The sequence below is a fragment of the Protopterus annectens genome, chromosome 12.part0, assembly GCF_019279795.1.
Source record: "Protopterus annectens isolate FY-2018-M chromosome 12.part0, PAN1.0, whole genome shotgun sequence".
Lineage (NCBI taxonomy): Eukaryota > Metazoa > Chordata > Ceratodontiformes > Protopteridae > Protopterus > Protopterus annectens.
Window position 1 is genome coordinate 1,252,787,400 of NC_056746.1, and position 144,179 is coordinate 1,252,931,578.

Sequence of the window (144,179 nt, forward strand, 5' to 3'; positions counted from 1 at the left end):
TTGGATAGATGTGTTGGGGTATTTGCATCCACCCAATACAAGCATAGTGGCAAGTTTAAAGTTAAACCAATATGGTGGAACTCACATACCAACAAACTCTAAGAAGAAAATAAGAAGCTCCTAGTCATTTATAAAAGCTTTCCACTTCATCATTTTCCAAAGGGATTTAAAACTGGTAAGCATGTCCCTCAAGCTTGCAGTTAGGAAATTTAAGGCTGACTTTGAACTTAAGAGGTGCTATCAGTTCAGAAGGCAGCCACAATCCCTTCTTCAGTTATATTATGAAGCTTGGAAGTAGTCAGCAGTTCTGAACTGAATTTAATGCATTGTATTCTTGTGGACAAATTATTTTCCAAATTTAGCACTTTACCCTCCCCTCAGGCACCCGATTCCCCTTCACACCTTCCTCTCAAAATCACTCTTGATTAAGTCCTTTTGGCACTTTCCAGAATTAAAAATACCAGTTCCATGGGTCCTGATGACATTCCTGGATGTCTGCTGAGAAGTGTTTTGTCACGCCAAGCAAAATCCTTCCATCACCTCTTCAACCAAAGTCCTTCCATTGTGGAGAACACCTCTTGTGGTATTTCTTCAGAAAGATTTTCTCTTTACTGTTTCAAGAATTACAGGCCTATTAGTCATGCTAACATTATTTTCAAGATTATGGAATATATTATAGCCTAACTAATAAACAACAATGTAAGTGTCCTTCTGTCTTTTAATACACAGTATGTTAGCTTGGAAAAAGGTAAATCATGTCTGCTCAACCTGGTTGAGTTATTTGAAATGGTTATCAAGGCTACAGATAAAGTGCATATAGTCCATGCTGTCTATCTGGACCTTGTAAAGGCCTTTATCACTATTCCCCATGCTAAAATTATTGACAAATTCTCCCAACTCAGTATTATTTTTAATCCATTCATACATAGTTTGAGTAACTTGTTATCTAATAGAACCCATACTGTTATACATGTTAAATGTATTTGCTTTAGTCAGAAACTTTATCCAGTGGTGCCAAACAGGCCTCTGTCCTGGGCCTCCTCCTTTTCGACACATACTTCTCTGAACTGAAAACTGATTTCATGGGACAATGGCTGACAAAGTTTACAGATAATTGCAAACTCAGGCAGGTTATCAAATCCACTTTTGATATTTAAATTATTCATCAAGTGCTGGAGCAAATGAATGCTTAATGTTTTAATCACAGGTTTTCCCTCAATGCTATGGATTACAGTACAGTTTCCTTTGGTAACCACCATCATCACCACACAGTATATGGGTAACATTTCATTTAAATTTGATTCAGTCATTAGAGACTTCCTTTCATAAGTTAATAACAAGCTCTCCTTTAACTAACACATCTCTGTAAAGTATATTCATAACTTATCCATTAAAGTACCTCTTAAAGGTCCAAAGACATTATAGTCCTGCTTTATTCCCCCCTTATTAGAGGCATCATTGGATATAATGCCTTTTTGGCATATTCCACAGAACACACTTAAACCAGAATTACAGATTTCAACATTTACTGACCAAAAAGTTCTCAGGTTTAGTACCCCTAGTTACTCTGACATACTTAAAGCTATATCCATCTACTCAGTCTCATACAGGCTCCTGAAGGATAGACTGTTTAGCCTTCCATTCTATGAATGATACCACACTCTTTGAATTTGTTCATCTGAATAGAAATGCTGGTAAAGCAAATGACTGCTCAAGGCACCTCTAGCCACCAAAACCTATAACGCAGCATTAACGCCAGTATTTAGTGTGGCAGAAACCTAACTTAATGTATCTTCCATTTCTGGAACAGGCTCCTCTTAAACATGGAGTACTTCCCTTGCAACCTTACAAAACAGTTTAGATGGGTGATTGCAAACTTTCACCTGTTTTTTTCACTAGTATTGGCTGTAAGATTAGCAAGACCCTATGAACCTGTATATACGTAGATGCATATTGCCCTAATATGTTAGTATGATTTGTGCCCATCTGAAAGCTCAGAAGCAAAACACATTTTGTGTTCAATGGTGTGAGAACAGTCATTAAGTAATTATTAATCTGACTTTTGGACAGTAGTCTCAGGTAAATCATTTGAGGTAATCCAACTTCTTGCCATATTAGCACATTGGCGAATCAGCTCATTGAACCTGTACATGTTGTCACTTTCCTAAAAGAATGCTCAGTTTATTTTATGCTGCCATTTTTTAAGCTGTGTCATGCTGGTGACTCAAGGGATATTTATTTTTTATTGAAATTCTCCCTTCATTGGGCTAGATTATAAAATGAGAGAATGGCTTGACGAGTGTGAAAAATGTAAGTTGAGATAAATTTCCAGAAAAGCTTTATCAGTCATGATTAGGAATGACAGCAACTGTTATTTGTTCACAATCCAGAAAATGAGACGAGAAAAATGACTTTTAATTACAAATGCTATATAGGCTGAGCTTATACAAAGTCAGATTTGAAAAACAGGAAACAAAACACTGCATTAACACAAAGAAAGTATGGTGACCATTACTTAATCTAATACCTTCTTAACAGGTATCTTCTTCCACTATACGGGCTTGATTGGATGAAACTGGACACAGTCATTTTTCCTGCCTAAGCAGTGTTTGAAAATAATGAACATAAATGGCACTAAGAAATATAAATATGCTGTATGTTCATCCAGTGCTTTATTGCAACTGCCAGCTCTCAGTCAGGTTTTCTTTCAGGCATAGAGTGAAAGCTTGTAATGAAATGATAATGGGCCCCATTCTTGAAAATAGACTTATCATTTCTAAAACACTCATCTTCTTTTTTTAACTGTTTATTTTCCTGCTTTGACTTAGCGCCTAGTGCAGACACAGAACTTTGGAACTTTGATTGTGTCAAGTTTATAGATGAAATGCCCGTTCCTGCACTTCCGTGTCCTGCGTAGTACTGGGATTGGGTCTTCAAATTTTTCACTTATGAGCAGTTGGTCAGATCCCTCACTGATAAGGCAATTCTTGCATAAACAGTATGCTTCTGTTATCTCTGCTGGAAATCGAGATGAATCTTTATTCACTCTGCAAATAAGCATATAAAGAAAACTTAGATGTTAGTATGACAGAACACTTTGATACCAAGATTTAATTGTTATGCATACATTATTGATACTATGATAAATAATGATAATACATCAATAAACTAGGAGATGTTTTATCCACCAGGCTACAGGCTAACACATCATGGTCAAAGAAAATAAGAAAGAAAAAAATAGGACCTCATATGCATACTTCAGAATATAAAAGTCTGCAGTGTATTTTGACCTTTTTCGGGTAATTTAAAGGGAAAATTTTACTTACCTCAAAAATTAGTCTACAAATTTCACATAATTTAATTATTTTAATGCAGCAGTACTTAAGTTCAGCAGTGTGAGAAGATAAAAAGCATTATAGACTTTGTTATTCTGGTTTATATTTATAAATTTTGAAGATGATGTAAAATTGCAGTATTTAAACAGGAATTATAACCATTTAGATTTAAGCAACAGTAGATGAAACCTTGCTCTGCTTCCTGCCTTACTTATGTTTTTTCAAGTTTCTTTGAAGTCATTGACACCAATTTAAGCTACCTTTACCCATGATAAAAATGACATCTTGGACCTTGAGACCTTGTGGGCATGTATAATAAAGTGAGTTACAGAAGTAAGATTGTATTCAAGGCAGCTGTAAGGGGGATCTCAGCTAAGGAAAGGTAAAGTACACATGTGTACACTTATAATAAATGAAGATGTTCGAGTGTATTCACTGTTGCAGTCATTACATTTGGGTAATCTGCTGGCAGGTTGCCCTCAGTTGGCCTGAATTCCAAAGTCTTGGGTCCTGTGTCAGTTGCTGTCTCCTCTTCCATGTGACGTCAGGTCGTCAGAGGTATAAAACATGCAGCCGACGCCATTTTCTTTAGTTTTTCTTGCCCCAGATGTCAGGTGCCCCCAAAAAGGTAGCAAAAAAAAAATATATATATATATATATATATATATATATATATATATGTACATGCATCAATATAAACTTTACCTTTATCTACAAGCAAATACACCACATAGGTTGTAGAAGATAGAGAAGGAAAGATAAACTCCAGAATGACTGGGGGATGGCGGGCGGGTAACCTGGACTGCAACACTGAATACACTCGAACATCTACATTTATGGTAAGTGTACACAACTGTACTATGTTCTTCGTGTTTCACTGTTGCAGTTATTACATTTGGGTAGAATCCCAAAGCTATGGTTGGGAGGCTGGAGCTAAACAGCATTAGGTGCGGCTATAAGGCCCTGCAGAACTGCAGTGGCAAAGCCTGCCCTGGACTTAGAGTATAGAGGAAAATGATAATGCTTTGTAAAGGTGTGAACAGAACTCCAAGTAGCAGCCTCTAGAATGTCTTTGGTTGGTACTCCTCTGAGAAAGGCTGCTGATGTAGCTGCAGCTCTGGTGGAATGAGACCTAATGCCCTTGGGCACAGGTTTACCATGGTGTAAGTAGCAGAAATGGATGCAGTGGCTTATCCACTTTGAAATTGTCTGCTTTGAAATAGTCTTTCCTTCTGATCCTGCAGCATATGTCACTAGTAATTGCTCAGTTTTTCTTAGAGCTTTAGTCCTGCTCAAGTAGAATCTAAGCTGTCTGTGTACGTCCAAGGAATGCAGACTTCTCTCCCCCTTGTTCTGCGGATTTGGATAAAAGGTTGGCAGATGAATTGTTTGGTTAAGAGCCACACTGGAAACCACCTTAGACATAAATGTAGGATTTGTTCTCAGAGACACCCTGTCTGGGTAAAATATGATAAAAGGCTCTGCAGCCATGAGGGCCTGTAGCTCTGAAACTCTTCTTGCTGAAGTAATTGCTAGTAGCAGAGCTGTTTTCCATGATAAGAACTTTATATCAGTGGTGGCAGCTGGTTCAAATGGAGGCAGGGTGAGCTTTTCCAAAACATAATTGAGGTCCCATGCAGGTAATGGTGCTCTTCTAGGAGGCCTTAAATTTTTGGCTCCTCTAAGATACTGCTTTAGTAAAGGATGAGAAAAGATTGGTAGCTCTGTATTGTAATGAGCCGAAATGGCAGAGGCATGGATTTTAATTGAAGAGAAAGATAGGCCTTTGTCAAGCATCTCAGTTAAGTATTGTAATATCTGAGGAATATTTGGTTCTGCTGTATCAGTTCATTGTGCTTGATTCCAAGCACAGAATCTCTTCCATTTATCAGCATACAATTTTCTAGTACTAGGCCTTCCAGATTCCAAAATGACATCCATCACAGCTTTACTGAGAGGAGTTTTTTGTATAACTACATGATCAGCCATGCTGCCAGGTTCAGTGTCTGGTGTTGGTTATGCAGGATCTGATTGTTTTGCTGGGCCAGTAGTTGAGGTCTTTGAGGTAAGGTCCAAGCTGGATATTGAGACAAGTTCCTTAGGACTGGGTACCAGTATTGGTGGGGCCAGTCCAGGACAATTAGTATCATCCTGGGTTTCTCTTGTCTGACTTTTAGGAGGACCTTGGGAAGAAGAGGCAGAGGGGGAAAGGTGTAAACTGATAGGTTTTTCCAACTGAAGGATAGGGTGTCCACTTTCCATGCTTGTCTGTGATAAGTCCTTGTGCAGAATCTTTTCAATTGATAATTTTGAGGAGAGGCAAATAGATCTGTGTCTGGGCTCCCCCATTTTGTTATCATGCTGAAGACTTGTGGATTTAGTTTCCACTCGTGAGGGTCCATAATGTTCCTGCTTAAATCGTCTGCCAGAATATTTTGCTTTCCTGGCATGAATTGAGCTTGGAGATGTATTTTGTAGGTCAAAGCTGTGTCCCACAGTACCATGGCTAATCTGCAAAGGGGGTAAGAGTGTGTGCCCCCTTGCTTGTTTATATACCACATGACTGTGGTGTTGTCCGTCTTTATCAGTAGTTGTCCTGGATGAAGTATGTCCTTGAAGGCTCTTAGGGCATTTTGAACAGCTAGCATCTCTTTCTGGTTGATATGTAGATATATTTGTTTTGGGGTCCATATGCCCTGAATGCATCTTCCTGCCATGTGGGCCCCCCAGGCATAATCTGATGCATCTGTTGTTAAGGTTTGGCTGGCAGGAGGTAGAGTGAAGGCCTGTCCCATGTTTTGGTGACATGCCTTTGCCCACCATAGAAACTCCTGTTGTAGGCAAGGTATGAGAGGAATCATTGTTTCCAGATTCTGAGAATGTTGACGCCATAAACTTTTTAGGTACCATTGAAGTTTCCTCATATGCAGTCCCGCATATGGAATCAGTAGGATGCAGATGCCATGAAGCCCAAAGCCTGCAGAATTTGTCTTGCACAGAACTGGGTTTTTGTCGCCATCAGTTTGAAGTAAGTAGTCAGTTGCCTTTGCTTGTCTGGCATGAAGTAAGCCATCTGGACAGTTGTATTCAAGCTTGCACCCAGGAATGTTATCTTTTGAGAGGGTACCAGTTGTGATTTCTTTTCATTTATTGTGCACCCTAGGCATGTTAGAAGCCTTTTCACAAACACCAGGTGTTGAAGAAGAATGTCCTTTCTCTCTGCTTGAATGAGATCGTCGTCCAAGTACGGGTATATTTGTATACTTTTTTGTCTGCAAAATGCAATTACTGGTGCCAGGCACTTTGTAAAGACCCTGGGCACAGTAGATAAGCCAAAGGGCAGTGGTGAGAATTGGTAATGCATTAAGCCAGCCTTGAATCTGAGGTATCCTCTGCACGATTGTCTTATTGGGACATGCAGGTATGCCTCTTTTAGGTCTAATATCACCAGCCAAGCATTGTTGCCCAGCATGGGCAGAAGCTGCTGTAAAATCAGCATTCTGAATTTTGGAATGTCCAGATATATGTTCGAAATTGATAAATCCAGTATTGGCCGCCAGACCTTGTCCTTTCTGGGTACCAAGAACAGTCTTGAGTAAAAACCTTGTCCTTTTTCCTGTTCTGGTACTGGCTGAATGGTCCCCATATCTACGAGGGACGTAACCTGTTTCTGTGCCTCTGCCCATTGATTTTTGGGCAGATCTGGCCAACCGTTTGCCATTGGCAGAGTGTGGAAATGGAATCTGTATCCCTGTGATACTATGTTTAGTACCCACTTGTCCTGGGTTATTAACTGCCAGTTTTGAGCAAAAAGTGCTAACTTTCCCCCTAAGGTTGCTGCCAAAAGATAAGTGCTTGGTGTAGGCAGAGGGAAGTCATTGGGACTGTTTTCTGTAGGTTTGCGCTTTGTCTCCTCCAGATTTGGAGGTAGAATTGCTCCATTGCTTTGACCTGTATGAATCTTGCGCCTGTTATCTGGAACCCTTAGGGCATCTGGATTTGCCCCTTTGAGCTCCGTCTGCCACAGGAAAGGACCAATTCTTTGTAGGCCAGTGTCTACTGAATCTTGGTGGCTGCACTTGTAAGAAGTCTTTAACAGTTTACATAGACTTAGCTTTGTCTTCCATTTTCTTTAAAACCTCTTCTGCCTCAATACCAAACAAAGTGCCATGCTGTAAAGGTGCATCTAGCAATTTAGCTTTAACATGATCAGGCAAATTTTGTTCCTTTAGCCAGGCATGCCTCCTAAACACAGATCCAGTAACTGCTGCCCTGCAGGAGGCCTCTAAGGAGTCAAAACCACATTGCAAAGTAGTTTTCCAACCTGTTCAGCTGCATGCAATAATTCCTGCAATTCTTTATTTTCTGCACACTCAGAAATCAACATAATTTTCTGTTTCAGCAATCCCATAACATGTTGTTGATACTTAAGCATATGAAATTGACAGTTTAAGGCTCTGATTGCCAAGGTTGCAGATGTATAAACCTTTTTCCCCATCTGTCCAGTGCCCTTGAATCTCTGTCAGAGAGAGTAGGATTTTTTGCTGTTGAGGCCTTAACTCCCTTTGTACCCTGTGAAATAGTTTCAGAATCAGCAGCAGGGTTTCTAAATAGAAATTTATGTGAGTCAGGGACCCTGTAATATATGTCAGACTTACTGGGAGCTGGAGGTAAGGAGTCAGGGGACAAGCTTGACTCTGAAAACGCATCATCGACAATGTCTAAAACAGGGGGGATGGCTAAAGGCCTGTACTGATGGAGAAGAAGGAAATCCCTGAGCCCCTTTTTTTATTCTGAGAAATCTTGACTCTCCCAGTGAAAATGCTCCCTCAAAGTATGCAAGGTTTCCCCAAATGAATAATCCTCAGGAGGAGAAGCAGATGGTATAGACTCCTCTGCATCAGAATCCTCATAGGGAGGTATAGAAAATTCCTGATCAGAAGAGGAATCAGAAGAAATAGAAACCTGATCTGAAGATTCATAATCAGTGTCTTGCCTAGGCCTCTTATCTGGAGGGGGATGGGTACCCCTGATCACGGTAATAAGGTATTCAGCTATTTTGATCATCTGTTTTTTAGGCATAGAGGACTGTGCACATGGTTCATGCATCGTTTTTTTAGTTTTAGAAGTCGCTTTTGTCTTTGGTTTTGCAGCTGTCGTCGGTTTGCTATACAAATGTTGAGTTCTAAATACACCCTCAGAAGCCGGTGCCTGCTCACTGGCTCCAGACACATCTGACGGAGATACATCCGTCGGTCCAATACCTTGAGTATTTTGTGGCATGCCGAACTCCACATGGATGTCGGTAGAGGCCTGTGACTCGAAGGTAGCGGGTATCAGGGGCTGCGAAAGCGCCTCATTGAGTACCAGCGACTGGCTTAGGAGAAGCTTCGTCGTTGGTTTTGGATCTCGACTGCCTTTCTCTGTCCTTTTCTTTGTGTTTTTTATGTACTCCAGTAATCGGATTGCTATCTGACGACATTTCTGGGTAGTTAAATCTGTTTCCAAAATAATTTGAGACGAAAATATACCGACGCTTAATAGTGCGTTGGTTAAATCTAGCACAAAACCGACAGCCAGGCACATTGTGATCAGGGCCTAGGCATGGAATACAGTATAAATGGAAATTCTTATGAGATATTTGCTTCCCACAAGTAATACAATTATTAACTTTTTCTGACATCGGTATGGAGCAAGAAAAAAGTTTCCCCAATGTGGTTCTTAGCTTTAGTGAAGACTTCGGTTCTGAAACTCAAACTCAAATATTTCAGTAGTCGGCCGACCGGCACTTGCGAAATTCTTCTGCTTCGGGCACCACGCAGCAAGAAAGACTAAAGAAAATGGCGTCAGCTGCATGTTTTATACCCCTGACGACCTGACGTCATGGAAGAGGAGACAGAAACTGACGTAGGACCCAAGACTTAGGAATTCAGGCCAACTGAGGTCAACCTGCCAGCAGATTACCCAAATGTAATGACTGCAACAGTGAAACATGAAGAACATCTACTCATGTCAAAATTTCAGTCCCTCTACCCAGCTTTTGATTTGTGAAATTAAGGAATCAAGAGTATAGAGGGCACTGGTAGATGAGACACTGACCAACAAAAGGAACAACAACAACAACAAAAAGAATGAATATAATTGTCTAAACAAAGTAAATGGATGAGCCCAAAAATCAAGAAATCAGCTGAAGAAATTAAGCTGAAAGAACAACAAAGGAAGGAATAAAACTGAGCAAATAACACTGCAGCAGAGATGACTCCAAACAAAGGTATATTACGTTGACAACTGTCTGACAAAAACAGTGAAACGTGTGAAAATATGAGGAAATGACTAGTAGTGTGACATCAGGAATTGTGAGTGTTAAATTTTAGAGCTCACAAATGTTAATGCATAATAATACAAGGCAGTCATTAATGAATGGATTTGTGATGGGGTATATGTTTAAGTGACTTATGGTGTAACATTGTTTTTTTTGGACTATGGATGTGCTAGGAAGGTAAAGCTGAGAGACATGCTGCCCTTTCATCAGTGAACATGGAAATCTCTGTGAGCATAATTAGCGACAGGGTTTGGGACATGCATAAATAGTTCATGCATGAACTGGAGTTTGGGTTTGTGTGCATGTCTCTGTGTGAGTACCTGTGTACACATGCGCACACAAGTGTGTGTGCGTGTGTGTGTGTGTGTGTGTGTGTGTGTGTGTGTGTGTGTGTGTGTGTGTGTGTGTGTGTGTGTGTGCAATGTGTATCTGTGCATGTGCATCTATCTGCATGTGTGTCTGTGTGCGTGTATGTATGTTTTGTTATAATGTGGTATCAGAAGTCCTAGGAATTGCAGCATTGCATGCAGGAGTGATGGACTCCCCAAATTATTTTTCTCCCTTTTCAATATGAATTCAGTTACTCTTCTACACATTTATGTTTCTTCTATACCTTCTTCCAAACATTCATTGAGCACTTCCAAAAATATTTCTTCCGTAGTGTTTTCATATTTATCCTAAAAATATAATCAAGTTTGTCCTATGCTGGTACAGAACTTTTATTAATTAATCCTGGTACATTCCTGAGTTCTTAAATTGAACATTTTTCTCCTGTGATTCTTTTTCTGGCTCCTTTTTAACTCCTTTTTAACTTTATATTCCTTTCTTCACAAATTTTACTAACAGATTTCTCCACAACAATCAAAACTCTCTCAGTTTCTCTTAATCTTTCCCTTTATTATAATTTGTTTAAGTGTATTTTCAGTCTTTAAAACATATTTTGCCATAATGGTTTATAGTTTTCTTTTACTTTTCAGAAAAAAAGTATTTTCTGTTATTTTTAAATATTCTTTTTGTATATCTCTCTTGCCTTCTTTAATCAGTTAACACCACTATTCTCCATCAGCTCATTATGGTTTTGTACTGTTTCTCCATATTATTTCTTTCCTTTTATTTATCCATACTTTTTTGTACTGGTACAGCCCTGCTGCAATATCCATACCATTTATTTGTGTCACCTCAATGTCTCAGGGTAAATGTCAATCTATTGTATCAATACAGGAAATTGCTGCATTATTTAAAAGTCCATTTTCATTCTTTGTCTGGATCAGCATATTGCCTTGTAAAGTACCAGTTTATAGGGACACTGTTTGAACTTCTCTATTAATTTCTGTAGCTTTTGCAGTGCTATCATATACTCACTCTAGTCACTTCTCTGAGTAAAGTTCCTTCTCCATTTTTTAGAGTATGGGAGCTGGACCTATAACTGTGAAGCAGTCACTAGTGGGCAGGGTACAGAAGGTTGTGATGAAGGAATAAATGGAGATCGAAGGGGATAGGTGTGTACTCTGTGGATGGCAGATATGAGATATGACATGCACCTACCATATAGTATGATGGTTATTTAGAGATATTGAATTTATGAGGAAGGATAAGCAAGTGAAGTGGGTGCCCTTAAGGACAGACATGGGTAAAGTACTTCTTTAGAAAGCATAGTAAGGCACAAAAATCCCAACTATAGTAACTGGTGTCAAATACAAAACCAGAGCACTCAAGACAGAATGAACTAGCTGTCACAGAGCAAGGAAATACTGTACGTATACCTATCAGAGTACTGAAGATAGAATGAAACAGTTTTTGTAAGGCACAGAAATACCCTAATACACAAACTGGTGTCAAAAACAAAATACGAGACCTCATGAAAAAATGAAGCAGCTGACTGAATGTTATAAGCAAAGCAGGGTAAGTAGACAGGAATCAACATTAAAGGCATACGGTAACACTCCTAACAAACTCAGTAAGTAAAAGGATTTACTTTCACTGCACTCCCATATGACTGACTGAAACTTAAGGATTTTTTGTAACCTAGGTTACAAACTGGGTTCAGATACACTCACTCACTCACTCACTCACTCACTCACTCACTCACTCACTCACTCACTCACTCACTCACTCCTATGAAAGTTCACATCTGACTATGAAATGTAATATATTTAAGACTTTAATAGTTATCACACATCATGACTCTAGAATAAAAATCCAAAATGAATCTCATTGGCAAATTTTCAAATAAAATGTATAGCTAACAGTTTTAATAATACTTTTCTGTTCTATAGATGATATGTCTGCAAATCCCCCACCAAGCCACACAAACAGGAATTCAGCCACTGAAATCCTTTCTAAAAATAATTCCTTTAAGCCACACAGATATTAGCAAAGGTACAACATTTATGCAAAATAGCCACCTGCTAGTCTACCAAAATGAACTGGTCAGTGCAAAGCTTGCATATTACTTTTACGCCAGTATGAAGAAATAATAGACGCAAGCAATAAACTTTCACATGCAAGGTAGTTGCTTGACCTTTTATTCAGTTTGAAAATGGTTTACTCATGTTTATGGGAGGCTGTCACAATGCTGAATGTTAGTATACAATCAACTTCTATCTACTATAAAAATATGCCTCTGGGGTTCAGTTTATGTCTCTGGCATTAACTGAAAAAAATAATCAGTATCCTGTAATCTAATTCAAACCAGGGAATGGAGGGGAATGATCATTCAACTGCAAACTTATCTCATTTTCATAAGCAGACAGATCCCAGCTTTTACGTAACAATCTTTTGGTTTGTCTCCCAAAATAAGACCATGTCCAAAATTCTTGGAAACATGTTCAGCATTAACATATAAATCTTTTACCATAACCTTCTCAAAGGCAGCCACCTAAGCATAAGCCTGTGCTTTATTTCTTACTACCATTTGATGGAGTAATCAAGTTGTGATTATTGTACGCCTGGCTAGGGAATTAATAGTTTTATGCTCTCATCCACAAATTTTTATAGTCTACCTAAATATTAATAAGAGCTTGTGCAATCCTCACAGTCACCAGATAGCTTTGTGTAGTGGTTCTTTGACAAAGCCCTCTATCACATTTTCCGGAAGTTTGTTTCACTTATTTTCTGTCTCCTTATGAATTCCCTTGTTGAAACATTTAATTGCAATAAAAATTTGGACTTTTCTGAGTGCTGGACTTTTTCATAGGGTTCTGTTATGTATCATACTTAGAGTGAGGTTAAGTGTGTCAGAAATTTTATTTGATTTATTTTAGGCTTTGTTGACCAGGTTAGTCCCACTAGGATAGTAGCCTCTTTTTAACGGAGATGCAAGGTGGTATTTATATTACTAGGGGAAATATGACAAGGGCATCTGAGAGCTTCCTCTACTCTTGGTAGTCGGGGAAGTCTTTGTGTGTTACACATCCTGAATTCCAGTTTCCTGTCCAAGTGTGGAGGCAGCCAGGTGGAACAGGGAGAAAACATGATTGATTCAACTTTTGGTGAAAATGGAGTGAAAGTTGCTGAAAATGTAGTTGAAATTGTAGAATCACTACCAGAATTTTTTTTCTGATGATGTGGGTGCAGAAAAAACAGTGGCATTGGAGGAAAAGGAGATTGTTGCTGTAACTGAGATGGATTCAGAGGAAAACTTTTGAAGATATTGTTTGAATGAGAGACAATTACCTCTGAAAAATGCATAATTACAATCCTCCAATCGGGGGGGGGGGGTTGTGGGATGATTATTTGGAAGAAATTGTAGACCAAAGTGAGCCAGAAAGTGGAGCAGCAATTTCATGGAGTGACATCATAGAAAAAAAATAGAACAAGAAAACGGAGAAAAAGTTACAGAGACAAAAACTTTTGCACGAACTGTGGGAGAAGGAGCAGAGAAGAAAGGAGAAATAAAAGAAAAAAAAGAAGTACACAGTATGTGTGAGCAGTAAAAAAGAAGAAAGCTTAGACAGGTGTGAGATTTGGGACTCTGTCATATCACCTCTGGATGTCAAAGTAAAAGAGGTAAGAACATTTATTTTAATTACTAAAATACTTTTTGTGACTTGATATTTGAGACTGGGCAGGCCATGGAAATATTTGGGGGTGCATATGAACAAAAGAAAAATATATTTCCATGGTCAGAATATGTGGTGCAAGCTTTTTACAGACAAAAAAAAAAGAAAAAAAAAGAACTGAAGTTGAAGCAAAAGAACTGAACGAACATTTGTTAACTATATGTAAAGAAGTAATGGACACAACAAAAATATATGATGAAAGAGGACTATAAACTGGGGGATGGGAATGTGGAGTAATACTGAAAATGGAAAATGATAATGTTATGCATGTACCTAGTATTATTAATGTTCATGGTAATAGGGGTTTTGTGAAATACAGGAGTCAACCAAAGACTTGTTATTTTTGTGGAAAAAATGATCATTTTATGAATGAATGTGATAAAAGGATGTTATTGATGTGGTAAAATGGGGCATAATGCAAAAAAAAAAATGTGATTTAAAATGGAAAAAATGTGGCAATACTGGTCATCATGGCTAGAATGTGAAATGAATGTGCAAGAAAATGAAAATGAAGTGATACAGGAGAAAGAGATAAAAAAATGTTTTATACAAGAAAATGTACAACAAGATGTGGCTGATAAAGAGCTTATACATGCAGTTAAAGAATGTAATGAGGAAAAAGAAACAGAAGAGACAAGTGAGGAAGAAGCTGATTGGTGCACAATTAAAAATAAAAAGAATTTGGTAGGAAAACGAGTTAAAGAAAGGAAAAGAAAATTCAAAAATATAATGCTTAATGAAATAAGAAAGGAAATGTGTAAACATTTTATTATACTAGCTGTTCTTAGAAGCTGAAAATAGCATTACATGAGAACAGTATGAAAAATCTTAAGAGGAGAATAGGTATAGTATAATGGTGTGCTGCAGTAGATGCACAAAATTATTGTTTTAGAAGATATCAGATTATTAACAGAGGAAGAAAGAGCACAAACTGAAAAACATTGGAATGGTGCAGTAGCTTTGAACATGGGGAAAGAAACATGCTCGGGCATATGTATATTATGTCAAGAAAGCATTAAAATATTAGATGTAACCATAGTGGAACTAGGACCAATTACGGTAATAGACTTAAGATGGAAATAATATATGTATAGACTTATAGCTTTATAGGCATATGTAACAAAAAAGAGAAAGAAAGAATGTTTAAAAATATTCTTCAATATGTTTGTGTAAATATGGACATTATGGTGGTGGGTGATTTTAATTGTAATTTAAGAAAAAAATAACAGCAATTGTGATGTTAAAATAATTAAAGAAATTGTGAGAAGTGGCAAGTTAAGAGTATGGAAGAATAACCACTGGACCTACAAAAAGAATGAAATTAGGACAGAAATTGATTATTTTTTTTTATATCTGATAGTTTAAAAGTTATAAAAAAGGAATTAAGTATTTTGGATTTTCAGATCATGTAGCTATATAGGTTAAAGTACAGGAGAATGAAGAATATATAAGAACAGGAAAAGGAATAAAGAGAATTTGTGCAATGAATTAAATTTAGAGGAGAAAAAATAACTTATGGAAGTATGGAAAAATCATATGAATATGAGAAAGTTTATGAGAATTGGACTCTTTGGTGGCTTAATTTTAAAGAGAAATATAAAAAAAGTGTTTTAGAATGTATAATTAAGAAAAGAAGAAAAGAAAAAACAGAGATATACGATATTAAGTCAAGAAACATTTACAGACTTGGTAGAGAAGAAAAATTCCTTTTATGAAAAAGAAAGAGAAATATATAAAATGAATCAAATTAAAATTAATAACTTGTTATATAAACAAATATATTTTTTATAAGGAAAGAAAGAGGAAGTGGCACCATAGTTGAGTAAAATGATAAAAAATAAGGAAAAATAGTAAGAAAATTAAAAAATAAGGAAGGCAAGCAAATAAGACAGCAAGAAGTAATGTACGAAACAATTAAAGGATATGTATTGGAGTATTTGTTAAAAGAGAAGAAAACAGAATAATTTAATAAAGGTGAAAAATTAACTAAGGAAAACAATGAGTATTTGGAACAAATAACTATTTATGAACTGAATGAAATTCTAAAAGATATTAACATGAATTCTGCAACAGGATTGGATGGCATTGAATATGGTATGTATAAAGGAATGAAAGAGTGGCAAAAATAATTTTTATAGAAGTGATGAATTGATGGTTAAAAAATGGAATTAAAGAGAAAGAGATATGTACAGGAGTTGTAAAATTTATATTTAAAAAATAAATAAATAGGAGATAAAAACCTGGACACGTATAAAATTGAATAACACAGTTTATCATTTTTTTATGAGAATAAAAACAAAAATGTTACAAAAAATGGATAGAATATATGACCAAAATGTATTCAGAAGAAAAGGAAAAGGAAGTCAAAACTTATTATGGATAATAAGAGAAATAGTTGATGATATCATAAATAAAATGTAGAAGCGAAGGTTATGATAGGGTATATAAGTAAAACCTATAATAATATTCAGTATAAATCATTATGGGGAATTTTGCAGCCATATAATGTAAGCAAAAATATTACAAATAATAAAATCTGTTTATAAAAAGAATTATGTGAAACTAATATAAATGGCTAGATTGAGGAAGAAATAAAAATCGAATGTGGAATAAAGCAAGGCTGCCCAGCTAGTAGTGTAATTTTCTCATTAGTTATGAATGTAATAGTGAAGGAAATTAATAACGTCAAATACTGGTGGATACAAAATGATGAAGGAAGTACAATTGCCAATAATGTGTAATTATGCAGATGGTATTGTATTAATTGTTAAAAATAAAGTATGGATGGAAAAAGTAAATGAAAATTTAATTATAAATTAAAAAAAAATAAGTATAAATAAAAAGAAAAGCAAAGGATTTGGTTTTGAAGGTATGATAGGAGGTATTGAGTTAAATTAAAAATATATAGATATATTGGGAATAACATTTGGAAGGAATGAATACAGACACCAACAATGGAATAATGTACTCAAAGAAGTAAAGGATATGACTATTTTTTGGAAATTATATAGAATTTCATAGAGAAAAAAGCAAACTTGTTGAACATCGTGGTAATATGAAAAATTGCTTATGTTGCTAACATCTATATGATTCCTATTAAGTATGAAAAGGAACTAATGACGATTAAATGTTCTTTTACATGAGTCTCCAGTCAAGAGAGGGATTCTATATATAAATGAAGAGCAAGGAGGCTTGGGTTTAATAAACCCAATCGTGCATGCAGCATCTTTAATTTTGTATAAGGTATTAAAAGGAATTATGAAGGAAAATAAAAACTTGAAAGAAATGATACTATATTATAAATATAAAGAACTGTGGGAAGGAATGGAAGTTACAAAAAGAAGTAAAAGTATTGTGAATGAAGAAATGAAAGAGTATCAAAACAAAATTGTGTTATGGAAAATGAAAAAAAGAATATATGTGATTAAAATAGAAAGGAATGCTACTTAAGTATTATGAAAGCATTTTATTGCACTGACCCATGGAAAAATTTGAAATAGATAAAAACCCACAACAGTGAGATATAATAACTGTAAAAAGATTAAAGAATGTAATAAAAAAAGCAACAAAGAATATTTAATGAATGTGGAGATTTTGAGACTACTGAGCATGTGTTTTTGAAATGACAAAGAGTTAATAATTTGTGGAAAAAAGTATGTACACCTAATAGGGTGAAAAGTTAGGTAAAATGTGGGAAAATAAATATGGACATAATAGAATTTGATTATTATGGTGCATGAAAACAGGAAGAAGTGAAGAAAATGGACAGAATAATATTTTGTGTCTCATGGATTATATAGAATGAGAAAAGTACAGCTGTGTACACTTACCATAAATGTAGATGTTCGAGTTTATTTACTGTTGCAGTCATCACACTTGGGTTATCTGCCTGCAGATAGCCTCAGTCAGCCTGAATATCAGAGACTTAGTATTTCTGCATTGGTTGCTGTCACTCCAGGACTGATGTCAGGTCATCAGGGGGTATAAAAACAGGCAGCCGACACCATTACATCAGTTTTTCTTGCCCCAAATGTTAGGAGCCCCACAAATAGAGAGCTATGTTATGGTGGGGAAAACACCACCAGTAATAAAAAGTAAATACCAATACCAATACCAATACCCCAGAAGGGGTTAGTAATAGCCATATATAGGAGAGAGAGAGAGAGAGAGAGAGAGAGAGAAAACCATAGGGCTGGAAAGAGGGAAACCAGGACTGCAACAGTTAATACACTCGAACATCTACATTTATGGTAAGTGTACACAACTGTACTATGTTCTTTGTGTTTCACTGTTGCAGTCATCACACTTGCATGGATTCCCAAAGCTGAAGAAGGGTGGTGGCAGTCAAGAAGAGTTAGGGTGGCTAGTATGCCTTGCAGGATTGCTGTAACAAATCCTGCCCTGGATTTGGAAAAGATAGACAGGTGGTAATGCTTGGTGAAGGTGTGTACAGAACTCCAGGTAGCAGCCTCCAGGATATCCCTGGTAAGGACGCCCTTGAGAAATGCCCTAGTGAAATGTGTTGTGATGTACTGAGGGGTTGGTTTCTCATGGTACTTGTAGCAGAAATGGAAACAGTGTGCTATCCATTTTGAAATGGTTTGTTTTGAAATGGCCTTGCCCTCTGCCCCTGTTGCAAAGATGACTAGTAACTAGTCTGATTTTCTGAAGGGCTTAGTCCTATCAAGGTAGAATCTGAGCTGTCTGTGCACATCCAATGAGTGAAGGATCCTTTCCCCTTTAATTTGAGGATTAGGGAAGAAGGTTGGCAAATGGATGGATTGATTGAGAGCCACACTGAACACCACTTTGGGCATAAAGGAAGGGTTAGTCCTGAGGGAAACCCTGTCAGCATGGAAAATAATGAAGGGTTCCACAGCCATGAGTGCTTGTAGCTCAGACACTTTTCTAGCTGAAGTGATGGCTAGAAGCAAAGCTGTTTTCCAAGAGAGGAATTTTAACTCTCCTTGGTGGCCTTAAGTTGTTTGCCCCTCTCAGGAACTGTTTGGTAAGAGGGTGTGAGAAGAGAGGTGGCTCAGTGTTGTAATGAGCAGAAATGGCTGAGGCATGTATCTTAATGAAGGAGAAGGACATGCCTCTGTGGGGTAGATGTGCTAGGTAATCCAGGATAAGAGGCAGAGAAGGCAGTTTTGTGTCCTGTCCCTTAGAGTGAATCCATGAGCAGAACCTTTTTCACTTATCAGCATAGGATTTTCTTGTACTGGGTCTTCTGGCTTCAAGAATGATGTCCAGCACCTGTTTGCTTAAGGTTGCTGGGGGAGAATTCAAGGAATAAGCCAGGCTGCAAAATTTAGGGTTTGCAGTTGTGGATGCAGAATCTGTCCCTCCTGCTGAGAGAGGAGGGTTGGATTCTGGTGTAGGTGCCAGGGTGGCACCGATGTTGGGCGGTGCAGGAGTGGGTACAAGTGGTACCATGGCTAGTCCAGGGATCTCAGAATTGTCCTTCGTCTGTCCTGCTTTATCTTGAGTAATATTCTTGAAAGGAGGGGCAGAGGGGGAAAGGCATAAATTGAGAGATTTACCCACTGAAAAGATAAGGCATCCACTTTCCAGGCCCTGCTGTGAGGATTCCTGGTGCAGAATTTGCTGAGCTGGTGGGGGAGGCAAAGAGATCCACCTCTGGGGTCTCCCATTTCTGAATCAAAAGATTGAAGGTGCTGTGCTCCAATTGCCACTCATGTGGGTCTAGGAGATTTCTACTTAAGTCGTCTGCCAGTAAGTTTTGTTTGCCTGGTAGGAATTGAGCTTGCAGATGGACTTGAATGTCCAAGGCCCCCAGCCTGCAGAGTGGGTTGGAATGGGTTCCCCCCTGCTTGTTGATGTACCACATAACTGTGGTGTTGTCTGTTTTTATTAGCAGTTGTCCTGGAAAGATTAGGGATCTGAAAGCTGTCAGGGCATTCTGTACAGCTAGCATCTCTTTTTGGTTGATGTGCAGATGAATTTGACTTGGGCTCCAGTTGCTCTGAACACATTCTTCATCCATGTGTGCCCCCAGCCATAGACTGATACTTCTGTGGTTAAGGTCTGGGTGGCTTGGGGTTGAGTAAATGGCAGTCCCTTGTTGTGGTTGCATGCTTCTGCCCAGCAGAGGAACTCTGTTTTTAGACAGGTTATGATAGGAATGACTGTTTCCAGGTCCTGAGGGTGTTGGCACCAAAGACTTTTTAAGTACCATTGGAGTTAACTCATTTGCAGTCTTGCATATGGAATCAGCAGTATACTTGAGGCCATGAACCCTAGGGCTTGCAGTATTTTTCTTGCAGATAGCTGGGTTCTGGTGGCCATTTGTTTTAAGTAATCTGTCAGATAGACTTGTTTTTCTGAGGTGAGGAATGCCATCTGGGAAGCTTTGTCCAAGCTTGCTCCCAGGAATACAATCTTTTGATTGGGTACCAGTTTTGATTTCTTTTCATTGATGGTGTACCCCAAGGAAGTGAGAAGTCAATGTCAAATGTCAGGTGCTGCAGCAGCAATTCCTGACTGCCTGCCTGAATCAGGCAGTCGTCCAAGTACTGGCAAATTTATATATTTCTCTGCCTGCAGTATGCAATGGCTGGAGCCAGGTGAATACTCTGGGTGCAGTAGACAAGCCAGGGAAGTGCAGAGAACTGATAATGCATAGACCTTGCCCTGAAACATAGATATTTCCTGCATTATTCCCTAATGGAGATATGCAGATAGGCTTCTTTTAATTCTAGGGTGATTAACCAGACATCCTTGGCTAGCATAGGAAGAAGCTGTTGCAGGGTAAGCATTTTGAATTTTGGTACCACCAGGAAGGTGTTGAGAATGGAAAGATCCAGGATTGGGTGCCAAGAGCTCTCTTTCCTGGGTACCAAGAAGAGTCTGGAGTAGAATCCTTGACCCTTCTGTTCTATTGGAACCAGCTGAATAGCTCTTATATTGAGTAGGGGAAAGTACTTGGTTTTGAGCCTCTGCCCACTGGTTTGGAGGAAGGTCTGGAAACCCACTTGGGGTTGGCAGTGAATGGAAATAAAATGTGTACCTCCTGAGTGATGAACATCCAGTTTTTTGCATTAAGGGCAAGTTTTCCTCCTAGGGGCACAAGCAATTGGGCAGGACTGGGGAGTGGAGTAAAGAAGTAATTGTGAGCTTTTTCCCTAAGGAGGTGGCTTACCACTCCCTGCTTTAAGGGTGGGGGCACTCCATTGCTTAGATCTCTGCATACACTGAGACTGTAGTCTGGGTGGTCTGTTTCCCCTGGGTCTGGTTTGAGAAGGCCTGGAGGGGGCTGGAAAGGACCAGTGTTTGGAAGGGCAATGCCTACTGAATCTAGGGGGTTGCAGTTGTAAGAATTCTTTAACAGTCTGCATAGACTTAGCTTTTTCTTCCATCCTTTTAAGAACCTCTTTTGCTTTGGTGCCAAACAAACGGTCCTTAGTCAAAGGACCATCTAATAACTTTGATTTGACATGGCTGGCAAAGTCTGCTCCTGCAGCCAAGCATGTCTTCTCAGTACAGAGCCAGTGACAGCTGCCTGGCAAGATGCTTCTAGGGCATCAAAGCCACACTGCAAGGTATGCTTGCTGACTTGGCTTGCAGAGTGCAATTCTTTATTTTCTGCACAGTCTGAAAATGTAGCCACTTTTTGTTTAATAAGTTCCATAATATGTTGCTGGTACTTCAGCATGTGAAACTGACAATTCAATGCCCTAATAGCAAGAGGTGCAGAGGTATATACCTTCTTACCCCATCTGTCCAAAGCTCTGGAATCCCTGTCTAAAGGGGTGGGGTTCTTGGCTGTAATAGCCTTGATACCTTTAGGACCCTGGGTCAGCAGTGGGATTCTTGAAAAGACATTTGTGAGTGTTGAGTACTGTGTAGTACCTGTTTAGTTTCCTAGGGACAGGAGGTAAAGTGTCAGGAGTAAGACTGGATTCCATAAAAACATCATCCACAACATCCAGGACAGGAGGTATTGCTAAGGGCCTATGTTGAGGGAAATCTAGAAATTTTCTGAGTCTCTTTTTGGACTGAGGATAGTTTTGGCATTCCCAATGGAAATGCTGTCATAAGGTATGCAAGGTTTCACCAAAAGAAAAATCCTCTGGAGGAGAGGCAAATGGAATGGATTCCTCTGCATCTGAATCCTCATAAGCAGATAAGGGCATGTCTTCATAATCAGAAATTTCAGAGTCTTCAGACTCCTGGTCTGTGGAAGCTGAAGGGAATTGGACTCTTTGTCTCTTAGCAGGGGAAGGCTGACTTCCCTAATCAGCGTAATAAGGTCTTCAGCCATTCTAAACATTTGTTTTGCGGCATGGGTGCAGGTGTGAGTGCTTTGGTCATCAGTTTTCTAGGTGTAGTGCGTACTCTGGACCTAAGAAACTCTGTAGTTTTGGTTAAAAAAGAAGTTGTTAGATTGAGTCGAACATCAGTTGAGCGAATAACTGCCTCAAAAGCTGGTGTCTGCTCAGCGGCTCCAGACCCATCCAAGGTAGTGACATCCACAGGTTCCATAGTCGAAGAAGAGTCTCGCGGCATACTGGACTCTGAATGGGTCTCAGTTGAGGCCTGCAAATCCATTGAAGTGGGCATTAGGGGCTGTGAAAGTGCCTCACTGAATACTGGCGGACTGGTGACTAGCTTAACGGAAGCATCGTCAACAGTTTTGGACCTATGCAGTCTGTCTCTGTCTTTATCTTTACATTTTTTCAGAATATCGGTAGTCAGACGGCTTACCGAAGCCATTTCAGAATATGGAGATCGAGAGCGAAAGAATTTAGTGACAAAGAGAGCCCAATGATGAATGGTTCAGGCGTTAAATAGGGCACAAAACCAACAGCGAGGGACATCGTGGTCTGGACCTAACCAGGTGAAGCAGTAAGAATGAAAATCTCTGTGAGGTATTTGCTTTTCACAGGCAAGACAATTGCTAATTTTTTCTGACATCGGTTAGAGCAAGAAAAAAGGATCCCCAATGGGGTACTTAGCTTTAGAAGAATTCAGGATTATTAAATTCATAAACAAAAATTCAGGTAGCGGCCGACCGGCATTTGCGAACTGCTTCTGCTTCAGGCTCCTCAGCAAGAAAAACTGGTGTAATGGTGTCGGCTGCCTGTTTTTATACCCCTGACGACCTGACGTCAGTCCTGGAGCGACAGCATCCGACACAGAAATACTAAGTCTCTGGTATTTGGGCGACTGAGGGCTCCCTGCAGGCAGATAACCCAAGTGTGATGACTGCAACAGTGAAACACGAAGAACATCGAAATTAAATGCAATGGAAAATGGATTTTGACAAAGATTTTTGAGAAAATAATATTTTGGTTGTGGATAAAAGTGTGGGGAGGGAATGCATAAACTGAAGTTGATAATGTATGGGGATTTGTAAATAGATGTAAATAATGTAAATATTTAAATAATATGTAATGTATATATCAATAAAAAAAAACTATTGTTGCTGGTAGGACACATTAGTTCTGTGCACTTCCTGCATCTGTTCCACTTGCAGTGGTGGCTTGAAGAAGCAGGAGGACAACATGGCAGAACCTGATAGAGAGTATGGTGGTGGTGAAGTGGTTTATGTGGAGAATGTGCAATTGGAGGGGGTTGTGATGGATGATGCTGGTGATAATATTGAAGGAGGCTCCATTTTTGTCAGAGGTTGTGTTGTGTGAGAGAAGGAAGGTAGCTGAGCCTTCCACAAATTCAGATATGATATTTCAGCAGCATTTACTTAGTGAAGAAGCAGAGATGAGAGAGGAGTGCATTGTTACACCCTCCATTTGGGAGGGTTGCAGGATGATGTACTAAAAGGTTTACTATGAAAGTGAACCAGAGTGTGGCAAGGATTTATCCTGGGGTAAAGTAATGGATAGACTGCACGATCAGGCAGCAGAGACCAGAAAAGAGGGAGAGACTTCTAAAAGGAATAAAACATATACAGATATGCTAAGAAGTAAGAAGCAGATGATTAGTAATGACAGAAAACAACTGGAGGTAAGAAAAACATCTTTTACTGTAAGAATTTTTAGCAAACAGAGGATGAAATAGGCAGGTATAAAGTATGATACAATGTAATTTCTTCTCTAGGTATAAAACCAGAGGAGATATGGGAACTTAAAAGAAATCTAAGAAAAAAGCAGCAAACAACAGAAGAGACAAGCAAATCCAATGTCAAATAAAAGCTTTATCAGTATACGAACTCTAGCGTCTCAGCTATACAGCCTTCAAGGAGTAAAACAATGTAAACAACCAGAACCTTAAATACTATTACAAAAAATAACACCTGTAACAATTATACAATTAAATAATCAAATTAAAAATCTCCAGTTACATTCTGTGTTTAATCCACGTGGGATTATAGTGTCATATTTTAAAAATAACCACAGATTCTTTCTATAAAAGTTTATTTTTTCATCTACATTATCATAGCCATCAGAAAGCACTTGTTCTAAAACTGTCCCCTGTAACCCCCCCACCCAAATCATTATTATGGTAGCTAAGAAGATAGTTCACATTCAAATTAGAACTGATGTTTAAAGAGAGACTTTAAACAGACATTTGATCAAAATGTGTCAAGAAGTTATGGACATAAATAAAGTTTATGACAAAAGAGGATTATGGACTGGGAGTTAGGAATGTAATGTTGTATTGAAAATGAAAAATAACGATATTGTGCATATTCCGACTATGATAAATATTGAAAAGGAAAACGGTATTATAAGGCATTTGGTCAACCTAAGACATGTTTCTACTATGGAAAATCAGAACATTTAATTAGTGACTGTGATAAAAAAATGTTATACATGTGGTGAAACTGGACATGATGCAAGAAAATGTGAATTTAAATGTTATAGGTGTGATAAAAGAGATCATTTGTTGATGGAATGTAAAGAGAGAAGAAAAGAAGGGGAGGAAGCATGTAGGGCACAACAAGAAATGGTAAAAGAGGATGAAACTTTAGACAATGTGATAAAAGAAAAGAATACAGACCAAGAATTAGAAAGTAAGGAGGTAAAAGAAACACAGAAAAGGTAGAAGGATCAGAAATAAGTGATGAGGTTAATATTAAATCGACTATAGTAAATAGTAAAAGAATTTGATAGGAAAAAGAATGGGAGAAAGGAAGAGAAAATTTATAGGAAGTAATATGAAAGCAAAGAAAAAGGGGAAGGGATAATAATATTGGAAGAATGAAACTAAGTTTGTACTAAATTTATTTTTAAAGAGCTATGTGTAAAATAGTAGCAGTAAATGTAAATAGCCTGAAAGGTTTAACAAGGAGGATAGGCATCTAAGAATGGCATAAGAAGTTTGATACAGTTATAAATGTTCTAGAAGATATAAGAGGTTTAAATATAACAAAACTATTACAGACTGAGCAGTTATGAAGAGGGGATAGTGCCTGGAATCTAGGAAAAGATATATGTTCAGGAATTTGAATATTCTTAAGGAAAACAGTAAAAATACTGGATGTGACATTAGTAGTGATGGGAATAATACCAGTTTTAGATATAAGGTGGCGAGAACAGGCATATAAGTTGGTAGCAATTTACCCTTATGTTGGTAAAAAGACAGAGAAATTATATTTCAGCATATTTTAGATTATGTAGCAATAAATACGGACATTAAAGTTGTAGAACATTTCAATTGTGACTTGAGAAATAGAAAATGAAAGGGAAGTGACATAGACAGGTAAAGCATTAAAAATAATAAAATATGGTAACTTACATTTATGGAGATTTACAAAACAGAAACAGATTTGTTGCTGTCTCAAGTAATAGAAATAATTAAGGAAGGAATATTAGAAACAGGATTCTTAGACTATATGATCATTTGGATAGAAATAAAATGATATGAAGGATATATAAAGATAGGAAAAGGGAAAAGTACAAATTATTTCAAATGTGCTGGAAAAAAACTTTTTAGTGAGGGAATTTGGAAAGATCATATAGCTATGAGAGATTTTATCTTGGATGGTCAGAATGGTGAATAAAAATGTATGAAATGTTATGTACAATGGGAGTTAGATGTAAGAAAAGAAAATAAGGAAAATTATTAGAATATGTTTACACCGGAAAAGAATGATAGGGAATATTTTTCTAAAGAAAAGGAAGAGTATGAATTAAATCAGGCAATAATTAAACATTTGTTGTTTAAGCAAATGCATCTTTGCTAGGAAAAAAGAAGAAATAGCTCCATATTTAAATAAGCTAGTTAAAAATTAAACAGTAATGACAGACTTAAAAGATAAATCAGCTACAATGCAAAACAGACAAGAAAAGATAATGGGAGTGGTGACAGAATATGTAATGGAAATGTTTCAAGAGAAAGGTTAATCTAAAATGGAGATATGGAAATTAAAATTATTCTCGCAACAGGATAATGAACAATTAGAAAGGCAAACGTGTGGGAGAATTGAATAGGATCAGCAGCTGGACCTGATTGTATACAGTATCAAAGGTATAAGAATTTGGAACCATGGCAGAAAAAAATGTTTTTAAAGGTATTAAATGAAGGATTAAGTACAAAGGATTATGTAGAGGGGTAGAAAAAATTTATATGGAAGAAAGATGTCAGGTGTGATACAAGGAATTAGACACCAGTAATAATGAATAATATAGACTATATATTTTTTATGAAAATAATTCAGAAGAGAATAGAAACTGTAATTAATAGTGTTATAGATGACATGATATAAGTGTGCAGGGTTGTCAGGAACTATTAAAGATAATTAGGGAGTTGGGATGATATATGGGAAAGGAAAATGTAAAAATTATGATAGGTGACATACAGAAAGCCTTTGATACTATAACGTTATGGGAATGTTTTTGATTTTGTAATATAAGTGAAAAAAAATATATATGTGTTTTAACTTATAAGTATAATACAAACAAGGTTTTAGTAAATATATGGTTAAGCAAGGACATGATTATAAAATAATGGGATAAGACAAGGATGTCCCTTGAGCAGTACATTATTTAGTATTGGTAATGAATTTAGTAGTGGGTCATATAAATCAAGAACTATAAGATATATGCTATATAAATCAAGAGGGCATTGAAATACCAGTTATGCTATCATATGCAGATTATATTATAATTGTGTCCAAAGATGTGAAGGAATGAAAAAAATACTGGATAGTTTAAATAAGAGTCTAAATGCAATAAGTTTGTGTTTAAGCATAAAAAGTAAAGGACTAGGACATGATGAAGAAATAGCAGGGATTGAGCTTAATCTTCATGCGGTAGCAATTTTAGGGATACATTTTAGGGTACAGAAGGTAATAGAAGTGCAATGGAAAAGTATATTAGAAGTGATGAGATATGTGTAAAATTTGGAGTTCCTTTAAATTGTCATTTGGAAAAAAGTACATTTCATAAACTTGCTACTAATGGCAAAAAGTATGTATTTGACAAGTTTGCCTGGTTTAATATTAACATATAAAAATGAATTATATACAGTATTTTTTGCATTTAATTGGGGCTCAAGACTGAACCCAGTGAAGAGAGGAACATATGTTAAGAAAGAAGAAGAAGGTTTGGGTCTGATTAACCCAATTGTATACGCTGCTTAATTAAATATATAGGGTTGTGAAATGTATGAGTGAAGATAAAGGCAGTTTACTGCATACGTTAGCATTTAAATACTGTAGAGAGTGAGAAACACTGCAGAGGTTTAAAAGGAAAAAAACAAAATATAAATGAAGAATTTAAAATTCGTCAGGAAAAGATATTATGTTGGAAAACAAATGTAAATAATATTGAAAAAATATAAAAGTATGGTATGAAAATATTATGGAAAAACATTATTATGCATATCCTTGGAAAGGATTAGATGGAGAAAAATGCATGATTTTAGAGGCAAGAATGCAAAGATATAAACATGTATTAAACTGACAGGATTTTTTGTGGAGATTGGGAATAAGAAAACTGTCAGTTAAAGCAAATATGATGTATAAAAGAAAAGAAGACAGAGTATGTCATTACTGTCAAGAACTTGAGACAACTGAACATATTTTTAAAATGTAAAATAATTGGGAAAGTATGGAAAAATATAGATATACATTACTTTGAAGATATAAAGAGTATAGAAAAGAAAAATATGGACATTGTTGAATATGGATATTATGGCAATAAGATTGAGGAGTAAATACATAAAACAGACAAAAAAAATTTACAGTTATATGGTGTCTATGGAACCAAAGGGTAAAGGAAATAATGTTTAATGAAAGATAGAATTTGGCAAAGGTATTGGAAAGGGTAAGATTTTGGTTGTGGAAAATGGAGTGGGGGTTTAATGGAATGCATAATGAATGGAGAGGTGAAGTGTTTAAACTACTGTAAACAATATGTGTAGTATAAATATTGTAAATATTATATGATTGTTGTAAATAAGTAAATTTAATAAAGGACCCCTACTCTTTTCGATAGATGCCATAGGATCTTTTATATCCACTTGAGCTACCACCAACTCAAGCAGATCAGGCCCCAGTTTGACATCTCATCCAAAGGACAGCACCCTCCTTATGCTGCACTACAGTATCAGTTATTGATCTACTTGGTGCGGGAATAGAACCCACAGTCTTTTTCCCTAAAGGTAAGTGTGCAACCTGTTGTGCCACTGACACTGATAGGTCATGACCTATCCTCATGTGTCACTCAAGTATTTTGCAATTGAACTCTGAAGCATGCCCATCTAGACAATGAACTCTTCTATGTACCAAAATGCCTGTGTATTGGTCTTCCATGTATGCATACATCTGAGTCCACAAGGTGCAGACCAAGGTTTCACAGTTGTCCCTCTATAGACATATGCATCCAAGATCCAGCACAACAATAGACCTCCAAAGCCTTAATAGCCATTGTGTCATCTGCATGGGAATTAATGGACTTGTGTGTGACAGAGTCCTCTGATATCTGACTATGACTTTTGGACTGCCAATGGCCATACTCCTTCTCCATGCAATCTTCCTTCATAGCTAGCTGACAACACACCTCAATAATGTATATAATGTCAGAGTTGACAATGCATCTGTCCTCCTCAGACTTCACTTTGCACCTCCCAGGGAATGCAAGTGAATGAAACACCGCATCTGAAGAAAGTGGGGCAAACTGCAGCAGAAGCAGCCTCACAACAGTGTGCTGTCAGCAAGGTTTAAAACCATGTTACACTTCAAGACTTACATTACTTATATGGAAAGTGCAGTGCAGCAGAGTAGAGCTATGCTATATATGCGTAATATCAAAAAGTACCATGGCTGCCATATCAGGTACTTAACATAACTGAAGTCATGGGGAAGGGGTGGAATCACTTTTTTGACCTTACTTAGAAACCTCAGTCTGCTGAGGGGTATATTTGAAATATGCTCTTGACACTGCATATAAACCACAGCTAAAACTGACTTATCCTATTCAAACAATGCAGACATTTAGTTTCATTACAATATTATACATTCAGCTTCAGTTGCTATCATGGTAAGTAGCGAGCCACTTTATATTAGGAGGTGGCAACTCTTCTGCATTTGAGGAGACTACTTGACTAACAGAAGATCAGCTTGATTTATTCAGGTTTTATTAGGTTACACTCAGTCTAGAAGTACATCAATCTCATGTCTCTTCATTTAACTGGCATACTCATTGAATCTTCTATATAAATAGCTGATATACACAGTTTCAGGTGAGGTTTAAACTCCATCTTTATTATCTTGAATGTGTGTGTTCACTTCTTCTTCTTCTCTATCAGTGTCACATTGTCAGGTTCATTTTCAGGTACAACTGCAAGGCCTTTGTTGACAGGTATCAGTTAGTTATATGTGGCATGCTGATTGCTCATGAGGGACAGACACAGTACAAGACTCCTTATAAAATTTTGGGTGATGATTGCTAATAATCTTCATTATGAAAGTGAGGTGAACAAAGCTAATCAAGTGCACACAAATGGCTGGAAAAAGTAACATTTTTGTGAAGATTTCTAACTATTTTTAAAGGTTGAAAATTATAAAGTCCCAAAACTTATATAGATAATTTTGGCAGAGAACTGCTCTATCTGCCAATTTTAAAATAAAGCACATAAGAGACTGTGCTAAACTTAAATATATAATTCTAAAATATGTTCAACTAATTTTAAAGCACTATCAGTTTTGCACGGAAGTGATACTTGCTAATTACTGATATATTTAAGATGAGTAACCTAAAAATAAAAGAGCACAGGATATTCAAACAGTCCTTGTCTAGGGTGCCTGACAAAATGATAAGGGAAGGTAAGTGATGTAGGCCAGGTACTCTGCTGAGAGTCTGAAAATGTCATGAGGAAACACATCAACAAATCTTTGGCCACCTTCATGCAGATATGAATGCCTTCATGAATGACTCCTAATGTATGAAATGTACAAGGTTTGATTCCATTGGTGGCCTACTGTGTGACATTGAGCAAATAGTTTAATTAGACAGTACCTGGGGGCAACTGGGAATTTGGGCTGAGGTCCTCTGGACTGTAAGCCTAGTAACTATGAACATCAAGTCTGATCATTTTTATTCAATGAAATTAAGAATGCATTTCTGAAAGAAACAGTACCTGTATGACCATGGAGAAATGCTTATGTCCTGAATTGCACTGGAGGTTTCATTTATAGTTTTAGGACACTTTTTCAGCTTCTTGTCAGGTATGACATCCTTTAACAGTAAATCTCTGTAGTGTGGAGCCAGTTTATATAGTTGTTCGTGCAGTTTTTTATGTGAGGGCTCTTTGCAGGACTTTTGAGAAGCAAGACATTCATATTTGATAATCACCAGAAGGAACAATGTAATGGCTATTATCTGTAAAGGAAGAAAAAACTTGTAACACATGCCATTTATACTTACTTATAATTGTATATGCATGAAAATCTTAAAAATATCAATATTTGATAAATGGACATAAAACACACTGAGACAAATGTTCATTTCCATGTAACATTGTGATAAGGATCTAATCAATACATGATAGTGATGCATCATGCAAGGCAAGTGTTGTTTCAATCAATAAATTACAGCAAGTGTACTTACACTGAATTAACTGCTTTTAGCATTTCCCTAGGCAGTGTGCAAGCATGTACTACTTAGAACTGGTAAATGAGATATATTTCTGATGTTCTGATGTCTGAATTTTGCAAAGTAATTGGATTCAGACACTTTAAGACCAAGAAAAGCACCATTTTGAAATACAGTTGTTAAATTAGTACTTGTGCTTCAGCAGAATTAAAAAAAAATTGTCCCTATGAACTTTTAATGCCCTCTTCTTGCTACCGACAAACAGTATTTTGGGTTATACTATTGTGGTATTTAACTTTTAGACTCCCAACTGTTGATAAGTACCTGTCAAAATTTGAACAAAAACGCAACATGAAGAACATATGCTAATCAATTTAACTAAAAAAAATGCACTATAGTGAAAATGTGTCACTTTATACCTATAAAATACTTTGTTAGAAGAATTATATGGCTGTGCAATTTATCATGTGTTTATACTTTAAAATTTAAACAGTACATGACAAAACTTTTTAGTGTCAAACAAGGATTTTTTGAAACACAATGATGGTCCTCAAAATAAGGCACCACAGTTAAGGAGATTGTCCCGTAACAATTTACTCAGAATGGGTTTTCTGCATGTTTACCTTTTGTTTATACAGATACGTTACTTTTCTTCCAAGAGCAGTATTGTAACTTTTGCTTCCATGCTGGAAACAAATGCATTATAATATGTCCAAATCAGGCACAGTCTCATCTTTGACATTTCAGCTACAGTTGCATTACTGTGCAGTAACATTGTAATATGTCCAAATCAGGCACAGTTTCATCTTTGACATTTCAGCTACAGTAGCATTATTGTGCAGTAACATTGTAATGTCCAAATCAGGCACAGTCTCATCTTTGACATTTCAGCTACAGTTGCATTATTGTGCAGTAACATTGTAATATGTCCAAATCAGGCACAGTCTCATCTTTGACATTTCAGCTACAGTCACATTACTGTGCAGTAATGTGGATCATGATTCCTGGTTTCACAGTGGGCTTGGTAGTGAAACTGCTACTGTGAGTGATGCCTGTTGGTGGGTGCAATTTGCAACACCTCGCTATACTCACCCTTCACTAAGTACACTGAAAGTGAATAAACCCCCCTCACCCTGAGGTTCAATGAACTTGAAGTTGCTTTATTAAGCAGATGGTGCAGCCCATAACATGGGAGTGTAGGGTCTTTGTCTCCACAAAAAAAGTGTTTCACCTAAAGTGGTTTTGCTTTGTGCAAGGCAGCTTTATATACTTTTCATCTACAAGTTCATAGAAAGTTACTAAACAAGTGGTCCAAGAGACCACTGAGGAGCCTAGCTCAATTTCCCAATTGCCTGAATGTACTGTCTGGTTAAATGACTTGCTCAAGGTCTCACAGCAGGCAAATAAAGGCTGACAGAATGAAATCCTGTATAACAGAAAGCATCTCATTAACAGGTCATAGCCTTAATCCTCTGTGCTATTTGCCAGATTATGTGTTTCCATCTGTCAGGGTGCACACGAGTAAGGTGCTTGCAACTGTACATTTTTAGTGTTGCAGTACATGCAGTACTGACTTCATGTTTACCCTTCTTGGTATGATGAAATTGTTTTCCTTTTCCTGATGGATGCTCCTGCTATGGATTACGTCTTACATTGCAGACTTGTTTTCATTATGGTGCAGATGCAATCAAATAATTCTGTCTACTAGATCAACAATGTGATTGCACTGGTTATATAACATTTAAATCAATGCAGTTCTTCTAACTGGCCTTGTATGTTTCTATTAACTAAAAGCCAGGAAATGTTACATTTCATCAAAATGCTGACTTTTCCAATTAAGAGCAATCAAAACAGTCCATAATTTTGCCCTTGCCAGCACCTATTAAACAAGTAACTGAGATTCAGAAAACCTATCTGTTGGATGAGTAAGGGAAGTTGTGGTTAAGGACAAAGTACAAAGTGTAAACACTCCACACTTACATTAAGCTCTTGGAACTTGGAATCCTTTTCCCCGGCACTGGCAGTACCAGATTCAGAAGAAATTAACTGCAGCAATGAGCCACAGATCTGTGTGTGTCAACACTGCATATCAACTTTTGTGGTTTACAAAACTTTCTGTGCAGGAAGTGCATGGAAATCTCTCAGAAATTACTTCTGTAGCTACACTGTGCACATATAGCTAGTATCATGACCCCTTTTTCAGTATTGTATATACTTTAATGAAAAAAAAAAGTTTAGCTGACTGAATGCTAAAAATGAAGCCAATAGATTGTTGAGTTACTAGACACAATGGCTTGCTCAGTAAGGGATGAGTGCAGGAAGCCATTTGGTCAGTTGAAGTTCATCTTTGATTATACATGACTGTCCTGTTCAGAGTCCTCCTTGTGAATTATGGTATGTAATTCAGATGTAACATTACAATGTAAAATAAAATGCAAAGAAAGTCTGAAATAACTTGCATGCAACCTTATGTGTGAGAGCATTGTATCTCAAGCTTATACTAATATGGCGCTCCATTTATTATTTCACTGCAGAAGATGAAATTTTCAACTAAGACTAATTTTTTTCCAAGCATTTTTTAAAAGTCAGCTTTGAAAAAGTGTGATGCCACTATTTGCCACTGAGACCTGAGAAAGGGCAGTAGTTGTTTTCAAGTTTTCTACATTAATGTAGCATAGCTTGTATAATCCAATTTAGTGGAATCACATTAACTTCACCACATCAGAGGAATAGCCATTGTCTTCATGTTGTGGTGACCACAAAATTGTTTACATTACCAAAGAATGTGCAAAGGGGTCTTTTCATGTAGAGGATCCATAAACATACCTCTTTTCTTGTTCATTATATAATCATGCAAGTGCTTTTCAAATCTCAGTTTGTTAGCATGGAACTTGTGTTTTCTGTTGCCAATAGTTTGGCCATGAGCTGTTCTACTGCTGGAGTACTAGCGGAGTCTTTACTAAGCACACTGCTATACTTGCTTGTAAATGAACAATTTACTGAGAATAATGTCGTCCAACACTGCAGACTGTAAACAGTGCACACTTATGCTAATTTTCCTAGACTTTACGGTGCAGGTCTGAATGCAATGCCAAGAGACAACTCTTATGATGGCATCCTTGTCCCCCGCAGCCATTCCAATGTCCCATTACTTGGTTATTTCATCCCATTTACCATAAACACTGTAATGTGCATACTGCTTTACTTCTACAATGATTTGGATTTCATTTAAAAGTTTTATTTTATATTTTACAGCATAAACACTAATAGACATCTGCTAAACAAAGCTACTGAATACAATGTTAGAAAAGGAAATAGAGGGCTTTATGAATAAAAAGCATACTTATAATCTAACAAAATTGGAATGGGAAAAGTTGCAACAACTGAGTAAAAACTGTAATATAGTCTTTAAACAAGCAGACAAAGGGGGAAAATTAGTTATATTAAATTCTCATGATTATTATAGTATGTGTATGCAACATCTAGATAACAACAATGTATATTGTAAAACTAACATTAATCAGCTATGTCAAGCAGAAAAGGATTTTGAAAAATTATTACAGAAAGGTGTGAGATTACACTATCTAAGCCAAATGGATATAAATAGAAAAATAAATGTAAAGAACAGAAAAATTGCAAAATTCTTTTGCTTACCTAAAATTCATAAAGATCTGAACCGACCACCTGGTCGGCCTATTGTGTCAGCTTTTGGATATTTTACTTATAATCTTTGCATCATGTTACATGAAATATTGATAAAGAAAGTTCTGTTGTTACCTTCTTATATACAAGACTCATATGATTTTCTAAGGAAAATAAAAGATATATATTGGGGTGAAAATATGTATTTTATTACGGTGGATGTAGAGAGTCTCTACACTAATATTTCCCATATTTTGGGCTTGGAAGCTATAAAATTCTTTTTGAATGATAGTCCTAAAACATATTATGTCCTGGAACTGGTGGAATTCTGCTTGAAAAATAAATTTTTTTGAATTTAATGGCACTGTTTATAGACAAGTTACAGGTACTGCTATGGGGCAGCGTTTGCACCAGCCTATGCTAACCTGTTTATGGGGCTATTTGAAAATGAACATCTTTATAGGTTGCCTTTCTTTCAAAATAATGTTCTAAGGTATTTTAGATTTATTGATGACCTAATTTTCATTTGTCATGGGGATTGGGAGACATCAGATAATTTCATTGATGAATTAAATAATAACAGATTTGGTATAAAATTTAGTGACATACAAAAGGAAATCAGGTTAATTTCTTGGATATTTCGCTTAGGGGCAATAATGGCTTTCCCATATATACTAGTATTCATAGAAAATTTGATGAAATAAGCTGGAAAATGTGGGAGATAGTTGCCATCCCCATACGTTGTCAGCCATCCCTATGGGAATTTTTGAGAATAAAAGACTCAATTCTGATATTAATATGGCTTTTAGGGAGGCCTATAAAGTGGCTGAGATATTTAAAATAGAGGGTATAACCCAGATGATGTAGAAAATAGCTTGCATAGAGCCTTTAAACAGAGTAAGGGCACTACTAGACAAAATAACTATCAAAGGAGCAATAAATATGGGACTGAACAGGAGAGAATGTTTTTGTTACAAAGTACACTAACTTCTCTATGATTGGTAATAAAATTATTATGGAATATTGGAATTTTATTAAAAAAGATATAACATCACTGAAAAATATAAAATTAATGACATCATATAGAAAGGGAAAAATATACAGGACTTTCTGATACACAGCATTTATAAAAAGCCTTGTACTAATGAATTAAATGTTGTGAAGAATTTGGGAACATTCCCTTGTGGAAAATGTGCTATATGTAAACATGTTGTAAATGAAGTGAATAAAATAAATGGCAAAATTTTTGTTACAAAAGGCAAATATACATGTATGAGCAAAGGTGTTGTGTATGTCATATTCTGTGATTGTAACAAATATTATATTGGAGAAACAAAAAGAATGCTAGCAGATAGGATAAAAGAACATATTTGAGATGTTAAAAATAATAAAATTACTAGTCCTATTGCTGAACATTTTAACTCAGTGCACCATGGAAATATTGAGAATATAAAAGTGTCTGTTCTGGAACATGTTCCATTATATTATAATGATGTTGATAGGCAAAAAAATATGTTAAGACAAAAGGAATGCATTTTGATTATGAAATTTGGGACTTTGCATCCACATGGAATGAACAGAGAATGTAACTGGCAATGTCTTGTTTAAGACTATGACTTTAAATATATTTAAGCTATGTGATTTGATAGTTTAATTATGTAATTGATTGATTACTTGGTTTTTGTATATATTGCAAGTGTTTTATGAGTTTTACTGTTTTACTCTGTAAAGGCTGTTGGCCGAGGCTAGAGAAGGAACTGTTCAACGAAATAAATTTTATTGGAAGGTAGAGCTGGGACTCACTGATAGTCTTTGTTGTTTATATATATACATCTTGTTTGCTGTTGTTTGAATATGACAAGTGAGTCCATGTGCTCCTTTCCTAGAATATTTAGAGAGACTGGTATGGAGATGTTTAATCGGAATGGAGAAAATAGCAACCGTTCAGTAATTTGCCTAATGACACTGGTACATCAATGATAAAGAATGCAGTACCAGAAGCTACAGGAGACTCAGGCTTTGGTATTATAAAGAAATGGGAAAATTCCAGGAAGAGAACTACTACCAATCCTTTTTGCTATGGTAGGCAAAAAGAACATTATTTCAGATAATCCAGATGTACAGGACTTGTGTTCTAAACTTGAAAGATTGATTTTAAAGAAACATCTACTTTCTATAATATTGGCAGTCTTGAAAGATATATTGAACTGGATATAACACCTAGAGGGTTAAGGTCTATTAAGAATCCATCAACACCATTTGACCTTACTAATGAAGTAGAAGTTAAATTTCATGAACGATGGATAGCAGCTGCACATCGGTGCAGTTTAGAATGGGTGTCAATTTTAATTGAAAGAGACAATATGAAAAAGACAAACTTGTAGTTGAAACTAAACAAGTTTGTGAACAACTGGTAAATATTACATCAAATTCTACATTAGAGAATTTCCTCTCAGGCATTAACACCAAATTAAATAGTTATGAAAAGATCTGGTAGAAAGAAAAAAATCTAAATTAACTAGAGACATTAGAGACTATGACCACAAGAGGGCGTTTGTATTTCCTAGCTTTCAAAGAAACAGGAGAAAGAGTGTCTCTTTTCAAAAGGAAATCCTGCTTCAGAAAAATATGCCAGTAAGAACTTCCTGTCTGGTGAAAGTGGAGGGTCTTCATGGGAAGAAGATGACAGAGAAACTTTTCCTAGACTGCCAGTTGCAGCAAACCCAGAAGCATTTCATAAAACCTACTCAGAATCGAATGGACATTATACCAATACCAGGAAAGGGGCTGGAACAATCCAGAACGCCAGAGAGACTCGGGCGATGGACAACATAAGAAAGGTAGATGGACATAACTTACATAGTAATTATGTTGTTAACTTGTCTAGTTATAAACTAGACAAGATAGAAATGTCTGTTTTAGAGAAGGGTTTAAAATTTGTACCCACATGCTTACCTAAAAGTATGAGGTTAAAACTGAATTGTTCCAACTATGCGAAAAATGCATTTAAAGGAACACTTCTTTAGATTAAATAAAGCAACTGAGTTAGATACTAACTGTGATGTTTTACTTTCATTAGATAGTGAAACAGAAAGTGAAGAAAGTTTTTATTCATGTGCATCGGGTAGTGAAGATGAAAACAATGCTTATGACTTATTAAATACACATATGCTTAAAGATAATAACTATTTTTTACCTCCATGTAAAAATTCTAATATAGTACGTTTTGAATCTCTACTGAATACAATGTTAGAAAAGGAAATAGAGGGCTTTATGAATAAAAGCATACTTATAATCTAACAAAATTGGAATGGGAAAAGTTGCAACAACTGAGTAAAACTGTAATATAGTCTTTAAACAAGCAGACAAAGGGGAAAATTAGTTATATTAAATTCTCATGATTATTATAGTATGTGTATGCAACATCTAGATAACAACAATGTATATTGTAAAACTAACATTAATCAGCTATGTCAAGCAGAAAAGGATTTTGAAAAATTATTACAGAAAGGTGTGAGATTACACTATCTAAGCCAAATGGATATAAATAGAAAAATAAATGTAAAGAACAGAAAAATTGCAAAATTCTTTTGCTTACCTAAAATTCATAAAGATCTGAACCGACCACCTGGTCGACCTATTGTGTCAGCTTTTGGATATTTTACTTATAATCTTTGCATCATGTTACATGAAATATTGATAAAGAAAGTTCTGTTGTTACCTTCTTATATACAAGATTCATATGATTTTCTAAGGAAAATAAAATATATATATTGGGGTGAAAATATGTATTTTATTACGGTGGATGTAGAGAGTCTCTACACTAATATTTCCCATATTTTGGGCTTGGAAGCTATAAAATTCTTTTGAATGATAGTCCTAAAACATATTATGTCCTGGAACTGGTGGAATTCTGCTTGAAAAATAATTTTTTTGAATTTAATGGCACTGTTTATAGACAAGTTACAGGTACTGCTATGGGGGCAGCGTTTGCACCAGCCTATGCTAACCTGTTTATGGGGCTATTTGAAAATGAACATCTTTATAGGTTGCCTTTCTTTCAAAATAATGTTCTAAGGTATTTTAGATTTATTGATGACCTAATTTTCATTTGTCATGGGGATTGGGAGACATCAGATAATTTCATTGATGAATTAAATAATAACAGATTTGGTATAAAATTTAGTGACATACAAAAGGGAAATCAGGTTAATTTCTTGGATATTTCGCTTAGGGGCAATAATGGCTTTCCCATATATACTAGTATTCATAGAAAATTTGATGAAATAAGCTGGAAAATGTGGGGAGATAGTTGCCATCCCCCCCATACGTTGTCAGCCATTCCCTATGGGGAATTTTTGAGAATAAAAAGACTCAATTCTGATATTAATATGGCTTTTAGGGAGGCCTATAAAGTGGCTGAGATATTTAAAAATAGAGGGTATAACCCAGATGATGTAGAAAATAGCTTGCATAGAGCCTTTAAACAGAGTAAGGGCACTACTAGACAAAATAACTATCAAAGGAGCAATAAATATGGGACTGAACAGGAGAGAATGTTTTTTGTTACAAAGTACACTAACTTCTCTATGATTGGTAATAAAATTATTATGGAATATTGGAATTTTATTAAAAAGATATAACATCACTGAAAAATATAAAATTAATGACATCATATAGAAAGGGAAAAATATACAGGACTTTCTGATACACAGCATTTATAAAAAGCCTTGTACTAATGAATTAAATGTTGTGAAGAATTTGGGAACATTCCCTTGTGGAAAATGTGCTATATGTAAACATGTTGTAAATGAAGTGAATAAAATAAATGGCAAAATTTTTGTTACAAAAGGCAAATATACATGTATGAGCAAAGGTGTTGTGTATGTCATATTCTGTGATTGTAACAAATATTATATTGGAGAAACAAAAAGAATGCTAGCAGATAGGATAAAAGAACATATTAGAGATGTTAAAAATAATAAAATTACTAGTCCTATTGCTGAACATTTTAACTCAGTGCACCATGGAAATATTGAGAATATAAAAGTGTCTGTTCTGGAACATGTTCCATTATATTATAATGATGTTGATAGGCAAAAAATATGTTAAGACAAAAGGAATGCATTTTGATTATGAAATTTGGGACTTTGCATCCACATGGAATGAACAGAGAATGTAACTGGCAATGTCTAGTTTAAGACTATGACTTTAAATATATTTAAGCTATGTGATTTGATAGTTTAATTATGTAATTGATTGATTACTTGGTTTTTTGTATATATTGCAAGTGTTTTATGAGTTTTACTGTTTTACTCTGTAAAGGCTGTTGGCCAGCTAGAGAAGGAACTGTTCAACGAAATAAATTTTATTGGAAGGTAGAGCTGGGACTCACTGATAGTCTTTGTTGTTTATATATATACATCTTGTTTGCTGTTGTTTGAATATACCTCTTTTCTTGTTCATTATATAATCATGCAAGTGCTTTTCAAATCTCAGTTTGTTAGCATGGAACTTGTGTTTTCTGTTGCCAATAGTTTGGCCATGAGCTGTTCTACTGCTGGAGTACTAGCGGAGTCTTTACTAAGCACACTGCTATACTTGCTTGTAAATGAACAATTTACTGAGAATAATGTCGTCCAACACTGCAGACTGTAAACAGTGCACACTTATGCTAATTTTCCTAGACTTTACGGTGCAGGTCTGAATGCAATGCCAAGAGACAACTCTTATGATGGCATCCTTGTCCCCCGCAGCCATTCCAATGTCCCATTACTTGGTTATTTCATCCCATTTACCATAAACACTGTAATGTGCATACTGCTTTACTTCTACAATGATTTGGATTTCATTTAAAAGTTTTATTTTATATTTTACAGCATAAACACTAATAGACATCTGCTAAACAAAGCAATGCAGTCTCACAATGAAAATAGACTTAGCATTAAAACTTCTCTGCCCTTGAAACTCACATTCATTGAAACAGCATTGAAGCCCACATTCAAAGAAAATACATCTGACCAGTGGCAGATAGAGATTAACTTTGGGCTATTTACAAATCATAGGCCCCTTGCACACAAAACATACGTGTGTTCTTTGATACAGCTTCCTGACTGTATTAAATTATATTCCTTGTATAATACAGTACAGTTGTTAGAGGCCATTTTAAATGTATTGTTTTGAACATTTTCCTGTAAACAATGAAACAAAATGCATGCACCAATAATGACAAAATTACCCAGTTCGGAACATTTCCATCATAAAAGCCTACTCAAACTTCTACAATCCACCAGTATCAGTAAATATGCACAATCTCTGCATAAGTAAAAGCCATCTAAATAATTCCACACTAAAGAGATCTGTAACTAATGAAGAGGTTGCTGCTAGCAAACAACTTTATATTTCATTGTTTTATCTACAAATAAAGTGTCTGTTACCCTTGAGGGATAACTTGCCTATGTTACATTAAAAAATGATAAGCTAGCAATATTGCAATAGGGAATGGATGGCAAACTGAAAACAGGTTCATAGTTACTAGTTATTGCCACCAAAAGCAAAAAGTACAATACAGTACAGGATCAGCAAGACATCTACATACTGTGAGAGTAGAACCCACTGCCTTCTGCACCAAAAGCAAGTATTCAACTGTTATGGTATTAACAATGGAAGCCAACTCAGCATAAGAAGCACTAAACTTCTCTTCTCCTGAAGCTCTCAGTTCCTTGTAAAATCCACTCGACACTCAACTGTATCTCTCAACTTTGCAGCACATGAAATCTGGAAAAAGCCAAAATTATGGGGGGGCAAAAGCCCAAATCCTAGGGACACATTTTAAACATTGCATGTATAATCTTGGAAAGTTGCTAGAATAAAAGGTTGTGTTACCACCATGCGTTTCATTGCCAAGTCTTGATTGAACCCAGGACCCTGTGCACTACACTACAGAGTACCATACCAGCATGTCAAATTAGCTGTTTCCTGAAAGATAGAAGACTGAAACTTAAATGGTTATCATTTAGTGAATTCAGTTCTCACCATAGCTTTTAACCTCTTAGCACAAAACACCTGGACAAAGCCAATAATGGAGGGAATACAGCCCCCAAACATATTCAGTGAATTCAGTTCTCACCATTGCTCTCAACCTCTTAGCACAAAAAGCTGGACAAAGCCAATACTGGGGGAATACAGCCCAGAAATAGGGACAAATTTCAAATATTCATCTTATAAACTTAGAGAATTGCTAGAATAAAAGGTTTTGGGTTACCATGTATTTTCTGAAGAATATGAAGTCTGAAATTCAAATGCCTGTCATTATCTAGTGAATTCAGTCCTTCACTGGTTTGCACAAAAATCCAGAAAACCACAGATTTTATGACGAACAAAACAGAAATATGAGGCAAAAACCTGGACAGCCTGGACAGCTTTCACAAGTGGTGGTGGGTAGGGAATTCAGGCTCTTGCTACCCGTACCCAAGGTACAGGGTTTGAGCCTGAATAACTCAATCTAGCCACCAGGTATATTTAACTGGGGCATTACACACACACACACACACACACACACACACACACACACACACACACACACACACACACACACACACACACACACACACATACACACTTCAATATAAAGTAAGTTAATTCTCTCAATAACGAACCAAGCAGCAATGAAATGCTCTCAATAACCAGGCAAATTCCCTCAGCTCTACCAGGCAGCAATGTTCAATATAATATTCCCTCAGCAGGCAGCAATGTTTCCTACATACACACACTCTACCAAGCAACGTACTAAATAAATTCCTGGACTGAATAAATTCCCTTGCAGCTCATTGAATAAATTGCAGCTTGTTGAATAAATGCCTCAGCAGGCAGCAGTGTTCTGAATAAACAAACCAAGCTGGACAAACCAAGCAACATTCCTCACATACACACACTGTACCAGGCAGCAACGTTCAATATAAAACCAAGCAATGTTCTGAATAAACAACTGAAAAAACAAACCAAGCTGTTCCTGGACTGAATAAATGTCCTCAGCTATCAATAATGAACCAAGCAACAACGTTCCTGGAGACCCACTGCAGCAGAGCAGAACAATTCCATTGTTTTGCAGATCTTGGAAGAGAAAGCCGGAAATGCTCACACGATACCACTGAGCTCAATTCCGACAGGCTGGCAGGCTGTTCTTGGAGCTGACGTCACCACGCACATGATAACGTCAGTTCAAAAGGCCAACATTTAAAAAATAGCTGGGAAAATCAGAAATTATGGGGTGCCACTCGGGAATTGTGGCACCCCATTATTTGGACCTCAAAACCGGTAACCAAGAAATTTGGTGCAGTTGAGCGGTTGAGAGGTATGTTGTGTGTGTGTGTGTGTGTGTGTGTGTGTGTGTGTGTGTGTGTGTGTGTGTGTGTATATATATATATATATATATATATATATATATCTATATATAATATGTCATTCTAAATTGTACATGTATATACAGGTCGCCATTGTAAATTGTGCATGTATATATAGTATGCCATTGCAAATTGTACTTGTATATAGTTTGCCATTATAAATTGTACATGTACATGTAGTATGCTATTGTAAATTGTACTTGGATATATAATATGTAGACTGCAATTAGATGGAGGTTTTGTTCCCAAGGCCACCTCTGAAAATGAGCTTTGCCCAGTTGGACTATTAAGGTCAACAGAGACAAATAAATAGCAGAACCAGCACTCGGACACCAGCCACAAGTCAAAAAGACTGAATTTATTTCTGAACAATTTGTTAAAGTAATAGTTGCACAATAATTAACTATTACTTTAACAAATTGTTCTTCAATCAATTAATTATAAAATATCATTAATTTGTACTAAGGGTATATAAGGGCTGGGTTTTTCTTGTATTAATTGTTCTGAAGAAGTCCCTACCAAGGGAAGAAAGCGCTTAACTAGAAATAAATTCAATCATCATGACTTGTGGCTGGTGTCCAAGTGCTGGTTCGGCTGGATTTTGAGTTTGTGCTGATATTTATTTGAAGAAAGAAATAAATAAATAAATAGACAACCATGGAGGACACTGGTGGATTGTAGTGTCCCAAGTGACTGACCTTAAGGTGATTTGAGGAAAAAGAGGTTGATATATTTGGTGCTGGTCAGAGATGCAAACAGGTCATAGCAAGCCTTTCCCTATTGATGGAATATCATCCATGTCATAACCAGATTCAGAGTCCACAGTATCTGCTGACTGTGTCTGCTAATGAGTTGGCTTGACTAGAAATGTGCATTGCTATTAGAAAACAAAGTAACCTGATTATCCATTCCTGTATTATATTATTGTAGTACATATGCATCATACTGAAGGATGGTGGTCCAACAAATGCCTGCAGTCTTAGAAGGACCACTGTCATCTCTCGAAAGCTTATGTGGGATTGCCTCTTATTGAGTTCTCATCCCTTGGACCATCTGCCCCAGACAATGCCCCCATTCTCAAGCTGATACATCTGGGGTGACTGTGAGTGCAATGAGGAGATGTGTAAAGATATATTCCCTTTCCAGTCTGTGAAAATGAAACCACCAGAAGAGATGCTTGTGACACACCTTCAACAGATGAATAACTTGATTCATGGGATCTAGTGACTGAGACCACTGTACTCACAAAGTCCACTGGAAGACCATTATGTGCAACTTTGCAAAAGGAACTATGTGAATATTTGCTGCCATAAAGCCCAGCACCTATAGCACTAAAGCTGCAGATGGACTGGGATGTAGTAGCTGGAGTTCCACATCTGTCGGACTGGACTGTATTCTGTCCAGTGTGAGGCTTTCTAGCTCCCGAGTGACAGCCTATACATACATGTACTTGCGACAGGTCAAAATAGGAATTCTCAGTATTTACTTAAATTTGCAATGGCAGAAAAAGTTGAAGTAATCTCTTGTGCAAGTCAGTGACTCCTATTTGAGGAAAAAGTAGGATCCATTTGTTAAAGTATGAGGAAACTCTTACCCCGTGCAGTCTTGGGCAAGGTACGACTGCTGACATGCACTTGATGAACACTCTTCAGACTATGATGAGACTAAATGGAAGAGTTTAGAAGTGATAATGACTGCCTCCCACTGCCTTAGCTTTTATACAGATAGGTGTACTGGAGACCCAAGCAGTGTATCCAATCTCCCACCTACAGACACTGAAAGAGTGATTGCATTGTGACCATCTAGAACTTGGTTTTCTGCACATATTGATCGAGTGTTACTTAGATCTGGAATTGACCTGAAGTCCTTCATCTTTTGGGAGAATAAAATGGAATAGACTCCATAGTATTTCTGGTCTGATAGAACCTCTTGATTAGCCTTTTTACAAAGAGGTTTGCAACCTCCCTTTTGGTCACCTCTTTCTGATGCGGTGAGATATCTAGTAGAGGAAAGGAGGTCATATGAGGAGAAAATGAAAACAGGACTGTATAACCTCTAGAAATTATTTCCTCAGTTCATCTTTCTTGCATGATTGATAACCATATAGTTAGATGGAGGGCTATCTGACCTTTAATTGCCTCCAGAAGTTGACAGTTGGGAAATCCTCAGGGATTCTGTGCCTGACAATATGGTGGAAGGCTATAGAATCCTTGGGTTTAAGGACCACCTCTGTCTCTAGGGAAAAATCTATTTGGGAAACTCACACAACTTCAGGAATTCTTGCCTGAGCATATTTTAAAGGATGGCTTTGGAATTTGCAATGTCCTGTGTTCTTAGCACTCTTCTGTTTTCTAGTAAACAATCCATTGAGGAATGGAAAACTTTATCCCAACAGTTGCAAACATCCTCCTCTCTTTCTCATTTTTGAGTAATTTGCCTTTCATCTGTGGTCCAAAAAAGGTGCGGGGGGGGGGGGGGGACAGGGACATGGAAAACAGCACTGGTGAAATATGACTTGAAGTTCTTCATAGTTGCATCTAGTCTAAACAAGGTCTGCCTTTACATGGTAATGCTAGTCCCAGCTACCCCCCTGCCCCATCTGCTGTGTTATGGATCAGCCTCATGGAAAGCAATGTAATATTTGACATTGTTACCACCAGCAATTAGAGCTTGTGACACAGGCTGCTTTGTGTCAACTTTCTGGGGATTTCTTCTCTGCTAAGTCACACTGAAAATTAGGTCAGCTCCTTACTGCCTGCTGTCCACAAAACCACGATGATCTACCATTGATTCACCAAAGGAACATTCAGTCAGCTGAAACAGTGAAAATAACTCACCGAAAGCCACTTTCAGAGAACCTCACAGTTTTTTTTTTGCAAGTTTGCAAATCCCCCTGAACCCAATATACCCATATCCCCATTATATGTAACTATTCCAAAGCTGCACAGCAGTGGACTAAAATGCAAACTCCATTGGTGCTGAAAGTGGTTTCAGTGAAATTTACTTCGTAGAGCTGGCACTTGTTGTTAGAGTACTTGAACAACTGGTAGACTCCCTGCTTTAAACACTGATTCTGAAAAAAAATACATATGGCCTAAAATACATTGCTACCTGAAATTACACAGTTTCAGAACTTCTCCACCCACCTTTATAATGAGTAGACATGTCAGTGTGATATTGGCACTGGGTGATAGAGTCATTTCACAGTTCATTGTAATAACTGTAGAAGTTATATATAATGTTTATAAGATTCTCTAGTAATCTTGTAATCCTGATGACAGCATTCCAATGTCAACATTTTGTGCATATTGCCAACCTACAAATTGTTAAATAATACACAGCCTTTAATGGTAATAATTCTTTCAATTTGTCACATATAACTGTATATTGTGTATACTGTGTATGGCCCAAACTATTGCTGAAAAGGGACCTAGCAACAGCCCACTTACCCAGACAAATAAATCAACAAACAAAGAAATACTTTCCTCTTCACTATGAAGACTATTGTTGAAGGTTCAGAACAGTATGCTGAAAGCCCTCGTGTAACAAAAGTGGGATTATTAGATTCTTCTACCTGGCAGATCTGACTTTTCCCCTACAGTCCTACTGCCACAAATAAGATCAGACATTTCTGCTGTCACTTGTAGTAGTAGTAAGAGTTCTTTTAATTCGTCTCATGTCCACTGTTTGTCACATGATGCCATAACAAGTCCACAAGTACCACAATTTCAGAAAAAGTTCCTGGGTATAGTTATGCTGCAGAGCATCTTAAATGCAGTGATGCAACTGTACCACAATCTAAACATCCAGACTGTAGTTTTTATGCAGAAAGTTCTGCAATAATTTGGTTAAACATTCTTAAACATTCTTAGCTTGTGTAATGTACATTTTGCAGTGTAACTATTAAAGGATCATGCAAAGACAATTACTACTGATTTTTGTTTATGTTTGATGGGCTGCCTGGTTTCTACCATTACAGATGCTTTTTATTTATTTTTCAGTGATGAATTCTAAAAAAATCATCTTTTTTTAATATTCTAGTTCATTTTACGTAGTTAGCACATCAAATGCAGTTTACATGTTGTATTGTTTGCAATATAGTTTATATGCCCTACAACTTAATTAGCTATGAAAACAAAATGAGACATAAAACCTGTTGCAAATTTTAAATGTTTACCTTGAAAGTATATTACAAGCAATAGTCAGTTGTACTCTAAATGTCATCTAAATGTCATTGTTATGGGTACTTTGAATATCCTGCCATCCCATTTCCTTTGACTATTGGGCCATACCAAGCTAGAAAACTGTCCTGCTGCACACTCGTAAACAGCCTAGAATTTTGACAGCATATTGTCTTTCTGCATAAGGGACTATGTGTCACCTGTCTACATGTCTTCCAGGATTCATTCTGGCAACTGTTTGTATCCCGAGGGGTGTCATAGCAGGTGACAGCTGCTGCAGTCCAATGGGATTGGTTGTCACATGCATTTTCATCCCAGTTTTTACTTCGCAATTATCATGTGTTGTACAAAGAATGCAGTGTAAAGAATTTTTTCTAAGAATGCTGCTGTTCTAAAACTCAGTAGCTATTGCTATGTTTTAACAATTCAAAAATGAGTAGTTAGGTCCATATTTAATGACATAATATTTTGCAAGACTTTGTTTTATCTGACTGCAGTATCTGTTTATCCTGCATGTTTATTCAATATCAGTCTTATTTATGTGAATTTGTTAACTGTAGACATGCTCTAACCCAAGAGCTGTCCTCGGGCATGACACAGACCTTAATAAAGGTAAGAATAAACACTTGAGTAGGAAATGCCATCCCTAAATTACAAATATGTGTATAAGCAGTGCAAAATAGATCTGTCAGAATTTAAATACAGCCAAATAAATCCAAAAGTTCAATGTCAGCTTAACCTTTTTATCAAAATGAGAAAATGAGAGATCCATTGAAACAACACATGATTTTATATAAACTAAAATGTGTTTTTCCAACATAAATAATGATACTCTATATTAGATTAAAATAGAAATGTTTTAGATGCTTCTTTTTCAAGCACCAGCCTTTTTCCTCTTGTCAGTAATACAACTGTTTCCTTCATATCTCTCAAAAGTGTAATATTCATAAACTTGTAGTTCTTAATTTAGATTTACTTCACTAGGATGAGACACATTTTGCTTTCAGAATATATAATGTACAGTATGGTCTTTAGTCTCTCTGACATTTTTTACTTGAATTATTCTGCTGTGTAACAACTTATTACCGAAGCCTTCTAGCATGTTCATGCAATAAATCGAAACAATAAACTAAAAAATACACTGTGAAGTGTAACACTTCAGCCATATCATAAAACACTAAGCTGTTTTTAAACATGTCAGCAGAGTTTCTATATATTTAAAAATGCTTGGCTATAAATAACAAGCATTGTAAAATAATCTGAGAATGTGTTTTGAGTTATTCTACCCAGGTTGGTAAGGCACTTTTTACATCCATATTATGTATTCAGTTTCAATCTTTGCCAGATCTCTTGACTTTATGGCCAAACCTATTGCTTCTCATTTGAAATGGATATTTATTGTGCCATTCTAGTATAGTTATTTCATCTTTTCATTTTATTTTGTTCAATTTTTAGTGGTGGAAGTGAACACAGACACTGTCTTTTGATTACATTGTATCACAGTGTATGTTTAATATCATATTTGCTGTAACTGAGAGGATTCTTTAATTTTGTGACACTAATTATGCAATGATGAATAATTGCCACAATAAATATATGCCAACTGCTTGTTTTTTTCCATGTCATAGATTTGCTATAGCTATTTATCAAGGAAAAAACATATTCAAATGATTTTAACACATGAATTATAAACAACATGCTTAAACTTATGTTGCAAAATCTCCTTAAGGATTAAAAAACTGATAAATATCTAATGAACGTTCATAGGATATAAATTCTGGAATTGTTATGACCATGAAAACAATGTGTAAAGATAAAAACCATGAGACAGCAGTTGTGAAAAGTAGTGCAGAATATAAAATATAAAATATATACTATATATAGAATATAAAATCTGTGTATTACATGTGGTAGCCCACTGCTATAGACGTGGGAAGATCATTTACCCCTGCCACCAGATGGTGTGGGAATAGGTTAGCAGCACATCAGCGTAAATATTTTCCTTTATAAAGGTTACCATAATAAAACTCTAAATACAAACTGCATAAAGGTGGGACCTAAAAATGGGTCTGGTTTGAGTAGTGACAGTTGGTGACATGAGATGGGTAAATTTAGTAGCTTTAGATGATGAATGTTCCAACACATTTTGTCATGATATATTTCATAATGTAACATCATAGGCCAGAAAACTATAATGAACATGAAATATACATTGTCTTCCTTCGCCTTCTGCTATTTTTCATGTGCAAACTGCAGCTGCTAATCAGATATAAAGCAAAACAAAGTGATTTGAAATGTTTGAATTAAAGGCAATACTTGTAGTACTTTTTAAACAGTGCAGTACGGGATGTAAGGGGGAGTATCAACTTCAGACAAATGTAAGATCACTTTTTAGATAAAAAGTTGCATAAAATTAGAACTGAAAAACAAAGACAAATATATTTTAGATAAAAGGAAATGGACAGAACAAGGATGGGATGTGCATGACATAGAACTAGGTTCGGAAGGACATCACAGAGTTATGTTTTCTAATAAACAAATAATAAATACATTTGCCTCCAGCAAGACAAAAGAGCAGGAGAGAAACATGTAATAGTAGGAAGATGCTTGCCTTAGTGGCAAAATTAATAATCTAAAAATGAGCATAAAAGAAGAAAGCAGAGGTGAGATGTCAGCTGCTGACTACGAAGCACAGAGATATTATGATTATGAAAAAATGTTGCTGCCAGTTCCATTGGCATAAAGGGTAAATCATTAAGTACAACCCAGGCAACCCAAGTCTTATTAGTGGCTAGGGTGCCTGCTGGAGCTATCACATTTTTGCTGACCTGCCTGTCCAGAGGGGTGTAGGAGCTCATACTTGGGGCACATGTGTCTGTGGTTAAACCACAAGTGGATACCAGCAATCCCAAAGGAGCATTGGCTTCAAGATGGAAGGGATACTCTGAGGAGTTATGTCACATAGGGAATCGAATAACATGCCCACACTGCATGCCAAACCCATGGGCATGTTAATGGGCATACACAGTGAGGTTAAGGCTGCAAAATACAAAAAAAAACTGAACAACCCTTGATGGCTGCCTGAATGGCAGTGCATCTCGACTGGATCTTGACTTGTTACATGTGGAATGAATAGGCCAGCTCACTAAGATAAGGTTGATATTCAACAAATAGAAGGGCAAAAACTTAAAAAATTTTGCTAATAAAATGGCTGGAGCAGAAAATTTGCTGTAATAGTCACAGAAATGCGTACATTTTCTTTTACAATTTTTTCTTTCTGTATTTTCATCATTGCTATTAACATTTTTCAGTTAATCCATTAAAAACATACACAGGTTCCAATGAAAATTAAATATTATATGTCTTAGAAAATATGGAAAAAAATTGTCTGCACTAGCAATTTACCTCATCTCATGTCAGAGACGTGAATTGCAGCACAGTGACCTTAAACAGATGACAGACAACATCCTCACACAACCATCAGGCCACAAATATAGAGAGGATGTGACATAATATTGGCCAACAGCACAGAACAATGAGGTTAACACTTTCAAAATATTACTTTACCCAAGATGGGAACCTGTCATTTCAGGTATCAAGCAACAATGCAGAGTGGTTGGTGTTCAAAAGGAGCAGAACAAGGTATGACAGCACATACAGAGTGCAGACCAAAGTAAACCACTGTTCTACTCTTCACCCTATCCCATGACGGAGGAGGAGAAGAGAAATCCTAGCCTAGTTACAGCCATCACATCAGATGCACCTGTAACAGTGAGAAATGTATATGGCACTGTCCTCTTACAAAAAGAAAAGAGGAAGCTTACACTAGAAATCCAAATTTGATGCCAGCAGTTGAAGCCAGAAACCAAAAACAACAAAAAAACGCTGCAAGCCCCCAAAGAGGAACGTATCCAATAAATGAAGTAAAACTGGTTAAAATTAGTGTATTTAATGGTCCTTGTAACACAACCACAAGTATTAACGCTTCAAAACAAACAAAATGCGTTTTCGTAAAAACTTCTTCAGACAATGCAAAACCAAGTAGGAGTCATTTGAGCTGTTATAAATGTAATTCAAATAACACTTGTATCACCTCATTGGTTAACCCTTAATTGAATGATTAATTAATCAGCAAGAACATTTCATTAAAAGATATAGCTTCAATATAAAGCAGTGTAAAAGTATATTTGTCTCTATACAATGTATGTGTACTGAATACATCAAATGTATAACATCAAGTATGAACAACATAATAAATTCATATATACATAACAAATGTGTGAATACAATAGAAATATTAAAATTATTAAAAATATATATATTTCTGTACATTGTATATTGTATATACACTTAAATTCTAATATAAAACATTAATAATTAATTAATATGATAGTTTAATAAAATCTCAAACACATAAAAGTATGTGTGTTAGTTGATAATTTGTAATTAATAATTTTTAATTTTATAATTTTATAATTTTGCCTGTCTAAGTTTTAATACTGGTTTAATGGAGATGGTATCATTTAGTCCAGGGGGGGTTGTGGCATCCAAAAAGATTTGCCAGAAAAGTTCCCGGTATTCTAACCGGGCTTCCCACATACCCCCTAAGCTTACACTAGAAGGATACATCATCCACTAAGAAAAGAACCAGAATGGCAGACACTACTGAACATGACAGGCAAGCATTACAAGATGTACATGGATAGAACACTTAGTTTACCTAGCACACATGATGAAGAATTGATAAAGGCCACCATCCATCAAAGTGTCTAAAATCCAACCAAGGCACTAGAAATCACTGCCATGCAACTTAATGGAGACTAGGCAAACATCTCTAATGATCTACCATCACAAATTATGCAAGATATGACTGCCACCACAGACAGCAGTGTGGCCCAGATCCTAACATCTATCAGAACTGTGAAGTGCGAGGCGTGGCCAAGGATGAACACAGGATAGCAGCAGATTTCTTCAGCTCCACCAATTTCATTACATTGACAGGAATTAATTACTTAAAAAATTAATTTTTGAAGTAATTTTCTTTCTAAATATGTTTGTTTTATATAGTTCTTGAACTATATCTAAAAAAGAAAGGAAATCTTAATAATATTCCTGTCAGAAATTACTTTGGACATTTTCCTGTCAGTTTATCAGTCTGAAATGAGTTCCAGTAAGACAAATTCTCAAGACTCCAGCATCAAGAAAGAACTTCAGTCTCTGATAATTATAATCCAGCAACTTACTGCTAAGATGGATAAACTGGATACTAAAATAGACACTTTCATAGAAAAAACTACAAAACAAATAGACTTGTTACATATGGACCTGCAACAACAGAAGATCCAGATGACAGGCATAGAAGAAGTTGTGAATGACATGGAAAATAGAATACAAGAAGAGGAAATCAACATTGAGTTTCTGCTGAAACAAAATACACATTTACAAACAAAGCTGGATGACCTGGAAAATAGATCTAGGTGCAATAACATTAGGATTTTTGGACTGCCAGAAAATATTGAAGGTAACAATATTACTTCTTTTTTAACAACATGGCTCCCTAAAACTTTAGATTTTCCTGTCAGTTTATCAGTCTGAAATGAGTTCCAGTAAGACAAATTCTCAAGACTCCAGCATCAAGAAAGAACTTCAGTCTCTGATAATTATAATCCAGCAACTTACTGCTAAAATGGATAAACTGGATACTAAAATAGACACTTTCATAGAAAAAACTACAAAACAAATAGACTTGTTACATATGGACCTGCAACAACAGAAGATCCAGATGACAGGCATAGAAGAAGTTGCGAATGACATGGAAAATAGAATACAAGAAGAGGAAATCAACATTGAGTTTCTGCTGAAACAAAATACACATTTACAAACAAAGCTGGATGACCTGGAAAATAGATCTAGGTGCAATAACATTAGGATTTTTGGACTGCCAGAAAATATTGAAGGTAACAATATTACTTCTTTTTTAACAACATGGCTCCCTAAAACTTTAGATTTACCAGAAGCATTCTCTTTTGGTATCGAAAGAGCACATAGATCTATAGCTAATACTAACTCTAACAAAAACTATCCTAGATCAGTTATAGTTAGATTTCTATCATCTTTGATAAAGAGATGGTTCTTAAATCTGCTTGGGCTAAAGCTCCTGTTAAGATTAATGAAACAACTGTGCGTTTTGACAATGACTATTCTTCCATGGTATTAGCTAAAAGAAAAGTTTTTCTGCCACTAATAAGGGAGCTTAAAAAGCACAGTTTAAAACATACCTTCTGTTTCCTGCCAAGCTTAAAATCTTCCTTCCTGATGGTCCTAAAATTTTCGATGACTTAGACTCTGCTTTACTGTTTATCAAAAAAAATAAGATTTTGGAAAAATAGAAGAAATGGAATGGGCTAGTCCTTCGTTAAAGAGACTGGCAACTGAAACTTTGTGGAAGACTTCAGAGAAGAAGAAGAGACTAAAAAACAAATGATTTGTACTATGTTTTTTTTTTTCTCTCTCATCATTTTATTTTATTATTAATCTTTTTAAATATAGTTCCTGCATTTCCAAGAAGCAACAAATATTTTGAAAAAGATTTAATCAAAGTTATTCTCTGTGTGCAAAGAAATGTTTTGTTTCATAACTAGTCAGAATATCTGGGGATTTAATGGCAAGCTGTGATTTAACTTGTTTCTCTTTCTGAAGAGGAAAAATAAGGTCAGTAATTTGATACATTTTTTTTCCTTTAAAAGTTTATATGTTCTTCAAATGCTATTCCTAATTATACTTTCTTGATTACACTGCTTATGCTTGTTTGTAAATAATCTGTCATGCTTTAACTAATAATAATTAGAACTAAATAATAGTAAATAATATGTTTTATTTTTAACTCTATTAATATAAACAGTAAGTAACATTCTATTGTATATACTTCTTATAGCTTTCTCTTACATTTTTTTATTTCTGCCTTACACCCTTTTACTTTCTACTCTCTTTTCTTTTCTTTATTAATATATAGAAATGCTTTTGATCATATAGACACAGTAAATAAGATTTGCATAGGAGTTGAGTTGGGACAAAAATGTTGAGTTTTGTTACTTATTAATAATTTTGGGCTTGATTTCACTTACATAGAGTCTGTAATAACCTGTAGAATGCATTGTGAAGGTTTTGTCATGTTTAGATGCATTTACACTGCTAAATGAATGTTTGTCACTAGTTTTAATAAGTTTCCGCCAAAATGTTAAGAGAGACAATCTGGGATGTGGGCTGTCTCATGCACAGTGTCCATGAGCTACTTCAAAAGCTTCAACTCTCAGAATTCTCACAGAGAAGCTGAAAGCAGCTAGTCTCACCTTTGACCTAGATATCACACTGACACATCACAGATACAGGAATGACACTACCTAATTATACTTTCTTGATTACACTGCTTATGCTTGCTTGTAAATAATCTGTCATGCTTTAACTAATAATAATTAGAACTAAATAATAGTAAATAATATGTTTTATTTTTAACTCTATTAATATAAACAGTAAGTAATATTCTATTGTATATACTTCTTATAGCTTTCTCTTACATTTTTTTTTATTTCTGCCTTACACCCTTTTACTTTCTACTCTCTTTTCTTTTCTTTATTAATATATAGAAATACTTTTGATCATATAGACACAGTAAATAATAAGATTTGCATAGGAGTTGAGTTGGGACAAAAATGTTGAGTTTTGTTACTTATTAATAATTTTGGGCTTGATTTCACTTACATAGAGTCTGTAATAACCTGTAGAATGCATTGTGAAGGTTCTGTCATGTTTAGATGCATTTACACTGCTAAATGAATGTTTGTCACTAGTTTTAATAAGTTTCCGCCAAAATGTTAAGAGAGACAATCTGGGATGTGGGCTGTCTCATGCACAGTGTCCATGAGCTACTTCAAAAGCTTCAACTCTCAGAATTCTCACAGAGAAGCTGAAAGCAGCTGGTCTCACCTTTGACCTAGATATCACACTGACACATCACAGATACAGGAATAGCAGATTAATAATATGTGTTAAAACCTATGTCCCAAACATATACATTACTATAACTCATTTAATTCATCTGATTGACAAGCATAAATAATTTTATAACTCTATACTGGAAGAAATTGTCATGTGATATATTTTAAAGCAGTAGTATAGCATGTTTGTAAAATCTGGTTACTAAAATGTGTTTGCTGTGCATTATTTTGTATAAAGCAGACAGATTTATTGAAGGGACAGCAATATAAGATGGTGCTCAGTAAAGATACAACAAAGTGAGAATAGATATATATATATATATATATATATATATATATATATATATATATATATATATATATATGTATATGTGTGTGTGTGTGTATGTTTGTGTGTGTATGTGTGTGTGTGTGTTTGTGTGTATGTGTGTGTGTGTGTGTGTGTGTGTGTGTGTGTGTGTGTGTGTGTGTGTGTGTGTGTGTGTGTGTATGTGCGTGTGTATGTGTGTGTGTGTGTGTGTATGTGTGTGTGTATGCATGTATATATGTATATATATATATGTATATGTGTATATGTGTGTGTATGTGTGTATGTATGTATATATATTTATATATATATATATATATATATATATATATATATATGTGTGTGTGTGTGTGTGTGTGTGTATATGTGTGTATGTAGATATGTATATAAATGTTTCTGAGAATCTGCTTAACTATGAAGTATGATTTATAACAATTTCTATGAATACAATATTTTATTCTATTGGCAATAATAAGTTTGAGTAAATGCTCATATACAAGCAATTCAAGTTTTTTTTTGGAAGCTGTTAACTGTATTTACATGACAGAAAATAGATGCATCCTAATATATGTAATATCTGAATCATATTAGCCAACATTTTTGATTTAAATGAATGTTAGAACTTATTTTTCTCTCCTCTTGATTTCTAACATCAAGATTATTTGAATGCTATTTGTATACAAGTGTTTTATATTACATGGATGTATATAGTTGTATGAACAGTTTAAAAAAAAAAAAAAAAAAAAAAAGGTTTATTTTAGTTTATATGATGCTGTTTTACCAAATGTGTAGTCTTGTCTTGCTAGATAATTGAATTGAAAACTGTTAACTTCAGTTAAATATAACTAGTATTAAATTGATAAGGTGGTAGCTGACGTACTGCTGCTTAGGGTAGGGGGTTAACTTGAGTGGTAAATACTACTCTAAGTTGGAGTTTATAACTCCAGGCTGGATGCAAGGTTTAATCCTTACATTATTTTCACTTGTTCATTGTTATTTGTATATAGTTTTGACATCCACAATATATTTTGTACATTCATTGTCACTACAAACAAAATTGAATCCTATACAAAATCCCGTAAGAGATTCAATAAATACAGCTATATTTAAAGGTACACCTAAAGGAGGAGATGTAACATTACTTATCTTGTTATTTGTTATTTTGATCATAAGATTCTTAAGTTTTAAAAATGCCAAATGACATCTTTAAAAGGAATTTCTTTAAACATTAATGGATTGAATAATCCATGTAAAAGGGCAAGCCTAATAAGATACATTAATTTACATAAGGCCAACTTAGTCTTCCTACAAGAAACCCATCAATTGAAAAAAGATATTGATAAACTAGCCACAAACAAATATACAGTATTGGTTAGTTCAGAGCACACTCAGAAAAAAAGAGGAGTGGCTATTTTATGGAATAAAAGTATGCCCATTCCTAAAACCTTTAAGTCTTATCAGGATGACAAAGGAATGTTTTGTATGGTTACAATACAAATTAATGGGAAGACTTACACTTTAATTAATGTATATTGGATACCTGGAATTGGTATTAATACAGTGAAACATCATCTTGATAAGATCATATCATTCTCTATAGGAGATATTATTTTAGCTGGTGACTTTAATTGTATACTACATGAAAGTGATACTACCACTATAGGAAAGAGAAGAATTACATCTAATGCAAAACATTTAAAGGATTTTGCTAATTCTTATCATTTGAATGATATTAATAATCAGATAGATTCAAAATCATTACCATACACCTTTTTTCTAACAGATACAAAACTTATTCAAAAATAGATAGGGTCTTTATTTCTAACCAGATGGTAACAGATTTAATTAATTCCAAAATCATTTCATGTCCTATATCTGATCATAATTCAATTGTTTTTGAATTCATGATAAAAATACTCATAATGTTCAGATCAAAAGGATACCAGCATACTTAACTCAACTAAAAGACTATAAAGAATATATACTTTCAGAAGTAAAACATTTTTAGACATAAATAACACTCCTGAAGTCTCCATTGTTTATGTTTGGGATGCCTTAAAATCATATCTATATGGACAAAGTATCAGATGGTATAATAATAAAAGGAAATCTTGGGATAAGGAATTGTTAGATATTCAAAGTAAATTAGACTCTTATAAACATAATAATAAAGAAAATATTATGGACAAGAAAGTTATTGAAGAAATAAACAAACTAAATGAGAAATACAAAGAAATTTTAACTCATAAAGTTAAAATAACTTTAGAGAAATACAAGTTTTTGTCTTATTCAATAAGCCCCAAATACTTACATAGACTTAAAAATAAAACAAAAAGTTGAATAAACAAAACCATATCAAAGAAATCTTTTCTCTAAGGAAAAGAAGAATGTTTCTAGTATACCAGAAATACTAGATGAATTTAGAAATCACTTTCACAAAATTAACCATAATAATATTAACATGGAACCTAAAGATAAAATAAAGGAGTTTATAACCACAAATATGAATAAAAAGCTTAATAAACAACAGATTAAACTATTGGACAAGAATATTTCATATACAGAAGTTATTACACAAATAAATAAGCTTAAATCAAACAAAGCACCGGGTAATGATGGTATTATACCAGAGATATATAAAATCCTTTCTAAAAATACATATTCATTAATACATAAGGTTTTTATTTTGGCCCAAACTGAGTTAATAACCCCCCCATCTTGGCAATATACATTTATTTCGCCAATTTTAAAACCTAATAAAGATCCAACTAGATGTTCTTCATATCGGCCCATCTCATTACTTAATGTTGATTATAAAATGTTTATGAATATCTTTGCTGATAGATTAAAGACAATCATTCCTGGCATTATAGATATAGATCAGACAGGCTTCATTGTAAATAGAAATACTTTTGATAATATAAGAAGAACTTTAACATTAATAGATTTTGCAAATAGGAAAAGAAAGATTTAACACTTATTAGTCTTGATATAAGTTCAGCATTTGATTCAGTAAGTTGGGACTATCTGTTTACCTTAATGAAGTGCACAAACTTCTCGGATGCATTTGTAAATCTAATTGAACATTTATACAAAGGAACGTTGGCTTATATTAAGGTAGGAACATATGTTTCACAAAAAATACCCATTCTTAAAGGTACAAAACAAGGATGTCCACTTTCTCCACTATTATTCACTTTAGTAATGGAGCCTTGGGCTAATTTGATCAGAAACAGTACTGACATAGAGGGTTTTGAAATAGATGAAAATACAACATCCAAAATTCAACTTTTTGCAGATGATGTTCTAATTACATCAGCAGGATCTAATTCTTCTATACAGTCTCTATTTGATAACATGATGAATTTTAAAAGTAATTATGGTTTAATATTCAATGAAGAAAAAACTAAAATACTACCTATATATACACAAAAAAATATTCTCATTAGTGATTTTACTAAATATGTACCCAATTCAGGTCAGATAACTTATTTAGGTATAATACTATCTAAAGATATTAAATCTATTATATATAATAATTATAATACCTGTTTTCTTAATATACAAAATCTTTTTAATACCTGGAATAATATGTTTTTTACTATGGAGGAGAGACTTACAATTATTAAAATGATAATATTCCCCAAGATTTTATACTTAATACAATCAATAATACTTCCACCTACAAAAATAATTATCAAGAAACTGAACACACTAATGTTAAATTTCTTATGGCACCTAATAGACCTAGGATTGCATTAAAGAAACATACTAATAGCTGGTCTCAAGGGGGTATTTCTTTTCCAGACTTTAATTTATATACTATCTCTTCTATTGTAAAAGTTATTACTTTATTAATAGATCAGTCATATGTCACAAAATGGAAAGATTATTGGGAGCTAATTAGTATACACTTCATGAAAATCTCCTTAACACATAAAAATATGATAGTAAATAACTCCATGTTATGGTTACTAAAGGAATTTTGTACTTCACCTATTACACCTAAACATATGGTTTGTTACCCATTAAATATTATTATTAGTTATCGTAACTTTATATTCATGCACCCTAAGTATAGGGAATGGAATTTTATTGTATTTCTTATAATGTATACTCAGGGTATGCTTTTGTCATCTACTTCTGAAGGAACTCATTTAGCTATAGATAATGATCTAAAGTACTGGTATCAGTTGATATCTGATAATAAAGTTAAAAATCTAGATTTCTTAAAACAAGAATTTGATCTAAGAGAAACTTGCTGGTTAGAGGTTCAGACCTTTAGACAACATCTCATTAATAAAATAGATTTAATGTCTATAACTGTTAAAGAATCTATTCCAACACTGATTGATTACTTGATATTAAATTTACAACATAAAGTTTCTGATAAAGGTAAACTTTCATACATACATAAAGTTATCAGACAAGAAACTTTTACAGTGTAGATTCATACTGGAATTATTTCACTTCTATTAATGGGGACCCACCAAATCAACAAGATAAACAATATATATTGGAATCTGCTTATAGAACTACGTCTTCCATTGTCTGGAGACTTTATACATGGAAATTTTACATAGATCTTTTTATGCACCTTTGATGATGAATAAAATAAATAATAAAGATAATATATGTAAGAGATGTAATGTAGAAATTAATGCTGACTGGGCTCATATGTTTTATGACTGTATAAAATTGAAAGAATACTGGAAGTCAATTAATGAATTTTTGCAGGCTCTTTTTACAGATAATTTCATTATTTCTAAATCTCTTATATTATTCAACACACCTGTACCTCAAAGTGTTAAAAATGTTAAGCTTCCCTTGTTATGGTCTATTCTAGCAGTGGCTAGGAAAATAATAACTAGAAATTGGATTTCAGATACACCTCCTTCGTTCAATGAATTTAAAAATGTTATGAATATAGTGTGCCATATGGAAATAAACACAATTAGGACTAGAACAAATAGAAAAACATCTTATTTTATTGTATGGGATAATTTACAAAATTTGTTAAAAAAATTTTAATTTCAATAGCATAGTATTTTAGTTTAATTAATTGATCTGATTGTAGCGGATGTCTTTGTAAATACTTTAGTTGTTTTGTTGAATATTATAATAATACCTATTTTTAATTACTTGTATAAAATTGTTATGATATTTCTCTTATATGTTAAAAAAATAAACCTGTTTTGAAAAAAAAAGAACTGTGAAGTGCAACAGGGCCTGCAGGAGATATAGGGCCTGCAGGAAATACAAGACTATGGAGAGTGCCTGCAGGAGATACAAGACTAGAGACAGGGCCTGCAGGAGAAACAGAACCAAGGAGAGTGCCTGCATGAAATAAAAGACCAGGAAGAGTGCCTGCAGGAGATACAAAACAGAAACAGGACCTGCAGGATATACAAGACCAGGGAGAGAGCCTGCAGGAGACATAAGACCAGGGACAGTGCCTGTAGGAGGTACAAGAAAGAGACAGGGCCTACAGGAGGTACAAGACTAAGGATAGTGCCTGCAGGAGATCCAAGACAAGGGAGAGTGCCTGCAGAAGACATAAGACCAGGGATAGTGCCTGCAGGAGGCACAACAAAGAGACAGGGCCTACAGGAGATACAAGACCAGGGAGAGTGCCTGCAGGAGATACAAGACCAGGGGCTGGGCCTGCAGGAGATACAAGACCAGGGACAGTGCCTGCAGAAGATACAAAACCATGGATAGTGCCTGAAGGAAATACAAGACCAGGGAGAGTGCCTGCAGGAGATACAAGACCAGAGACAGGGCCTGCAGGATATACAAGTCCAGGTATAGTGCCCTCAGGAGATACAAGACCAGAGACAGTGCCTGCAGGAGATACAAGACCAAGGAGAGTGCCTGCAGAAGTTATAAGACCATGGATAGTGCCTGAAGGAAATACAAGACCAGGGAGAGTACCTGCAGGAGATACAAGACCAGAGACAGTGCCTACAGGAGATACAAAAGCAGGCAGAGTGCCTGCGAGAGATACAAGACCAGGGACAGTGCCTGCAAAAGATACAAGACCATGGATAGTGCCTGAAGGAAATACAAGACCAATCAGAGTGCCTGCAAGAGATACAAGACCAGGGATAGGGCCTGCAGGAGATACAAGACCAGGGAGAGTGAATACAGGAGATACAAACCAGGGCCAGGGCCGGCAGAAGATACAAGACCATGGATAGTGCCTGAAGGAAATACAAGACCAGGGAGAATGCCCACAGGAGATACAAGACCAGAGACAGGGCCTGCAGGAGATACAAGTCCAGGTACAGTGCCTTCAGGAGATACAAGACCAGAGACCATGCCTGTAGGAAATAAAAGACCAGGGAGAGTGCCTAGAGAAGATACAGACCTGCAGGAGATACAAGATCAAGGACAGTGCCTGCAGGAGACATAAGACCAGGGAGAGTGCCTGCAGGAGATATAGGGCTTACAGGAGATACAAGACTAGACCAGGGAGTGTACCTGAAGGAGATACAAGATCAGACCAGAGAGTATGTCCACAGAAGTTACTAGACCAGGGTCAGTGCCTTTGGGAGTATAAAACCAGAGAGAGTGCCTGCAAGAGAAACAAGATGAGTGAGGTGACAAGACCAAGTTCTGCTGCACTGGTATATGTCAAAACTGTCCAAACACAAATGCCAAGAGGTCCAGCAAGACAAACAACGTTCTCAGTAGAAAAACCACTTTAATGTGAGGAGCAAAGCTTTCGGATAAAATCCTTTATCAATACTGAAAATACAAATGCAAATGCAGAGTATATATAGGTCTATATAGGTCTAAAAAAGTCATATGACCGGCAGCCAAGAAGTCACATGACCCAATCATTAAAACAAAACATGTAGAAATAAATAAATATGCAAAGCTAAAAAATGCAACAGCATAATGCATACATGAAAACAAAAAACATTTAAAAAAGGAAGAATGTATATTTTTTAAAAAAAGGAAGAATGTATATTTTTAAAAAAAGGAAGACTGTTAAATCTAAAACTGTTATTTGGCAATACACAGATGTTGACTCAAGGCTGCAAACGCCTTAGTACATACATCCCTGTCAATGTACCTGTTGTTAAAGCGTTCCATGATGTATGTGAAGCAGAAATGAGACAAATGTTTGATATAAATATTAAGAAATATAATGATAGAAAATGTTTTAACCTTAGCTAAGAGTTTCAAGCATACAGAGACTTGCAATCTAATATAAATATTGTCATTAAGCAAGCTGATAAGGGGGGTGCAGTTGTGCTTATGAATAGAGACAAATATTTTTTGGCTATGTCTAGTTTACTTAGTGATGACACTGCATTTAAGGAAATCACCCCTTTGGATGTTAAGAAATGTATCTCATACGTGAATATGGTAATTTATGACCTACAGATCCAAGGTGACATAGACTTAGATCTATTTAATTATTTGACCGTACCGTGCCCAATTACCCCACAGTTATATGGCATCCCTAAGATCCACAAATCCCACACTGATCCACCAATGAGGCCAATTGTTTCAGGTGCTGGTTGGGTAACAGAGCCGCTTTCAGTTTATTTGCATGATCAACTTCAACCATATCTTAGTCAATGTGACTCTATCTTACGTGACACCATTGATTTTGTTCAGAAGCTTAAGCAATGGTATAACATAGAGAAGGCATCTCTACATCTAAGAAGGTACCTTTTGATAACCCTAGACATAGTATCTTTGTTTACTGTCATTCCAACTGATATTGGCCTGGATTTGTTGAGGGAATTCTTACTCTCATGTCCTGATCCCAACTTCCACAAAATTGAAAAAATATGTACTCTCATGGATGTGGTGTTGAGAAATAATGTTTTCCTTTTTAATGAATCCTTGTATCTTCAGCTCACAGGTGTGGCTATGGGTACTTCGGTAGCCAATACTTATGCCAACCTAGTTTTATACCAGTGGGAAAAGAAACATTTATTTAGTGGTTTGAATCGATATAAAGATAATGTAAAGTTCTTTCAACGATTTGTGGACGACTGTTTTTTGATTTGGGGGGGCATGTTACAGGATTTGAATGATTTTATGCTGTACATCAATTCAATCTCATCTTTTTTGAAGTTCAAAATGTGTTCATCTGAAATTACTATTAATTTTTTAGATATCAACTTGAGTCTTGACGGTGGTACACTTAGAACAAGCCTCCATAGAAAGGAAGTCTGTGCAGGAAGGTACACTCATGCAAGTAGTATGCATGCACCACATGTTTTTAGAGGTACTGTCAGGTCTCAATTTTATAGAGCCAGTAGGTTTAACATGGAAGATCCTAGCTTCTGTGAACAGTTGAATGAGATAATAGCTGATTTCACTAACAGTGGTTATGATGCTACCATCTTAAATAATGAGAAACTAAATGTGCTAGAGGAAAGAAAGTTGAGGGTGGCCCCTGTTATGTTAAATGATGCCATAGAAACACAAGCTGTTGGCTTGCCCAATGTGTCCATCCAGAATGAGATGAAAGTAAGATACGTTACTTCGTTTAGTACAAAAACACCATGTATTAAACGTATTATCCATAAGAATTGGCTAATCTTGATGGCATCTGAAGAGTTAAAAGCAATGCTGGGCAATGTCCCATTTTTTGCATATCGTAACATGAGAACCCTCAAGAGTGTCCTCTGTTACAAAGATTTTCCTACAAATATCACAACACATCCATCCAGCACTATGGGCACACGAAAATGTTATAATTGCTCGTGCTGTGATGACATTGATGATGAACATTTAGGTATCTTTGAACACCCAGTCAGTAAGAGGCTGTTTAGGTTCAATGTAACTGCTACTTGTGTTACCACCCACGTGGTTTACCTTGCTACCTGTGTATTATGCAACTCTTTCTATGTGGGTAAAACCACACGTAAACTTAAAGATAGGATCACAGAACACAAGTCTGAAATCCGAAGATGTGTGGACACTAATGCTTTATATAAACACAGGCTATGTTTTGGTGAACAGCATGTATTTAAATTTAAAGCTATAGACCATGTTTCACCCTCACCCAGAGGTGGTGATATCAATAACAAATTAGAAATTAAAGAATATAACTGGATAATTAGATTGATGGGTGACTCACCCCCTGGTTTGAATAGTACTGTCAGCCTTAAACCTATTTTGGTTAGAATGAGTAGATCTAGATTATGAGATTTTCTCTTTATGTATATGATTGTACATGTGATTTTTAGGTTAAAACTTTGCTTTTTTTAAAATATACATTCTTCCTTTTTTTAAAAATATACATTCTTCCTTTTTTAAATGTTTTTTTGTTTTCATGTATGCATTATGCTGTTGCATTTTTTAGCTTTGCATATTTATTTATTTCTACAGGTTTTGTTTTAATGATTGGGTCATGTGACTTCTTGGCTGCCGGTCATATGACTTTTTTAGACCTATATATACTCTGCATTTGCATTTGTATTTTCAGTATTGATAAAGGATTTTATCCGAAAGCTTTGCTCCTCACATTAAAGTGATATGTCAAAATTGAACAGATCTGCCTCAAAACAGGGTCATTTATATTCTGAACTGTTAAAAACATAGCAAAGATGCACCCTCTTATTTCTAACCACAAGTACTAACCTGAATGTCCTCTATTTCTCAGAAATCCTGCTTGGGGATAGCACCTTTAATACTGCAGGCGCATTTTGTCAGCAGCTGTATACATTGCATTGTAGAACTGGAACCACTGGTATAGTGTATAATGGGCAAAAAATATGGCCAGGTACAATCACACGTACTTACTGTAAGAGCTTCCCAAGAACAAAGGCATGCAATTGAAACCAAGACATTAATTAATGAATTAACAGACTCTGAAAATACTACCATGAGGTCTGTTCAAAAGTACAGTCCTGAAGCTGCTATGAAGGGGGTGCTTCTTTCATCTGAGTCTGATGTTATAGCAGGAAATATAGAAACATCACCATGTACCTGTGTAAAGCAATCCTCCTGGGCTGGAAAAACAATTAAAAATGTTACCTGCATTTGTCTTTTTGCCACTACAGGATATACAATATACATTTAACAAAGTAGTTATAGCATCATGTGACAAAGCTAGGTACATTTTGCTCTACTTGGTGTATAACTAAATAAAAGGCTACCTCAGAAAGAGTGATACGTGATCCAACACGCAGAAACATATCGCGCCACTATTACTCATCGACAAGTGGAACATGCACAACCTTCCCAGAACAAAAATCAAGTTGAAGGCTGCCATAGATACCTTAGAGTACTATCTGATCTCTTGAGTATCACTGCATTGCATTGCTCATTAGTATACAAACTATGCAGGACACCAAGGATAAATTCCATGAGTCATTTCTATGTGGAAATATATGACTATTTTATGTGGAGATACTGTCATACCTAAGAAGAGAGACATTAATCTTAGAGAGTGCTATCTGAAGGAAATCCTAGGGCATTTAACCAACTACCACTTTGGTATTTACAGCAGGAAATGAAGTCTATGGATTGTTAATACACTGCTTCCTGTGGTCCAGAGTTTGATTCAATTAGCCTCAATTTGTCAACAGTGTGACTCTGAAAACAAGTCGATTAACCACGTGGTGCTTCTGGGCTATGTCTAAAAAAATCCATGTAGATCAGTGCTTAAGAAATACAAAATAAAAGAAAATAAAAATAAATATCAGGCACTGAGTGAATTTATTCAAGCAGTTGCTTATGTCAACACACTGTAATGCATACCCACAATCTTACCACTTACCACCGCATTTAAATAATTAAATAAATAAATATATCCACGTACAGCTCTGCTCCCTAGTAGAATTATCCAGTGGCATGTTAGCTGCCTGTATGCATCTCAGCATGCTGACAACATATGTCACTGGTAATGCAGGGTCCTACTTATGCTGTACAACAGGCCGGTGATGTTTCTCACCAGTGCATGCTGCCAACAGTATATTATCTTTGGTAATGTCAGTGACTTGCTCAGCCCATCTACAGGTTATTCATACGCAAAATATAAGGGCTAAAAACCTACCATGGGAACGTAAGGCTAGCCTTCTTAAGATCTTCACAAATCAACAGTCTGTTATGTACTTATGAACCTTTGAATCTGTGAAGCTCCAGATGATGGAATGAAAGTAAAGTTATATGTGTCTGTGTCCTTTGGAATGACATGAAAGGTCTACTGCTGAAGAGTCAGGTGTTGGGACACCATGATTTCATAATAGGAAGGTAATAAACAGAACAAAATTATAAAAAAATAGACCCCTGAAAATGAAGTTTGATGGTAAATATACCTGAAAAGTAGAAAGACAATGCATGCTTCATGAACATGGGAAGCTGTAAGCAGTTAAAATTAAAAAAAAAATGGTTTAAGGAAATATTTTTGTGAAAAATGAAAAGTGATGTCGAGCATGAGGAGAAATGATAACAAAGGCGAAGACAGTTGGGCGCCTTTGCAATAACACTGCTACATATTGCACAAACACAATGCTGGTGTGATGCATTCAGTGCAGGAACAAAATGAGTTTAGATGTATTACTTCCCATTTATGGACCTGAGTAAACAATGTTAAGACAATTAATGTGGGTCATCCTTTATTTCCATGAAATCCCTGGTGGGCTGCTGCTGCAGAAAATTAAGGCTATGTGTGCTAACAATCATCATCCTGTACTGCAGAGTTCGATTCCCTAAGTCTTTATTTTGTTACTGTGTGACTTTGAGCAAGTCACTTAACATGCAATGCTTTCTGGATGCTCCGAAAACAGGTACTTGTGCTTCATGGATTTACTTAGTTTACCAAATAAAATAGAAATAAATGCTAACTTAGTGTAGTAGCCTATTATTCTGGTAAGAAATTATGCAATGAGGAAAAATTACTCATTAAAGTCAATGACCTCACTGAAGTATCATATATGTGAATTGTTTATAGTCTGTACAGTGACAAAAGAAGTAGTTTTCTGCCCCGCAGTCTGAGAATTTTATTTTGCAGTTTTGAATACTGACTTTGCATTGATGCAGACTTTTGTTCATGTATGTCTACCAAATATCAACTGTATGTATACTGTTGTATAAGCAAGTTGAATAAGCATAGAATATTAGTGACATCATAAACAGCACTTGCACTCATACGTACATAGTTTGAAGAGAGAAAAAGGCTGAATTTTATATATATATATATATATATATATATATATATATATATATATATATATATATATATATATATATATATATTTAAGGTATAGTGTACCCATAGAGAAAATAATTGGCGGGGAAAATGGAAAAGTTCAAGCCATAAGCTCAAGCACAGAAAGTGACAGAGAGAATAAACAATGAAAACCAGTAAAAGACACAGAGAACAAAAAAAGATTTTGTAACTGTTTACTGGTTTGATGGCACAGCTTTTACACTTTTTAAGATAATGGAATAGAACTAACTAATATGGATTTAAGCATGAGACATATAAATTTAACAGGCAGATCAAATATAAATTAGTCGTGATGTCCTTTATGACTTCTAATTTGAGTATGAAGCAATTAGGAAGATAGCATACAGACCACATAAACAGATGCTAATTAAGCTGTAGGTGCACGTTATATGTAACTTTCTACAAAGTTTCTCAGTTTGCACTTACAGAAGTATATAAATGTTAGCATAAAATCCACTAGCAGATAAGGCCAGTTCGGCTGATGTTTTCTGCCTATTATCTGTGCTGTAGATCTTACCTGACTAAAAGCCTACTTCTCTTTTACTTTTTTTTTTTTTTGCTGAACATGCGTAAGGACTGTCTCATGCTTATCTCATGCATTCTAAAATTCTGTTGCTATTTTTGCGCTACTACATCTTTAGGAAGTCATCTCTGTTCACCTACAAGCCTTTATGTGAAATAATACATCATGTCTTCCATGAGCCTTGCACTTTATAACTTCGTATTATAGCCTCCACAGACTCCATGTATTGTTGTAATGTGATTAGATATTTCAGTCAGGGCTCCTCTGCTTTATTAATTCCAGAATACACATTATACTCATCTAATCTGACTTTACATGGCATCTGGTGCACATATTGCACCACTGGTTCCATTCTTGAAACTGCTTTCAGCCCATCCTGCCTATGACTTTATGGTGAGTCAGTTTCCTGAACTGAGAACAGTACTCCAGATGAGGTCATCGTAACTCTCCTAATAACTGGAATGACTTCTTTTGTTTTGCTGATTTCTTATGTTATACATCACAGTAGGTTGACAGTTTTCTTCCCTTCACTAGTCCTTCACTATTGCATTGCTTGCTTAGCTTTATGCCCTCATATTATGTTCATTGTTTGCAACACTTGTTTACCTTCCAAGTTTTGTTCTGTTTTAATAGATGCTCATTCCTAGATTAATTCTTTACATTTCTGTTAAGCTACTTTGTCTTACAACATTCCTTTAAACTTGCTAAACCTCTTATTACCCTTTTTATACCCTTTTGTTTATTAGCCCTGTTACAGAATATTTTTGACATCGGCAAAATAAAAATCCTTCCAAGCCTTCTGCAGTTTCACCGATAAAGGCAATGAAATAGTAATTTCTAATTCTGTCCCCTCTATTCTGCAGTTGTCTCCATTATTTTACCTGGGTTATTCTTCATGCCCTATTCCGCTCTCCATGAAGCTTACCCTTCTGCCATGATTGTTAAAATAGTTTGCAGTGGTCTCAGTGTTCTCACTTCTTAAATAAATAAATCTCTTCAGATCCCATTAACATGCGCACTTTTAGTTGTTGTAGATCCTTCAAGACTCTTCTCTGAACAGACTGGGATCACCCAGGTTATCCTGCTCTATTTTAATAGCTGGGTTTAATTAATTTCACTTCCCTTTATTCATGAATGCTAAGCAGAAAAATGTATTATCAATCCTGCGTTTTTAGTATTGTGTTCTGCCCACCTCCCTCTGTTTTATTTTATTTATTTATTTTACATTTGTTGACAAGGAAAGTCCAACTGGAGACGTATACATTTTCAGCGGAGGCCCGGGGGAAAAAAGCTCCACTGAAACTTACATAATCAAGCAGATATGAACAATGGTATTTACATAGAAATAAGGCAAAAAATGTTAGAAAATATCACACAGTTCTTAGTACAAGCAGTTAGTAATATCTATCATTTACAGGAATCACACATCTAATACATACAGTCATTTGCAGACATATATCTACACTGTGTTGTGGTACAATCAATATTTTGTAGTTATAAGCTTTTCTAATATTATGGATAGATAGATAAATCTAATAAAATATTATTAGAGTGGGTTCTCTATAGCTATATTATAGCAGGGTAAGATGCAAGACTTGAAGTATGGGTATGCTAGGAATTTTTGATTATGGGTTCAGTTTTACTCTGGGGTGAGACAGGAACATAGCCAGTTGTTCATGAAATGGGATTTTAGGAGTTTTTTAAACTGAGTTGTGGAATTAGTGGATGTGAGGTGGGCAGGTAGTGCATTCCAGAGCTTAGAAATGGAGTAGCTAAAGAGAGACCTTCCTGCTTCATTGTTGTGTTTGCTGACTTCTAGGAGATTTAGGGTACTAGATCTCAAGGTTCTTTTCGTGGTGCGAGGGAGTATAAGTTTTTGAAGAGCTGGGATTTTATCTGAGGAGTAGTATAGATTGTGTACTAGTGACAACTGAGTAAGTTGAAGTAGTTGAGGGAACTCCAACCAGTTTAACTTTTTGAGAGAGTCACAGTGATGTGTTCTATATGAAGAATCTGTAGCAAATCTAGCTATTTTATTATAACAGGATTCTAGTTTGTGTTTAGTTTTACTATTTCATCTTTTCTACTTACTTGAGCTGCTATGTTTCTGGAAAAAAAGCTTTACTGAATTTACTGATTAAACTGGCTACCCTTTTTCTACTGTGGGTCTTTTCCTTCCATGCTTCTAATGTTTAAAAGCGCTGCATTTTTTAACATCTTCTGCAACTTTAGCTGAGAATAATAGCATTTTTGCCTACATTTTTATTTACACACGTGTCAAAATGTTTGCTGCAGATGTATCTTTTTTATTTAAGTTCTGGGAATTCATTACAATGTTATATCTTTATCTCATTCAAACTCAGCTTGATCATATGAAAACCCTTTCTTTCCCTGCCAATGCGCAAATGCAATGAGTAAAAAGGGTATGAGGAGGTAAACTCCCCTGCTGAGGAGATGGTTATGGATGAAGCTTCCAAAAGACTTTCTATTACTTATTTTAAAGGGGTTTACCATATCAAATTTTATTTTAATGAGAGGAGTTAAAACACATAACTGAACCCTATTATTTTTCCACACTCTTTCATGGTTTTGCTTGTTAGAATTTTTCTGTGACACTGTCCCATTTTTTCCAGAGGCACCCACCTGAGGATTAGAACACTCATCTAACTGGACTCCATCTAGAAATCTTTTCATCCCCATTTATGAACATAGGTCCAGAGCTGCTGTTTCTCAAGTAGAGTTTTGTAACTTACATTGACCTTTAGCCATGTTGCTAGCTGTACACCCAGGTAGTAGTCATTTTATTGTACATCAAAACATACTCACGTTGCTTAATTACTAGTAGATACAAGTTTAGGAGCACCAGACGCAAAATGTGGCTGGAAATAATCAGGCTAGAACTAGTGCCAGACTCTGTATCACATGATTAGAATACCAGGATGGTATTCACGAGGCATATCACATCAGTTGTATTCAAACCAGGGTTTGGAAGTGCACTTCTGTGACTGATCCTGTGCATGAAAAGATGTATTCTAACTGATCTCTATGCATTCTGTATGAGATAGAATGTTTCTAATTTTGTGGTATGTCATTCCAGACAAAAAAAGTCTTTTGGACCCTAAGACTCATAAGGTTAGAAAACCATTATGGTATTCAGGAAGCATATGCTTATTTCCCACTTGTTTACATAATCTGTTTCTGAAAAAAGTATGTGGGTGTTGCTAATATGGTGATGGTCACCTGGAAGTGAGTCACCATGAGAATATTACTGCATTACACTGAAAAAAAGACAATAAGAGGAGCAGCACCTGTGCAGATACACAGCCCCTGTTTCCGTTTTCCTTCTTATCTTAAACTAAGCTGAAACATGTGAGATCAGAATGGTGAAGGTTAGTCATTCAAAATAAGTGACAGGGTAGACAATGCTTACCAGAGTTGTGTTTGATTGCCTGGGTGATGCATCCATAGTAGTAATGAGAGTTGTATCACATGAGGACAAAGTCACAAGTAACTGTATTTGTACTCATGTGACACTGACTCATCAATGACAAAAATTAACAGCACAGATGTAATACTTATTCACTACAGCTGAAGAAATTATTTATTTGGTGCCCGTTGTGACATCCCTCCTCTGGGTCAGTGATCAAGGAGCTTCAATCCTCACCACTGACACTGGTGGGGAACATTCACTGAGAAAAGAATAGGCACACACAGTATTTTCAATTGCAACTCTCTCTGCACCAAGCACAATTTCCCTTAAGAGCAGACAGGGAATGCACACTCCAGTCCTGAGGCTGGACTTCCTCTCCAGGCCCCAAATAAGACTCCACAATGGCCAGTTCAGAGTTGAGTCCTCAGCTGGGTGTTTCAAGCCAAGTCATCCACCACCCGCTGTGTGAAATCAGTGCTCTGTGTCCCTATTCCAAGTAGCTGGCACACACCTTCTTTGAGATTTGATTTTCACACACACACACACACACCTGGGAAAGGCTGGCAAAGATTGCCCGCTTTGCCACCTCCACACAGACTATAAAATAGATACAGCGCAACAAGAACACCCACAAAGCCAGCTATTCTAAGGCTTTTACCAGGTACCCAATTACTCTTAGTAAAATTAATACTTTTAAAAATGGTACTGTTCAACCAAGCAGCAAGACTTTCAGGAGTGTGGAGCTACAGTACCACTAAATAAATGCAAGTACCCTCAAAAGTTAAAATGTTTTCTAAAACACCAGCCACAACGAAAAGTTTAGATATATTTAATAATAAATAATAAAATAGAAAACAAGAAAAAAAATGAATATCTATTTACAATGAATACCAGAGTTTATTTTCACAGGAAATATATATACATATAAAAAAAACAGCACTGGAAAGACTCAGACAGATGCAGAAATCAACATTTAACTGATCTCACTATATTTTCCTAATTGACTGAAGAATTACTGTTCCCTACTTACTTGCTAGAGCAAGGCAAGATGAAGCGGATGAGTGTGTCTTGTGTCACTTCCAATAACAGAGTGCTGAGTGCTACTGACATATCTCCTACTAGTATCAAAATACAATTTCAGTGTTGGCTACAAGCTTGAATAGAAATAAAACTGCAGTTTTCTACTCTTATCTCCCTTTTAGTATGGACAAGAATTCAGTGTACGAATGGATATAGGCCCGGATTCAGAGATAGGATTGCATCAAAAGGGCCTGTTATTGTAATTGTGGAAACCGGTGATTCTCAGACACATTAGCCACAATGATTTGTAATAAATTATTGCTGCTTTACTTAAAATGAATAAGGTGCATACTGAGCCTCATAGCTTGTATGCCACTGACTGCCTTCATTTCTGTGTGCTCGGATGACTATCTACTTTATTCCAAACATTTAACAAGAAAGACGCTGAGAGACTCAGATAGCTGTAATGTCAGAAAAGGTTATCCTCTTACTTCTATCCTTTTACCTTCCTCTTAATCATGATATAAATAGTGAACATATGTAATACATGAATATGATCTGTAAGTATTAAATAGACTATCAACAATATCTAAGTATTTATTTTAGTGATGGGGTATCTTGTATTTTTGATTATGGATCATCATTACCTGATGTTTTAAAACTAACAAACTGTGTTTACACATGCACACACACACACACACACACACACACACACACACACACACACACACACACACACACACACACACACACTCATACACACATGCACACAAACACACACACACACACGCGCACACACACACACACACATACACACTCATACACACACACACACACACACTCATACACACTCATACAAACACACACACACACACACACACACACACACACACACACACACACACACACACACACACACACACACACACACACACACACACACACACATACACACTCATACACACACACACACACACACACACACACACACACACACACACACTCATACACACTCATACAAACACACACACACACGTTTGTGTGTGTCTGTGTATGCATGTATGCGGTTTACTAGCAAGATGTAGACTGTACTTCGTACAGTCATACTGCTGGAAAGCAGGCAGGTAAGTGACAGGAGAAAAAAAATCAATGCTGAATTTGATATCATCGGCATTTAGCCTCAGTATTTTGACCAAATTTCTTTATGACATTTGGGATTTTGATAGTAAACACGTGTATGCATATATGGTCATACCTGCAGCTTTTTTGCAGAGGAAATCAAACCAATTAACTTTTCCATTAAGTCAGAGAAGATAGTTTGCCTTAGTTGAGATCACTTGTAAAGCTTGTGCACGAGAAGCTAATCTCTTTTGACTGAGACCAAAAAGGAATGATATTTCTCCAAAGTATCCCAGAACCTGTAGAGTAGAGCAATAGGCTTACAGTAGCACAGACCATTCCACCGTCATATGAAAAAGGCCATCATGTGCAAAAAGGATTACTCAGACTTAACAGAATCTGGACTCTCAAGAGTCTTTGGTCATCACCATATAGTTAATTCTGTTTATGCCCAATATTCTTGTGCTCCTACATGATTTGCTCCTTAGGTACAGGCCCAGCCTAAGTCAAGAAAGTGATATTGTCTATGATTGAAATACCGTCATGTGTGATAAATGAACTGGACTTCTAGTACTCGAACATGCATTTTTGAGAAATCCCTGACTATAAAAACAGTCCCACAGCTCTTATTTGGGAGAATTGACTTCCAAACAGCTATTCCATATAAAGGTGCATTGAATACAATATTATGGAGGTTACATGCAGGGTGTCTTATCAGTTATCCTTTCACACAGTATATGTTCAGTCTAAAACTGGGAAGTTATTACTACCATGCACTGAAATTACCATAATAGAGATATAAAGATCCCCAAAAAGTCCTACTTCTTAATGTGACAGGTATTAGATAAAATGGATTAGTCATTAGTATGTAGTATGTAATTCCAAAATGGAAAAACAATTATTTATCAGTTATGTAATACAGTGTCAATTGTTACTCTTCCATATTCAATTTAGTTAAGCCTGATTAATACTCCTTCACTAAATGTTTTTTAATTCAGTTAGGCCTGATTAATACTCCTGAGCTAAATCATTAGTAATTCAGATAAGCCTGATTAATATTCCTGCACTAAATCATTATTAATTCAGTTAAGCCTGGTTAATACTCCTGCACTACACTGTTATTAATTCAGTTAAGCCTGATTAATAATCCTGCACTAAATCATTATTAATTCATTTAAGCCTAATTAATAGTCTTATACTTGAGCATTATTAATTCAGTTAAGCCTGATTAATACTCCTGCACTAAATCATTATTAATTCAGTTAAGCCTGATTAATAATCCTGCACTAAATCATTATTAATTCAGTTAAGCCTGATTAATACTCCTGCACTAAATCGTTATTAATTTGGTTAAGCCTGATTAATACTCCTGCACTAAATTATTAATTCAGTTAAGCCTGATTAATAGTATTGCACTTAATCATTATTAATTCAGTCAAGCCTGATTGATACTCCTGCACTAAATCATTATTAATTCAGTTAAGCCTGATTTATGCTCCTGCATTAAATTGTTATTGGAGAATGCTGGCCACTCTTACATAGTATTATGCTGTTGCTGTTTCATATTTACAAAAGAGTCTCTCTTATTTTAATATCCTTGAGCTTGTTATTCAAAATTTATTTTATTTCACAATAATTATTAATTAGGTATTGTTGTTTTTCATCTGTAAGTGCTATTTCTACTGCGGTTAATGCCACATGAATATTGTGATGATTTAGAGCAGCAGCAAATATATGTCTGGTGACCATGTGCTGCCGTAGAAGTATCTGCTTGATTTGAACGGTTATTATAGTGCATTCAAATTCTGTCACTAGTTTTTTGCAATTGCTGATATTTTTATTCTTCAAAAAGTGGAGATTATTTGTAGATCAAAAAAGAGAACTTAATACTTTTCAGCCTTGGCTCATATACAGATGCTAGTTAACTAATGGGACATATGGTAATAACTGTGCCACTAGTGTTTTGCTGAGGCATATAAAGTGACTGGTAAAGTGGTTTATATTTATTTCACTATTTCTTGTGTATGCATAAAATTAGTTTGAACTACTATTCAACTAGCAACTAGCATTTTGAATGAGGTTTCTCTTAATTCTCTATTCTCCTCCCTCACATCCTGCTCTCGTCTGTTGTTTTACTGTTCCTATAATTCTTACTAGCATACTAGCAGGACAGCTTGAATAGATGAGGGTTTTATTTGATCTAGATCAGTTTATTGAAAAATAACATTGTAGAAACACATATGGTTGACAATACAGTTAAAAACTGACATAAAGCCACACAATATCCACCAACAACGCAATGTTTTTAGGGGGGCTTACTCCCTTGCACCCTAACAGTCCCTGCTAATTATTTATACCAACTTTGAGATTGCACTACTATAGGGAAAAGGGCAAATTCCCTGATCTCTATTGTATCGTGATCTCAGTCAGAACGGTTCACCGAACCAAATTGTATACCATATGGTCTCAACCATATGGTTTTCAACAATTTGATCATTTGATAAACTGATATAGACCCACTTTTATTTAATTAAAAAAAAAAACAGTTTTGTTCTTTCTGAATTGGGAGGGGGTCTGTCCCTTTTCTATTTTGTCTCATACACTACTAATACCAAAAAATACAATTAATTGTTAATGTCTCACTAACCTTGTTGCTTTTTCCATAGCCAATAATTAAGTAATTGCAGCCCTACAAAGGCCCTATATCCTTTATTTCCATAGGACATCTTAATACTTGGATTCTTCTATTGTCCTGAAAAAACATCATCCCATATTTTGGCCACTATAAGTTTGCATCCACCAGTAACTAACACTGGCTTGCCCTGGATATAATCAGCCAATGGAAGTCTCCATTTAGAACATGTTAATGGTCATCATTTTATAACCAAGTAAGGACATATCCTGCAGCTTGCAGTGTCCCGTAGTCTAACACATTATATGGAGAGTCCAACACATTATGTGGAGAGTCCTGGGTTGATGGTAATACTTAATTTTACAGCACAGTATCCTACCTGCTGCTAACTTAAGTAATCAGTTCCTTTTTACTCTCACAGACTTGACATATTCTACTATTTATCTATCTAACCAATTTTACACTACCCGTAAGAGCCTATTAATTTCCCTTCCTATCTCACTTTTGCCTTCCCTTTTATCAGTTCTTTAATGTAACTCATCTACTTCATCTCCTTTACCTCTTTGCTGATTATTTTCCACACAAGTGTCATATTAGCCCAGCCCCATTTTGCTTGGGAAGACTCAACTAGTCTATCCTACTCCGATTTCCCACCCACTCCACCTTAATTTATTTTGTACTGCATATACTCCAGCCCTTACTTACTCTACCCAATGTGCTTCTACTCCTACCATTTCCTTCAACTTTCGCTATTATGTCTGCCCTCACTACACAGCTTCCCCCTCCTGTAACTCAAGTATAGCCCTTTCCTCTATCGCTTCTCTTCCCTTCTCTCATCTCCTCTTCTCTCAACTTCTTTTCTCTTCTCTCATCTTCTCTTCTGTTCCCTTCTCTCATCTCATCTCATCTCATCTCCTCTCTTCTTCTCTTCTCTTTTCTTCTTTTCTCTCATCTTCTCTTCTCTTCTCTCATCTTCTGTTCTCTTCTGTTCTCTTCTCTTCTCTTCTCCTCTCTTCTCTTCTCTTCCCTCATCTTCTGTTCTCTTCTCTTCTCTTCTCCTCTCTTCTCTTCTCTTCTCTCCTTTCATCTCATCTTCCCTTCTCTTTATACGGCTACTTTTCAGTCTCCCATCCAGGTACCAATCATTACCTTTCTCACATACAAATGTGACTATCATAATCCATATACCCTCCTTATTAACTCTCTATAGTTTTTTCATGGATCTCCCTGCTACAATACAAAGGTTGTCCAGCAGATTCCCAATCTACTTTCTAAACAATTCACTCATAAAATCAGTTACTATTGAAATGTACACCTGATAGTCTTCCCAAATGCCTGAAAACACAACTTATCATTCTTGTGATCTTGATGATGTAACATTCAAACTTATGGGATTGCAATTTTGTGAAGTAGATCCACATAACACATGCAGAAAGCTATAATTCAAAGCAGAAAGAGATGATGATGATGAAGCAGGGGAAATTCAAGAAATAAGCAGAAAGAGGGATTTTGGAATCAGATTCTTAAGAAGAATAAGAGCAACCATACAGAGTATTATGCTAATAAAGTAGCAGAAAGTATTCTAAGACCTAAGCCAACACGAGGATGGAGAAATGCGATTCTGCCAGTAGGGATGACTGCAAATAGGAATACAGAGAACTGGCAAGAGGGAGCTGGAATTTACTGCAGAAAACTGGCAAAGAAGCCAGGGTATTGGGAGCAAATACCTGGAGATGGAAAAGGAATCGAATAGAAAAGGCCAAAAAGACATTTGGACTGCAGGCTAGAGACTGCCTTCTGTATCCAGCACTGAAATCAGAACATAGGCAAAGAGAAAGGGAAAGGGGAATCCTGAATGAAAGACCTGTTCTGGTAGAGATTTTAGCTCAAAATAGAACAGAAGCTACTGTTAAAAAAAGGAATAATTAGTAGACCATACAAAATATTGCATGATAAGTATAGGAATCAATCAGAGGAGGTTAGAAAAGAGTGGGAGGAGTGAAACTGTATAAGCAATTCACAAGTAAGCAATGGAAGACATATGCATGGCTCTCATATAATGTAACAAAATCTAGAACGTTTTACATGGAAGACATATGCATGGCTCTCATATAATGCAACAACATCTAGAACGTTTTACATGGAAGACATATGCATGGCTCTCATATAATGTAACAACATCTAGAACATTTTACATGGAAGACATATGCATGGCTCTCACATAATGTAACAACATCTAGAATGTTTTACATGGAAGACATATGCATGGCTCTCACATAATGTAACAACATCTAGAACGTTTTACATGGAAGACATATGGATGGCTCTCATATAATGTAACAACATCTAGAACGTTTTGCATTTTTGCTTGGAAGTGTTTACATATGCATTTTTATACCCTAAGCAGACTCTAAAGAATTTTTCCTTAGGTAGATGGCAAATACTGGAGGTGTGATGGGGAAGAAAGAGGTAACTGGGACCACATGCTTGGAAGTATAATGAGTTGGCAGACAATATTTCTATATGTTACCAAAGATTCATAAAGATTTTACACATCCACCCAGTCAAAGATTCATAAAGATTTTACACATCCACCCAGTCAAAGATTCATAAAGATTTTACACATCCACCCAGTGGGCCAATTGTTTCTGGCCGCGGGTCCTTGACTGAACCCTTATCTGCTTATTTGACACAGTATTTAAAACCATTATTGAGTGAGGTACATTCTGCAGCAGTTAGCATTGTCGCCTCACAAGAGGTTCTCCGGTTCAATCCTCAGTTGGGGTGCCTTCTGTGTGGAGTCTGCATGTCCTCCCTGTGGTCATGTGGGTTTCCTCTGGGTGCTCCGGTTTCCTCCCACATCCCAAAGACATGCTGTAGGTGGATTGGACATTCTGAATTGGTCCTAGGCATGAGTGCATGTGTGCCTTCTGTGGAAGGTTGGGCGCTGGGCTGGCAACTCGACACTGTAAAACACCACTACCAATCATGAGCAGACAGATGATCCACTGTGGCGACCCCTAACTGGGAAAAGCTGAAAAAACAAGAAGAAGATTGAGTGAGGTACATTTTCTTATCCAGGATACTACCCAGTTCTTAATATTAGTCAAGATATGCAATTAGATAAGGATTGGTATATGTATACATTAGATGTATCTGCTGGACAGTGCAGTGGTGCAGCTGTTAACATTGTTGCCTCACAGCAAGAGGTTCTCTGGTTCAATTTTTGGCTGGGGTGCCTTCTGTGCTGAGTCTGCATGTCCTCCTTGCATTTGTGTGGGTTTCCTCCCACATCCTGATAAACAAATTTTAAACAAAATAAAAATAAAAAATAAAATAGTCCAATATTCCACACTGGGCAGGTTTTATGGCTCTTGAATACTGGCTCAATTGCACTTCTTTGTCTAGTCTGGAGTTCAATACATTCCTCTTATGCCTCACAGAACATGTTTTGATGGAGAATGTTTTTTTCTATTTTAATGGAGAATGTTATGTAAAACTCAAAGGTACTGCTATGGGGGCACCTGTTGCCACCATTTATGCAGATTTGTTCATGTGGTTTTTAGAGGATCAAAATATATATGATAACACTCATAATATTATTTTTGGATACGATTGATATTTGGCGCAGGTAACTGGATGACTGTTGAATGGTGTGAAAATCGGACTTGACATACCTACGGGAATTTGTTGATTATTTAAATGAAAATAAATGGGGCATCAATTTCTCAGTTAAATTTGACTCTTAAACAGATTACTTTCTTGGATGTCCAGTTAACAGCGAATGATGATCAAACAAAAAATAGCATTGTATATAGGAAATACCTTCAATTTAATACATTATTACATGTTTCTAGCTGTCATCCACCACACATTATCTGCAACATTCCCGAATCCCAATTTCTGAGACTTCAGAGGATTTGTTCATCAAATGATGAACTTGTTCAGCATCAAAGAGATCTTGTCAATAGATTTTGTAGGAATGGGTTTGGTCACCGTACAGTATTGGATACTTTGCAATCAGTGGGTAATGTAGGGAGATGTCATCTATTGCAATATACACAGAAAATTAGGGATAACAAAATCAGATTTGTTACCAATTATGGTAATAACACTCATTTTCTTAATTAATATAGTGCAGAAATATTGGGGAACTTTATTATCAGATGATAAGTTGAGTGAATTGATACCATGCAGGTGTCTCTTCACTTTTTAGAGATGTAAAACTTTGTGAAATTGGTTTAATCATTATAAAAAAAAATTATCAGCAGGTTGGTTCACAACAATCTACCATGGAGGGTGATTTTTTGAAGGGTTGTTAAACATCTGGGCATTGCACTTCTTGTAAAAATGTTTGTAAAATAAAACAGTTTACTTCCAAAAATACATCTAGAGTGTTTGATATTTATGTCTTTGGTAATTGCCGTTCTGATTGGGTGATTTATTTGGCAACATGTACTTGTTTCTCATTTTATATAGGCCAGACATCTCATCCTTTGAAAGGACGTATATCAGAATATATGGACAATATTAAATGTGGTCATGCTGCTAATGCATTTTTTAAACATACCAAAAAACATTCCATAGCTAAATTTAGCTTTACAGTTATTGATAGGATCACATTTAATAGGAGTAATAAGCTAGGGTGGCAAAGCATTTTAAATCAAAAAGAGAAGGTTTGGGTTATTAATTTGGGAGGTTTGTTTTCACTTGGCCTTATTGAATATTTATGATAAACCAATGGGAGAGAAAGATTTTGCAATCCAAATTGATTTTGTGGTGTTGTTTTTTATTGCACTGATGAAGGCACTCCGTGCTGAAACCAGTCTGTAACTTTTTTCATCCTTCAGTACGTACATTGTCTTACTTACTCAGCACTTCAGTAAAAGTGAAGAATATGATACACTGCATACTACTGAGCACTGTCCTTCTTTCTTTGAGTCTATATTATAACATTGAAGTCTAAAAACATCGAATGTTATAATATCGACCCCATTTAATCGAACCACCAGAAAACCGAACAGTCGGAATAGCGAATTTTTTCCCAGGGAAAAAATTTGCTGTTCCGACAAACATACACACAACTCAAGCACACCAAAATAAGTAATCCACACACATATACTTCATGAAACCCTACACTAAACCAGACATACAACACTAGCTACCCACTTACCTTAACCCAACCCTAACCCTAAGGTCCCTAACTATCGCACACTCACCTTACCCACTCCCTAACCCTAACTCACCTACCCCACCCTAACCCTCACATCCACACAATCGCACATTTACCTGACTCATGCCCTAACCCTAACTCACTTAACCCGTCCCTAACCCTAAAGTCTGTCACTACCGCACACTCACCTCACCCGCATCATAACCCTAAAGTCCCTAACTACCGCACACTCACCTTAACCCAGTCCGTTTGCTCACTTACCTTAACCCAGTCCATAACCATCGCACCACACTTACCTGAACCCAATCCGTAACCTCCGTTTGCTCACTTCCCTAAACCCGGTCCGTAACCATCGCACCACACTGCTGTAAATAGCGAAGCCACAGACCACCGAAATCTTACCCTAGGTAAAATTTCAATGTTCCGAGGCTTCGCTATTCTCAACTTTCGCACTAAAGGGTTCGACATTATAACATTTGAAGTTTTTGAACTTCGATGTTATAATATAGACCCCTTTCTTTTGGTGAACTATTGTTTTTTGGCCATGCACTACACTGTACTTGCATGGACTTTGTTTCCTTTAGACTTTAAAAATTCCTTACAAAGTACTCCATCAGAAGTATTGAGTGAGCAAATTGGTGTAACTAAGGAAATTATTCAGCTGGGATACTGGATCTGAATTGCCTAGAAATAGTAATTCTTGTTAAGATTAATTCTGGTTGCTGCCAAAAAAACAATTACTAGAAAATGGAAGTCAGAGTCTAAACCAACTGTATTTGAAGTGATGGATATTGTAATAGAGATAAAAGAACTGGAAGTTAGATCTTTAGAAAAGAGTAGGAGCAAATTACAGTGAAAAACTGGAAATTGTGGGAACAATACATGTAGTATAATGTATTGGAGGAGTGAGGTTTAATGGAAGGCAGGAACTGAGCAACTTGAGTAATGTTGGATTGATAATTGCAAAAAAGCATTTATGTGATGTTAATGTCTGTACCTGCTGTGAAGATAGGTGAAGGCTGCCAGCCTAGCCATATAGATTTTTGTAGATAATTCTGTCATTTGTAAATATTAATGTAAACCACAGGCTTGTTCTCTTAAATGTGAAAAGACTGCATTGGATATTGAACTGCAAAAATGTAACAACAGTGTACTCTGCTGTAAGAAAGCTAGGTCAAGCATTTTATGACGGTCTTTGATGTCAAAATTCGGAGCCAATACAAGGCATCCTGCCTATTGTTTTAAGACCAGGGTTAATGGCTAGAATTTGCATGTATAAATGTCCTTTATTGCTCTGGTTTCTGACCAGGTGTAAAGAATGTAAATGTAGTTTCTGTTAGTCTGGGAACACCAGAGAAGTGTGAAGAATGATGTCATGTGATGCAGCTCTGTGTTATTAATTTAAAGAGAGAGAATCAGAGAGCTCAGAGCATTTTGTCTTGAGAACATCCAACATCACCAGCACTGTCTTGTTCTATATATAAGTTATTTAGAACTGTGTTTTCTCTTAGAAATAGCTAAGAATTAGTAAGATTAGACTATGTTTTCTATGTTGTCAGAACTTTTCTACAGTATCATTTTAAGTATTTCTCTGTGATCTCTGAACTCTTGACTAGCACTGTGTAGTAAGAAGTATTGTCTTGTGTTTTTATTATTTATTATTAAATATTTTTAAAACTTTCAACTGTGGCTGTGTTGTGTAGTGATAATTTAAGCTCTATAAGTACATTGCACGTATATAGGGATATTGTACCAAGTCACTCTAATAAGCCTTGACTGTTCAGTCACTTACCATTTGGATAATAATATTGCACAGTAATAATTGGGCACCTTTTCAGAAGGGCCTTTGAGTAGCTGATATTTGTGGATGGTGGCAGCAGGTACTACCTTTTAGACTGGGCAGAAAAGGGGCACAGCTGGAGAACTAGTGCCAGCCTTCCCCAGGACTGTCTGTGTGGTTGTATATAACTTATGTCAAAGTGTGTGTGTGTGTGTCAGCTACTTGAGCAGGGACATGAAGCACTGGTTGGACAGAGAGGGTGCTGGAAATTTTAGGTTGCCCAGCTGGCTGAGATCTAAACCCTATAGCTTTGCCAGTGGGGAGTCTTAATAGGGACCTGGAGAGAAAGGGAGAAACCAGCCCCAGACTGACTGTGATCTCTGTGTGCACTTAAGGGAAAGTGTATTTTACTGTGTGTGTATTTACTATCCTTTCCTTATATGGACACCCCTCACTGGTGTTAGTGGTGAAGATTGAGGCTCCTTGATTGCTGGGCCAGTGCATGGGCATCACACTTGTGAACTTGTTAACATTTTTTTTTATATAAATATACATTTGCCTATGTCTTCAGCAATAATTCGATAAAGGTGATAAAAAAGAATACACACCTAATGTCAGCAGCCTGCAGTATTACAAAGTTATGGCCATAACTAAGGAGGCTAGTTAGCTGAGGTAGTTGTGCTCTCTATAAAGAGAGTGAGTTGGGTACTGTCCATAAGTCGCTTTGGTGTATTTTGGAAATGGGATCCTTTTGATAGGTGCAGCAGAAAGATAGCAAGCATAAAGCAAAGTAGATAGGGAATAGTTCCTGAAAATACTACACTAAGAAGACCGGAAACAATGCATCAGTATTCTAGATTTTATTTATATATTTATATTTTATATATCTATATATCTATATATATATATATATATATATATATATATATATATATATATATATATATTGTTAACTAGGTTGATACCTGTTTTAAGTGGAAGCGAGTTAAGTTACTTAATTCACAGTGATACGGTAGGCAAGTGGTGAGTGAGAAAATAAAATGCAGTACAACAGGATGAAGCTCATTAACAGATGTTAACTTTTATCCTCTGTGCTATACCACCTGCACATTCATTATCTCCCCTCTGCAACCAACAATCTGACTCAGAATTTGCAGATACTGTTGGTCAGATGTAATAAATATGCATCTAAAATTACATGGTACTGCGAAACAGAATTAGTTTGTCTACCAGTGACATAAACAAGTGCAATGGTCATGGTTGCTGGACTCAGTGGCAAACTTCAACAACATCTATTAAAAGTGATGGACAGAGCACAACCAAGACTGACTACACAGCATTGCAGATTTATGCAGTCTCAAGTGTAGAATACACAAGTATTAAGTACAGGTTAGGGGGGTGGATTTAGAGAAGACTGAATACAAAAAATGATGAGGGAATATTTATCACTGCTAGTGTCAATCACACAGTACATCATGAAGAGGCTGAGGCAAACATCTACATGGCAATGGGTTTGTGACGAGGGTACTGCATGCCACTGCAAAGGTCTCCCAGAAAATACGGCACATAATGAGTAGTAAACACCCTATCAGGACAGCTGTGTTATTATGTCAAATACCATTTCTAGTCTCTCACATATGCATATAACTGCATTTATCATGCATTTTGCATCATAACACTGAGTCTGAATATATATTTATAGTTTGTGCGTATTAATCGGCTTGTTTTAGAAGTTTTCTATTAAGAAAATGAAAGGTAAGGTATAGGTGCATGGATGATTACAGACACTGAACTCAGAAAAAGAATATGAGTTGGGATTGAAAAGCCAACAGTGATTTAGTGTACCATGCAGATGTCCAAAATGAGACACAGAAATATAATATTTACTTGTTATGTAATGGCTAAGTTACAATGCAGCATCATGATTACGTTTTGAATTTGGGAAAATACAGCTTTATTAAAAAAAATTCTGATACAAGAAAGGGGCTTAACTTATTCACTCTAATGGAGCTCGGGAAGTTTGGTCTTTAACGTCCAATGTTTGCTGCCTGAGCTTATTAACAAAACCAAGTTATATCCTCACAGTTCAAACAAATCTAGAGTAGAACACAATTGTTACTAAAGATGTATAAATGGCAAACTGTTCATCACAAACTAATCTTTACATATATCACAGGTACTAGATTTTAGGTCTTGAATGGGATTTTGTAAGTCACAATAAACAATACCAAATAATTTGTTTGTTTTGTAAACAACTTATAATATAGCAGTAATGACATGTTACTGTTAGCAGTATTTTGTTCATCAGGTGTGAGCTTGAAGCAGTTCTGTCTATGTTGCTTGATTGTTTGAAATATTTAGAAAAATATGAAAATCAGGACAAGATAAATATTATCTCCTTAGCTGTACTAGACGGAGGTCAAATATAAACACAGCTGGGTTGCTGGCCATAAGAACATTAAGTTAAAACTTTCAGCAGCTTGTATGTAGCATGGTTTTGGAATTATTAATGTAAATATGAATAGACAATATTAGATGCCTTGAAACATCACTAGAATGTTCCTGAAAAAAAAAATCCAGGATGTCTCATCATACTTCTGGTAAGCAGCTTTCATCTTGTACTAGAGCATTAGCAGCAGCCAACGTGGAGCAGCATTTTCACAGCTTTAAAAGCTGTAATACACTTCATTTTTTGAAAAAAGAAAAAGTCACTGTAGTGCCTAACAAGTTTTAAAGATATTTGCACAGCAGAGCTGCATTTGCTATTGCCCACTGTCCCTGTGGCAGTATTAAGTGTTTTATGGCTTTCAAAGCTGCAAACATTTTGCACTTATACTTTTTCACTGACTAGTAGTAGCACATTGGAAGAGCTAAACTCTATGCAACACCAAGAATTATGATTGGGTCTCTCTGATCATAACATAGTGGATTAAGATCAAGTTGCCAATCTTAACTTGATTATGTAACTTGATTATTTTGTGTTCAAGACAGGGATGCCAACAAATTGACCTCGAGAGTGAAGTTATATCATGTGTCTTCTTCATGTATGCAAAAATTCCCCTTTCGTGCTTTGCTATGCATTGCTGTGATCTTGAGTTGAATTTCTTGACACATATATCTCTAACACATAACAAAACAGTAATAAATGGAAACAAAGATGACACAGTTGTAGTCATCTGTATTTATGCACACATGTGGACATCCAATAAAAGCATCTATAAGCATACCTGGTATATCATTGTCAAGCTTAAACCTCACATCTCACTCATATCATTTGACCAAAATCTAACTCATACTACTATATCCCAGATTTTGCTGCAGCCATACATCTTTTGTTAATTGTAGCCACCATTCATGCAGTTATGAGCATTATATTGCATTTGATCAGAAACTGATATGTCACAAGCTGCTAATTATCAAATTTGCAGTAATCAGGAGGTTTGAAGTCTTTATTACTTTTTTAATTCATATTGGGTGAGAGTCCTTTAAAGACATATATAAATGCTTTATGATGTTACTTAGCAATAATAACATCACTCATGTCATTACAGGATTTCCATTCTTTGGCAGCAATCTGACGGTTACATCATTGTACACCACTAAATATTTACATAGAGAGCATACATTTGTAAAGGAACTATCTGCATCCATCCACAGCCCCTTTTTTCCCATTTTTGCACATGGGGTCAGTGTCACTCCAACAGTGACAGCATCTTGAGCCAAGGTTTACATTGCTGGGTGGCTAGCCCTGCCACGGTAGTTCTTCCACACCATATGTTCACACCTATGGCCAATTTAGTGTCCAGTCCACCTACTGCATGTCTTTGGAATGTGGAAAGAAAGTACAGCACCCAGAGGAAACCCATGCAAACACAGAGAGGACATCCAGACTCCACATAGAAGCTACCCCAGCCGAGAATCAAACTAGGGAACCTCTTGCTGTAAGGGGACAATGCTATCCACTGTGCCACATTTCTAAAATAAGAATGCTGCAGGCAAGACCTTTTCATCAAAGCTAAAAGTACCCACTGGCAGAGAAATAGTCTTGTGGAGGTGTATGCTCTATAAAACTGTTGACTAAGTGAACTAAATCCATTTAATTAGAGGATATGACAAGTCATCTAATATCTGCATTCATCATGTGTTGTTGAAGTTCCAGATTTGCAGGTAATCTGGGGGAACTGCAAGTAGAAAATATTTTACTTTAGCAGCATTGCATTCTTTGTTAAGTTGTTTAAAAATTACATAAATGCTATGAACTTGAACTTAAAATGTAGTTGGCAATATTTTTAAACATACCCGAGTTTGGAATTGCTTTTTAATCACGCATATGGTTTTGTTTACATTTGTCTTGGCATCAACTGGAAAATGAAAGGCTCATACACTGGATGCTTTTGCAGAAGATTATTTTCTTGCAAAGTTCTCAGTGATATAGTCTTCTTCTTCTTTTTCCTGTTAGGGGTCACCACAGTGGATCACCTGTCTGCTCATGATTGGCAGTGGAGTTTTACAGTGTCGAGTTGCCAGCCTGGCACCCAACCTTTAACAGAAGGCACACACATGCACACACTCACACCTAGAGCCAATTTAGAGTGTCCAATCAACCTACAGCATGTCTTTGGGATGTGGCAGGAAACCAGAGCACCCAGAGGAAACCCACGTGACCACAAGGAGGACAAGCAGACTCTGCACAGAAGGCGCCCCAGCTGAGGATCGAACCGGAGAACCTCTTGCTGTGAGGCGACAACGCTAACCGCTGCACCACCATGGCTGCCCTAGTTCTCAGTGATATAGTATTGTTTAGAATATTGAAGTGAAATAAAACAGGAGAAGAGACCAGACCACAACTGATAAAATCATACACAAATGTATTCCAGTAGTAAAAAGAGTGAGCGCTTTCACAGCCAGAGCTGCTTCATCAGACAAAAACTCATTGATTTTCCTATTATTTAAATTCATGCAATGCAACCATAAGCCAACAACAATTAAGAATAAATCACTCAATAAAATGTTTCAATCAAGCCTAAGAAAATACAGGTATATGCAATTAGATGATATATGAAAAGAATACAAAAATATTTTACATAAATACTGCAAGGACACTACAAAACATTACTACAAAAGATAAAAGCACATACATAAAGAAGCATACCATATGTATAAAAATATATATATATATATATATATATATATATATATATATATATATATATATATATATGTATATATATATAAAAGTGTACAAAAATATATGCATGAATACATCTTTTATCTCTTAAGGGGTTTATTAGCTAACAGAATGGTGTGGGGGAACAGGTTCATATCCCAGAGGATGTCACTACTTTGGAATAGACTCTTCATCCACGTAAAACAAAGCCCATCCCTGTCCCTGTTCAAATGCAACTTAGAGCAATACATGGGAATATGGAAAGTTAACCCAGAATTGCCCCCTGTGCAGTATACTAATGGACAGAGGCAACACCTAAATGTCCTTTCAGTACTCACTAGTATGACCCAGGAAACATTCATTTACCCATGGGAAGTACAGGAATAAAAATCATAGTTTGGGTAATTTGAACACCTAATGCGATAACATGGCTAGGCTTAAAATGGTCATTCAGGACAGTTATCCTGGTATTCACTTATGACCCTATGAACCTATACTTAAGAAGAGGAAACAGTTCTTGTCGTGGTAATCTTCTGTGTATTTTTATTTCCTTTTGCTACTCACTATATGCAACACTTTGTGAAGCTGGAAGTGTAGAAAGAAGTGTTCACTGAATATTTTGTTTTGAATTTGTTCTGTTTCAGGATGGATTCCTGGTAGCTTTGCTCTGGTTTTCATGATCGGTTCCCTCCTAACATGAAAAGTGCCAGCATGGCTAGTGCCCGCGTAGAAAGTTCCAGAATGGAACTTGGAACCTGTGCCTAATATGAAAAAGCACAGATAAAGCGTCAGCAGATTCTTGGCTAGCAAAATAATGCAAAGATGTTCACTTTTAATTGGTCAGTTACTGTAGTTTAATCGATGCAATTTATTATATTTAGAGTTAAAAATAATTCAAAAGAATGAAAAAAGACATGGAAGAGCTCTCTGATCACGTAGTCCAGACCGGTATGACCCTGACCAAGAGTAGCATCCTGCCCTCACCAAGAATGATATCACGGTATAAAGAAAAACATTATCAATTTCAACAATTGGCTAAGTTTCTGGTGTCATTCAAAGGGGATCCAGTGTCTGTCCACCTGGGATGACATGCTCGACATGCTTTGCTAGAGATGGCTTGCACCTGTCACCCTTAGGCTTTCAAATACTGGTCAAGGCTCTTGCCACCCCCATAGTGCCTTTTTTAGGCAAGGCTCAAAAGACAAACCCACCGCCGTAAATAGCACAAGTAACAAAAAACTGAGGGTAATGCTACTCAATGCCAGAAGTCTGAACCTCAAAATGCATGCACTCGAGGCACTCCTCAGTATGGAGAAAATCGATATATGTGCAGTAACAGAAACCTGGTTTAAGGTTCCAGAGAGCACCCAGCACTACCAGGCTACAACTCATACCATACATTTCGGCCACAGAAAAGGCGGGGGCGTATCCATATTCATCAAGGATACCCACACCTCCAGGTTAGTGGTACAGCACGATGCTTCAGAGATCACCCACGTGCAACTAACAACAGGCAAAACTGCAATTCAAAAGTCCTACCAAACACCCTAATATTGGGTGACTTCATTTACCCAAACATTAACTGGGAGAACTACTCAAGTGCTAACTCCCGTGCTCAACATTTCCTAGAATTTATAAACTCAAATGCCCTGGATCAACTGGTCAGCACTCCCACCAGAGGTGACAAAATATTGGACCTGGTCATCACCAACATGGGCGACCAGTGTTCCACACCTGAGGTCAACCACTTGCTGGTTAGATCTGACCATAAACAAATCACTCCAGATATCCACATTCTGCCCCCACCCCCGGTCAATAAACCACCGTGAAAAACTTTTCAAAAGCAAACTTCACGTTACGTAAGACCGAGGTGGAAAGTTTCAAAGCCCCATGCTAAAGGATAATGCTGTCCAAGCTGCAAAATCCTTTACTAATGCATACTATGGGCACCTACAAGAATGCATGGATCGTGCTATCCCAAGAAAAACCAAGACTCGCTCCTCCAAGAAAAAAAAAACAGTCTGGTGGACCCCCTGCCATAAACAAGCTATACAATATAAGGAGAAACCTAGTACAGAAAAGAGTAAAATCCCAAGAAGGGAAGACATTCCTGATCAGTATCAGCAAGAAACTACGATCCCTCATAAAATCATCCAAGGCTAGCTTCGAAAGAAAAATTGCCAAGGACTCCAAAGATAACCACAAGGCATTCTTTAGCTATGTCAAGAATCTAAGTGACAATGCTCAGATCTGCTCAGAGTTAGTGCAGAATGGCACAAAATACACTGAACTGACCAATATCGCCAACATCCTGGCAGACAGGTTCAGTGCAAACCTCACCCCCCCACCCCCAAACGGGCCCAGAACCATACCAGAAGAATGTAGAGCCCCTGAAATCATAGACACGCAGGTTAAAACAGCCCTCTCCAAAGCCAAAAACACAGCATCAATGGGACCAGATGGTGTCCCAGGCTGCATTCTGCACGAGCTCAAAGATGAACTAACCCCTCACCTAAACACACTGTTCAAACTCAGCCTCTCCACAGGCTATGTACTCATGGAGTGGTGCACAGCAACGGTTATTCCACTCCACAAAGGTGGAGCCACAACAGACCCCGGGAACTATCGCCCTATAAGCCTGACTAGCTTGGTCTGCAAGGCTATGGAGCACATCATCATGGAACTCATTAACAGAGACATTGGGAACCTCCAAACACTAGACCTACCCAGTTCGGCTTTGTTAAGGGCAGATCATGCCTTCTAAACCTGGTGGACTTCTTTGAGACAGTTACCAAGGCTATAGATGAGGGAAAGGTGGTACACACAGCCTACCTAGACCTCGCAAAGGCCTTCAACACCATTCCCCATTCTGGTATTATAGACAAGCTCACCAGCCTGAACATAAACCCCGACGTCACATGATGGGTTACCAACTGGCTCACAGACAGAACCCACATGGTGAGAGTTGCGGGAACTAGGTCTGACTCTAAACCAGTTACAAGTGGCGTTCCCCAGGGCTTATTCCTAGGACCCTTCCTGTTTGGCATATACTTCTCAGAGGTACAAGCAAACACAGGAGGATTATGGCTGACCAAGTTCGCCGACAACTGCAAACTAGGGGCTATAATTGACTCTCCGGCTGACACAGACATCCTCCAAAAGGGTCTCACTGAGACGGATACCTGGTGTCAAAATCATGGCCTCAAGCTAAATGTCAAAAAGTGCATAGTTATCCTCTTTGAAAAAAACAAAGTACCCACAAACTACCACATAGGTGGTAGTCCCCTAAATACGGAAGACATAATAAGGGATCTGGGGGCCCAAGTAGATAGTAATCTCTCCTTTGATAATCACATTGCCAAAGTGGTTAGAAAATCCTTCTATGTGGCCCACCTAATCACAAAAGGGTTTGCATCTAGATCAAAAGAGGTCATTGTGCCCCTCTACTCATCACTCATCAGACCCATCATAGAGTACAATGCCCCATTTGGGATGTACCTTACAAGACACCTGCAACAGCTGGAAAGACCACAGAAGTACCTCACCAATTGGATCACTGGCCTCAAACAGATGCCCTATGCAGCTCGACTGAAGAAACTCCAGCTGTACTTCGTTGTATACCACCTACTCAGAGGTGATCTCTGCCTGACATACAAGGCCATGTCCAGTCCAGAATTGATGGACATGCTTCACCTAAAGAAAACCATATCCCCTCGAGCCACACATTCTAGGGATCTAAACCTCACTACAACAATAAATAGGATGTGCTGGAGGGATAGATTCCTGTCCCAGAGACTTGCCATGCTTTGGAACAAGATTCCAATCTACATTAGGCAGAGCATCTCGCTAACACCCTTCAAGAGAAACCTTGACGAGTGGATGGGAAACAGAAAGTTTATCCCGGGGATCACTTTAGTGGCTCTGCTGGACAGAGGCACGGGGAACTAATCTAAGGGGGTGGCAAAAGCCAACACATTCTGGCTAGGCTTATAAATGCCTTCGGGCAGATAGCCTAGTACCTACCTATGAACCTGTGAATGAAGTTTCTTGTGTTCTTGGAAACATGACCTTGACTGATTTGTCTCCCACATATGTCTGTTCTCTGCAATAGATAAGACTATTCTTCTCAGTGGAACTGTTTTGCCTGAATTTATTTTGTATCATAACAGTTTGGTGCCATGGAGTAGCGGATCTTTTGAGCTGTCTGTGAATTCCTGCAGCAGAAATCATTTCTGGACTCATTCTTAACAGGTTTTATGTTTTGTGATTGTGTGGTGTGTCAATGCACAACTTCAGCAGAGTTTGGGGTCTCTGCATGCCAAGCTTTTACCAGAAATCTCTGAAGTAGATACAACCACATGAAAGTGGGTTACATTTTATGTGAGTGGGGAAACTGAATGAAAATGGTGAGTAATTATTCAAATAACTAAGATAAAGCTCCCTTGACTTAATGAGAGAGTGGTGTTTAACCATAAAATAAGCAGGACACAGGTATCCTTGACATGTTTGAGACTGGCATTTAATCCAAAAGTTAAAAGTTAGATAAAAGTTAAGGAACGGAGAGACTTCCTTATCAATATAAGACTGCATATCTATATTCTTTGATATGTGAGAGGATAATGTTATTGTACTGAAAATATAATAGATAAAAATATGGGTGTATTAAATGACCCAGAATTTGGCACTCCAGCTAAGCATATGTTTAATAAACAAGATTAAGAGAGCCGTAATTACTAGGTAAAATGTTCGAGCTCACTAAAAATGACAGTGTAGTGCAGTTCCCCAAGGAAAGAACTTTTGATAAGAATATTTTAGAAACTATTCGAAAGAAATTGAAACAGAAAGGAAATAAAGTACCTGACTCTTGTTAGTACTTAATGACTGGCAAGGAGAAACTAAAAATAAGAAAAAGCAATCTATAGTTAGAAGCTTAGAATATAAATCAGCTAGATTGAAAACACAGCTGTAGGCAGCTAATAGAACAGTAAGTACATTACAGATATGTGCAGAAGAAAAATCCCATACTTAGGGCTCTATCCCTTTACAATAGTTAGGAAAATTCAAAGTTAGTCAGCCTGGCTCTTCTGAAGATGACTGGCCTCTGATTCCTTCAGTAGTCCCCACTCCACCATGATTGTTCTGTTTCTTATGAAGTTTAGAGCCCTCCTTCTCCGAGAAGGCAGGTGGGGATACAAAATGCTAATAATCCATCCACTGCTTCTCTGATACATCCCAAGTTACTTTCAGTACTTCTTTCCATCCTCATGAATCAGTTTATGATACCAGATTTTGACAACAACCTACCATTTTGCTTTCAGATAAAATGTTAATGAGAATAGCCAATAAGGGTAGACAGTTCTACTACAAACACAAAACCAATGTGAAATATAAGTGTAAATTAAGCTGATTCAGCAATAAAAGTACACCACCATTGACATACACTTTAAAAAGAATCAACACATCAGTTACACAAATCCCAGTAATTACTGATGGAGAAGATATCGGTGGAATCAATTTTCTAAACAGACTACAGAGGAGGCATCAGATTCGGATTCTTGTACTGATACCGAACCTCTCCTAACATAACACTCAAAAAACAGATACACCCTTTGAGGGAGGTACCTAATCTTGCAGCTCATTGGGATGACAATGCTGAACCTACCATTAGGGTAGCATACCCGTGGAGTGCAGTAGCTTTTCAAACTGTTATAAAGTCTCTCCTCCTATTTAAACATACTCCGCTAGGTGTGCCAAAATATTAAAAGGACATATACAGCTACAAAACCATAGTATCAAAGATTTAAGAACAGTTTTGAAAGCCTTAACACTCCCTGATATTTTTAGAAAAATATGGGGTGATAACATTCCAAAACATACAGATGATTTTTTTGAATGCTAGAGATGACCGCGACATCTAACTGAGCAAGAATTCAAGCAATTGTACACAAAGAGAATGAATTCACTGATGGATATTTGCAAAGCATGGTATAAGCATTTAAAGGCTTTTCTGTGCATTTAGAAGGAGCGGCAGCCAATTGGTCACCAACTGCTTTTGTAAAAGACTTATTACCACCGATTCAGGAACAGATCTAATAGGATTCTTTAAACTGGCCAATTTTACATATTCATGAAATCAACCAAGCAGAATATGTGGCAGGCAACATAGTGAGAGAAGAAATGAAGCGGTAAAATAAACTGGTAGACGTTCATTTATAATCCCACTTCATAAAGATGGTAGCTCCACAGAACTGTCAAATTATGGACCCATAGCCATTCTCTCACCTTTGGCCAAAATAATGGAGAAGTGCATCCATAAACAACTCAGAACAATCTGTTGGCTAACACTCAGCATGGCTTCAGGCCATATCACAGTACCACCTCTGCCCTCCTCTCTTTCTCCAATGCCATAAACCATAACAGAAATAACAACAAGATATCCTCAGCCCTCTTTCTCAAACGCTCCAAAGACTTTGATATGGTTAACGACCAACTACTCATCCATACCCTGAAAACCATATCCTTGGATAACAATGTTATTCTATGGTTCCATTCCTATCTGAGTGGTAGACAACATGCTCTCTTATGGCAGGGTAAACTATCCACCCTACTTCCTCTCACCCTTGGAGTCCCCCAAAGCTCTATTCTAGGCCCCCTTCTATTTTCAGTCTTTATTAACGACCTTTATATTGTCATCCCAGAAGCAACTTTTATTCAGTATGCTGACGACTCTCCTTTGATCTGCTCAGCTTCCTCCCCCACAGACCTGCTGACCTTATCCCAGAAAACATTCAACACAGTCAAAAACTGTCTCTCTAATCATCATCTGATTTTGAACCCTAACAAAACCAAGCTGCTACTCTTCTCCCCCCTCCCCCCGTAGGTCCACTCCACTCTCCTTTACTATAACATCTAACAATGGTACCATTATTTCCCCTGATGCTCATACAAAACTCTTAGGGGTACTAGTAGATAACCTCAAATTTGATATGCATGTCAATCAAACTATCTAAACTATTAATAAAAAGCTTGGCTCACTATATAAAAAGAAATCTTTTCTAACTCTGTTAGCTAGGACTGCCATTGCCCGCACTCACCTACTCTCTACTCTTCTATATGCCTCCCCTATAGTAACTAACTTGAACAAATCTGAACTTAGCAAACTCTCAAGCTATTACAACCACATTGCCGATTTGCCACTGGCTTTACATATCAGACACATCACTGCCACAACCTTAAACTACTAGGGTGGTTAGAATTGCCCAGCTTACTTCAGTACAATCTGGACACTCCCTGTTTTCCAACTTTGTTGGCAAAACCTGGAACTCATTTTCAGCTGATCTCACTGTAGTACCCTTTCTAACTCAAGTCAAAAAAGTCTCAATTTGGTATTTTACAATACACTGGCTATGTCCCTGTTCCAACCCTGACTGACTCCCCAACTACCCAGTTTAATATCCACACATTGCTTAGCCTTTACCTTTTTCTCTAGGGGTGAGTGTGTAACCCATGACTCAATACCCCCTCTATGTTTCACACCCCACCCTAGTCCCTTACCCCTATTACATCTTACTACTTTCTATATGTATATCCTACCATACATTAGATACCATGTCAGGCAAGACTTTGGATTATTCCACTCTGATGCCCCTAGACTATATCATCCCTACTTAACTAGGCTCTAGTACATGCTCTGCCTGTTGTATTTTTCCTGCTCCTGAATATTTAATTTTTTCTTCCTCTTTATTATTGTATACAAATAGTACTGCACATAACACTGACTTTCTCTAATGCCCTTTTTACTATGACAATCTGTAAATCTTACCTTACTAGTCTTTTAATGTGTGTGTTATCTATTATACTTTGTAAACCAAGCTTTACTTTTATTGTGTATATTATTATCTGTATGACTGGAGGTTTTCTCCCCGAGCCTCTGCTAAAAATGGACATGTATACAGTCAGACTATCCCGGTCAACAAATGTAAAATAAATAAATAAAATAAATAAATAACAATGTAATACTGATTCGTATGGACATGGGGGAGCAGGAGGAGAAATCTCAGAAGAAGAGATGAATTTAGATTCTTTTCACCACAAGCCCCAGAACAATTCCAATAAAACTTTTACCCTTGTATGTCACCACAACAAGCCCTACAATGGTGTAATGAATGCTCACTTTTCTTCCAGATGAATATACCATTCCAACAATCAGATTCACCAGATGTCTAAGTACCACAAGCAGAAAGACACCCTCTGACTTGGAGTGTGCTCAACAGCCACCAACATGGCAAAAAGACCATTAGGAAAGCCTTGAATCGGAACTTCAGAAGGTCCCTTCATTAATGTTACAGTGTGCAACACTTCACTTCAGGTTCATAGCTTCATAGGTAGCATAGCTGCCATTTCAGGCCATTTTAAGCCTAGCCAATTTCCCTTTCAAAGGTGAGAATCAAATGAATTACCTTTTTGGGTCTGTATTCAGCTGCTTTTTGTGCAGACATTTGGTTAAAACTGAGAAAAGAATCCCAGACTGGCATCATAAATCTAATACTTTTTCTGGTGCCTTCTAAACTTTTATTCAGAGACTATAAGCTTTAGTGACTGTTGGATGTGTGCACATATACCTACTGCACACGATAGGGGCATTCAATTAAATTCAATATTTAGAAATCTGATCAGCATGTCTTATTATTTTCTTAACTAAAAGCCAGAAAGTTAAATATAACTACCGCTTTTCAGTTAACAAATGTTAAAGGACAAACTTATTATATCAAAAATGGAACACTTTATGTCAGATGGATTACTTTCAGTTTGCAGTATTGCATGAATTCTGTTATGTTTATGGAGACCAAGCATATCCCTGGTTACCAATAGACTGGTCAGGTTGTTGTTATATAGGCTGTGTTATCTCAGCTATACATCATACAGAAATTTTACTTTGTGAAAAAATTCATAATGATTGTCACAAGAGGGAGGCAAAGGACATTAAAAACCAAGTGAGAAAATAGATGCTTCTTGGGTTTATCATTATTTAAAGTTTTAGCACACATGGCTCTTAGTGATGGTGTTTTTTTTTTTTTTTTGGAGATGGAATTACACCTGCTTATGGGCAGTAAAATCAATATGGAAGTTGAGAAAACTGTTTAAAATATTAAAATATTAAGCAATGTTACTTTTGAATCAATAAATCATATTACTGTCCCTGCTGATGTTGAAATGACTGCAGTGTGCAGTGTGTTGCTGCAGAACAGAATGGCACTTGACTTCACCCTTGTACATGTGCGCTCATCAAGATGGAATGCTGATTGTTTATCCCAGGTAATGCAGATGTCATTTGCAATCACTTATAAATTATACAAAAGGTTGCAAAATTGTCTCATGCAAATGGTTACCCAACTTGTTTTCTGGTTAGGGAGGAGGTATTTTAAAAATATTCATGCTCATCACTCTCATAATTATTCTTTTAGAAGAAGCATCAGATTACAAAATGTTCATATTAAAAACAGGGCAGAATCATTGCCACCATCCACAATAGTAAGAAGCTAAGATGAATATAAAACAATGAAGAAAACGTATTGCAAAATTTTAGCAGGCTGTATGATAATCTTTTTAAGTGAAATGTGTAACTGAAAATTATTCATGTTGTCTTTTTATTGTATCAAGACAGACATGTTTTCATTGCAAACAAAACCATGTTTGTAAAGCATTTGTATAAGCATTGCACATATAGGTTCATGGGCATGTACTATGACTAATGGGGTCTTTTTAAGGCTAGTTATGCATCCCAAATCTCTGTCAATTTCTGGTACCTTTACTAAGTGTAAGCAGGGGCTTGGGATATTAAACATTTACAGGCTGCCTGTGTCCATTAGAGGAACAAGTGCCAAACCAAGGATGAATTTCCTGTTCTCCATTTCAGTTGTCCAAGTTACAATGAATTGAGTTAGGGCAGAACTCTGCTTCATATGGATGGAGAACCTGTTCCAGAAAAGAGGTAGTCTGCAGGATACATACTTTTTTCTCCAGCAGGTCTTATTTATATCACAGGCAAGGTCCGAGTCTTTAGAATGAGAAATGTTGGTGCTGTCTGTTTTGTGGATATGTAGGAGATCCATTAGAGTGGGGTCCCATGATGCCTTGTATACCAGACATAGATCTCTCCTCAGCAGCCTGAATGAGAGAGAATACAGGGATAGGGCTTTGAGTCGAGTTGCATATCACATGTTATTTATGTCTTGTATTCTTTAAGCGAGGGACCTCTGTGGATGTTTCAGTAGCTTGATATGCCTGGTTAGGTACATACCACAGGGGGCATTGTAATCAATGATAGGTCTGACGAATGCCAAATACTGCGAAACAATAACCTCATTAGACCTATATGCTAAACCTTTGTTTATAAGCTGCAAAACATAGAATTATTTCATTACTGTAGACACATAAATGGTTAAAGGCTAGATTACCGTCTACATGTGTCCCATGTCCCTGACTACTGGGTCAACTCTTAGAGGTGTGTTGTCAATATGGTAGTTACCAGGGGTGGGTGAATTTCTGAAGGGTACTATTATGCATTGCTTAGCATTTAGTTTTAGTCCATGGTTTTGACAGCAGTAATTTGTTTGTGTCAGCCCTTCTTAGAAAACATTAATGTCAGTGGGGGAATCTATGACTGCTCCTAATTTGCAATCATTTGAAAATTTGGTCAGCTAGAGTCCTTTGACATTGGCCTTGACTTCAGAGAAGTAAATGTCAAAAAGGAGCAGTCCCAAGACTGATCTCTGAGGGACTCCACTGGTGATTGACCTCTTTGGTGAGGTGGACTCCTCAATTCTAACTTCCTGGGTCCTGTCTGTGAGCCAACTAGTTATCCATGAGGTGGCGTAAGTGTTTATACCTAATCTCTTGAGTTTATCAATAATGCCTGAGTGGGGTATTGTGTCTAATACCTTGGCCAAGTCAATTTAGGCAGTGTGAACTATTTTATTGTAGTCCATTGCTTTAGTGACTTTCTTAAAGATGTCTGCCAGGTTGAGTAGGCATAACCTGCCCTTGCTGAAACCAAACTAGGTTGTGTCCAGTGTTTAGAGGTCTCCTATGTCATTTTTGATCATTTCCATGATATTCCTTTCCATCGCTTTGCATATGAGGCTAGTGAGACTTATGAGTCTGTAGTTTCCGGGATCTGTAGATGGCCCACCTTTGTGCAGAGGGATGGTGATTGCTGTTCTCCATTCCTGAGGCATGCAGCCTGTTTGGAGGCTGCATATAAATACTGATTCCATGTGGCCTGATAGGTCATGTTTTATGCTATTTAGAAGGCATCCTGGGATATTGTCTGGGGCCATTGAAGCAGTGTTCTTGGTCTCTCAATGACTGTCTAAGGTGAGCAGAGCTTGTAGGGAGTGGAGTTTCCTTGTTTAGACTACTATCATTGAGCAGGAACAACTTTAGATTTTCTTAGTTTTGATTTGCTGTCAGACGTATTTTTGGTTTGGCATCTAAAAAGGCACTATGGAGAGGACAATGTTTAGCTAATATTTAAAAGCCTATAAGAGGTGCAGCCCACCCCTGGCAAAACAACATGGTCTGTTGACCATTTCCTTCAATGCTGACAAATATAGCACCCATTAGAATGACTCCAGAACCTAAGGCAGTTATTAAAGTCAGTCATCTTATGTTCTTATTGTGGCATCCTTAGAGGAGGCAGAATGATGCTCAATGTTATGCTCATACCACCCTAGGACACATATTGTGAGAGCTCCATGATGTCTCTCTTCATATAGTCTAGGGAGGTACATCTCAGGTCATTCATGGACTATGACTGAATTATACTGGTACTTGTTGTCCAATGAACTGAGAGCATGTGCAATATTGCTGATTCTGGCCGCTGATAAGCATCTGACTATGTCTCTCTCTTTACTCAGCCTGAGGAAAGGGACATCAATGTATCTCACAATGGAGTCTCCAATTACCAGAATGTTGGATTGTGTGGTGGGTTGCCTTATGGACTTAGAACTAGAAGCTCCCTCTTTTTGGCTGTATGTGTTGATGTAGGTGATATTTTGAAAGAGTATATTTGAGGATGCTGAGGGCATTTGTTATGTGTGCTTCATATAGGAGGTCATTGATATTTAGGAAGGTTCCATTTAAGCACCTCAGCATATGAGGGTCTATACGTCTGCATTGTACTGTGTGATTGGTGCAGCGTGTGTACTACTGACAACCTGATTGATTGGGAGTGTTTTTTTGTGAGAGCTTTGCCTCCAGTGATATTGTGTAAATACATCTTTCACAAACCTTATCAATTTGTTTAAGAAATAGCTAATTGTCAGTAAACATGGAGCAATTTCTGTATTGCTTCAGGATGCCCATATCCACCAAGCTGATAACGGAGGCAGTGGGAAGGTTCATATCCATGGTAACATGCCTTTAGACACTACAGTGAGAATATAGAGTAAAATCAGAAGTATCTGGTTTGTAACTCTGGGGCAGTGCTTGTCACTGTGCAAACTAATTCCCCTGTTTGCAACTGGGTATTGGTGAAATTTCAAGGGTGCTTTTATGGGGAAAATGTTAGCTCAATGTGCCTGTGTCTAAACAGGGTACTGCCAAACACTTGAGGTAAAACTACTACAATAGGCCCTGATGATGTATGGATGAATTATTTAGGGAGATATTCTAAGGCTAGGCAAAATAGTAGCTAATCAAGCAATACTTACTGAAATGAAATAATTAGCTTTGTCGAGAATGATGGATAGTGGCTTTTTTACCTAATTGCCTAGTATCTGACTACTACAAGTGCTGCTCTCACCATAGATTTACACTGCTGGGATACAATGCCCCCTTTGCTTCTTCCCCCATCAGAAGTTAAACAATAGCACTTATCTGAAGATAAGAAGCAAGCCATATACTCTATGGTGATCAACATTCTTGTCCCAGATGATGCAGGAATCTGTAAGCTTGTTGAAGCCTTTTCTTGGTAAATGCCTTGAATAGCAACCAGACCAATCAGGAAGGTCCCACAAAAGACACTTACTGCCCAAACAGTAACAGTCAGAAATGAATGCCTTCTGCTCTTTCTCTCAACAGAAACAAAACAGTAGCACAAATTCCAAGATGGCACCTACAAAGCAGTTATCAGACTGTCTGGTGATCAGCAGTCAGAAAATAATGACCCTATGCTCATTCTCTCATCAGGATAAAAACAGAAGCACTAATCCCAAGATGACTACTCAGAGGCAGAATGTGGGGTCCCAATGATTGATGGTCTTGGACCAGATGTTGCAGATTTTAAGGATAAAATGGAAAACATGGGTTAATATATTAAGAGTTGTAGTGTGCATTAAACAGTTACATTTGTAAGACAGAGAAATTCACACTTTAGCATTCTATAGCAAGAGCCACTAATTTAAAAAAAAAACAAGATAGATTGGATGAGGGAGGACACATAGTATTCTGGCTCTGTGGAATACATTGGGACGGGCAATACATTTAAATAGTTGAAGGGTGAGTGATTTCACAAAATGATAATTTTGTGATTACTGACAATAGCCAATGAAGGAAGAGAGAGAAGGAATTATGTGGTCAAATTAAGATAATGGGTGGGCAACTAGAAGGACAGTGAGTTTAATAACACCACACCACAAGGAATGGAGGGTGAAGATAATTTGAGTTACTGTGTGACTCACAAGAGACAGAGCTCAGGATGCTTTCCTAGCTTAAATATGGAGTAGTAAACAGATTGCTATCAAAACATGGTGTAACAAAAATATACCACAGTATACAAAATATAAAAAAGCAATAAAGCAATACACATTTTAAGAAAGCAATGCAAGGAAAAACAGTCTAAACTTTCTCACAGCAGTCTGTAGCAGAGCCTGAGTGAGCCTTTCCAGTAAAGCTTTGAAATGTTTTATTTATCCCTTAAATACAAGGTTTAATTCCTAGTTCCTCCCTCAGTTCATGAGTAATTAACCTTAAATTACCTGTTTTAATTTTTTTGTGACTCACAAGAGACACATCTCTGGTTGCTTTCCTAGCATAAATATGCAACAGAAAACAGAACACACAACAGTTAATGTAATAAAAATATACCACAATATATAAATCAGAAAAAAGCAACAAAGCAATACAAATTACAAGAAAGTAAAATAAGGAAAAAATAAACTAGCCTTTCCCTTATAGCAGTCTATGGCAGACTCTGAGCAAGCTTTTCCAGTAAAGCCTTGAACTGTTTTTATTCCTTAAATACAAGGGACAGAAAGAAACTGCATGTGATGAATGTTGGATAGCAACTGAAAACGTGTTGCCATTTTCCAGTCATAAAGAAATATGTGATTAGAGTAATGCTTCCTAGTATCAGATGAAGGAATGTGAATGAAGAAGTGCAGAAAGAAGGGAAAATGTTTATTGAGTATTTTGTTTTGAATTCATTCTATTCCAAGATGGATTCCTGGTAGTTTTTGTCTGTTTTTGATTATCTGTTTCCTGAAACATGAAAAATGCCAACATGGCTAGTGCCAGCATAGAAAGTATCAACACAGAACTCAGAACTTGTCCCTAACACAGAAAAGCACAGATAAGGTATCAGCAGATTCTTAGTTAGCAAAAATAATGCAAACGTGTTAATTTTTAATTGGTCAGTGATGATGTTTGAACTTTTAAAAGTTCAATTATGTAATATAGACAAATAAAGCAGGATACAGAACTTGGATATAATTCACACTGTTTAATTAAGACCTTTTCATCTAGTATAATAGTTAGACTTCTACAGACAAGACAACATTCACAAATTCAAACTTAAGTAAACTCATTAATTACAGTTATGTGAGGGCAAGAACCCAAAATTTAAAAGGGCATGACATTTAAAATGAGTAATGTTAAAAGGGAAACAGTTCAAAATAGAGCAGCGTTATTTCAAATTAATATATAAATATACTAATAAATATAACACCTTAAATAACTTCTTATATATTTTGGGTTCTTGCCCTCACATGACTGTAATTAATGAGTTTACTTAAGTTTGAATTTTTGAATGTTGTTTTGTCTGAAGAAGTCTAACTATTAAGCTAGACGAAAAGCGCTTAATTAACAGTGTGAATTATATCCAAGTTCTGTACCCGGCTTTATTTGTTTTTATTTAAAAGTTTTCATCTTTTGCTTTATGTAATATAGACGCCATTTGGAGTTTTACATGTAGGTCATCCACTGATATCAGACTGATATAAAGCATACCATAGTTAAACATTTTACTACTTGTAAGATTACACTTAGGTAATTCACTGGAATAAGGGCAATATAAAGTGAATTACAGTTTATTATTTTATGACTATATATATATATATATATATATATATATATATATATATATATATGGAATTTTAAAGATAGAATGAAACTAGAAATCCTTTGCAATTACTTCACATATTAAACAGTAAACAGGCAATAATTAATACATTTACAAACTAAGCTTTAATACTAGTTACATGACTAAATTGCACTCAGTATCTTTAAAAACTACAAAGGTTGTATTACCATTATACAATGCTGTAATCTGCAGGATGTAAAGTATGGTCTTTACTTAAAAAAAAAAAAGCATCACTGAGGAAATTAAATGTTTTCTCAGGGAAGAGTGTGGCTGCACTTACCAGTGTGGGGTCTGAGCTCCCTCACGTTCACTAACCTAACTACAATTCTGCTACCTCAGTGGAAAGGAAGCATTTGTTTTTCTGAAAAATAAGTTTGTATATTAATCATGAGGGATAGGGAGTTACAGCCATTTCAGTATTTTTCTCTATTTGTTTTCATAAAATGTAATATACTGTTAGGGTAGAGGGGTGCAGAAGGTTACATCTATTTTGTATTTTTTTCTGTTTCTTTTCATACATTGCAACAGCTGTTAAGTATACATTATCTGAAGTTATGTTTATGCATAATTAATTTTCTGTCTATATTTATCTTCCTTTACCTATAGTCAACTTATTCATGTGTCTAACTGTGGAGCTATACTGTACAATTCTTTAAAGAATGTGCAGTTGTAAGTAAACTTATCATAATAGTAGATGCTCAAAAGACCACTGCTGCAGTATCTGTAGCTATAATTGTTATATCCTGCCAAAGATATAAAGCTGGCTAACTTTGAAAGCTTCAGGTTGCCTTCCATGAGCCCACACTGTCAGGCAGCTTGAGCTGAGCTGACTAAAAGTGATCTATATGATGAATGTACCATCTTCTTCATTAGTGAATTTTTTTGTAATTAATAAAATGTCTATACTTAACCACTTTTTAATTTTATAAACCAGCATTTATGTCATTATGTCTTTGACTCAGCAATAATAAGTTATTACCATCTTAATAATGAAAATATACCAAATTTTACTTTTTTTTTTTGTCGTTTATACCAATTAAAAAAAGCTGGCTTTCCTTGTATATGTGCTGCTACAGAAACCCGTATTGATAGTGAAGATGGAATAGTTTAAACTTGCATTGTTTTAGAAGCAAATGCTACAATCTTTAATAGTGTGTAGATGTGAGGGTATCTTACATTATAAGCAAAATGTTTAGTTCATTGGACTAGACACTGTGGTTTAAATAGCTGCAGGTATTCTAGACCACTAAAGCTTAACTAAAAAGTTAGACCTACTCTACAGTACAAGGTAATTTCTCCCTGCAGCAGCTCACGAAGGGTAATCAAAGCCACATATTTACACTTCTTATGCTATGGGATCCAGATTTAAACTGACTACCCTCCCTGGTATTTTTTTTTTCTTATGCTTATTTCTTTCTGTACAAGAGCTTATGAAGATCAGCAATAAAACATCCACAAGGGGTAACACCAATGTCTTTCCTTTACAACAGTGCAGTGGTCATGTGCAGTAACATGTTATTTCTTATTTCTAACCTTTGTTTCACCCAAAAAGTAAGTAGTAATACATTCTTTTCTCAAAGACTTTTCCCAGAAAAACTAATATTGAAATACCGAGCAGACATTTCACTTAAGCAGTTAAGAATCAAATCCTTATTCCTTCCTGTGCTTGTATCCCATAGCTAGGTACACACACCAAAAAATTACAATAGGCCTGCAGCAAATTGTAGAATTCTTCTGGCTTTCCTGTGTAAGTTTCTGCCTAAGACTGCCATCTCCTTCTATACAATGTCTCTGTGACTCCTCTCTGAATTGCCTCTAAAACTAGAAACACATCTAATTCCAGGTGTGAGACAGAGTAGAATGACTGTCCCCTCAGTAACATCATTACCTGGCTCTGGTTCCCTGCCTGAAGGCACTGTACCTGTCTTCCATCATGTTCTTCTTAGTGTATATCCAAGGCTCAGTAGTGGTATGCCTTTCTTCTTCCATGCTCCCCCAACCATTCAGCACCAGTCTAACATTCTCTATATTTTACAACTTATATCAGTGTTTCCATGTCCTATTTTATTGTAAACTGTTTTTCATTTTATTCTACCCCAATATAAATAATACATTTTTCTCTGTAAGATATTTATTGCAACCTGTTTGTATTTGTGCAATATAACCCTTTTGCTAGAGCCTGTGTTCCTCCTGGAAATGGGGGGAACACTTTGTGATGTTTGAGAATAAAGCTGCCATTGTTTTCTGAATAAGAGTGCAACAGATGTGCGAATTGCAGTTAAGCCTTATAAAACTTACAGTACAGCAGTTAAACTAAAATATGTAAAACCACAAAGTACAAAACCGGAGTGTGGATAGAGTGTCCTCACATAAAACCAAGTAAAATCTAAAACAACACAAAAGAGGATACCACAGCACAGCTAAAAGTCTGTAAATCATTTAATTGATAAGCTCTTTCACACCACTCTGGGCCCTTCTTCAGATCATTAAAACACATAAGCAGTAGCGCTTATCATTTAAACAATTTATAGACGTTTAGCTGTGCTGTGGTGTCCTCTTTTGTGTTGTTTGAAACTAAAATATGTGAGTAAATCTGCAAAGTATGTGTGCGTCTTTCAGTGGCATGAAAAAAATGTGAGAGTTTGTGTCCTTCTACGCAATGTATAAAAAATATATCAAATTTGTAAATGCATTCTTCTGGGAAATACAGCAATTATATATAGGATGTGAAGTTAAAGCAGACATGTTTAATAGTATACACCAAATATTCTTTATCACATTTACATAATGTGTGACAATTCCTAGGCCAGGAAGCTAAGTGTTGTAAAAGAGAAATTAGAAATAAAGGAGATCACTATGCAAGAGCAGGAAAACAAACTCATTAGCAGATAAATGTGATTGCTTAACTGCAACTGTGGTTTCTGCATGGAAAAGATATAAGCTGAAAAGCTGAAAGAACACTTTGTGAAGAGAGAAAGTGGGAAAGATATTCCCTTGAGTTTGTTATGTATAGACCTATAAGATTGTCTCAGCACCTATGCCTCTGCCTATAATGTCTGCAGATTCTGCCAGTATAAGCCTGGAGCTAATTATTTTAGTTAAGAAGTAACTAGAAGGATTAGGTCTAGACAGATTTATTCTTTCTTGCACTCCAGTTGTCCAAAGTGATTATTTTCTGTTTTTTTTTTCTTTTTTTGTGCAATTTTTTATTTCTGTATATTTAACTGCTAACTGTACTACTACACACATTTTAAGTAAATTATTTTTATTTAAACACTTTTAAAAAGCTAATGGCTGATTATCTAAAGGGCAGTTTTGGAATGATGACAAACTGCTAGCTCTGGCATCCATCTGTAACTGGCTAGATTGTTCTGCTACACACTATCATTTCTATTTATAATTATTTATATTATTATCAAGTGTGATTGATAAATGGAAGATACCTAGTTAGGTAATATGGGGTGGTGTCTGTTACTACCTTTGGTCAGGACAGAAGGTTACAGAACAGAACCATTCTTCCATGGAAATCAATGTGTGTATTTTTATATGTGCATTACATGTGTGTGTGTGTGTGTGTGTGTGTGTGTGTGTGTGTACGCATATAAAAGTTTATTCAAAATACAATTACTGTGGGTAATTGGGATATTCAGTGTGAGGCCTATTCATAACACCTCCACCTGATTTTTTGTTAGAATGTCTGTTACAGTAAAAACATTTATACCCTGTCAAAATTTATTTCCAGTCATTGTTCTTTAACCATGTTTCACAAACAATAACAACATCAGTCTTGTGGGAACGTAGCAAATTTTCTAATAAAAAAACTTTATTATTAATGCTCCTAGCATTAACAACCATCAGAGATGCATCAGATGTTGCTATCTGTGAACTGTTACATTTTTGACCTGGCAAAAATCCTGGCTAGTGTTTGTCAAATATTGCAAGATATCTGCTGCAAAAATGCTCTTCCCTGATCTAGACAAATGCACACCATCCTGTCTGAACACATGTGCCCAAAAGAAGGCTTGGATGCTTTACACATTTCCATTTTTTAAAACAGGACATGTTTTCCATGTAGGTGTTTATCCAAAAAAATCTTTTCATTCACAGGACTATCCTTTCTACAGGTGATTTGTGAAAAATATGTCCTAACACCAGTACAAGCTATACTATCTAGGAGGGCTGTCAGTTCCCGACTAAGAATCCGAGAATCTTTGTTGGTGACATAATTTGTACCAACATGAATAAAAACAGATCCATACTTCCTTACACTAAGATGTTCCAAGGCTTGTCTCATATCTTCTATTCTTGCTGCTGGCAAGCATAACACTACTCGATGTTCATTATCATCTCTGCAAATATAAGTATCAGTTCCTCTAATAAGTGAATCTTCAATTACAAGAATATATTTGCTGACCATCTCTGAAGAATCTTCAGCTTCTAATACAGTCATTTCTGCTCTATCAATTGTTACGAAGGCTAGAGCTTCATCACTATTAGTCTTATTAATTCCACTGTTTTCATTGCGTATTAAATTCTCATCCTGCTGGCACTGTAAATCCACAGCTTGAACCATGTAGTCAACATCTGTCTTTCTCTTCTTTTTTCTTACAGTAATGTTCTTCAGTCCTTCCACATTCAGTTTTGATTTCTTTCTTTTCACCTGCCCCTTGCCTCTTTGTTCTACCTTTTCCATTGGAAAGGCGATGCCTCTTTCTGTAGACTGAGGGTTATCTGATACATAGATATCTTCATTCCCTGTCACCAGTGTGTTACATAACAAAGCAGAATCCTTTTAACTACGTATTATCTTTCCTTTACAGTCATTAGTCAGTTTCTTTTTCTTCTTTGTTATTTGTTGAGAACTTCTTCCTTTCTTTCTTTCTTTTTTGTTTCCTTCTAAACAAACCAGATCCTCAGATTGCTGAGTACTTGCATCAACAATTCCATAGTTCTCAGGGGCCTCATCATGTTTCAGAGGAGTTGAATGTTCTTTGCAGAAAATAGATGCATCATTTCCTAAATCTGTTCTATTTGTTTTATGTCTAACATTATTTAGTTCATCAGTCCAGTCATTAATATATGAAACAACAGTTCTCTAAGCCATGACAATTGCACAAGTGCAATTATCATCATTAAGTCGAGATTTGCTTCTAACAATGGTAAGCAAATCATCCAACTTTTGACATGAAGAACACAGATCAGCAATGTTATCAGCTGTTACCTTTAAACATGCATATCATTTTTTTACATTGTACAAGATATTTGTGCATTAGCAAATCATTAATTGCATACTCATTTAAGGAATCCATATTCAGCTTCAAATGAATAAAATATTGCAAAGGAAAAAAATTACAGAAAGTCAGTAGCGAAGAATTCAAAGGAACTTAAATCAACTTCTTTGACAAAAATTATACCAGCATTATCCAACTAAATAATAAAATACACTAAAGTTGTTCTGACCATACAAGTTCTACCAGCCAGCCGAAAATTGTAATTTCTCACTATAGCTCGCAGTCGCACCTCCTTTGAACAGTAAAGATAAATAAAACTTCTCTTACCAGTCAACTCCACAACAAATCACAAACCAAGACAGGATTGTTTAGATATGCTCAGAATTTTCATCTCTGCAGTCTGTGTAAATTTATAGCTGTCTAGGCCCCAGGGGGCACTAATTTATCATTCTTAAAAATGAGATTCCATTTTAACGACATGAAATTGGAGACTTATATCTGTTGTTTTAATGTAATATTTGGTCATTAACATGATTTCATTGTAGTTTTTCTGTGCATTTTAAATATATAGATACATAAATAGATGCACACACACACACACACACACACACACACATACACACACACACACACGCACACACATTTTGCAAAATTAAAACATAAACTGGGAACAGAACAAAGAAAACTGACAGTAGTATAATTTGCAAATGTGAGAAGCAATACAAGTTGCAGTGAATGAGCTTTCTAGTCTAAAATGCCAAACTCCATGAAAACCCCATAGTTTTCCAATACTCAAACTGTCTGCATTTGTGATTTTCTAGTATTTTCCAGGAAAATGTAAAATCAGTGTCACTCATAGTAGATAATAATAATGACAAGATGCAGTGCTTTAGAAACATGAACATTGCATAGAACAACAAAAAAGAAAAAAAAATAAATAAAAATGTAATTTTTTTCAGATTCTGACTACAGCAATCTTTAAGTGTTTATGTATGCAGTGTTTGTTGTACATAAAAGAGAAGTGATCTGTCCTTAACCTTGCTAGTAGATTTCTTGCAACCCTACCATCTCAAACAGAAGCCATCAAACAAATCAGGTTGAGCATCACATATTTCATTGTATGAAGATTATAGCAAAGGGATTATTTCAAGGGTAGCAAATAAACCGCATGGCACATTGGGTGGCACTGTAACCACGTCACAAGCTGGAGGCATGGTATTGTAGCTACATGTGTAGGTGACACAGAGGCAGGAATTGTGTATAACAGTATGACATAGGGACAGATAAGAGAGTTTGATTGTCTGTCCTGGTGCATTACAATGAATCTTTCTTTGAAACTGCTTTTTGGGAATGCAGTTGGGAGAATACTCCATTGGTTGTTGACACTCTACTGTGTAGCCTTCACAGATGAATCAGTTCTGTGTTTCTATGGAAATGCACTTCCAGATGATCGTGGAGTACGTTAGGGAGCATCTGACAGCTGGCAGAAATCCCCCATGCTTGCACAACTTCTGCTGGCCACTTTATTTTCTGCAGATATGGCTTTCTGCCTAATTGATGTAGGCCCTTTTAGGTGGTTACAGTAACTAGCATATCACCAGTGTCAGTGGCTCAGTCGGTTGCGTGTTTGTTTTTGGAGCTGGAAGATCTGAAGGCATTGGATTCTATTCCCACTCCAGCTGACTAGATTAGCTTTCAAATTGCTGAAACTGCAGTGCATCAGGGGTGTTGCAGTTCTGACTGTGCCATCCTTCAGAAGAGACGTTAAACTGTGACCCCATCTGCTTGAGTTTGTGGTGTATGTAAAATATCCCACAGTACCTGCTGAAAAGAGCTGAGGAGGATCCCTATTGTCTTGGCCAAATTTCCCCTAGTGATACAAATATCACCACAGGTCTCCTCTGAAGAAATGCCACTAGTCTAGTGGGACTAAATCAGCCAACAAAGGATAAATAATAAAATGTATGTTGGACTTTTGTAAAAGGGCCACTTTGCTGGAATCTGATGCTCCTTAACTGAATTGTGGTAAAGTTCTTCACTCTTATTTCATGCAGGTCTTTTAGGTGGCAAATAACATTTTAACTAATATCCACCAAATGATTTATTACTACAATGGCTGTACACTTTCCAGATAAAGGGCAATAATATGCCTGCACGTAGTTAAACAGTCTTTTGTCACTTCCTTTTAGTTTTGCATTCTCAAAACCATCAACACACATGATACTGCCATTAAAAAAGGTTAGCATAGATGATTAAAGATTAGAGCAGCATTTTTTAAACCACAGCCATTAGTTGACTTATTATCTTTAGGCATCTGAAAATAATGGTAGAGAACCAAGCATTACAGCATAACAAACCACATTCTATAAGGGAAGACTTAAAAGGAAAAGCTCCTCATAGCCTGCACCAGCGGTAGTGGGAAATAAATCTTTGACTTCAGCCAAATGACTCGTGTTTGACAAATGGAGTTGATTTTAATGGTTCAGGCATGAAGGATGGATGTTTCCATCTGGGGGAAGGGGGGATTGGGGGGGGGGGTTGATACATATGGTGGTTCCTGCCTGGCTCACACCACTGCACTGGTGACATGGCCTTGGCTGGGCTGAAAAGTGGAGGTCTGTTATGAAGCAGGGACCTTGTGTTGGTAAGACATGGGCATGGCTGCAAAAAAAGTGATGGTAGTCCCTGGCAGTACATTTGGGGGAAACATGCACATATGGACTAAAGGACTTAGGTAGACCTTTCAGTAATACAAGTGCTCACATGTCCATCAAGGCTATGGTTAGGTCATAAAAATAGATAAAGCTTTCCTTGTCAGGATGCTGGCAAGAATACAAAGCACCCTCATAGCTGCCTGTTTAATAACCCTTCCTGGACAGTGTATGTCTGATCAAGAGCAGGCTTGATGGTCACCTGAAAAAGTGACAAAAAATACCTTTACAGATTAATGTTCAGAGGGAAAGGAAACCTGAATAAGTCACCAAGGGATGGATAAGCAGGTTAACAAATTTTGTGTAAGAGCAAAATAGACGGGCTTCCAAAAATATCATTAAAAAACACTTAATAGGGATTTTACAGGCAAGTTAGGGACATTAGTCTTTGGAGAAGACTGGAAAGCAATCAAACTATCAGCTAGGTAGTTGTTAATTAAAAATGTTCTTTTAGATCACAAGCTGACAGTCCTGTCATTGTTTTTTCTGATTCACTACATATAAACTTTAACAGCAACAATATTCAGAACGACATTTTCCATGAAATGTATCAGGCTATTATCCCAGATCTGTCAGTATTTTCTGATGGCAGTTAAACTCATATTTAAACTCTAGCAGTTGGATATAGAAATTGAGGCTACCAGCATCAGTGCACACGTACTCTTAAAACAGTTTAAAACATGCTTGTCCCATGTAAGCATGTGGAGCTGTAGATTTAACGGAGATGTCATATCACCTAATACAATCAGGCTCTGTCTGAATAAAGCATGGCTATCTTATATCTAAAACAAACAGCTTTCCTGTATGCTGTTAACTGACATTTAAGTCATTTGAGCAGTAAAGAATCTGTAGCTTCTATTCATACTTATCTAACATGTCGAATAGTTAAAATCTTAAACTTACCTTTAACATGGCTGGCGTTTCATTTCCTATGAGACTGTTCCTGGTCTTTAGCTGTAGCTGAGCCATTCACTACTGGAAATGAATCATCTGAGCCTGCCCTTTTCAACAGTACTTCATGTACGAAACAATTGCGTCACTGGTCATTACCCTGATCTTTTTCATGATTACACAGGATATGCTCTTTGAATATGAAAAAAAAGGTTCCTCTTTTTGCAGTAACTGAACTCCCCGCCCACATTTCCCTGCCTTATTGAAAGTAAAACCTGCCTGTAACCAGTTTTGGCTATACACAGTCATCACAAAAGGTTTCCAGACACAATGACCTGAACAAGCTGCTTGATCAGTGAATACCCTTTTGTGTTTACAACTTCCCTTTCTTGTGAATTTCTGCTGATTGCTTAGTACGCTGTTTACCACTTTTATTTCTGTAGTATGATATTTTAAACTTTCTTTAGAAATGAACATTTCATGCTGTCACAAAAGTGGACATATTTCTTTCAAGAGTTAATGGGTATTTGGCATGTTATTTCATTCTACTGAAGTCATGTTTACATACACATCTGTACCAAAATACTTTTACTCAGTAGCCTGACCTCACGTGAAATTGAGCCTGTCTTTTCATGACCAATAAACTCCACTGTTTGCCGTCAGCACTAAGAACAAAATCTTCCTGTTTTATTCTTTGCTGAAATTATGAAAATACCAGGGCAAGATTAAACACGTCTCTGTGCAAGACACAACAGAAAGTTATAGAATGAGGCCAGTCTGGGTTATGGGACACAGTTATTCAGTTCCCTTCATGTAACTTACCTATTAAACAAATATACTGTGATACCATTCAGTCATTAGACTGAAAGAAACGTGTTTGCAGATATGGCCTGGAAGGAAGAAATTACACTGTAGAAATTATTTATTTATTATTCATTATTTTTATTTTTGACTTTGTTGATTGGGATTGTCTAACTAGGCAAGCCTGTTTATAGTGGAGGCCCAGGGAGAAAAACTCCAGCAAACATATTTAAGATACTCACGACAAAGCAATTTTTTTTTTTTACAAAGATACACTGTATAGAAAGACATGCGTGCGTAAACGGGCGTGCCTTCGTTGAAGGTTGGGCTTCGAGCTGGCACCTCGGCATTTCATAAAAATCTACTGCCAATCATTAGTGGACCGGAGTTCTGCTGTGGCGACCCCTTACCGGGAAAAAGCTGAAAGACAAACAACAACACTGTATAGATAGTTCTTAAGAAATCTAGATATAAACAGATACTATATTAGGATAAAACAGGTATTTATTTGTCATTTGTTAATCAGGTAAGTTGACTGGGCTGATAGACCCTTTTTAGTTATGAGCTGAGTGAAAGCCAAAATACAGAGATAAACACATTAGAGTTTATAATCAGCACGTGGCATAATCACTTATTTACAACATTCATACAATAGATTACCCGGATTGGAGGCCTTTTAAATATAATAACGGCATGAACATATTTCACATGAATGGAATTTTTAATGTATTTCACACATACATAGCTATGAATATATTTCACATGTATATAGTAAGACATGAAGTAGACAGAAGGGAATATACAGACAGGCTGAGTATGAGATAGGAATATATAGAATTAAGAGGTGTGATACACCTGACATTCTGTTAAAGTGCCAGAGTTGGGGTAAAGCTCATAATGGAAGACAGACTATACTAGCTGAGATGCAACTGCACTGTCAAAGCTGAAATAAATGGTTGTAGAGACCTGTTCAGAACAGGGGAATAACAGAAAAATGTTTATGTTAAATGGAAGCAAATTCCAAACTGTGGAGGCAAGATTGAAAAAAAGGGATTACAGAATGTACAAAATAAGATTTGTTTAAAGGTTTTGAAGCAGTACCGTCAGTCCTGAGTAGATTGGAAGAGGTAAGTTTATTTGTGAGTAGAAGACAGAAACCAAGACAGCAAAGTCTATAAAGTGTTGAGGTGAACAAGAATGTTGCCCTGTCAGTGACAGAAAGGTTGGTATACAATCACATAGTTGATCACACTGTGTGAGATTAATGTATGTGCGTAAATCAAGTAGCAGAACTATTAGTGCGAGTACTATATTGTCGAACCTTACAACAGTGAACACCCGCTATAGCAAGGTTTGACAGTGTAGTGCAGATCGCACTATAGTGGGGATTGGGAAATGTACCCTTTCCTCAGTGTAGTGTGATCTCAAAGTTTGTATATATAAGTAGGGGGTGTGGGGGGCATAGCCCACCACATGGGGGAGTGCAGGAGGGCTTGCCACCCTGCTAAGCATGTTAAAATATGTTTAGCAGCTATGAGCATTTCAGTGAATTTGAAATGTTCGACATTCGACTTCACTGAAATGCTCAGTTTCTTTGGATATCTGCAATTTCCGCCACTGTAGTGTCGAACATGTGATAGTAAACCGAAAGGTTATTAGTATTGAAGAAGATAGTGAAGATTACTGAACATATAGATTTTGAGTGCTTTCTCTAGAAAAGATGCATTCCTTGCAATGCAAAGGGGTAATAAAAGGAATATTCCAGTTAGGAAATAAGTAGAGATTTAGCAGTAGAATGACAGGTCTCAATGGTTACAACCTCTTGAGTTTGTAGTACAATTATGTTGAGTGAAGACTTTCTTAACTGTATCAGTGATTTAAAGATATAGAGAGAACTATGTGTTAACTCTTTCACCAAAGTACTTGTATATGGAAACAAAGGATATGAGTGTTTCTTATGGATCAGTATAGCTCAGCTGTGAGCTCATTGATTCATAAGTAAAAGAATAGCTCCAACAATGGACCCTAGTGGAACTCTGGCTTTATATGTGAAACTATCAGCACATATGTATTTATTTTATTTATCAGCAAATCAACCGAAGGGCCACTAATGTCAGAAACTGAATAAACATTTTTTATCTCATCTCATCGACGAGGAAAAAATATTGGTGAATTTCTATCCTGGTACAAAAAAATGGCTAGATATTATGATTATAGACAAGGTGGGCCTAAGAGAAGCACATATTGTAGCAACTGTACATATTGTAAGGTCATTTCAAAAATGAAATGTTTTACTTCAATAAATACACCTAAAGTATTTGAGATTAGATATTTGATTACTTGTCAAACAGAATGGGTGATTTATATGGCCATATGTCAATGTGGTGCTTTCTATGTGGGTCAAACCACTAGGTCTTTTAAGACTAGAATTGCTACTCATTTGAGTGATATTAATTGTAGAAGATCTAGAAGTGCCCTATTTAAACATAAACCTGAACATGATACAGCCCATTTTGTGTTTTTAGGAATTGATATGGTTGTGGGGTTACATCTTTCTCATAATAATAAGCATAGGATTCTATATAAAAAAGAAAGATTATGGATTACCAATTTGGGAGCTTTATATAAACCTGGATTAAATGGATATTGGGGAGGTGGTGGTGGTGCGGTAGCGTTGTCGCCTCACAGTAAGACACTGTCTGGTTTGATTCTCAGCTAAAGCATCTTCTGCGTGGAGACATGCGTGAATGGGTGTACCTTCGTTGAAGGTTGTGCATTAGGGCTGGTAACTCAGCACGTAAAAATCAACTACCAATTATTAGCGGACTGGAGTTCCACTGTGGTGACCTCTAACTGGGAAAAGCCGAAAGACACAACAACATTAAATGGATATTGGGGATGAATTAGGTGGGTATCTATATTGCACTTTTCATAAACTATTTTGTTGTGGTATATTTTAAGCTGATTGTATTATGTACTTATAGATATGTGGTATAGTAAAAAAAAAAAAAAATATATATATATATATATATATATATATATATATATATACACCGCTTATATGTTTATTATTATAGATGCTTTATGTATTCAAATTCATTTATTATATGTATTTATTTTTATTTAATATATGCGTGCTGGTTACAAGAGGTTATTCAATATACTTAGCTATATGCATATTTTTGTGTATATAAATTACATTTTTAAATTTTGATTTATTTATAATATATTCTGTCACAATGGTTACTACAGCTTTAATATGGTTGTGTATTTAACTGAAGAGAGATGGAATGTAATTACACACTGAGGACGCCAGAGGGTGTTTTCTTCACTAGTTCCACTGCTGAGAGATGGTGTAACAAGTAAAAAAAATATAGAGCTATTTTAGCTCACTTAAAAGTGTTTCCGAACTCGTTTTTTTGCCTGTATTAGGCATTTCCCTACTGAATGCTTTGCTGGATTGAGTGCTGGTATTTTTTCTTGGTGTTGTGTTTATGAACTGGAGAACCCCTGCTAACACGTGCACCATTACTTTTGGGATTTATATATATATATATATATATATATATATATATATACACACACACACATATATATATATATATATATATATATATATATATATATATATATATATATATATATATATATATATATATATATATATATATATATATATATATATATATATATAGATACGTGTGTGTAGATGTATATACATATCTATATAAAATACACACACACACACACACACACACACACACACACACACACACACACACACACACACACATATATATATATATATCAGAACATTGTTACATTTTATATATATATAAATACAAAGGAGCGAATGCAGAATACACTGAAACACTGCTAAGAGTGAATTGCAAAACATTTAATACTAAAAAACAGTATATCAGTAAACCTCAGCTACAAAACCCAGAAAAGAGACAATCCCTAAAACATTTTACTGTCCATGTGAAGCTGAGTCTATCTACTACACAGTTTAAGAGCAACCTTGACAAGTGGATGGTGTATAGGAAGTTTACATTGGTCCTGGCACCCATGTCCTATTTGGATACAGGACATCATTATTCTTTCAGGGAAACTTGACTAGGCTTAGAAAGCCCCCCCCCCCCCCAGGTCATTAGCCTAGTAACAATCTATGGATCTATGAATCTGTAAGAAACAAAATAAGGCATTAAGGTTGCAGCTTTAACTTCACAAGCATCTCAAACATAGTCAGCAGTAAAGGGATTAATATAGCTGAAGTCCGACAAATTCTGTGTGTTATACAGAAACTGGAAAACAGTTGCATGCAGGACTGAATGGTATGTGGCTTAGAATACAGTGGAAAATGTTACAGGTACTGGTGAAACTAGTGTGCCTCCAATGTCAGACATATAAGCTGAATTTGGCATATATGATGCACTTAATTGTTGCTGTTGATATTTTTAGGTTCTATCATGAAATGCAGACTTACTGAAAATCAATGTACTGTAAAGATAAAAAAAATGCCTGAAATCCGTAAGAGCAAAAAATATATATTATTTTTTACTCAAGAAAATTTTTGTTTTCAAGTAATGATACATAATTCCATAACATTTTATAAATGACATTTTGTATAACTATATACAATATATACACCAGCCAGACATTAATAATAGTTTTGGTTGTAAACAAGTAATATTAGTTATAGCAATCTGTTCATCAGTGCATATCAGTTCAATGATGTAAAGTATCAAGCAATGACAAAACTTTTTTTCCATGGATTGTTAACCAATGGTCTTGGAAAAATGCTTCGCTCTTTAATTTTCATATCCATCAAAATTGAGCTCTTCAGTAGAGTGTAAAAATCTTCCAAAGTTGGTGATATGTTTGAATTCCATCTTCTGGATATACATTTCCTTGAAATTGCAAGTATTGTCCATAACAAGTACATATTTGTTTTGTTCAGATGCAGACCTTTGTTCACATTCAAAATGATCAGTGCTTTAGATAACATAAAGGAATCATTAAACAAAACTTGTAAAAATGTATTAATTCCACTCCAATATGATTTAATTGCAGAACAATCATAAAAAAATATGATTCCAATCTGCTCTATGTATCTGTTCACATCTCCAACATATTCCATTCGTGGAGGATCTGAACTTATCTGGAGTTAAAAAAGCTCTGTGTATATATATTTCCAATTAAAGATTTTCCAATATTATGTGTGGGAAGTGTATTTGACTGATAACAAAATGTTTACTTTAATTTCTTCATTTAGTTGTAATGAATAACCTTTTGAGATATATTGCCAGTAAGAAGCTTTAGGTGTTGTTTTATAGATTATTAGTTCTTTATATAAGTAGGATATACTATTTTCATTGTTATGGTCATTATATATAGTTTCATAACATGAGTTTCGGTATAGTTTTATAAGAAGAATTATTAACTATTCTGCATAAATCTTGGGTATACATTAGAATGCTTTGTAGAGTCAGCCAATCCTGTGATTGAATTTTATAAGTTGTTTTTGTATTGTATGTCTAAAACTTTTAACTCTTTAATGCATTGTAACCAACAATAAAATGTATTTTGTTCCCAAGAAATGATTACTTCTCTATATGTTTTATGGGGATAGCCTCTTGCTGCAGTAAAAGGTACTAAGAGGTTAATCCAAAGCTTTAAATCCATATTAGCATTTATACGTTTCCTAAATGAGTTGATGTAGTAATTAATCAAATGTGTTTTAGTAGGTTTTGCTATATTGTATTGCATGAAATATTTAGTAGGTACCAAGGTTTATTAATTTTATCTAATACTGGAAACTTGTTTAAAAGGGTAAACTCATTTGTTGATATAACAGTTAGTAGTTCTTTCCAATTAGCAAGGTGATTTGGATTTATCCAGTCTATAACAGTTTTGAAAATGGATGCCTTTATATATGTTTCTGTATCTGGAAAGTTTAATCCTCCTAGTTTCCATGGTCTAATATGATGCATTAAGGCAATCCAATTTCTCTTAGGAAACCATAAGAATTTTAATAAAGATCAATTAATTTCTTTGAAAACACATTTTTCAGGAGTCAACAGAAAAGCTGTAGCCACATACAAACTCTTGGGTAGTAAAGCCATTTTTATTAATTGTAGTCTGTCATCAAAGGTTAATAGTACTTTATTACATCTGTCAATACAAAATTGTATTGTATGAATAATATTGTTGTAATTTATTGATGTTATCTCATTTAGTTGGGAGGGTGGCCTAATGGTTAAGGTGTTTGTCTTACAAACACAAGGTGCAGGGTTTGAGTCTCACAAGGGATAATTGGCTAGGCTTAAAATGACTCGCAAGGGCGGTTAGCTTAGTACTAACCTATGAAAGCTATTTAGATCTTTATGTAACACTATTCCTAAATAATTTAGAGTAGATTTCTTGTTTTCCTATAATAGGGTTTTCTTTAACCTGAACCTCTTTTTTTTATTTAAGAATAAAAATGTAGATTTTGATCTATTAAAGTGAAGACCTGAAATCAAATAAAATTTCTCAATCACTACATCTACCTCGTCTAAGGACTCTTTAGAATTAAGGTCAGTAGTATGTCATCAGCAAAAAGCATTATTTTAGAATTATTTTGATTATATACATCCACCCCTTCTATTTTTAGATTATTGTGTATTGTTTCAATAAATACTTCAATGGATAGAGCAAAAAGAATAAGTGACAGATGATAGCCTTATTTGGTGCCTTTTGTTATATGAATAGATTCCAATGTGAAAGGGCCTAATTTAACATAGGCCAAATTGATTTTATATATATATATATATATATATATATATATATATATATATATATATATATATATATATATTTTTTTTTTAATAAGTGAATGAAATAAGGGGGAAAGTGGAATACTGCTAATATTCTAAATAGATAATCCCAATTTAAAGAGTCAAAGGCTTTGTCTATATCCAAACCTACTACAAGTGTCTCTCTATTTTATTTATTTACATAGGTTCATAGATTCGGTTCATAGATTAGTACTAGGCTAACAGCCCTTGCGAGCCATTTTAAGCCTAGCCAATTATCCCTTGTGAGACTCAAACCCTGCACCTTGTGTTTGTAAAGCAAACACCTTAACCATTAGGCCACTCCCCACCTTAATCTATAAAAGTGAGTATCCTTTTGATATTATTGTGTGTGTGTCTATTATATATAAATCCTGTTTGGTCATTATTAATTGTTTTAGATAATGGTATTTTAATTCTATTAGATAAAATTGACATGAATATATTTTAATCATTACTCAGTAGTGATATGGGCCTATATGACGTACATAAATTTGATGTTTTATCCTCTTTTAGAATCAGAGTAATTAAAGAATATTTCCAAGAGGGTGGTATTATAGCATTTGATTGAACTTCTGTTAAAGATTTATGGAGAAGGGAGATTATCATCAGAGGGAAAAGTTTGTATAATTCCATAGTAATATTGTCTATTCCTGGTGCTTTGGTAGTCTTGCCTTCTTTAATTCTGTCAATAATTTCCTTATAGGATATAGGCTTTTTTAATTCTGATTTTAATTCTTCTGGTATTTTTTTAATATTGATAGAATTAATATTCAAGTTTAGTTGGTCAATATAAGAATTCTCTTTTATAAAGTGTTCCATGTAGTGATGTCTGAATGCATCAATAATATCTCCTATATCTGATACTTTCTTTCCTTTCATTTCATGATAAATGTTATTCCTATTATTAGCTTTGATTTGTATTTTGACTCTTGTGGATAAGTTGTGTAGATATTTTGCAGAGGTGGCTAAAGAATTTACTTTTAATTTTTTTCTAAAGCTAAACTAGTTTTATGTGTTAATATTTCATTATTTTTTTTATTTAACTCTTCTATTTTTTCTACATTTATGGAGAGTCTTGTTTTTTTCAGTTTTTATTGACGTAAGCTTGGATTGTACATTTAATAATTCTGTGCCCCACTCTTTTAATTTATTTTTTTACCAGTTAATGGTTTTACCAAATATATAAGCTTTTAATGAGTACCATATCATTACTTTATTGATTTCTGTTGTATAATTAGTATCCAGAAAAAAATGTAATTCTGATAACAACCAAGGTTTAATTCCTTTAATTTTTGTTATTTATAATGGAATTCTAGAGGAGAGGATTAAAGGTTTGGAATCAGTTTGGATTATTAAGCTCAAAGAATCATGGTCTGTAAAGGAGCATGGAGTAATCAAGGAATTATTGATTTTTAAATGCAGATCTTGAATTTATATTTTGTCAGTTCTAGTTTGGGTGCCAAATCTACAGTCTTGGTGTGAAAACAATAAAGACTTATCTTTCATATTAAATGTATCTAGTAAATGAAATGAATCTATCCACTTTTTTAAATATTTAGAGATGGAAGAAGTCCAAATGGGGTCTCTTAGTAGTTTCAGGAGAATCTAGAATGCAGTTGAAATCTTTTCCCATTATTAAATTACCCTTATAATTATTAGAGATAAAATCTAAGTGTTTTTAATTGTTCCTACTCCAATGCCAGGAAACTAGTATAGCTTTACCAAAGTCCATATTCTGTTTTTAAATTTGATTACTACGAAAGTTTCTTTGTCTTCATGTTTATAAATGATTTCTGGCATTATAATATTCTTTTTCTGTAAGATTAGTATACCTTTAATCTTTGTCTTATTAGTAGATTGAGCTAAAATTAAAAAATCCTTGGGATTTCAAGAATAACTATCATTTGTTTTGAAATGCATCTCTTGAAGGAAGACTACCTGAGCTTTGTTTAATTTTAAATATTTCAATAAGTTTGATCTTTTACTTGGGTTATTTAAATTATTGGTGTTCAAGGATAGTAAAGTTAAATCCATATCAGATTATTGTCTAAATTATAAGATTTTATTCCTGTTATTTTCTTCTTTTTCCCTTTTTTTAAACTGTTTCATATAATCCTCTGATAATAGCAAATTTGTCTTTATGTGTAAGTATTTAAAGCAGATTGTTAATCTTTTTCCTATTATAAATATCCAAAGAGTACAATTTTGGTCATCTTAAAAAGAAATTTTTTTACACGATATCAAGATAAACGTGACAAAAAATGATATAAATGAATTCCACTCTAGACATGGAATGAAAATCATTCCTAATCTAATAGATAAAAATAAGTCAGATTATCGCTCATACCTTTAACATACATAACAAACCTCTGAGCTCCATAAACTATACTAATATGTGGAGAATAGTTTGTAAAGATAAAATGTCTATGTTCTATGAATAGTATTAATGATAAATAAATAGTGCAAAAAGGAAATATATATATGCTTCTCTTTCTAAGAACTCTGACTCAATTAGATAGTCGTATAATGATCTACTGTCCATAAATTTTGGTAATAACATTAGTTGTAGTTATAACCACTTAGCAATTAAAGTTTATATAATGTGAACAAGCATTCTTGTTGTATTCTTCTAGATATTCTCCCCAGTGGATATGGCTGTATTGTTTGGGATGCAACACTTATGGTATTACTCATATGAGACACTATGCTTCACAGCAAATCGATTAATATGTATTTAATTAAAGTTTTACTAATATCTGTAACTGCCTTCCATAGACTCCTATTCAGATATCACAAATCATGCTAGTCCAGTCATTAGAGAATACAAATCACAGTTAAAGGCGTTGTATACATTAACTTGTTTCTTAAAAGATATAGAAATATTATTTAATAACTTGTTCTTTAGTAATATTGGTAAATGTAGTTGTGATTCTCGTGCAGAGACAAGGTCTGTAGTAATGAGTTAAAATATATTCAGTTCCAGTGTTTTACATTTCCTTAATAGTTAAAAGGTCTGAAATATTTTGTATAATTTTATAATAGACTCTTTACTCCAGGTTGTAACAAGTTACTTTCTCTAGGTGTCACATTCATGCTGATTTCCTACATATTCTTGTTTTATTGTCAGCTGAAAATGCATTTGGTCTGAAGTAATGTCATATTGTTAAACATAACCCAGATAAGTTTCTAGAACAAGTAATCAATTTAAACAAATGTCTTAGATTATTATGTAATCTACCAATTATATCAGAATAACAACGCATACATATTTCTTTCTATCAACTTTGCTGATTAATCTTGCCCATAATTAGTTGCATTAAGAGATTAACAAAGCAAGTATAATTGTAAAGATAATTTGTCCAGTATTCATCTACTATAAATATTTCAAAAGAATTTATACCTCATTTTATATTAGATATTATGTAAATTCAAAAGTTGTCATCTATAATGAAGGCTGTTTTGCACATTGCACTGTCAGTTAGCAGTATTAATAATTATATTGAAGCTGTTGAAAGATTGTATATCACACTATCAGTAAGATGTTCATTATGCATAACTAATACTGCAGTTGCCATAATTAAATGTATAAAGCCTAAAGTATACTTCTCTCTAAATCCATCAAAAATTAAGAATACGCATTACACAAAGTAATACAGAAATAGCTATTAAAAATAAGTTAGAATGCTTTTTGCAAACTATGGACTTTTCATATTTATGACTAATTTTCTGGCTTATATATCTTATTTCTATTGTGTAATGCTTAGTGGAAACACAAATAACTGTTTAACTGTACTTATTACAACTGTGCCTGCCGGGAATCATCTTGGAAGCTTCGCAGAGCCATTTGGAGGTGACATCAGTGTTTTCTGTTGCCATGGGAACCTAAATGTGGTGAGAAAACAGCTTGGGTTTCAAGGGAAGCAGACTGAAGCGCTCGTAAAGCTTGGAAATTAAAAAAGCTTCACTTCTGCCTCCCAATTAAGTGAACTTTCCCTCTCTTTTCTTTTCCCTCCCCTTTCAACAAAACAAGCAAAGAAAAAACAAAAAAAACCCAAAAAACAAAAAAAAAACAAAGGGGAAGCAAACCAAGATCCATACAGCTGCTAAATGAAGAAAAAATACCAATGGTCATCCAAAACTGTAAACCCTCAATTCACAAAAGCATCAGAAAATCCACCACTCACCCAACAACCAAAACAACACAAACTCCATATCCTCCCAAATGAATCAAGAACACAGCAAAGGCTTTTCAAGCAGGCAAGCCCCACAATGGCTTCTGTGCATTACCATTTTTTTTCCTCTCTGCATTCTCAGCAACCACTTTGTAGATCACTCAAACAGCTGCCAAAGCTTAACCACAAATATAGGTAGTGCTCTAAATGCTTACAACAGTCATTTAACATTTAAATACCTCAATCATGAACATAAGATTGCACCCCTGAACAGCAAATAGCCATATGCATATTAGGAAGCAGTTCAAGCATACCTCAACACAAAGCAACTACAACAAGCCGATGAAGTGCTATTTTGTTATACAAGACAGCAAGAATGGGCAAAAAACATCCAGTAGAAGAAGACACATTTTAACATCCTAGAGAATACCACAATTTTAAGAAAAATAATCCTAATAAAAATAAAAAGTGCCCAATTTAATCAAATCAGAGCATTCAGATAAATTCAATGAATAGAGACAAAAATACAATCTAAAGACAAGGACAAGTCACAAACCACAGCAAATAGCTATTTATATTTCTGTACTATAGAAGTTAATGACAAAAAACCTGGGAACTAATCCACTAATAGAGCAAGTTAGTTTAAGTTGACCTACCTGCACTTTTGTAAGAACCATTCATTCTTCAATTACCCAAAAAATTAAGCAACAAAGCTTGCAGTTTGATTATTTATCTTTTTGTTTTTGACAAAAAATGGAAGAATACACTTTCATTTTAGTTTCTGATGACAGTTTATCCCATAGTTAATTCTTTGAGAGGATAGAATGAAACAAGCAGTTACTTTTTTGCAACAGATGATTAAGGGTCAGTCTTTTGTTTTTTATTTTTCTTTCTGATATCAGTCCAAGCACTTGTTTCTTTTATTCTCTTGAGAGATGGAGATATCCATTCCATATCTTCTGGTATAGAAATCACATTATTATTTTTGATAAAAGATGAAGCTTCTTCTAGATCATTAAAGCTTCTCATTTCATTGGCAAACAGAATTTGTATCTTAGCTGGGAAGGCAGGCTGAGCTTTGATATTGTTTTGCTTTAGTAATTTTATCATTGGTCATACCCTTTTTCTCTGTTCTACTACTCTGGTGGAGTAATCATTGTCAAACCTTACCAAGTTCTGGTTATACTTTAAATGTGTTTTCCTCCAGGCACATCTTAAAATTAGTTCTTTATCCAAATATGAAAGGAATTTTATGACTATTGATCTGGGAATGATATTTGCTGATGAAGAAGCAGATTTCCCCAGAGCTCTGTGAGCTCTCTTGATACCAAAGGAAAAGCCTTCTTTTAAATCTAAGAAATCAGGAAGCCAAGTAGTTAAGAATGAAATGATATCCTCACCTTCTGTGTTTTCCGGTAACCTGAAAATTCTAATGCCGTTTCTCCTCTCTCTATTTTCTAATTTGTCTATTTTGTTTAGCAACCGAGTATTTTGTTTCAAAATATATTCTTTTTGTGTTTCTTCTTCTTTAAGTCTCAGTTCAATGTCATTTAGAGAGGTTTCAGTATTCATTATTTTTGATTGGTGCTGTTGTAACAATTCCTTAAAAGTATCAGTCTGTTTCTGCCAGTTTGTTTTAAGATTGTCTAAGTTTTCTTTAAAGTCATCCATCTTCAAAGATAGTTCCTGTAAGGTAATTGTCATCATTTGGATTTCCTTTCTTAAGGCTGCATCAGGATGTGAATTCCTTGAGTTGCTCATTTTCAGACTCTGAAATATTCTCCAAGTTCTTCTGACAGGAAAATTTTGATGAAAGTCCACCAACATTACTATTTATGTAGTTTGACCATTTATCTATACATTTTTATTATTTCTCTAAAAAACTAAATTTCCTATTTAATTTAACTGGTTTACGGAGCTCTAAAGTTCTGCTGCTTTCAGTGTGCCATTCAGGCTCCACCCCCCCCAAAAAAACATTTTCATAGGTTCATAGGTAAACATTAAGCAATCATTCTGCAGATTATTACATGCCTAGACAATATCCAGACAGTGACAAAAGGTGAGCACCAAACTCTGTACCTTGTTTCTGTGAGTTAAAGGCCTTAACCATTATGAAAGCCCTCCTGTATTTCCCAATGTAAGGGGCAAGCCCACTACACCTCCTGAATTAAGTATACCAACTCCATGGTCACAGCAAATCAAAGAAGAGAAAATTCTTCCAAATAAAGTGAATCATTGTTGGTGCACACTTAGAAACCACTTTGACAATGATTTTCTATTGGAAACAGCCTTCAGTGTTATTCTGTTCATCTTTTTTTCTGTGTGCTACTGATGCTCGAGCAATTTCACCTTTAGCTTTTGAAGGACACCCATTTTTTTACATTATTTATATGTTACTTTATTTTTTTGTTTGAAAAAAAATCAGAGCTCTTGGTACAGTTTATAGCCTTACATGTAATTCTTCACTTGTTCATCCAGCCCTGTCTGTGAAGGTTTTACCGATTGCATATTCATTTTTCCTAACATTATTTGACTCTCTACACTGATTATCATTCCTACACATCTTGCATTTATTTTCCTTCTTCTATTTAAAATGGAACTGTTATCTTTCACATGTTCCTTTAAGTTTAAGTATTATTTTTTTCCTGTGTATTCCTTAATTTCACCAGTCTCTAGATGTATCTTTAGTCACATATACTGTAATGATGCTATATATATGTATATTTTCTATACAGCAGGATGTGGCATTTCATTCCTTGTGCTAGAGATTTTAGGAGTCATTCAAAGAGGAGAAGGAGGATGGATATTGGCTAGGCTGCTTTGGAGGAAGAACAGGGCAATATGCCAGTATATCTCAATTGCACCCCCACCCCTTGGGTATATCGCTAATTGCAGGGTAGAGGGGGATGAGGGTAGTCGATAAAAGAAAAACTCTCCATGGAAGTGAATGATAAAGTTCTAGGATGCTCTAAAGTCCTTATCAGCTTCAACCCTTGCAGAAAATGTTGTAGGGGTTAAGAGAGGTAGGCAGACCTAAACAAGCATGGAGGCACTGGTTTGCACCGATGGTTGGCTGAATGGAATGAAAAAAAAGAATTCTATCAGTGAGTTTGAATTAATTATTTTCTTCAATGTTTATCCTTATTTTGGTTAACGTCTTACATGTTTGTGCTGTACCTATCTACTGATCAAGTGAGTTAAACTCCAGGCCATCAGAATCTATAGTGATCCTGTCCACTTACTGACCTTTGCAGAAATGTTGCTGTTGAAACATTCACTATTGCTCTTTTTTATAGCACAAGAGATTTCTATAAAAGTACATTGCATTTGAACATTGGAGATATGACCAGGCACTCTGCACATCAGTTTCACTTTCAAGCCATCTGAATAGCACTCACAGTGAAATGGGAAGGCTGCATGTAAGGGAACTGATAGCAAATAAATTATGAAGACTAAAATGGGATTCAAGAAGAATCAACAGCATTCAGAATTATGGTTAGCAAATGCCGCGTCAGAAGAGCTAGAAATATTTCATTTTGATGAAGGGCATTAGTTCCTGTACGAGTTTGTGATAGGCTATGCTGTTACAGTAATCTAATGAAAACAGTCCAATATGTTTGCAAAAACCGGCCCTACCTCAGTTCTGTAAGTGCTATTTTTATTCCTTACAGATTTCCTATACCAGAGGTTACCAAAGTGAAATACTATTTATAGTATATGTGCAATCTATCAAAGAAAAAAAGTCCATGAAAAACACTTTATAGAGATTACATTTTTCTTTTGCAAGTTTTGCTTGGTAAAGGCTTTTCTATAACTTACTCACAAGACCTTTTCTGAATAACAGTTTGGAGATATGAAGTATAGCATAGAAATTAATTTTGATAGATTAAAAAAAATCAGAAAGTTACAGTAACAGACATCTTTTTCAATATTTTCTCTGAAAGAAAAAAATAAAACTGCATTTGCTAAGTGTGGGTGTGAGATTAATGCGTGAGCATGTGTGAGACAGACTGTGTTGAAATGTGTGTGCAACTGAGTGCGAGATCAGTGCACAGCGTGATCAAGGAAGTTTCTACCTTTCTTACTTTTTTTCCACTGCTGTGCGATTTCAGAGTTAGTATATATTAAGTTGCAAGGATGTAGAGGGTACATGGCTTGTACCTCATAAAGGACTTGAGTTATTTTTTATTTTATTTTATTGATGGAAAGTTTAGTCTATTATTTTATATGATAAAATGTTTTATGCAAGTTATAGTTGATAGTCTGAGAAAATCACAGTCAGAGAGTGTTTTACCTTTTGTGAAAGGAGACTTGGTGTTCAGAGCAGCAGCTCAAAGACAGAAAGACAGAGGAAGGGAGAGAGATGGATTGAAAGGAGCAAGACAGAGAGAGAGAGAGAGAGAGACAAAGAAAATGAGAGGGAAAAATCAGCCATAGTGAAGGAAGACCTAGAAGAAGAAGAAGCTGGAAATTGTTCTGCCAGAGAAATTCATAGCTAAAAAAAGAGACATTTTCTTTCTAGTGTATGTCTGAGATAAAGGTACTTGCTGCACATTTAGTTAAACCACAAGACTTTTATTTGAAGAAGCTGCCTTTGTGTTGTGTAAACATATGATTGCTAATACTTCAAGACCTTGCAGACATGACGAAAGCAGGTGTCTACGTTGTACATTGCCTGCAATGAGTCCATTCTTTTACTATACCAATTCTGTCTGCCTGCATTAATTTTTCCCATGTGTTTGGCTTATGCCTTTTGTGAAATTAATGCAGGTTGCCTCTTTGATTTTTGGCATTTTGATGCTGTGACTAAACTGCTGTGGTGCTGTGTTCTATGTTATTAATACTAGCAACCTTATCAGAGTATTCCTAACCAAATGTGTCATCCAGAGTCATTGGCGGCTGGTGACTTCAAATCAAAGGGGGGCTGCAGGAGACAGCTGAATGTGCAGGCACAATGGGAAAGGGTGTAGCCAACTAGAAAGGGGCAGAGTTATGCTCAAAACCACAAAAACTGGGACTTTAAATACACTGCCCTGGGAGCCAAACCATCATTATGAGTCTCCAATCAAAAAATGAAGTGGAGAAAAAAAAATATTTCAATGCATTGGCTACATGACAGCTTACTTATTATCTGGATGGAAACAAAAAGGTTGTGAGGCATGAACAAATAAATTACTTTTTAAATACATTACTGGAATGCCAGTCAAAATAAAGTATAAAAAAACAAGCAGCACTCAAACCACTTCTTCTTGCACTGCAGTTCTAGTTATAATTTATATTCAGCTTTATAAAAGTACCAAGTAACATGCTGAAAAGTAACAATCTCTGTGATGCTCCCACTTGTAAAAATGCTTCTTATCCAAAGAAGACCCGCTGCCTGACAACAACTATTTGTTTCATTGGGAAAACACCAGTAAAAAATGAACAGCAAACAAGAAATAAGCTCAAGATGAATTGCTTAAAGGATTACTGCACAGGTTATAGACCACACATGATAGACAGGCATTTCTGTTTAGTTTATGAGTAAAGCCTGCAAAGATGACTGCAAGTCTCCAACAAATGTAATGAGCTTCTACAAATACTGTAATCCTAAGGCTTATACATTATCTAGTTATGTAAATATTCTCTGCATGACAACAAAAAGGCTTTCAGTGTTGGCAATTATTTAACAGTATGCTTATTAAAGCTTACTTGCATCTTAAACTCTCAGGCAAGCTTACCTGATGGTCATTAAACCATTGCTACTTAAACACAGAGCAACAGACACTGCAACAACATGCATTTTCTGAACAATAAGAAGCATAGATCAACAGTATAAAAATATGACAAAAAAACAGAAAATTCTACAAAATCAAGCACAGATGAAAAGCCACTGTAGTACTTGTGTCTACCTTGGATGGGGGATACTCTGCACACTTACATTGCATAACTGCTCCTTTCCTTGCTTGAACACATCCAGAGTCACTACATGGGGGAGTGGGGTACAACAAGTATGTCGCAATTTAAAATGTCTCTGGCTGACGGTGATGGCCCTGACACATTTGACATAGCTCTCAAACTCAGAGCAAGAAATCTGGAAAAAGCTATAAATAGAAGTGGGACAAAGGCCCATAAAATAAAGACAATTTTTAAATATTGCTCTTATAAACTTAGAAAGATAATAGAATAGTAGGTCTTGCATTAGTATATATTTTTGAAGGGTATGAAATCTGAAACTCAAATGTCTGTCATTATTTTCTAACTTCAGTCTTTAATGATTTGTCAGTAATTTGCCAGAAAACCACAATTTTATGAAAAACGGACCAAAAATGTGATGCAAAAATATAAAATAGCCACACAATACAGCTGGGAACCTGTCAAAGAAGGGACATTTTTTAAATATTAGTACTGTTAAGTTGAGCAGCTACATGCATTTCTGACATAAAAGTAATCTGTAACTGTGATCATTACAATTTATTAATTGTAAACCCTCTACATTTCTTCCTAAATTGCTATTTTGCAAAGGGATTATTAGGGGCAGAGCAACAGTTTGAGCCTAAATCGGGGACAGTTGAGAGGTTTGGATATACCTAATTCTATAAAAAGTGATTTATTTGCACATACCCCTCAACCTCTTAATGCAGGAAATCTGGACAAGGCCAAATATATTGGGGGAAATAAACAAACAGTACTAAAACTTGCTCCTGTATAAACTTAGACAGTTGATAGAATAAGATAACTTGCTTTAGCATGCATTTTTCTGAAGGGTATGAAGTCTGAAATTCATTGTCTGTCATTATTTAGGGACTTCATTCCTAAATGATTTGCCAGAAAACCACAAATTTTATGAGGAACAAACCAAAAATAATAATCAAAAATCTATTAATTCTGTGAAAATCTGGACAGTTGAGAGGTATAGTTCAATCGGGAGAATTGTGAGGCAGAGATCCTAGACGACGGACTATATATATATATATATATATATATATATATATATATATATATATATATATACACACATATATATGCATTTCTATTTTTTTCCTGTTTATCATTTTCCTAAAACATCCTTATTGTTATTCTTCCATAATTTCCCCCACTCCATCTTTCACAATCATAATCTAATTCTTCACAATATATCTGCCAAAATCCATCTCCAATCAAACAAAATGCCATTTAGTCTTTCATTCCAAATAACATATATTACATGAAATAATCACTTCTCCTTTGAAATCTTCCCATGGGTTTTCATAATAATAATAATATTGTTTTGTCACATTATTATACCTCATCCATCTATCTTTCCCTATGCCATCTATTCTTCTTTTCCATGTTAGCATTTTTTCTTGATAAGTTTTAATTTCTTCATTTACATATTCCTTTTTCTCTTTTTCTTATTCTCATCATCTCTCATACCTTTTTGTACTTATATTTAAACATTCTCACTATCAGTTTCTCTTTCATTCCCTTTACCCACTTTAATACTCCATATAAATTTAAATAAGCAGCATAAACAACTGGATTTAGTAACCCCAACCCCCCCCCCCTTCAACTTCAATGATATGCATCACACTTTTTTTCACTGGGTTTAATCTTGAAACCCCTATGAAGGAAAATACCAATTGCATAATTTCCTTTTCTTATTTTTCTGGGATTATATAATCATATGACATATATCATTTGATGGGTGGCACAGTGGTGCAGTGATTAGAGTTGTCTCCTCATAGAAAGAGGCTCTCCAGTTCAATTCCCATCTGGGGTGTCTTCTGTGCAGAGATTGCATGTTTTCTCTGTGTTCATGTAGGTGCCCTCTGGGTGCTCCAGTTTCCTCCCACATTCCAAAGACATGTGTCTGGAGTGTTTCTCCCTGGGCCTCCACTGAAAATGGCCTCTGTCCCAGTCAAACTTTCCCAGTAAACAAATGTTAAATAAATAATAAAATATATTCTATTTTCTCCATTAATACAGAATTCACCAGATAAACTTTTTCCTGAATGCTAGTCTATATATCCTTTACAGAAGACATATTTCTTTAATTTTTTTATCAAGCCCTCCAATTGCATCATAACTACATCATTTTTTTCCCAAATTTTTCATCTCTAGCAAAGACACTTCTTTCTGTGAAAAGTACACAACCCCAGTTTTCACCACATCTCACAACACTTTACTTTTCTCTTTAGTTAAATTCCTATGTTGATTAAACAACTATTCAAACTAACCAACACTTCCTGAATCCATATTTTGTTCTTAGCAACTAGAACTATATCATCTGCATATGTCAAAACTACTGGAATCACCACCTCCATTTGCATCCCACGTCTAGCATCTTTTATTTTATAAACTACTTCACTCACTACTGCATTCATTACCAGTGCAAACAATGTTCCACTCATGGGACATCCTTGTCTTATACCACAATTTACTTTACTCATCCATTCATTCAATAAAACTCTCACTCTATTATTTTTGATATGCTGGCATACACACTCTCCTAATTCTATTACGTATTCCATACTTTTCCACAGCATCCACCAAAGCATCATGTCAAACTGTATCAATGCCTTACTAATATCACCTAATAAGTTTCACATCCTCCCTTTTAATTATAATATCATTCACACTTTCTCTCACAACAAAAAATAAGTGTTGATATCCTTTCCTGTTTATGCCATATGTGCTTTCTTCCATAATACCCTTCATCTTTCCTTCCACTCTCCTCTGTATTATTCATGTTAAACAAACAAAATACTCTCTTTGCCAATCTATTAATTTCTTGTACATTCCATACCATGTACCATCTGGGCCTGATACTGAATCAACATTTACTTTACTATGTGCTTCATCCAATTCACCAATAGTAATTTCTTTTTCAAATTCCTCCTTAAGTCATTCTGGATTTTTTTTTTTTATTTTCCATTTTTTCTTATTTCCTAATTTTTTACTCTAATACACATTTCTACATGCTGTACTACAATATCCATAATTTGCTCTTCTGTTATTCTATTCTATACTATACTTTCTTCCATCATCTCTATCCATATTACTAAATTATCTGCAAAGCCCATCACAACTCTATCACCATCTTCTACCTACAGGCTTCCAATAATAGATAATTTCAGACCAAAGTGCCACTTTCTGCACATCCATGATATCACTTCCTGTATTGTTTACATCTCTCCATTTCTTTATTTTCCCCCTTAAATCAAAGTTAAAATCAGACACAATTATAATTTTTATGTTAACCACCACCACAGAGTCTAACAGTTGATAAGACAGATTCTCTCATTTATGCTAGTTATATATGCATATAATGTTATAATTTTATAAAGGTTCCGTCCACCTCACATCCACAACAGTTAACCTTCCCATCCTTACCAGTGTTACATCTAGTATTTTCACTGTTGTTATACACAACACAGCCACTCCAGAATGTTTGTATCCTAAGTTCCATATTATATATCCACATGTGAAGAAAATGAAAACACTGTCATCTGTTAGTATGTCTGGCAGGAGAGTTGTGTATATTCTCAGATTAACTAGTATTGTATGCCAGCATGTTTAATTGTGAACATGTAAATACATTTTTTTAAATGTTGAGTATTTCCCTGTTAAACAGAATGTTTAAAGAATCTTTCAGTGCTTTGATACATTTTTAATTGTGCATGTTTGAGACAGAGATTCTAAAGTACCGTGGAGAATCCGCTGAACAGTAGGTGATGTCACTAGAATGTTCTGGTTGCTAGGTGATTATTTGAACAGCTGATTGACAGAAAAAATAACTTTTTCAATGCCATTAGAATATTTCTGGTTGCTAGGAGATTATTTGAACAGCTCTGTTATTTTTTTTAAATAAGACAGTTGAGACTGTTAAGCTGTGTAGTTAGTCAAGCTTGTCAAATGCTGGGCAGTTTTATGAAGAGCAGCTGTTAGTGAAAAGTTGCAGTCAGGGGACACCCATGAAAGAGAACTCACCAAAAAACTGTAAGCATGCCTTTGCCTTACTGTTATGTGTTAGATTAGACCAGGGACAGTATTGCCCAGTTAGATTAGAAAACTTAAGTTAATCAGTAGAGTTTTCTTAGAATGATGGATGTCTATCTTACACTTTAATTTTACATTTTTAGTGATTGAATTCTGGTGTTTATTTAAAGTTATTGATCTACATTGTTGTAATCATTTTACTTATTATTAGATGTTTTTCATTACTTTACATTGTGGCTGAAATTCAGTGTGTTCTTTAGAGATTAGACAGTGCTTATACCTATTTGATACTCCCCAGGTCACTTTGAAGGCCTGGTCACTTCTGGTCATAGCTATCATTTATTTTGATATTTAATTTTCATAATTGGGCACCTCTTTAGAAGGGCATGAAGACACTCTGATTGGTGGTAGCATTACCATGTTATTTTGGGGAAGGGACACCTCTGAAATCTGTATTAGGCTTTCCCAGAAGTGTTTGGATGTGTGAGATTTAAATTTGCTTTGAGCGTGAGTGTATCAGAGGTCTTAAACTGGGACGCATTACAATGTGTAATAAGGAGCTACATTAGGGGTGGACAGAAGTACACAGTCCAGTCCCAGATTACTGAGCATGTTCCTGTTGTGCTCTAAGGGGAAAATTATGAAATATTACTCCTGTTTAAGTGACAGTCTCACATTGGAGGCAGTAGAGAGGATTGACACTCCTTAGTTACTGACCCAGGATAGTAAGGGATGTCACATTTAATTGGTGGCAGTCCAGTGGGATATAGCCGGCCATCACATTTATTGGTACCAGTGGCGAGGGATTTTTAATTGGATTCTAGTAGCCTGTTGGTAGTTGTCATTAAGGTGTGCACTCTTGACAGCCCAAGGTAAACATTCAGAATTTTAGTTCACCACAGTTTTATTTATTTTTTTTAGTTAGATAGTCAGGGATAACAGGCAAGTATGTCAGCAGAAGATTTTAGCAAGCTGACAAAGATCTAGTTTACTAAGGAGAGTGAAGCCAGAGGATTTGTACGTGCCAACATGACCAAGGAAACAATGATTTCAGCCTTGTTTGCAGCCACAGCTCCGACCAGTCATTCAGAGGATATCCAGTTCAGTCTTGGTGAGGTGTAGTCTGCCAAGATGGGACAGTCCATATTTTCTTCAGAGGACCTGAGAATTCTTCTGGAGTTAAGGAGATTGGAACTGCAGGCCAAGGAGTGAAGGCAATGTCTAGAGTCTGAGGAGAAACTGCACCTGGATACCCAACATTTGGAGGCTGAGGAGAAGCAGTGCCATTTGAACTGGAGGCTAGGGAGAAACAACGCCAATGTGAACTGGAAGCCAAATGATGGGAGGCTGAGGACAGAATACTAGGTCTTGAACTGGAATCTGCAGAGAGATTGGGGTGTTTCAAAGCTGAGTCAAATGAGATACAGTGCTGGCATGAAATGGAGCTTCAAACCCTTCAATAGGGTCATGGAGGTAATGGGGAAGGGAATAACTGGACACCAGAAGCTGTAAAGGTCAGTAATCTTTTTTTCCTCAGTACAGGGATGGGGATGACTTTGATAGTTTTATTCATATTTATATTTTTGAGAGGGTATGTAGACAATATGATGTTGACCCTGAGCTCTGGGTTCAGATCCTGACTCCCTTACTCCATGGTAAAGCTGTTTAGGACATGTCAAAATTGTTTCATGTAGAGTGTTTGAATTATGTTAAAGTTAAGAACTGTCTTCTAGATTGTTTTAAAGTAACATCTGAAGATTATAGAAAAAACTTTCATGAACATAGACACAAGGCAGATGAACGTGTATGTGATTATATTGCTAACTTAAGTACTTGCTTTCACAGATGGGTGAGTAGGTGTCAGGTCACCACTTTTGAGGGACTGGCAGACTTTTTGGTGAGGGAACAAGCCCTCAGTACTTTGCCTGAAGATATGAGAGTCTGGTTAGCAGACTGTGAGTGCAGCTGTGCAAAGGAGTTGGGGTGAAATGGAGATCTGTACTGTGCAAGCACCACTGCATAAGAGAGGGATACCCAGGATATAAGGAAACCCATGGGGGGCAGTCTAAACCACTCCAACATATGACATCAATAACAGGGGAAACTACTAATCCAAGTGCACAGTTAGTGATTAGATATTTCAAGTGTAACCAGAGGGGACACATAGCAGTCAAATGTCCATCGAGGCAAGGTGAGATATAAAAGGTGAGGAAGTCAGCAAGTGGGGATGACAAACTGCCAGTGATAAGTTGTTTAGAAACAACTGTGGCCTCAAATTATCAACAAAATTTATATCCTATCTTAGTAGATGGTAAACAGGTTACTGCTAAGAGGGACACAGCTTCTGATATAACCATTGTGAGGCCTGCAGTAGTTAGAGAAGAGCAGTACTTGCTTAGGTAGTCCACTGCAATCAGAACATTGGGAGGGACCCTGTACCAAATACCTTTGGCTAAGGTTCATCTTGACTGGGAGCATGGAAGAGGAAGTAAGCAAGTAGATATATTCGAGGATGTTCCTGCAGATGTCCTAATAGGGAATGACTTTGATGATGCAGTACCTTGTTTACATGCAGTGACACACAGTCAGGCTTGGAGAAAGGCATATAGGTCCGATAGTCTGGGAGAGACCCAGAAAGATCTCATACCTGAAGCTGGGACTCATGTGGTGGCTGTTTCAGAGAAGGTGTTATCTGGTAGCAGTAAGTCTGAATGTGAGCCACAGCTGCTTGGAGGTACTGATGCTCCCTTAGACATGGTGACTGCATGGACGGCAGAGAGTGGTGGTACCCAGAGTGACAGTGAGGCACAGCTGTCGGACGTTACTAGGATTTTTGTGGGAGGGGAGCTTGTGTTTGAGAATATTTCTGCAGATGTTCTGATAGAGAATGACTGTGATGATGCAGTGCCTTGTGTGTGTGCAGTGACACATAGACAGGGTGGGAGACAGGCATGTAGGTACATAGTCTGAGAGAGAACCAGACAGATCTCATATCTGAAGCTGGAACTATTGTGGTGGCTGTTTCAAACAAGGAGCTATCTTTTAGCAGTAAGTCTGAAAGTGAGCCACAGCTGCTGGGAGGTACTGATGTTCCCTTGGACATGGTAACTGCAAGAATGTGGGGGAGTGATGATACTCAGATTGACAGTGAGGTACAGCTGCCAGAATATACTAGGCTTCCTGTGGAAGGGGAGCTTGGGAGGGTTGCAAATGTACAGTTGAGACAGGCTCAACTTACAGACCCTACAGTGCAAAGCTTGAGGGAAATGTCTTAGGAAGTACCTGAGGCTCAAGGAAGAAGGGAGTCTGTATATGGGAACAAAGTTTTGTTGTATTAAGGGTTGACTCCTAAGGGAGGCCTGGAAGGTAAGATAGTTTGTCAGTTGGCAGAGTCTAGAGCCTACCATCTGCCACTTCTAGCTACAGTCCCTAATATTCCTTGTGCATGAGCTACTGAGGCAGAGAAGGACAGTTTGCTGTATAAAGAGTGGACTGCTAAAGGTAGTATGGCAGTTGGTAGATCCTAAAGCCTACCATTTGCCACTTCTATTTATAGTCCCTAATATTCCTTGGGAAGGAGATACTGAGGCAGAGAAGGAAGGTTTGTTGTATAGAAAGCGAACTCCTAAGGGAGGTCTGGAAGGTGAGGTAGTGCAGCAGTTGGTACAGACTAGTGCCTACCATCTGCCACTTCTAGCTAAAGTTCCTAATATCCCTTTGGCAAGTGATCTTGATGTAGAAAAGGTGGCAAGTGCTTTGCTAGAAATTTTCATCAGAATACATTTTCCACAGGAAATACTGACTGACCAAGGTGCCAACTTCATGTCAGACTTTCTGACTTATCTGTGAAAGCGTTGTGTGGTGAAACATTTAAAGAACACCTCCTACTATGCCCAGACTAATGGTCTTGTGGGGACGTTAAACTCTACATTGACGACTATGTTACGAGCATTTGCAGACCAACATGTTAGGAAGGTCTTGGATAGATTAAGTAGGGTAGAGATTAACCATTAAGCTCAGTAAGTCTCAAGTTGGTATGGCAGAGGTCATTTACTTAGGACACAGAGTGGGAAGTGGTAAAATTAGGCCAGAACCTGTCAAAGTGGAAGCTATTCAAGCATGGCCAGTTCCTGTTACTAAGAAACAAGTGAGAGCATTTTTAGGGACAGTAGGGTATTATAGGAAATTTGTGCCCAATTACAGTACCATAGCTGCATCACTTATTGAACTAACTATAAAGAATAAACAGGACAAGGTAGTGTGGACTACAGATTGTGAACAGGCATTCCAAAAACTAAAAGAGATTTTGGGAGGGACCCTGTGTTAGCCAGTCCAGATTATAAAAAATAATTTATTGTACAAGTAGATGCTTCAGGTTATGGAGTGGGGCCTGTGCTCAGCTAAGTTTCCACAAAAGGAGAAAAATTCTGCAGTGGGGTTAATAATGCCAATGTGGATAGATTGACCATGAGAACAGTGGGTTGATATTCCCAGACATACCCATTTTTTCTCAGGCGTCTGTTTTCAAGGGTCAATTGAAAATTGTGCTTGAATCATGGGGAGGGGGGGTGTGAAGAAAATGAAAACACTGTCATCCGTGTTAACATGTCTGGCAGGAGATTTGTGTATATTCTCAAATTAAATTTTATTGTATGCCAGCATGTCTAATTGTCAAGATGTAAATAAGTTTTTTTTAAATGTTGAGTATTTCCCTGTTTAAACAGAAAGCTTAAAGAATCTGTCAGTGTGTTGATACATTTCTAATTGCACATGTTTGAGAGGGGGGTTCTTAAGTACTGTGGAGAATCAGCTGAACAGTAGGTGATGTCATTAGAATGTTCCTGGTTGTTAGGTGAATATTTGAACAGCTGATTGACAGGAAAAATATTTTTTTCAAACAGCTTTTATTTTTTTAAATAAGACAGTTTATAATATTAAGCTGTGCAATTAGTCAAGTCTGTCAAGTGCTGGGCAGTTTTGTAAAGAGCATCTGTTAGTGAAGAGTTGCAGTCAGTGGACATCCATGAACGAGAACTCACCAAAAAAACTGTAAGCCTGCCTTTGATTTACTATTATGTGTTAGATTAGATCAAATACAGAATTCTCAAGTTAGATTAGGATAGTTTAGTTATTCAGATAGAGTCTTTCTAGAATGATGGATTTCTCCAGTTTAATTTTACATTTCTGGTGATTGAATTCTAGTGTTTAATAAAAGCTATTGATTTACATTCTTGTAATCATTTTACTTATTATTAAATGTTTCTCATTACTTTACATTGTAGCTAAAAGTCAGTGCGTTTTTTATAGCTTAGAGAGTGCTTATACCTGTTTTATACTCATCAGGTCACCTTGAAGGCCTGGTTGCTTCTAGTCATAGCTATCATTTATTTTGCTATTTAATTTTCATAACTGGACACCCCTTTAGAAGGGCATGAAGACACTCTGATTGGTGGCAGTATTACCACATTATTTTGGGAAAGGGACACAGCTGGAAATATGTGCCTGTTTTTCTAGAAGTGTTTGGATATTTGAGAGTTAAAGTTACTTTGAGTGTGAGTGTATTGGAGGTCTTAAACTGGGACATATTGCTCTGAAGTGTGTAATAAGGAGTTAAATTAAGAGTGGACAGAAATATACAGTCTAGTCCCAGGTTATAGAGCATGTTCCTGTTGTGCCCTTAGAGAAAAATTGTGAAATATTACTTCTGTTTCAGTGACAGTCTGATATTGGAGTCAGTAATGAGGACTGAAACTCCTTAGTTACTGACCCAGGATAATAAGGACACCACATTTAATTGGTGGCAGTCCGGTGGGATATAGCCGGATGTCACCCCACCCAATTTTTCTGTTTGCAGTCTTTCTTCACTTGTCAGGAATCTGTAACATCCTGTAGCAAAATAAATCTATATCACATTTAGCACATTATTCCAATATCCCTATACTTCTTACAATGTTAGTAATACTGTTCACATTTACTGCAAGTAGTCTAAAATTGTTGCATTTCTTTCTTTTTAAGTTTAAAGGAAATATTTTTAAAATTTTCTTGTCTTTTCTTACTATTTCCCTAATTGAAGATTTCCTCTTGGTTTATGTAGAAATACTCCTCGAGCCTCAAAATCAGGTTTTTCACTGGCTAGAACTTCAAAAAATATTAGTATATTTCCCTTTATCTGACCTATCTTCCTGCAAGCACTCTCTCTTCATTTTTCTCCTCCATATTTTTTCTTTTTCTTCTACAGTTTCTTCTTCACCCAATTCACCCTCTCCCTCTAGCCTGTTGTCCCTCCTCATGCATGGTTTCTTCCCTTTCCCCTTCTTTTTCATTATTTATATTTGCTCATGACAATCCATCCAAAAGTGTCTATGTTTTTTTTACACAGCCTACATTCATTCATACACCTTCTTAGTGTATGTTATTTCTCCCCACAATGATTACATGTTACCTTGTCACAATCGTTAATTAGATGGGAAACGTCCCTGCAAAAGAAACATGATTTAGACTGACCAGTATATCTTACTTTCCCTCTAAGACTAGCCTCAAAAATGACACTTGGTAAGTGTTTCACCATGTCTTACAACTTACAACCTTCACCATCCATTCTGTATGTTTCTCTCATCTCTAACTTTCACAGTATTATCAATGACTTCACACATACCTTGCATATATTTTTTAATATCATCTTCTTCCAGTTCATCAGCTCTAAACTGCAAAATAATTTTTTTTAACATTTAAGTTACTACCAGAAAACAAATAATTGCTCCTCAGATAGATATCCTTCTTTTTGCTGCACAATTCCTGAAATTTCATCAGTCCATCAGTTTCAAATGTTAAGTCACAAAAAGTCTCTGCTCTAAAATGTATAAAATTTAATTTCTTGAGATCTAAAACCCAGACAAATTATTAAATTGTCCCACATACATCTATTACAGTATAATTTTTGTTCTTATCACAGTAATCGTTCTCTTCTTTTTTAAAAACAGTTTTACTTAGTTTGTTGCTGCTCTTTTGCTGTCACTGCTGCATATGTTTTAGTACATTATCATCTGCCACAAAATCAGACATTTTCTCAGTTTGTTGCTGCTTTCCTCTTTTACTTTCTGTCACTGCTGTACAAGTTTTTTAACTGCTGCATTCTGTGATGCCACATCACCTGGTTCTTTTTCCACATTACCATCTTCAGCACTTCTGAAAAAAGTTATCTGTCATCTAACCCCATGAAACAGCAGAACTGTCACCTGGATCATCTTGCTCAATTATTTTTAACAGAACATCATATGCAAGCCTTCCTGATGCAAGTTAAGTTATCTGCAACACTTCTACAGACTGGCTTACTTACTTCTCCACTGAGACAGCTAAACTCTGCTCATTTGTAAGATCCCCCCACAGGAATCTTTGTACAGACACATTTTTCTCCAAATTCTTACTTTCCACCTGCAAATTCTCCATATCTTTAATGTTCTCCTCCATGCTGCTGCTTCCCCTAGGCCTCTTCCTTGCTGCTGTAGGAGCCCTCCATCACAATTTAGCAGCTCCACAGAGTAACTGAAGTTTCCTGATGCCCTGGCCAAATTTCCTCAAGTAGAAAAATCACCTCGTCAGGTCTCCCCTGAAAAAAATGTTATTAGCATAGTGGGGCTAATAGGGTCAACAAATGATAAATAAAAAAAAGCTCCAGCTATACTCTGTGGCATATCGTCTACTCAGAGGCGATCTCTGCTTAACATACAAGGCTATGTCAAACCCTGAGCTGTTGGACATGCTGCACTTAAAGAAATCCCAATCCCTCAGAGCCACACGCTCCAGGGATCTAAACCTTGTCATCACAATGAACAAAACATGCTGGAGGGATAGGTTCCTGACCCAGAGACTCCCCATACTCTGGAATAGTCTGCCCATACATGTCAAGCAGAGTGTCTCATTGGCCCTCTTCAAAAGGAACCTTTTTTTTTGGATGGGAGATGGGATCATGTCAGTCGCCCTGCTAGACAGGGGTCCAGAAAAGTAAATATTGTGGGAAGAAATATCCAGGGAATTGTTATGGCTAGGCTTGCATAGGCCCTAGGGCCGATAGACTAGTACCAACCTATGAACCTATGAAAATAAATTCATCCATTAGTGTCTCTGATCTCTCTCTCTCTCTTTCAAATCCATCTCACCACCTTCAAAACTTTGAACCTGGTATATTTTTATCAGTCTTATATATTCTCCCTACTTTCCTTTCTTTTAATCTCTCTCCATTTACTTAAACTTCTTTCACTTTTCTCTCAGCTTCTTATTCTCTTTTTTTCCAGCTGAACTACATATTTGGTATTTTATTATCTGTATGGCTTTCTCCTGTCACCCTAAAAATTAATGTAATATGCACTTATATTCTACTACACACTCTACAAATAATTGTTACACTCTTGCCAAGTTATACTGTATTTCAAATTGTTAAAAATGCATATGCCTGCTACTATCTAAATAACAATAAGTAATCATTAATGTACCTACTGTATACACTGACCCTAGTTGTAATGCTTTAGTGCTTCTCCATGTATGTAATATCTGCTATGTTTTATACTACCTATAGCTTAAGTACTTGGAAAAATTCTCCTAGCGCCTCCACTGAAAAGGGACTAAATGGTTCAGCTGGACTATCATAGTTAACAAATAGAAATAAAATAAAATAATATAAATAAAAATAATTCTAGCATATGTTTCCTCCTCTTGAATGTAAGGTTTCTGCGGCTCTTTGAATATGTTGTGAGATCTTTTAAACATACTGAAGGCTCAAATATGAAATAAATAAGGTATATTTGAAGAATTAAATGAAAAAGTAGCCGACTTGGCTTTGTAGACAGGAATTTGCATTATTTACAATATTCACAAAGTATCTTATTATAATGTTCATAGAACTTAGCAGTAACTCCAGCCCACAGCATCAGTCCCATGTAACCCTTCCAGCAACAGGTTACAAAATAAAAGCCAAGGCTACAAGTTGGGCTAAGCCTTCCTTTCAGCTACATAAAATTCTTCACATGTACTTTCCACAGGCCACATCCACAATATATCCTGAATGGACTTTACAACTTTAGGGACCATGAATCTTCAGACAAAACTCCTGCTCTGTCCCTAAATGAATTTCCAACATCCTGTTACAACCTTGAGCCTAGAACTAATTGGCAGTCCTTACTCTACATAATACAAATAATTGCCTGACTGTTTTTTTGTGTGAAGCTTCATGTATGCATACCTCTCAACAGCTTAGAGCAAAAAATCTGGACAAACCCTGACAAAAGTGGGGGGCAAAGGCCCAAAAATAGGGACATATTTTAAATATTGCTCTTATAAACTTAGAAAATTGCTAGAGTAACAGGGTTTGTTTTAACTTACATTTTCTGAAGGATCTGAAGGTTGAAACTTACATGTGTCATTATTTAGTGACTTAAATCCTCAGATCATCCCTGTGACTTGCCAGAAAATCATAAGTTTTATGAGGAACAGACCAAAAATATGAGCCAAAAATCTGGACATTCTGCGAAAATCTGAACAGCTGAAAGGTATGAACAGCCTGTATGACACTTTGAAAGGCATAACCCACATTTCTAATGATAAAGTATCATAATGTGTAATGAATTATGTGGTACTTATTTTATAATAATTATTAGTCATAATTGACTCTCCGGCTGACACGGACATCCTCCAAAAAGGCCTTACTGAGACAGACGCCTGGTGTCAAAGTCATGGCCTCAAGCTAAATGCCAAAAAATGCATAGTCATCCCATTTGGGAAAAACAAAACACCCACAAATTACCACATAGGTGGCAGCCCCCTTAATACAGAAGAGGTAATAAGAGATCTGGGGATCCAGGTAGATAGTAATCTCTCCTTTGACAATCATATTGCCAAAGTAGTTA

The 144,179-nt window shown here is 36.1% G+C and overlaps 1 protein-coding gene across 1 annotated transcript; it reads right to left on the reverse strand.

The window, feature by feature from the left end:
- Positions 1–2,394: 2,394 nt before the first annotated feature.
- LOC122817098 (interleukin-17F-like) lies at positions 2,395–112,630 on the reverse strand. Its single transcript, XM_044090270.1, has 3 exons — positions 112,521–112,630; positions 30,285–30,526; positions 2,395–3,047 (listed from the first exon to the last, which is right to left on the reverse strand). Exons 1-3 carry the CDS (start codon positions 112,584–112,586, stop codon positions 2,825–2,827), a joined length of 531 nt encoding a protein of 176 aa, XP_043946205.1. The 5' UTR covers positions 112,587–112,630; the 3' UTR covers positions 2,395–2,824.
- Between the last annotated feature and the right edge of the window lie 31,549 nt (positions 112,631–144,179).

Bases quoted from the DNA above. Each gene is read 5' to 3' on its own strand.
- LOC122817098 (XM_044090270.1), bottom strand. From the start codon at position 112,586: ATGGCTCAGCTACAGCTAAAGACCAGGAACAGTCTCATAGGAAATGAA. The intron at 30,527-112,520 runs GTAAGTTTAAGA...CTTCCTTTACAG, and splicing joins AAACGCCAGCCATGTTAAAG to ATAATAGCCATTACATTGTT. The intron at 3,048-30,284 runs GTACTGTTTCTT...GCTTATTTGCAG, and splicing joins ATTTCTCCATGGTCATACAG to AGTGAATAAAGATTCATCTC.